The sequence below is a fragment of the Salmo trutta genome, chromosome 21 (assembly GCF_901001165.1).
Source record: "Salmo trutta chromosome 21, fSalTru1.1, whole genome shotgun sequence".
NCBI lineage: Eukaryota > Metazoa > Chordata > Actinopteri > Salmoniformes > Salmonidae > Salmo > Salmo trutta.
In genome coordinates this window covers 34,097,077-34,218,412 of record NC_042977.1, presented here as the reverse complement: position 1 = coordinate 34,218,412, position 121,336 = coordinate 34,097,077, and the positions used below count along the sequence as shown (strand labels likewise).

Here is a 121,336-nt window from a genome sequence, read left to right as displayed (position 1 = left end):
TTTCAAAGTTCTTGAAATTTCCGAATTGACTGACCTTCATGTCTTCAAGTAATGACGGACTGTCATTTCTCTTTGCTTATTGGCTCCCGAGTGGTGCAGTGGTCTAAGGCATTGCAGTGCTAGAGGCATCACTACAGACCCTGGTTTGATACCGGGCTGTATGAACTTTTAACAAGACAAACCTGTTATTTGAAATGCATTCCAGGTGACTACCTCATGAAGCTTTTTGAGGGAATGCCAAGAGTGTGCAAAGCTGTCATCAAGGCAAAGGGTGGCTACTTTGAAGAATCTGAAATATAAAATACATGTTGATTTGTTTAACATTTTTTTGGTTACATGATGCCATACGTGTTATTTCTTAGTTTGACGTCTTCACTATTATTCTACAATGTAAAAAATAGAACAAAGAAAAACCCTTGAATGAGTAGGTGTTCTAAAACTTTTGACTGGTACTGTAGGTAAGAGGAGTACCTATGTGAGAATGCTGTTCATTGACTACAGCTCAGCGTTCAACACCATAGGCCACTCCAAGCTCGTCACCAAGCTTAGGACCCTGGGACTGAACACCTCCCTTTGCAACTGGATCCTGGACTTCCTGATGGGCCAACCCCCAGGTGGTGAGGGTAGGCAACATGCTTTGTATGGCAAATGCACCGCCCTCAATCGCATGGCGCTACAGAGGGTAATGCGGACAGCCCAGTACATCACTGGGGCTGAGCTCCCTGCCATCCAGGACCTCCATATCAGGTGACAGGTGCGGAGATGCATCTTTTAAATGCAAACATTAGCTAGCCAAAACAGACAAGCCAACCCACCATCTGTCCTGCAACTAAGTCGGTAAAAACAACCAGACATATCCAATCAACACGTAAAAACCTCTAATATATGTACAACATTAACAGATCTCCACTACCATTGCAGATCATGGCCTACAGATTGGGTTATAGACACCTGGTGTATGAAAATAGACTTGGATGTATTTAGAGGTTTTATGATGAGTTGATGTTTGTGCAGACTGAATGAAATGTAGGAGCTGGATTAGATGACCCACAAACACAATGAACTACTAGATTATATATGTACACATTTGAGCCATCCATTCAAATCTAGATCCCCCCAGAAGTGGGTCAGCCAGAATCACAGCAGGTATCACTTACTCTAAAATAACTATGGGCGGAGGATAGCTTAAACTAGAGAAAGCAATGCCACTAAAACTAGGTTAAATATCAACTGTCCATACTGTGATATCTAATCATTCACAACAGAGCATCAGGTTCCATAAATACATACATTTTATTAATAACATTTAAAAAACTAATGGTCGAAAATATAATTTTCCAATATGGCCTATCTTAAGAAAACGTCAAGATTTTAGAAATAAATAATGTTGTGATATTAAAAACAATGACACTTGACACAAATCTACTCATGATTAAATCATTCTAGTAGCTGCCACAAAGCAGATGTTTTCATATTTACAAATAAACACAAAGATCGACATGCATACAAAACTTGAGTGCATCTCATGCCTTGTTTGAATAAACAAAACATGTTGTCATTGAACAGAAATATTACAACATAACACGCTCCATATCGAAGCAGCCAATAACTCCAATATTACGAAGCAATTCATAAAATAAAAAAAATCTAAAAAAAAAAATGTCTCCAGCATAGCAGTGCACATATGGAGTTATCCTTCCTCCCTGTCATCGCACCCCTTTGTAATCCTAGTTTACATACAGAACACTAAACCTTCCCCTCAGTCTCTGGATTTGCGGATACCATTGGAGAGCCCAGAGAGCTTCTCATTGTTATGGGAACAGTTAAAGTCACATGAACAGGACTCTATGACCATGACGTCCTTGCTGAAAGTGTCTCCGTCCTCACAGCGGAAGCGAACGGCCACAGTCTGGGTCTGCTGAGGGGTGCAGCAGCGCCCGTCCAGGCAAGAACCACAGTACCTGGAGTGGAACTTCTTCACGCTGCTGCAGCCTGCATAGGTCAGCGTCACTGGACGGCTGGCCTTCGCAATGCGACTACACTTATGTTGGTGAGAGGAGAACAAGAACAATATGAGAACAAAATATTGATGTACTGGACACGCCTGCGTTTCATCACGGTGATATCAGCATTGCTCCTGCCGGTTCGATTCTCACATAATACTCAATATATCTGTAGAAGTAATTTTGGATAAAAGCATCTGACAAATGACCATATAATGTATAGACGCATACCTTCAGGAATGAGTAGGATGACTGGGAGCATGGGCGGACCTCACAGAGACGAGTCACCTTCACCAGCTTGCACTGGCTGTTGTTGTTGCTGACCCTGGAGGAAACTCCTGTACCACAGGACTTAGAGCAGGGGGACCAGGCTGTGGTCTGAGCCACACACCTCCTGTTCCCCTTGGACATCAAGCGACTCTCAGGCTTACTCCTGAAAGCTGTGGGGAAAAGATGGCAAGACGATTAGTCAATGTGCATTGGATGGGCCTCACAAAACTTGGACATGAGTTCAAATCTACATACACTGTACATACAGATGGGGATAATAAATAGCTTTTCCATTTAAACTCCCTGTCTGGATGTATACCGAGGCGTTACATCAATTGGAGCTCAATAATTTCACAAACTGAACCATTGGAATAAACAGAGTTCCATTGACTCACCAGCTAAAGACTTGAGTCCTCCTCTGATGAAAGACACCAGCTCGTTTCTCTTTGTGAAGTCATCATCAGAATGTTTATCCTTGCGGCCATCTTTGCTGACCTTCTTGTCCACTGAGGCTTTCCCCTTCTCAGGGCAGACCAGCTCCTCACAGCAGCGACCGGGCACTTTGACCAGCTTGGATATGGCACAGCCCAGTTTTGGCAGGGAGAGCTGCTGGGGGCACAGGGACACACACCCCAAGGCACCATCCATGCATGAACACTGGTGCTTACAGTTGGCAGTGAAGCTCTCTCCATTCTGGTAGATCTTGCTGTTGTACTCACAGGGTCTTCCATCTGATTTGGCTGTTTGGAGAAGCAGACAGGGAGACTTACAATGCGAGTCAAGTGTAATATTCTAATTATATAGAATGAGCTGTAAATAAACCAAAAGCATAATTCCTCATTTGTAATAAACAAGTTCATAACCGTACATTTCTACAGCCAAACCCATTGGAGTCTGTACTAATTTGTAGAAGTTACAGTGACCACAGCAGGGTATCAGTATTTCCAATACACTTGTATCATTTTTTTATTTATTTAACCAGGCAAGTCAGTTAAGAACAAATTCTTATTTACAATGAAGGCCTACCCTGGAACAGTGTGTTAACTGCCTTGTTCAGGGGTAGAACGACATAACCTTTCGGTTACTGGCCCAACGCTCTAACCACTAGGCTACCTGCCGCCCCAATCATACCTCGACAGATGCCTTTAGCTGTGCCATAACCAGCCCCAAAGTTGCACTCCAGTCCCTTGACGTGGTCGCATGGCTCGGTCTTGCTGCAGTCCTCATTGAGCTGCCGCGTGCAAGCTTTGCAGCATCCACAGCCGTCTGGCACGAGGCTGATTCCTGGAGCGCACCTGGCTAACTCAAGAGGACACGAACATTCGGAGGGACAAGATGCAGATGCCTAAAATAACAAAAACATGTTCTAAGATAAATAAAATGTTAACTTCATTTATGTTATTTCTTCTACAAATATTCACTTAATTTATGTTATTTCTTCTGTGAGATGGAGTGAGGACAATCTGAATTAAATCACCGTCACCCACCCTCGGCATTGACAATCAAGCACGGATTTTATTGTAGGCTACGACTAATTTATATATATATATATATATATATGTTTTCTTACCGAAGTAAAACTCCCATAAAGGAAAAAAACTAAGGAAAGCATCAACATATTCATGTCTAGTGAAATAGTCTTCTTATCTTCCTTAATAAAGAAAAAGGCTCCTTTAGATTGATTATTCTAGACACGGAGAACGCAGTGTCGGTTAAACTACAGAGTGAATTACAAGGTATATATAGTCCGCTGTTTCGCTGGTGTAGCCTCTCATTTTTTATATCTGAAAGAGGTCTGACGTAGCCTATGGGGTGAATTGTTCCAAAACTATGCGAGGAATGTCTCCCAATGTTCCATTCAAGCCAAGTACCACCCTGTCTACTTTAATTTTTACAGGGATTATTTTATTTTCTACTCCTTTCTTTTTTAGGCTATTTAATGTCGGAAACTGAAGTCAAACACGTATTTAAAGTATTTATTTTAAGATATTTTTATATGTTGGCTGTTATGTTCCGTCCTAGAGTGCAGCTGAGAAAATCTGGACAAAGAAGTTTATTATATTAAGTTATTTTCTCTTCTATTGTAGTTACCCTTTTTAATATCTATACCTGTATAATAATTGTTCTAGTATGTGTTACTTTGGGGTGGCAGGCAGCCTAGTGGTTAGGCAGGCCTGGGCAATTATAGTCCTCGGGGCCTGATTGGTGTCACACTTTCCCCCCATCCATAGCAAACACACCTGATTTAAACTAATTGCATTTTTAACTGAAGATCATGATTAGTTGATTATTGGAGACAGGTGTGTTAACTGGGGCAAAAGTGGGACACCAATCAGGACCCAAAGACTGGAGTTGCCCAGGCCTGGGTTAGAGCGTTGGGCCAGCAATCTGAAAGGTTTCTGGATCAAATCCCAGAGCTGACAAGGTAAAAAGCTGTTGTTCTGACCCTGAACAAGGCAGTTAACCCACTGTTCCCTGGTAGGCCGTCAAAGTAAATAAGAATTTGTTCTTAACTGATTTGCCTAGTTAAATAAAGGTAAAAAAATATATACTTTGTTACTTTTCACGATGACAGAGATGACATTATGTGACTATTTTGCCCAGCCCTGGGATGGACTGGGCTAAATGCGATGGCTCAGAACTAGAGTTGCAAAGGGTCGGAAACTTACCGGAAATTTTCCATGGGAAGTTAAGCCCGGGAATTTGGGGAATTTTGCTTAAATTCACCAAAAAAGTTAGCATACAACAGTGACCCTTTTTTGTGTGATACACATAAGGCAATTCTAGGTCTTGTGGCATATTTTAGTTAAACTATCCCCAATTCAATGGAATTACAACCCTCTGCATGCACAGTACATTCTTCCATCAAATCAAATCAAATCAAATTTATTTATATAGCCCTTCGTATATCAGCTGAAATCTCAAAGTGCTGTACAGAAACCCAGCCTAAAACCCCAAACAGCAAGCAATGCATGTGAAAGAAGCACGGAGCAGGTTTAACTACAGAGTGAATTACGCAGTGTAGGTTTAACTACAGAGTGAATTACAAGGTGCAGTGCACTCTTCCATCACATATACAGCTGATTCTCAAGATCTTGCACACTAATGAGATGCTATTGAGCCCACACTACTACATGGTCTGAGCCAAGGACTACTGTCACAATCGTCGTAATGGATGGACCAAGGATGGAACACCATGTTTTTTTGTTAACTAGTAAATAGTAGCCTACAGCAAATTTGTGTTTAAATAATTTCTAACTTGTTAACAATTTCTGCTAGTTAGTTTTTGCTACCATGTGGGTTTTAGCTTGCTTGAGCCTGCTAACTGAGGAGTGTTAATTCACCTGTTTCCATACATGTTTCATTTAAAAAATATATCTTACAAAGGAGTTGTTTAATCTAACTGCTAACTAAACTAACTATTTATCTGTAAATGGAATTGTATTTTTTATTTTTTTTAATATATATTTTTTCTAATCTTTACAGGAAAATGCCACAGGCACTATCTGATGTGTGGAGACATTTCACTGCAGCTAATGTAGAAGGAAAAGCTGTGTACATTTGCAAATGCAGTGCCAAATCATATGTGAAGTATGCAACAAAGATGCAGAATCATCTGGCCAAGTGCATAAAATTCTCTCAGTGCTCACAACAAACAACCTCTGACAAAAGTCACTCTACTTCTATTCAAGGTTAAAATGATGAATCTGACACCTTATCGACAGCAACAGCTCATGGTCCTCCTGGAATCAGATTTTTTTTTGACTCAATGGAGTAATGTAGTCAGAGAAATGCTGATGAATGTCTTGCTCGAGCTGTGTATGCAACTGGTTCACCTCTGATGCTCACAGGCAATGTGTATTTGAAGAGATTTCTGAATGTTCTTTGCCCAGCATACACCCCTCCCACCAGACATGCTTAGTCTACTCATTTGCTGGATGCAGAGTTCAACAGAGTTCAAGTGAAGGTCAAGCAAATCATAGAGAAAGCAGACTGTATTGCAATCATCTCTGATGGGTGGTCGAATGTTCGTGGGCAAGGAATAATTAACTACATAATTTCCACCCCTCAACTAGTATTCTACAAGAGCACAGACACAAGGGACAACAGACACACTGGTCTCTATATTGCAGATGAGCTGAAGGCAATCAATGACCTTGGACCACAGAATGTATTTCCACTGGTGACAGACAATGCTGCGAACATGAAGGCTGCTTGGTCTAAAGTGGAGGAGTCCTACCCTCACATCACACCAATTGGCTGTGCTGTTCATGCATTGAATCTGCTCCTCAAGGACATCATGGCACTGAAAACAATGGATACACTCGACAAGAGAACCAAGGAAATGGTTAGATATGTGAAGGGTCATCAAGTTATAGCAGCAATCTACCTCACCAAGCAAAGTGAGAAGAATAAGAGCACCACATTGAAGCTACCAAGCAACACCTGTTGGGGTGGTGTTGTCATGTTTGACAGTCTCCTGGAGGGGAAGAAGTCTCTCCAAGAAATGGCCATATCACAGTCTGCCGATATGGGCAGCCCCATCAAGAGGATCCTCCTGGATGATGTATTTTGGGAGAGAGTGGTTAGCAGCCTGAAACTCCTGAAACCTATAGCAGTAGCCATTGCACGGATTGAGGGAGACAATGCCATCCTGTCTGATGTTCAGACTCTGCTTGCAGATGTAAGAGAAGAAATTTGTACTGCCCTGCCCACTTCACTGTTGCTCCAAGCAGAGGAAACTGCAGTTCTGAAATGCATCAAAAAGTGTGAAGACTTCTGCTTGAAGCCCATACCCGCCGCAGCGTACATGTTGGACCCCAAGTATGCTGGCAAGAGCATTCTGTCTGGTGCAGAGATCAACAAGGCCTATGGTGTCATCACTACCGTGTCTCGCCACCTTGGCCTGGATGAGGGCAAGGCTCTTGGCAGTCTGGCGAAGTACACTTCCAAGCAAGAGCTTTGGGATGTCGATGCAATATGGCAGTCGTGCCAACATATCTCATCAGCCACCTGGTGGAAGGGACTTTGTGGATCTGAGACTCTTTCCCCTGATGCCTCCATCATCTTCCAAATCCCACCAACATCAGCCGCCTCAGAGCGCAACTGGTCCTTGCTTGGGAACACACACACCAAAGCACGCATCTGGCTGACCAATACAAGGGTTGAAAAATTGATGGCCATCCGGACAAATTTTAGGCTTTTTGAGACTGACAACGAGCCCTCCTCAACAAGGTTGGAAAGTGACAGTGAAGATGAGGCCTCACAGTCTGATGTTCAAGAGGTGGACATTGAGGAGGTCCAGGGAGAAGACATGGAAGCCTGAGAGGAAAACCAAAGCTTTAGTTTCTAGACTATCATTTTACAGATGAATGTTGATAACGTTTTTGGGAGATGCGATGGATCCTTGGGGATCATTCAATATTCCCTTTCTTTTGTTGTTCAGTGAAATCATCCCATGTGAAGAGTCAACTCATTTAATTAAAGTTCAATTCGTAACTAAATGTTTTTTTTTACATTACTATTGGAAGGATTTTATAATTTGCAATTATGTCTACTTATAATAAGGTAAAATGTTTCTGTGTCCATACGATATGGTAAATATATCCAATGTAAAAAAACATCTACATTTAAATGGTATTAATATTAATTTGCATATATTTCCGTTAATTCCCATATATTCCTGTTAATTGCCATGGAAAGTTTCCACCTCTGAATATTCCCCAAAATGCGCAACCTTACTCAGCACAAATATATTATAGCCTAAATATTAAAAGATGAGCTACATATTTATATCGATAAATGAATGGAAGAAATGTCTCCCTCGCATGCAGGCCAGCCCAAGTGTTTAGAATAACCCTTAATCTATGGTCAGTGTTTGTATTGAAAGTATTTTTTTTATTTTCCTGTGCTCTGTAGTTTCTTCAATTCCATCTTTTTCATATTTGAAATGCCTGTCAGTCACCCATCTGGATGTGGGTGGATTAGTGTTTGTCTAACTCAAATATCTTTAAAAAGACAAGTAGAGAGAGTTTGGAATGTTTGACCCCTCCTGGAATTCTTTGTTCAGCCAGAATAAGTGAGTTAGGATTGAGAGAAGACAAAAGAGATTCCAGAATGTGCTTGACAAATGCCTGAAGGAACATCCATTCAAGATGAAACAGGAGGGTGCCTTTGGAAAATATAATTGTATAACCACATGAAAGAACAACAATTATGAAAAAACAAAAAGACTTTCCACCCTTCATCCCTGTTCTTTACTTCAGGATGACTTGCGTGAATAGGAAACCTAGCCAACCAGATTGGCATATCTTTTCATTTAGTCCTTGTCTAACTTGAGTGCACATAGCCCAGACAGTTGAGTTAAATCCAGGCAAATTTACACAGCTGAACAGCAGACCTCATATTTGAGGAGCATGCGTCACAATGCTCTGTCCTGGAAAATTGCTGACTTAGTTTTTTATTTTTTTATTTTATTTTTTATTTTTCCTACATAGCCCCAAGGCCCACACATTGTTGAGCAATTTTACTAAAAGTACATATACTCTGGGTTCTAAACTGTGGATTCAACAGGTGGTCAGTTATGAACTAGGGTTGGACTGGTATGATAGAAGAACATTATTACATTACACTGGAATTGTAATACAGTGAATTATAAGTGAAATAATCTGTCTGTAAACAATTGTTGGAAAAATTACTTGTGTCATGCACAAAGTAGATGTCCTAACCGGCTTGCCAAAACTATAGTTTGTTAACAAGAAATTTGTGGAGTGGTTGAAAAACGAGTTTTAATGACTCCAACCTAAGTGCATGTGAACTTCCAACTTCAACTGTATATATACAGTACCAGTCAAAAGTTTGGACACATCTACTCATTCAAGGGTTTTTCTTTATTTCTACTATTTTCTACATTGTAGAATAATGCCAGGAATGTGCAAAGCTGTCATCAAAGCAAGGGTGGCTACTTTGAAGAATCTCAAATATAACATTTATTTTTTGGTTACTACATGATTCCATATATGTTATCGTAAAAATTAAGAAAAACCCTGTAATGAGTAGGTGTGTCCAAACTTTTGACTGGTACAGTATATTTGTTTTCACTTTCCCTTACTTAGCTAGCAAATGCAGCTAACAAGTTTAGCTTACTCAAACACCCGGCTCAAACAGAGAGAGATGCTATGTTGCCTAGCTGGCTATGGCTATCCAACACTGGAACTCTTCCAAGTCAACGGAAGCTTTTGGTTTTATTAATTTATTGGCACCGGGGCCCGCCAGTGTAGCTGCTAAACTGCTTGCCAACTGTACACTGTACTGCATGATTGTAGCAGGTTTACTAATGTGCTAGTTCTAATAGCTATGCTGACTTGACGTGAGCTAATGTGGTGACAACGATGTAGGCTGTGTGTAGCGGTTATGATATGAAGGTTTGGCTTGGAAAGGTTTTTCCGCCTGGTCACAGTCAGCTGACGTGTTGTGCACTGAAGTCCACAAGCAAAAGGAAAAGGTGAGAGGAGTGCGCATTGATGTGAGAAGGAATTATCCTACAATTAAAGGGATTATGCTGTTTGTATGTGGCTACTATGAAAGTGAGCTGTGTTTACATGTGATCAGGGGTGTATTCATTCCGCCGATTTTGTTGAAAAACATTTATTAAACGGAAGCAAACGGAACGAAATGGGGATAAACATATCTGAATTTGACCATTAGAAACTCTTGTTTGCAACTGTGGACTAATGACACCCTAGATCAGCTAGATCCAGGCCAGATTGTGCAAGGTGTTATTGAATGTGTCAATGTCTGTCACCTTGATGACTTAAATTTCTCTCAACCTGTGCACCTACGTTGTAAACTTTCATTCATAGGCTAGGTGTCACGTCCTGACCAGTAAAAGGGGTTATTTGTCATTGTAGTTTGGTCAGGGCGTGGCAGGGGTGTTTGTTTTGTGTGTTTTTGGTTTAGGTTCTATGTTTTCTATTTCTATATTTAAATCTAGTTTTCTATTTCTATGTTGGGTTTTTGGTAGGACCTCCAATTAGAGACAGCTGGTTGTCGTTGTCTCTAATTGGAGGCCATATTTAGTTGATGTTTGTTTCACTTGTGTTTTGTGGGTGGTTATTTTCTATATAGCCTGGGAGCCTGATGGAACTGTTTTCGCCGTTTGTTTATTTTGTTTAAGTGTTTTCTTTAAATAAATAAATGAAGAAGATGAGCACTTTACCCGCTGCGCCTTGGTCCAATCCTGACGACGCCTATGACACTAGGTTGTAGAGACCTCATTATGGGTATAGGGAACATATTAGTATCATGTAGTAGCTTAAACCTATCGATGTTACATTAAGGTGGGTGAATGGAAAATGAATGACAGTCATCCAATATGCTGTAATAGAAATAAGGGCATGCTCATCAAAAAATAAATAATCCTCCCTCATCTTATATGTCTCCGACCGCCACTGGACCGTAGGTAGTGAGAAGGTGGCTTGAAAATACTGAACATTTTTATGGGTCTGACTGACACCTTTTATAAGGTACACAGGAATGTCTGTAGTGGCTTTGCGTCCGTTTTCAAGATGTGATTGCAAATCCAGTCTTACTACATCATTTCTATAAATGAGTTTTCCTCGTTTTGTGTCCCTTTCCTTTCGCTGCATGCAATGGGCACTCAGAACAGGAACATAGTGTTCATCTGGTCTGACATTCCCGATTGCTGACTCGTCAGTAAACATGGTCTGCCGCTAAACACATGCTGCTAATCACAATACAGTCTGGTCTCTAGGCTGTTTCCTAACACAGAGAAGAGAGCTAGTTGTGTTTTTAGGGAGTTTATTTTGTTCACTTTTTTATAACCCTTGCCTGGCTTGTTCCTGTGAGGACTGTAAATTGTACTGCTCTCATGTCATGGAGGAACACATTTTCACACCAAGCCTGTACTGTACTTGTAATTTTATATTAGGATCCCCATAAGCTAACGCCGTAACGCTAGCTAATCTTTCTGGGGTCCAACACCAATTAACAAGACATAACAAACAACCACAATCAAGACTTCACAAACATTCAACAAGTAGATAATACAGATAATTAAAATACCTGACAGGAAACACATTTAACATTCAGTTGATGCTTTCTATTTGCAGTCCAGTCATATGGTCTATCACATATGGTCTATCGGCTCCATATAAAACTGTAGATTTAAGGCGATTTGTCCTTGGCTTGGGTTGTTTTAGCTGCCCTGAATTTGCCTGTCTGGTTTGGTGGTTATGTGTGTTGCAAGAATGTACTAACTGGACTGAAAAATACTTTGGTTTTTTGAAAAATATAACATTCCTAAAGAAAATCACAAGACTAGATAGTACTTTGTTTTTGACATGAAGCCATGAGAGATTCTGATGCATTTGGATAATATTCATACGGTTAGAGCTATGAAGAGCTAATCTGGCAGCCCTTTGAGCCATTTGGAGCTTTTTTATATCTTTCTTTGCTGCAGATGACCATATAACCGGACATTACTCTAAGTGTGATAGGACCAAGGATTTAATCACCTGATTCAGATTGCTAGATGTTAAATACTCTGAACATTTTCTTGTGACAGCAATTCCCTTACCCATCATAATAACAATGTTATCTATGTGTTCTGACTGTGATAAAGCTGCATCCAGCCTTGTAGTTTCGTTTTTTTCACTTCCTCTACATGTGTTCTATTCACAGACAAATTCAATTGAGGACCATCAGCAAGCATATATCTTGAACCAAATACAATACATTTAGTTTTAGAAATGTTCAACACCAATTTGTTCATATCAACCCACTCAGACCCCATTCTTAGTTCACTGCTCAGGATCTGTTAGCTTATTACATTCTGATGCGCTATACATTGTAGAGTCATCAGCATACATGACCACTCTTGCTTTGTTCATTACTGAAGGTAAATCATTAGTAAAGATAGAGAAGTGGGCCTAGGCAACTTCCTTGAGGAACACCACAGTGTATATCTTTACTGTTTGAAAAGCCATTGAAGAACACTTTTTGCCTTCTCCTGGATAGATAGCTTTCCATCCAGGATAGAGCTGCAGATTTAAAACCATAACATTTGAGTTTACCTAGTAACCGTTCATGATCAATTACATCAAAAGCAGCACTGAAATCTAGTAACACTGCACCAACTAACTTCCTGTAATCCATACTCTTTAACCAATCATCTGTCATTTGTGCTAAGGCCATACTCGTAGAATGCCCTTCTTTGTATGCATGCTGGAAACCCATTATCAGACCATTACATGAGAAATAATCCTTGATTTGTACAGATACAATTTTTTCCAATAATTTACTTAACACGGGCAAGCTTATGGACGACTATTAGGACCAGTGAATGAAATTGTTTATCCTTAGGTAGTGGAATAACCTTTTGACTCTTTATAGACTTCTGGGCACACTCCATACATCAAGCACTTATTAAAAATATGTGCGATTGGGGTAGATATTTGGTTAGCTGTAACTCTAAGCAATTTGGCGTCAAGATTATCTGTACCAGGCGACTTGCCATCCAAAAGAGACAACAGCATCCTTTCTACCTCTTCCCTTTCTACTTGATGAAATTCAAAAATGCATTGCCTCTCCTTCATGATACAATCTTTTATAAGGGTATATGACATGGAGCCATCAGTTGGAGTCATAGCATTCCTCAACTTGTCCACTTTACCTGTAAAATATTCATTAATTCATTTGGCTTTTTCAAGGACTGCAAGCTTATCCTTGAACCTGAGGAATTTCACTACAATTGACCTGGGTCTGGCTCCATTGGCACCACCATTGGCACCACCAGTGCCCCTTGGTTTCCCAGACCGGTGAGCATGTTCCAGATCAATCTGTTGATCCAGCTGTAGCTCCTCAGAAAACAGCTTTCGAACTTTGTCCTCTGATTCAGCCCATGTCTCACTTCGGCTCTCCTGGATACCATCTATTATAAGATTATTTCTCCTCAATTGTCCATCCAGGTAATCAGCCTTCCCAGACATGTTCTGGAGGCCCTCCCTGACTGTGGTGTTTTCATTCCACATAGAGGAACAGTTTCTGGAAAGTGTATCCTGTGTGGTCTTCAATATATCCACATCCTTCTGTGTGAACTGAAGGCTTGTTTTAATGTCTTGTACATCTTTAAGTTAGGTCGACCAGCTGTTTGTTGGTCGACTCCATGATCATTTCTATGAAGCTGCTGAAGTATCATTTCCTTATAGAAAACATTCTGCTTCTCCAAGAGTTCACGTACCTGCCCAGCAGAGATGTGATCCTCGTCTTTTTTCTGAGGCATGATTGTAATGATAGTAGGACGAGCCCGCTATTCACTCCGTGAAATGAGAGACGCCAGCAGTAGAAAACCGAGACAAATTGAAGTGCGGCGCTAGCCACAAGGGCTAACTGCTTAGCATGCTTGGTATCCGGCAATAGTAGCCCAGGTTACCTAGCTTGATAGCTAGCAGATAGGCTAGCTGCTTTGCCAATGTAGTACCACCTTATTTGAGCTAGGATCCCAGGACATATATCAGTGGTCCCAGCGTTAACGCTAACTGCGTCCCAGGATCCAGATATGAATAAGAAAACTATTGTAAACTGTTTTTAGATAACTAGTTAGTTTGTTGTTAAAGTAAAAGAAACCGAGTCTCTAGTCTTGTACTGCGTGTGTTGATGACAATGAGAGTAGATAAACACAGTACTACATGCAGTGAAGCTGCCCACCTATTGTTTTATCTTCATGGATAAAAGTACCAAAAATGGATTGAGGGCAGATTCCCTGTGTCAAATTATTATTTGAAGAGTTGGAGGAACATCAACCTACCCCAACAGTGACAGACAAACATTTAATTTCAGGGCATGACACAACAAGCCTAACAACAACAACCTCAGGGAAGCAATGGTCCTCAAAGGAGTCCTGTAATATCATGATTAAAGAGAACTGGCAACTGAAAGCTGAGAAGGCACAAGTTGTGCCATTTTGGAATTAATTTTTTGGTCTTCTGGAATGTTATGTTTGGCTTCTCATACAAAGCGGTTCACCTGGCAATAAGAGTAGAGGAAACTCCACTGTCCTCTGCCAATACCTGCTCTTGTTGACTTCCTTCAACCTGGTCAGAGCTGTAGCCTACCCACTTTTTGTGGGCCTTATAGTAAACAATGATATTTGTTTTTTTGTTATGTTCTGTAATACATATACTTCAACACAAATTATATTTTCTACATGACTGCTTAGTCAATTTGGTATGTTTTCATGTTACCAAGGCAAATTAGTTTTATACCAAGCCTAGACGTGTTATCATTGCCCTAGGACAGCCTCAGACAATTAATAATCTCCTCATAATGTGTTAAGCAGTCTTTTGATATTAGACCTCAGGTGCTCTGTGTCATCATAACTAAATACATAAACAGTTATAAACAGCAAATTAGTTTTATACCGAGCCTAGACGTGTTATCATTGCCCTAGGACAGCCTCAGACAATTAACAATCTCCTCATAATGTGTTAAGCAGTCTTTTGATATTAGACCTCAGGTGCTCTGTGTCATCATAACTAAACACATAAACAGTTATAAAGACAGGCACCCTCTCAGCAACTAAGCAACAATAATACATATACATCTATTAAGTAGGGTAATTAATGAATTATGCATGTATTACACAGGGTGGCAGCGTAGCCTAGTGGTTAAAGCGTTGGACTAGTAACCGAAAGGTTGAAGTTTGAATCCCCGAGCTGACAAGGTACAAATCTGTCGTTCTGCCCCTGAACATAACAGTTAACCCACTGTTCCTAGGCCGTCATTGAAAATAAGAATTTGTTCTTAACTGACTTGCCTAGTTAAATAAAGGTTAAAAAAAAGAACAAGCATTTTATGAGTTGAAGTATATTATGGTGTTATGATGACAATAATATTACCTGGTCATATCAAAGTGCAGCAGCTAAGCTACTCTATACATACTGAACAAAAATATAAACGCAACATGTAAAGTGTTGGTCCCATGTTTCATGAGCTGAAATAAAAGATCCCAGAAATGTTCTGTACACACAAAACGCTTATTTCTCTCAACTTTTGTGCACACATTTGTTTACATCACTGTTAGTGAGCATTTCTCTTTTGCCAAGATAATCCATCCACTGGTTATGTGTGGCATATCAAGAAACTGATTAAACAGCATGATCTTTACACAGGTGCACCTTGTGCTGGGGACAATAAAAGGCCACTCTAAAATGTGCAGTTTTGTCACACAACACAATGCCACAGATGTCTCAAGTTTTGAGGGAAAGTGCAATTGGCATTCTGACTGAAGAAATGTCCACCATAGCTGTTGCTAGAGAATTGAATGTTACTTTCTCTACCATAAGCTGCTTCCAACATCGTTTTAGAGAATTTGACAGTATGTCTAACCGGCCTCACAACCGCAGACCACGTGTAACCACGCCAGCCCAGGACCTCCAGATCCAGCTTCATCACCTGCGGGATCATCTGAGACCAGCCACCCAGACAGCTGATGAAACTGTGGGTTTGCACAACCTAAACATTTCTGCACAAACTGTCAGAAACCGTCTCAGGGAAGCTCATCTGCATGCTCTTCATCTTCACCAGGGTCTTGACCTGACTCCAGTACGGTGTCGTAACCGACATCAGAGGGAAAATGCTCATCTTCGATGGCTACCAGCACGCTGGATAATTTTGCTCTTCACCGGATACTGACTGTTTTTCTGATCCACAACCCTACTTTTCTTTTTGAAGGTTTCTGTAACCAACAGATGCATGGCTGTATTCCCAGTCATGTGACATCCATAGATTAATGCATTTATTTCAATTGACTGATTCCCTTATATGAACTGTTGCGTTTATATTTTTGGTCAGTGTAGAATAAACCTACCGGTACTTGCCCCAGTGGCACTGATATGATAGCTTACAGTGAGGGAAAAAAGTATTTGATCCCTGCTGATTTTGTACGTTTGCCCACTGACAAAGAAAGGATCAGTCTATAATTTTAATGGTAGGTTTTTTTGAACTGTGAGAGACAGAATAACAACAAAAAAATCCAGAAAAACACATGTCAAAAATTGTATAAATTGATTTGCATTTTAATGAGGGAAATAAGTATTTGACCCCCTCTCAATCAGAAAGATTTCTGGCTCCCAGGTGTCTTTTATACCTGTATAAAAGACACCTGTCCACAGAAGCAATCAATCAATCAGATTCCTAACTCTCCACCATGGCCAAGACCAAAGAGCTCTCCAAGGATGTCAGGGACAAGATTGTAGACCTACACAAGGCTGGAATGGGCTACAAGACCATCGCCAAGCAGCTTGGTGAGAAGGTGATAACAGTTGGTGCAATTATTCGCAAATGGAAGAAACACAAAAGAACTGTCAATCTCCCTCGGCCTGGGGCTCCATGCAAGATCTCACCTCGTGGAGTTGCAATGATCATGAGAATGGTGAGGAATCAGCCCAGAACTACACGGGAGGATCTTGTCAATTATCTCAAGGCAGCTTGGACCATAGCCACCAAGAAAACAATTGGTAACACACTACGCCATGAAGGACTGAAATCCTGCAGCGCCCGCAAGGTCCCCCTGCTCAAGAAAGCACATATACATGCCCGTCTGAAGTTTGCCAATGAACATCTGAATGATTCAGAGGACAACTGTGTGAAAGTGTTGTGGTCAGATGAGACCAAAATGGAGCTCTTTGGCATCAACTCAACTCGCCGTGTTTGGAGGAGGAGTAATTGTTTTTCTGCTAAGGGGACACGACAACTTCACCGCATCAAAGGGACGATGGACGGGGCCATGTACCGTCAAATCTTGGGTGAGACCTTCCCTCAGCCAGGGCATTGAAAATGGGTCGTGGATGGGTATTCCAGCATGACAATGGCTCAAGTGGCTCAAGAAGAAGCACATTAAGGTCCTGGAGTGGCCCAGCCAGTCTCCAGACCTAAATCCCATAGAAAATATGTGGAGGGAGTTGAAGGTTCGAGTTGCCAAACGTCAGCCTCGAAACCGTATGCCTTGGAGAAGATCTGCAAAGAGGAGTGGGACAAAATCCCTCCTGAGATGTGTGCAAACCTGGTGGCCAACTACAAGAAACGTCTGACCTCTGTGATTGCCAACAAGGGTTTTGCCACCAAGTACTAAGTCATGTTTTGCAGAGGGGTCAAATACTTATTTCCCTCATTAAAATGCAAATCAATTTATAACATTTTTGACGTGTTTTTCTGGATTATTTTGTTGTTATTCTGTCTCTCACTGTTCAAATAAACCTACCATTAAAATTATAGACTGATCATTTATTTGTCAGTGGGCAAACGTACAAAATCAGCAGGGGATCAAATACTTTTTTCCTCACTGTATTGTTTAGTGTTATAGCCCCATCCCAAGGTCTCTTTATGAAAGAACATTCCATTTATTTATTTTTTGCAAATGTTTAGTAAAAAATATAATGGTAATTAAATAATTAATTAAATTGATACATTTTATGGTAATTACATTACATTATTTGAACACTGGAATATGTGTTTTATCACCAGGGGAATTAACTGTGGTGGTGTACAAGTAGCGTTAATGAATGAAAAGCACTCACTCATCGTTCACTTGCCCGCACATGATTTGGGTAAACCCGTTCATGGAATCAGGAAGTAATAATTTGCAGCGGTTCCCCTGATGAGAAACTTTCGTGTACTGGGGCAGTCTAGAAGCTTTTGTTTTGTATCCGCAAGTATAGGCTATTAGAGTTACACACTGGAAAATATAATATTCGTGGACGAGAGCCTATCTTTTGGTGGATGTATTTTTAGTGTGCCTTTTTATTCTCTGAAAGTACGCGGAAGACTTGAATTTGACACCTTGGCTTAGGTAGGGTAAGTAGAATGGATGTTCCTCACCTGACAGAAGATGAAATGGCAGATATTAAAAAGGAGGTAAGTTGCCTATTTGTCTGACTAACAATTCAACTGTCAGGGAGTCTGTTTTACAATAATGATTTGCCAGAATGTTGTTAACTTATAGAGGTGGGAACTTTAAATGTAGAAATGCGCAAAATGAAGAAGTGAAAGTAACCAATTTATGCCGCACCCTAGCAGGGCCGACCAAACCAGGGCACTAGGGGGACCCAGAGTCCAAATGTTTTAATGTTTTATTTTATTTATTTTTAGGAAGTCAGTCAGGGTCTCAACTTAATGTTGAGAGATATCATATTAGAACACACAACATGCAATTTCGAAATTTGGTAGTTCATAAGAAATTGTCCTCTTGTTAATTCAGTCACATACAGTCAAATCAATTAGCCCACGTCAGCTAACATGTTACAGATTGCTAGGTAAGTTAGTGTAGCCATCCCTCTAAACCTTGTAGTAATCATGGCCAAATTACTGATGGGCCCTGACCTCCAGTGGGCCTCCATAGATTTTGTTAGTCACTCACTAGTTTAGGGCCCCCAAAGCCTTCCCACTGGGCACAGATGTCAGTTCAATGTCTAGATTTGATTTACATTTGGTTGAGTTGTCAACTAACATGAATTCAGTGTGAAATCAACAAAAAATGTCACCATGTCATTGGATTTAGATGAAAAGTTGGGTGAAGAAAAGACCATTTCAAATCCAATCAGTTTCCCACGATGATTCAACATCTTCACATATCTTTTTGGTTGAAATTACGTGAAAACAACAGTGGTGAATGTTTTAATACTTATGTAAAACTGGTAATCAGAATGTGTTCTTAGGTGTCAAGTTATATGGCTATGATTGGATAATGTTTGAAGTGTAATTACTTTAAAAAAAGTATTATTTCAAGACCCTAAAAAAAGCTATTGTTTACCTTTTTATAATTCAAAATAAACAATGTATAGTTGTCCGGCCCGTGGCCCACAACTCAGATTATGTACGAAGCCCAAACGTTTGAGCACTCATGCTCTATAGGCTACCACATTTTTACAGTAGCCTATATGTGTGTATAGTGTAAATAAAGTTGAGCAATGATGTGATGTGCATATTATACCTAACCCCTTTCTCATAATGATCAACAAAGGCATACCCTTCCTCTAATTATTCTTTGTCCAGACATGTTTACCTGTCCTTCAGTACAGTTACAGTATTGCCATCAGAAGCACCCTGGTCACACATTAACAAATGATGTCCCTATATAACGTACAGATTGTCCAGAACCCAACCCTCAACACAACACAAAACACCCACAGTTTCCATCTTGCTCATCTCTGTCCAGGTCCTAACGAGGCTGCGACCGTACCTCTGTGACAAGATCCGGGTCGACCGCCATTTTGACTACCTGCGCTCGCGCAAGATCCTTACGCGGGACGACACAGAGGAGATCAGCTGCAGGAGCACGCAGAGTAAACGGACGGGCATGCTGCTGGACTACCTGGCTGAGAACCCTCGGGGGCTGGATGCCCTGGTCGAGTCTATCCAGCAAGGACGTACCCTCAACTTCATCATCACCAAGATCACTGATGAGGTGCAGAAAGTGAAGAACGAGAGGATAGAGGCTCTCAGAGGTACGTTGTGTGTCTGTGTGTTGTTTTTTATTCTTTGTTTGAATTCATATAATGAAAGTACTGCAGTGAACCACACTTGAGTGACGAGTAATCTTGCATGAGACCTGAATATTTGTGTTAGCTCCCTAAGCTAATAGGCTTTAGCTCAGTGTGCTAACAACGTCTTAGTATCATTATCATGACCATCTCCCTTTGGACCTCTACAGCAGGGGCATCCAGTTCCTCCTCGGGCTTCCTGCCAACCCAGGACACTTCCAGGGCCACTAAAGACCTGTCCAGGACGCTGTCATATGAGACCAACCTGGCATCCACCATGCCGTACAACGGAGAAGGGAGCCCATCCACCTCTGACGCCCTAAGATCCCTCAACCTGCCCGCTGCCTCCAGCCAAGGGAAGGAGGTGTCATCATCCATGGGAGGGGATAGCATGGTTGTGTCTTCATCCCAGGCCTCGTCCAAACTGCCTAGGCCTGGAGAACCAGGGGCTCCAAACCTGCCACAGGAGGCCTTATCTAACATGGATGCTGGACCACACGGGAGCACAGCGATCAGCGGAGGGGACGCCAACTTCCAGCCCCTGAGGTCACGCTCCATCACCCCCACTTCCACATCATACAGGGACCTCTCGCCTAGGCCCCCACCAAAATCTTACTGAGGACCGCCCCTTGCCCTGGAATGTCTCCCACATCATTACTCATCACAAACATTCCCACTTCAATTTTATTGTTTGGACCAGTTTGTGTTTTCTTAAGGGTTTTAGTTGAGTGATACATCAAACAAATAGCAACTCGTAAAGTATATTCCATGCCTCACATTATACTCTGGGTTATTAGAAAGCTGGACAAGCTTATTTTGAATTCAATGAAGAACCATACAAGTAACTACTTACTAATCATGTCTCAATCATAAGCTGTACCTTCATGAATTTTACTCTGCTCCTATCAAGTCATCTTACATAAGATGCCCCTTACCCACAGAGAGACGGATTGAGATAGAGGTACACTTTATTCTGAACATGGACTAAAGTCGTAGGTCATCATTCTCCATCAACACTACTGCTCATCTCCTTTCCTATGAATTATGGGTGTGTGAGTTCTTCATGAGAGACTGGCATGTTGATGAATTATGGGTGTGAATTATGGGGGTGTGAGTTCTTCATGAGACTGGCATCAACATGCCACACCATGGCAGCTACAATAGAGATGTTTTCTTGTAAGGAGCCCAGAGCATCAGAAGACAACTTCTCTGTATTGACACAACACTGGAATTAATGGTTCTGCATATGCTTTAAGGCACACAAACTGTAGTCACAAACTTTGGTAGACCTACGCTGGAATGGTTAATGTTTTTACTCTAGACTAGAGTATCGTTATACTATAGATACATTTTCTTATTGTGAAAGGGCATGAATGTGTAATGTGGTACAACAGTGTTACTTATTATCAAAAAGTGAACTTTAATAACTGCTATTTTGATAATTGATGTACCAGTACTTTTTATATTTGAGATCTTGAAAATGTAGGCCTTCTATCAATAAATCAAAGGAATATGAGACACAGGAGACATTTCCTGTCAAATGTGTGATTCATTAATGTTTGTTGAAGATGGCTCACAGAAATACATTCTATCCTTATTTTCTGAAGTTTCATTATGATTTTATGACAATTAGATTAGGCAATTACATGCATGAAACTTAAGCTGATCAGTAACATAAGCCTACTGTATTAGAGAACGTTTATGTTTTGGGAAAACAGGTAAACCTCAGAATGCCGCTCGAGAACGACAGTCACAGTGATTGAGTGTCTCCTTCCCTGTTCTGTTCAATGTTGACAGAAGAAATTAGATTTTTCACATGTTAAACAAGCTGCTCTGTATAGCGTGGGCAGGTGCTTCTCTGGACTACAGGTAAGTAATAAACTGTCGCCATTCCAATTATGTAATAAGAAATTGAGTAGGCATAACCTATCAAAGTGTTACGATGATGTTGTTTATTTATTATTACAGCTGCTTCCCCAATCAAAAGCCCTGTATTAACACTGAGGTTGGTGCTAAACTAAAGGATAGGGCTATCGCAGACAACCCCGAGGCTACGGCTCAAGACAGGAACAAGTACCACTATGACCTCCGCAGAGTCATCAAATGAGCAAAAGGACAATATAGAAATAAGGCGGAATCATATTACACAGGCTCAAATTAAATTGTATTAGTCGCATACACATATTTAGCAGATGTTATTTCTGTCACACCCTGATCTGTTTCACCTGTCATTGTGCTTGTCTCCACCCCCCTCCAGGTGTCGGCCATTATCCCCAGGGTATTTTTTACCTGTGTTCTCTGTCTGTTGTCAGTTTGTTTTGTTCGTCAAGCCTACCAGCGGTTTTCCCCTTGCTCCTGGCTGTTTCTAGTTCCTGTTTTCTAGTTTTCCCGGTTTTTACCTTTTTGCCTGCCCTGATCCTGAGTATGCCTGCCGTTTCTGTACCTTGTCACACCACCCTGAATTATTGACCTCTGCCTGCTCTGACCCCGACACTGCCTGCCGTTCTGTACCTTTTGCACTCTTTCGTGTTGCAAAATGCTTGTGTTCCTAGCTCCAACTGTGTAGTAATATCTAACAATACACAACAATACACACAAATCTAAAAAGTAAAACAATGGGATTAAGTAATCTCAAAATATTAGGAGTAATATCGGAGTCCGGAGTATAAAAAGCCTATATACAGTACCAGTCAAAAGTTTGGACACACCTACTCATTCAAGGGTTTTTCTTAATTTTTACTATTTTTAATTGTAGAATAATAGTGAAGACATCAAAACTATGAAAAAACAGTGTTAAACAAATCAAAATATATTTTAGATTTGAGATTCTTCAAAGTAATCACCCTTTGCCTTGATGACAGCTTTGCACACTTTGGCATTCTCTCAACCAGCTTCATTATGTATGCGGCACCGGAGAAGATGGCTGACGTCCTCCTAAACGATTGTGTTTTTATGTTTGTTTTTTTGCGTTGTTTGTAACTTTTTTTCAATTTTATTTTGTACATAATCTTGTAGCTACCGTCTCTTATGACCGAAAATAACTTCTGGACATCAGAACAGCGGTTACTCACCACGAACTGGCAGAAGCTTTTTTTTTCTTTAACGAGTTCGATGAGCCCGACGTGATCGACATACTGCTTTCCGGGGAACAGGCCCAAATCCCCGTCATTTGCGTGAAGAGACGACAAAGGAAAAAGAGGACGGAAGTCGGGCTGCCTTCTGAGAATTCGTTGGCGATCGAATAAACCCCCCCATGCCTTCCGTTCTTCTAGCTAACATGCAATCATTGGAAAATAAAATCGACGACCTACGAGGAAGATTAAACTACCAACGGGACATTAAAAATTGTAATATCTAATGCTTCATTGAGTCGTGGCTGAACGACGACATTATCAACATACAGCTGGCTGGTTATATGCTGTATCGGCAGGATAGAACAGTGGCGTCTGGTAAGACAAGGGGTGGAGGACTATGCATATATGTAAACAACAGCTGGTGCACGATATCTAAGGAAGTCTCGAGGTTTTGCTCGCCTGAGGTAGAGTATCTCATGATAAGCTGTCGACCACACTATCTACCAAGAGAGTTTTCATCTGTATTTTTTGTAGCTGTCCACATACCACCACAGATCGATGCTGGCACTAATACCGCACTCAATGAGCTGTATTCCGCCATAAGCAAACAGGAAAACGCTCACCCAGATGCGGCGCTCCTAGTGGCCGGGGACTTAATGCAGGGAAACTTAAATCTGTTTTAGCAAATTTCTATCAGCATGTTAAATGTGCAACCAGAGGGAAAAAAACTCTAGACCACCTTTACTCCACACACAGAGACGCATACAAAGCTCTCCCTTGTCCTCCATTTGGCAAATCCGGACGTAATTCTATCCTCCTGATTAAAGCAGGAAGCACCAGTGACTCAGTCAATAAAAAAGTGGTCAGATGAAGCAGATGCTAAGCTACAGGAATGTTTTGCTAGCACAGACTGGAATACGTTCCCGGGATTCTTCCTATGGCATTGAGGAGTACACCACATCAGTCAATGGCTTCATCAATAAGTGCATCGAGGACGTCATCCCCACAGTGACCGTACGTACATACCCCAACCAGAAGCCAAGGATTACAGGCAACATCCGCACTGAGCTAAAGGCTAGAGCTGCCGCTTTCAAGGAGCGGGACTCTAACCCGGAAGCTTATAAGAAATCCCGCTATGCCCGCCGACGAACCATCAAACAGGCAAAGTGTCAATACAGGACTAAGATCGAATCATACTGCACCAGCTCCGACGCTCATCGGATGTGGCAGGGCTTGCAAACCATTACATACTACAAAGGGAAGCACAGCCGAGAGCTGCCCAGTGACATGAGCCTACCAGATGAGCTAAACTACTTCTATGCTCGCTTCCAGGCAAATACCACTGAAACATGCATGAGAGTACCAGCTGTTCCGGACGACTGTGTGATCACGCTCTTCGCAGCTGATTTGAGTAAGACCTTTTAACAGGTCAACATTCACAAGGCCGCAGGGCCAAACGGATTACCTGGACCTGTACTGCAAGCATGCGCTGACCAACTAGCAAATGTCTTCGCTGACATTTTCAACCTCTCCCTGTCCGAGTCTGTAATACCAACATGTTTTAAGCAGACCACCACAGTCCCTGTGCCCAAGAACATTAAGGTAACCTGCCTAAATGACTACCGACCCGTAGCACTCAAGTCTGTAGCCATGAACTGCTTTGAAAGGCTGGTCATGGCTCACATCAACAGTATTATCCCAGAAACCCTAGACCCACTCCAATTTGCATACCGCCATAACAGATCCACAGATGATGCAATCTCTATTCCACTCCACACTGCCCTTTCCCACCTGGACAAAAGGAACACCTATGTGAGAATGCTGTTCATGACTAAAGCTCAGTGTTCAACACCATTGTCCCGTCCAAGCTATTCACCAAGCTGAGGACCCTGGGACTGAGCACTTCCCTCTGCAACGATCCTGGACTTCTTGATAGGCCGACCCTAGGTGGTGAGGGTAGGCAACATCACCTCCGCCACGCTGACCCTCAACACAGGGGCCCCACAGGGGTGTGTGCTTATTCCCCTCCTGTACTCCATTGTCAAGTTTGCTGATGACATGACAGTGTTAGGCTTGATCACCGGCGACGATGAGACAGTCTACGCGCTCTTTATTTTTTGCACGGTCTCTATGCACACTCACAGGGCCCTACACACTACACACACTGATACTCCAACACACATACAAAAACTCACGCAATCATTTGCTCACACACATATAATATCCACATACATATATACTGACTCTACACACACCCACTCCCATACAATCTTCATATGCGCTGCTGCTACTCTGTTTATCATATATCCTGATGCCTAGTCACCTTATTCCTATACATATCTACCTCTATTGATCCAGTATCCCTGTTCATTGTAAATATGGTACTGGAACTGACCTTGTATATAGTATGCTTACTTACTTTATCCTGTTCTTCTTCTTCTTATTTTTTTATCTTGTGTGTTTTTGTTCTACCTTGTTATTTTTAGTACTACATTGTTATTGATTACTGCATTGTTGGGGTTAAAGCTTGCAAGAAAGGCATTTCACTGTACTTGTGCATGTGACATAGAATTTTCTAACTTAAAACTGTGAAGCAATAAAGTGGGATTTCACTATTATGGAAGTTCCTAGAGCATGTATACATTTTTTTTTAAAAATCTAATATAATCTGAAATGGTTTGTGTTATGCAGAATTCATTTATGTATCTATTACCTGTTTGTTTTCCTCAGCGTCTTTTGGATTGAGTAACGAGATGATGGAGCCCTTCAAAGAGGAAAACCTGATGGTGTTTAAACACCTCTTGAAAGAACATAAGGACCAGCCTGTGGACTGATATGCCATGTACACCAAAACAGATGTATATGACCACCTCTATTGCATCCTCGATAGCGTAATGTAGACTTCAATTTACCTAAAGTCAGTGAAGTATTTCCCAATGTTCGTTGACTGCCAGTGTAGATTAATTGTCTTCTGCAGATTACAGTGCAGTATTTAAAGCATACTGTAGTTTATTCACCAATGTGTCATCTACATAAATTACACAGTCATGTGGGACCTATCAAACAGTGGAGCAAGGTGTTGTTTATAGTGTTGTTTATAGTGAAACTGTAATATATGCACCCAGAGGCAGTTTGGAACTCTATGGTTAGTGTTGCAACCGAGGACAGAATTCAGCACTCGGCAGTCCCAATCTGTGAGTTTGTGTGGCCTATCACTTCGCAGCTGAGCTGCTGTTGCTCCTAGATGTTTCCATTTCAGAATAACAGCACTTACAGTTTACAGGGGCAGCTCTAGCAGAGCAGAAATTAAACGAACACAACATAGTACGTTTCCTCATTTGCATCACCTAAAACAAATCTGGCCAAGAACATGTTTGTATATGTTGAGTTGAGTTTATTTTGTATTTATTTTTATTTTTACAGGGACAGTGCACATTAAACAACATTTCATGTAAAAGTGACGATTTTAGCCAGCCGGCTAATTTTCAACCGCAGTCCCTGGGCAGGTTATTAAAAGCAATTACAATACAGACAATCAATGAGCAGTGAGCACACACAGAGCTACGTAGGACAAGCAATAGACATAGCATGCAGACAGAACAACATAGCACAAAAAGCAACAAGACAAAATCCATAAAAGCAACAAAGTGTTTCCACACCTCACAAGCTACAGACAACATGGAAAGCGGCAATACACAGCTAGGGATTATGTTCACAAATCTGATTGACCTTTAGCTATGTCTTCATGTTTTTTGTGAAAGTGTGATAGATGGTGCAGTTACGTGTGTCTGATGGCAGTGTGTTCCAGACATGGGAAGCTCTCAGTGAGAAAGCAGATTGACTAAAGGTGCTTTTCCTTAAGGGAACTATACAGTCACCTCTCATGGCAGACCTTGTGGAGCTGCTGCCATATGTTTGGGTTTTCTGTTTAACAAAAGTCCTGAGTGGATGGGGAGCCAGGCCATTTAGGATCTTGAATACAAGACATGCGTCGGTGTATTGCACAAGATTTTCCCAACTCAGGAGCTCATGCTTTCTGAGGATGTAACAGTGATGATGGCTATTGGGCTTCCAATCAAGCACTTTGAGAGCCTGTTTGTAGACAGACTGAATGGGTTGAAATCAAGCAGTATGTTAAGTGGGGGAGTATCAAAGATTTGAAGTACAGTTTTGCTACCTCTGTAGTCAAACAATTTCGTATACATTGGAAATTAGCTAGGTTGAATTTGGTTACCGTGATTTCCGGACTATAAGCCGCTACTTTTTTCCCACGCTTTGAACCTCACGGCTAATAAATGGATTTTTCCCGCTTTCAAAAAAAATATAAAAAAATAAAACACATTCTGTGACGTGCTCAGTTTTTTGGCAGCATGAAGCTTTCATTAGACCAATGAAATTGCCGAATGGGTTAAGGTCAAACAACTTTTTTGTTTACGGTTTAGATTAAATCGAGCGCGCTCAAACTTCCCATCATTCTGATTACGGTAGTCATTTTGTCACCCTCATCATGGCAAAGACACGGAGAAATGCATGTGATGCAGCTTTCAAGTTGAAGGCGATTGATCTGGCTGTTGGAAAAGGAAATAGAGCTGCTGCACGGGAGCTTGGTCTGGAGCAATGACTTTCTTGGTAGGCTACTGTCTACTGCTAATTTTTTATTTTTTGTTACAAGCCGTGTTTCGTTAAAGCCTATTTATTTTTGTTACAAGCCGTGTTTCGTTAAAGCCTATTTATTTTTGTTACAAGCCGTGTTTCGTTAAAGCCTGTGTAAAGTTCATTTGTTTCAATGTACCGGTATTGTTTCAATGTACCGGTAGGCACCTGCGGCTTATAGACATGTGCGGCTTATTTATGTTCAAAATAATAATTTTAAAAAAATTCAGTGGGTGCGGTTATATTCAGGTGCGCTCAATAGTCCGGAAATTACGGTATTTAAATGACCTTTTTCACCTACTTTTTAAAAGAGAGCTTGGAATCAAGTATGATGCCAAGGTACTTCAAATCTCACTATACACTATTTTCCTATTTTCAGTTCATAAACCTGCAGAACCTGACAGCAGGAAACCATGCATATGAGAAGATAGAGGGGGAGTACACCCCTCGGACCCTCTCAGGAATTCTACAGGAAACGCAGCATCTCTCCTGGCAACTACATCTTTGACATAGACCGATATGTCGACAAAGGTACAAGAGCGCACCATTTCATGAATTTGTATTTTTTTGTGATAGCCTCACGTGTTCTGAACGAGAGGATAATAATATGGTTTAGATAGCTTTAAAAAATATATATATATATATATGGTAAAGGGAGAAGAATCTGGAGTTTTAATGTATGCACGCACATTGACTGCGTGCATATACTACAGTTGGCACTATGCATTGGGGCAGGTAGGGTTCTCTTGGCATCCGCCAAACCCAGATTGATCACTCAGACTCCCAGATGGTGAAGCGGGATTCATCACTCCAGATAACGTGTTTCCACTGCTCCAGAGTCTTTACACCACTTCAGCCGACGCTTGGCATTGTGCATGGTGATCTTAGGCTTGTGTGCGGCTACTCGGCCATGGAAACCCATTTCATGAAGCTCCCGACAAACAGTTATTGTGCTGACGTTGCTTCCAGAGGCAGTTTGGAACTCCGAGGTGAGTGTTGCAACCAAGGACAGACGATTTATACCGCTACGTGCTTCAGAACTCGGCAGTCCCGTTCTGTGAGTTTGTGTGGCCTACCACTTCGCAGCTGAGCTGTTGTTGCTCCTGGATGTTTCCACTTCACAATAACAGCACTTACAGTTTACCGGGGCAGCTCTAGCAGAACAGAAATTAAATTAACTGACTTGTTGGAAAGATGCTATCCTACGACGGTGCCACGTTGAAAGTCACAGAGCTCTTCAGTAAGGCCATTCTACTGCCAATGTTTGGAGATTGCATGGCTGTGTAATACATTTTATATGCCTGTCAGCAACAGCTGAAATAGCCGAATCCACTAATTTGAAGGGGTGTCCACATACTTTTGTATATATATTGTATAATCACTCATAGGTAGGATAAATGCACCTGACAGCATTCCTAATTTGCATAAATGTCCGTAGGACGTCCAACTCTGACGTCACCCCATTGAAGTTGACATTTAAAACGTTAAAGGTAAGGGATTTTATTTTTTTATTTAACCTTTATTTTACTTGGCAAGTCAGTTAAGAACACATTCTTATTTACAATGACGGCCTTATTTACAATGACGGGTTAAGGTTATGGTTAGTGTAGGGGTTAAAGTCAGGGCTTAGGGTAGGGACTTCCCAAGGATACCAGACAGCCCTGACCTTTGGATAAATAGTCCGTCAAAGGAACGACGGTTGTGCACATGATCCAATACAGTGGACTGATACTGGTTGCTTGACAACGCGCCCGCCAATGACGGTGGTGTTTGTTTTGAAGCCAAGAAGAGGACTTTAAAATAAACCTACCTTGCCAATGTGGGCATTCACTGTTAAGAACTACTTAGTTAGCTAACTATAGCTAGATAGAGACGGATTTCACTTATTTAACTATTGTAGCCTTCTTGAATTGGCAGGCAGGCTAATCAATATAATCCCTCACTCCACGTCGGACCCAAAATCAAGTGAGTATCCACACTAAATTAACGCCGGCATTCAGCCATGACATGTCCTAGCTAGTTAGCTACGAAAATATTTTGCAACGTTTCATCAAAACCTAGCTAGCTACTAGTACTCCAGCAGCTAACTATATATACTGTAGTAGCTTTCTACCTGGCTAGCTAGGTAAACCAGCCAGGTCAACTACGCCAACGGAACAGATCCTTGAACGTTAATAGTAGTTTACAGAGTTAACTTTTAGCTAACGTTAATCAAACTTTAGATAACGTTAACGCCAACTTAATTTGCTAGCTAGTTATCTCGCTAACGTTAAGTGTTTACATGCAAGTGTGAATACGTTTTCAACTGAGCCTCCTGTTTATTGAGCTCACTTGCAGCATCTCAATAAAATGATAAAAAATATATAGTTTGGTGTGTTGATACTAACTTTAGGCTATAACTGTATACTCACCCAATGTCTGATATTGTCAACACTAAAATGTTTGCTTCTTGTCAGTTGCCTGCTCATATTGAATTCAGATTTATTTTGGGACGTAACGTCGGGAGTCTGTATTGGTTGGACTCCCTAATACAGACTCAATGTTGTGTCAAATCATTGGTTGTGTCCCAAAGCTAAATTCAGATGGAAGCACAGTGAGTGGATGTGGCTCTGTAACTCCCCTGTTTTGGTTAAAGCGTGACATAGGGAAAACTTAAATGGGAGTTAGTGTGAGTGCAGATAAGAGACCTATGCAGCCTGGTTAAATGGATAAGGACACCACATAGCTACTGCCACTGTGGCTCGATTTACCTTCTACTCCGGTACTATCAGATGCAGCGGTGTGTGGGTAAAATCACTGAGGAAGCCAAACCAGTATAAAAGCCATATTACAACCTATGTTGTGATATTTGTGTTTGCTCCCATTTGAACATACATCACCGTGATAAACAATAAGGCATGTAAATAAGTCAGTGGTTGAATAAATTCAACTACATATGTTTGTTTCATCACAAAACCGGCAAGCAACATCTGTTCTGTGAAGTCCACAAAGCAAATATTACATGTAACAAATAGTTATATAATGAACAAAAATATAAACACAACATTTAGTGTTGATCCTCGTGAGCTGAAATAAAAGATCCCAGAAATGTTCAATACGCATAAAAAGCTTATTTCTCAAAAAACAATTGCTGAAATATGTTTACAACCCTGTTAGTGAGAATTTCTACTTTGCCAAGATAATCATCCACCGGACAGGTGTGGCATGATCATTACAGTTTCACCTTGTGCTGGGGACAATTAAAGGCTACCCTAAAATGTGCAGCTTTGTCATACAACACAATGCCACAGAAGTCTCAAGTTTTGAGGGAGTGTGCAATTGGCGTGCTGACTGCAGGAATGTCCACCAGAGCTGTTACCAGAGAATTTAATGTTCTCTACCATAAGCCGCCTCAACGTCGTTTTAAAGAATTTGGCACAGCCTCTGCTATTGGGCCCCCGAGTGACGCAGTGGTCTAAGGCACTACATCTGTGTCCCTGGTTCGAATCCAGGCTGTATCACATCCGACCGTGATTGGGAGACCCTTAGGGCGGAGGACAATTTGCCCGGCGTCGTCCGGGTTTCAATGAAATTGTTCTTAAAAATAATTCAGCACCATTTCAACTTTAAACCTTTAAACATGATCAAATCAACCAGGTTATATATGCTTAGTTTAATACACTGAAAACAAATTTGGAGACCAAAAACAATTCAGTCCAATGTTGCTAAATATCATGTGGCTGTCCATGGCACTGATTTCTGTCTGTCTATGTGTGTGTGTGCATGCCTACTTGTAAACTAGTTGAACGCCAATGCCATCCTCTCTCATGCTGGCAAAACGGTTTATGGCTCTGTAATACAGTACACTTTTAGTTTTTGTAATCATAGGCTAGCTAAAATGCTGGTTAGCCTAGGATATCAACACAAGCAGACCTGAAACTAAAATTACGTTTTGCTTTGGATTTGATTGGTGAGAAGCCATATACAAACTGGGGGGGGGGGGGTGGTGTGTTGTTTTGCTGCACCCGGACAACCCACAGTTGAGCTCAGCTCAATGCTGATCTTTTATTTTTTTAAATGTATCAAGGGAAGCCAAATGCTTGCTGGCATCAATCAATCAAATTCTACAGCTGCAATGTCACTATTTTTGTCCAGACAGCATTAGATACATGGGCTACACATACTGAGACAGAGGGGTGCTGTTTCCCTCGTGCGGTTCATTTCTCTGAGATTCAGCCACTTGCTAATTGACGGAAAATTATGAAAACACTTTTATTGGTCAAATATTTGTGAAAGCCTGGGTTTCCCTTGGCATCCACAAATACATTCCACTGATCACGTGTTGCCCAAGGCTATCAAAACAGTCCGGTCTACTATACTTAAGTCTACAATGGAATGCACACCATGTTTAAACTGAGCACAATAACTGTACCAGGGGCCTATTTTTAAAGTGTAGTTACTAGAATGTAGAGTGTGGTTCAGCTTGTTGCACCAGGAAAGTCTTAGGATCATATTATAGTCAAAGGGATCTGACCAATGGAAGGATCATACTGAGGCCTACTTGAATAATGTGTCTGCAGGTGTCTATTGTTAACTTTTTTCTCAAACTATCTTAGCGTTTTGAATTCCGTGACGTTGTTAAACCTTGCACGTATGTGTGTGTGTGCCTGCCTAAAAGCCTCCCTCTGGTATACAATCACACACTAGCCCAGAGATGGCCGCCTCGTGTTCCTTGGAAACTATGCATTTTTTTGTGTTATTTCTTACATTGTTACCCCAGGAAGTCTTAGGTTTTAGTACATACAGTCGGGAGGAACTATTGGATATAAGAGCAACGTCAACTCACCAACATTACGACCAGGAATACGACTTTCTCGAAGCGGATCCTCTGTTTGGTCCACCACCCAGGACAATGGATCGGATCCCAGCAGGTGACCCAAAACAACGGCGCCGCAGAAGGGGCAGACGGAGCGGTCTTCTGGTCAGGCTCCGTAGACGGGTACATCGCACACCACTCCCGAGCATACTACTCACCGATGTCCAGTCTCTTGACAACAAGGTAGACAAAATCCGAGCAAGGGTTGCCTTCCAGAGAGACATCAGAGACTCTAACATTCTTTGTTTCACGGAAACATGGCTCACTCGGGATACGTTATCAGAGTCGGTACAGCCACCCGGTTTCTTCACGCATTGCGCTGACAAACAAACATCTCTCTGGTAAGAAGGGCGGGGGTGTATGCCTTATTATTAATGAGACGTGGTGTGATCATAACAACATACAGGAACTCAAGTCCTTTTGTTCACCTGACCTAGAATTCCTTACAATCAAATGCCGACCGCATTATCTACCAAGAGAATTCTCTTCGATCATAATCACAGTCGTGTATATCCCCCCCCAAGCAGACACATTGACGGCCCTGAAAGAACTTCATTTGTCTCTATGTAAATTGGAAACCACATATCCTGAGGCGGCATTTATTGTAGCTGGGGATTTTAACAAGGCTAATCTGAAAACAAGGCTCCCTAAATTTTATCAGCATATCGAATGCGTGACCGGGCTGGCAAAACCCTGGATCATTGTTATTCTAACTTCTGTGACGCATATAAATTCTCCCCCTCCCTCCTTTCAGAATCTGACCATGACTCCATTTTGTTGCTCCCAGCCTATAGACAGAAACTAAAACAGGAAGCGCCCGTGCTCAGGTCTGTTCAACGCTGGTCCAACCAATCGGATTCCACGCTTCAAGATTGCTTCGATCACGTGGACTGGGATATGTTCCGCATAGCGTCGGACAATAACATTACATTTGGTGAGTTTATTAGCAAGTGCATCGGTGATGTTGTACCCACAGCGTCTATTAAAACATTCCCCAACCAGAAACCGTGGATTGATGGCCGCATTCGCGCAAAACTGAAAGTGCAAACCACTGCTTTTAATCAGGGCAAGGTGACCGGAAACATGACCGAATACAAACAGTGTAGCTATACCCTCCAAGGCAAACAAGCTAAGCGTCAGTATAGAGACAAAGTAGAGTCGCAATTCAACGGCTCAGACACGAGAGGTATGTGGCAGGGTCTACAGTCAATCACGGACTACAAAAGGAAAACCATCCCCGTCGCGGACCATGATGTCTTGCTCCCAGACAAACTAAACAACTTCTTTGCTCGCTTTGAGGACAATACAGTGCCACTGACATGGCCCGCTACCAAAACCTGCGGGCTCTCTTTCACTGCAGCCAACGTGAGTAAAACATTTAAACGTGTTAACCCTCGCAAGGCTGCTGGCCCAGACGGCATCCCCAGCCGAGTCCTCACAGCATGCCCAGACCAACTAGCTGGTGTGTTTACGGACATTCAATCAATCCTTATCCTAGTCTGCTGTTCCCACATGCTTCAAGAGGGCCACCATTGTTCCTGTTCCCAAGAAAGCGAAGGTAACTGAGCTAAATGACTATTGCCCCGTAGCACTCACTTCCATCATCATGAAGTGCTTTGAGAGACTAGTCAAGGACCATATCACCTCCACCTTACCTGACACCCTGGACCCACTCCAATTTGCTTACCGCCCCAATGGGTCCACAGACAACACAATCGCACTGCCCTAACCCATCTGGACGAGGAATACCTATGTAAGAATGCTGTTCATCGACTACAGCTCAGCATTTAACACCATAGTACCCTCCAAACTCGTCATTAAGCTCGAGCCCCTGGGTCTCAACCCCGCCCTGTGCAACTGGGTCCTGGACTTCCTGACGGGCCGCCCCCAGGTGGTGAGAGTAGGTAACATCTCCACCCTGCTGATCTTCAACACTGCAGCCCCACAAGGGTGTGTTCTCAGCCCTCTCCTGTGCTCCCTGTTCACCCATGACTGCGTGGCATTGCACGCCTCCAACTCAATCATCAAGTTTTCAGACGACACTACAGTGATAGGCTTGATTACCAACAACGACGAGACTGCCTACAGGGAGGAGGTGAGGGCCCTCGGAGTGTGGTGTCAGGAAAATAACCTCACACAATGTCAACAAAACAAAGGAGATGATCGTGGACTTCAGGAAACAGCGGAGGGAGCAGCCCCCATCCACATCGACAGGACAGTAGTGGAGAAGGTGGAAAGTTGTAAGTTCCTCGGCGTACACATCACGGACAAACTGAAATGGTCCACCCACACAGACAGCGTGGTGAAGAAGGCGCAAAAGCGCCTCTTCAACCTCGGGAAGCTGAAGAAATTTGGTTTGTCACCAAAAACACTCACAAACTTTTACAGATGCACAATCGAGAGCATCCTGTCGGGCTGTATCACCGCCTGGTACGGCAACTGCTCCGCCCACAACCGTAAGGCTCTCCAGAGGGTAGGGAATAGAGGTCGATTTAATTAGGGCCGATTTTTCAAGTTTTCATAACAATCGGTATTTTTGGACACTGATTAGCCAAATTTAATTTATATATTTTTTTTAAGACCTTTTATTTAACTAGGCAAGTCCGTTAAGAGCACATTCTTATTTTCAATGATGGCCTAGGAACGGTGGGTTAACTGCCTTGTTCAGGGGCAGAACGACAGATTTTTACCTTGTCAGCTCGGCGATTTGTTTTTGCAACCTTACATTGCACTCCACGAGGAGCCTGCGTGGCAGGCTGACTACCTGTTACGCGAGGGCAGCAAGAAGCCAAGGTAAGTTGCTAGCTAGCATTAACCTTATCTCATAAAAAACAATTCATCTTAACATAATCACTAGTTAACTACACATGGTTGATATTACTAGTTCATCTAGCGTGTCCTGCGTTGCATATAATCAATGCGGTGCCTGTTCATTTCTCATCGAATCACAGCTTACTTCGACAAAAGGGTGATTTGCAAAAAAAGCACATTTGCAAAAAAAGCACTGTTGCACCAATGTACCTAACCATAAACATCAATGCCTTTTCTTTTAAAGTCAATACACAAGTATATATTTTTAAACCTGCATTTTTAGTTAGTATTGCCTGCTAACATGAATTTCTTATAACTAGGGAAATTGTCACTTCTCTTGCGTTCCGTGCAAGCAGTCCGGGTATATGCAGCAGTTTGGGCCACGTGGCTCATTGCGAACTGTGAGAAGTCCATTTATTCCTAACAAAGGCTGTAATTAATTTGCCAGAATTGTACATAATTATGACATAACATTGAAGGTTGTACAATGTAACAGCAATATTTAAACTTAGGGATGCCATCCATTAGACAAAATACGGAACAGTTCTGTATTTTACTGAAAGAATAAACGTTTTGTTTTCGAAATGATAGTTTCCAGATTCGACCATTTTAATGACCAAAGGCTCGTATTTCTGTGTGTTATGTTATAATTAAGTCTATGATTTAATAGAGCAGTCTGAATGAGCGATGGTAGGCTCCAGCAGGCTCGTAAGCATTCATTCAAACAGCACTTTTATGCATTTGCCAGCAGATCTTTGCAATGCTTCAAGCATTGCGCTGTTTATGACTTCAAGCCTATCAACTCCCGAGATTAGGCTGGTGTAACCGATGTGAAATGGTTAGCGGGGTGCGTGCTAATAGCGTTTCAAACGTCACTCGCTCTGAGACTTGGAGTAGTTGTTCCCCTCGCTCTGTATGGGTACCGCTGCTTCGAGGGTGGCTGTTTTCGATGTGTTCCTGGTTCAAGCCCAAGTAGGAGCGAGGAGAGGGACGGAAGCTATACTGTTACACTGGCAATACTAAAGTACCTATAAGAACATCCAATAGTCAAAGGTATATGAAATACAAATTGTATAGAGAGAAATAGTCCTATAATAACTACAACCTGAAACTTCTTACCTGGGAATATTGAAGACTCATGTTAAAAGCAACCACCAGCTTTCATATGTTCTGAGCAAGGAACTTAAACGTTAGCTTTCTTACATGGCACATATTGCACATTTACTAACTTCTCCAACACTTTTGTTTTTGCATTATTAAACCAAATTGAACATGTTTCATTATTTGAGGCTAAATTGATTTTATTGATGTATTATATTAAGTTAAAATAAGTGTACATTCAGTATTGTTGTAATTATTATAAATAATCGTCCGCTTTAATCGGTATCGGCTTTTTTTGGGGGGCCCTCCAATAATCGGTATTGAAAAATCATAATCGGTCAACCTCTAGTAGTGAGGTCTGCACAACGCATCACCGAGGGCAAACTACCTTCCCTCCAGGACACCTACACCACCCGATGTCACAGGAAGGCCAAAAAGATCATCAAGAACAACAACCACCCGAGCCACTGCTTGTTCACCCTGCTATCATCCAGAAGGCGATGTCAGTACAGGTGCATCAAAGCGGGGACCAAGAGACTGAAAAACAGCTTCTATCTCAAGGCCATCAGACTGTTAAACAGCCATCACTAACATTGAGTGGCTGCTGTCAACATACTGACTCATCTCTAGCCACTTTAATAATGAAAAATGGATGTAATAAATGTATCATTAGCCACTTTAAACAATGCCACTTTATAATGTTTACATACCCTACATTACTCATCTCATATGTATATACTGTACTCTATACCATCTACTGCATCTTGCCTATGCCGTTCGGCCGTTGCTCATTCATATATTTTTATGTACCTATTCTTATTCATTCCTTTACACACGTGTGTATATAAGGTAGTTGTTGTGAAATTGTTAGGTTAGATATTACTGTATGGTCGGAACTAGAAGCACAAGCATTTCGCTACACTCGCATTAACATCTGCTAACATGTGTATGTGACAAATAAAATTTGATTTGAAGTTAACATGCAAACCCTCTTTACTCAAGCTCAAAGTATCACTCTACTACAGTCTAGTGTAACAGCCAAGGCCTGAAAGCCCGTCCCATGCTGGCACGTCACACAGATGACGGTTAATCCTGCATGGTGTTGAAGAATCGACCCAGATTATCCTGCATTAGACGCTTATGTCATTGGCTTGATGCTCCATTTCAGGATTCTGTTCCAGTGAGGGAAGCCTCCGGTTGCTCTCACAGATGATCTCCCTACTGTCTTGACGCTGTGTTGGCATGGAAGACTGGTGGACTACAGCAACTATAGAGCCATCAATAGGTAAGTTAATTCAAATGGCATCTCTGGGGGGGAATTGTTTGATTTTATGGGATGCATTTTTGTTACCTAATTTTAGAACATTTTAAACCTCTTAGGCAGTCTGAGTCAACTCTTAATGTATCAATTGGTTGTTCTCTCCATTTCCCTACTGTGTTTAGAAAACCATGAGCTCTCCGACATACCAAGAATGACGATGTCCCCCTCGAGGCATCATAACAACCTTCCTACAATGCACTCCTCCACCATGCCGCTGTCCAAGAGTTCCTACAATGTGTTAAGTGCCTTCTGCACTGAGGACAATGTTCCCCGGTGTATCTCTTACATCAATCAGGTACTGCACCATTGAAATGACTATTATTTAGGCTACATTTAGAATATCAATACTATCCCAATACTCTGTGAAAATAGCATTGTGTAATGTGCTGCTTGCTTGTTTATATAGCCAGGTATCACTATTCTTCTTCACTACTTGATTTGAGTTTTTGTGTATCTGAAGCTTCATTTATCTCATGCACTGAATCCTCTGAGTGCTAACCTATTTGTCTGCCCTCTTTTTGGGGCCTTGTACAGGAGATTGACTCTCTGGGGTTCTCCTCTGCCTGTATTGAGGCCAGCTCACCAGAGGTAAGCGGGGGGCTGAACGCTGTGCCAGCCCTGAACGGCATGTATGAGCTGCTCCAGATGCAGCGCCGCAGCCAACGCAGCCTGCAGGAGCAGGAGGCGGAGAGTCTGAAGCGCTCCAGCGCCCTGGAACACCTGCAGATCACCAACTCCAGACTCAAGGTCAGGCAGTCTTTCCCATACATCGTTTTCCAGACAGGGTGCATATTGTCAATAGAAAGCTAGGTTGGGGCGCCTATAGAATGATAGGAGAAACACTGAGACGGGGTTTACCGCAACAACACTGACACTCATTTTACTATGCTTCCGATGTACAGTACATTGTCCTTGAGTGAAAGTTGCTTGCTTACTGCTTATAGGAGAACGTATAGTCTTAGTCAAGGTGAGCACATTCACATACACTAGACTATATGTTGACATTACATGTACATTTGTGTTTGTTCCCAGGATCAGCTGGAGCTCTCTAAAAGAGAGACGTCGGGACTGCACGAGGCAGAGAGGCAGCTGCAACTCAAAATCAAGACTCTGCAGAACTGCCTTAAAACCGAAAAAGATGAGGTAGACTTTGCAATATAATTGTTAATCATTACACTGTATATTTAATGATATGCTTATGTAACTGCAATCATCCATGGGAAATGTAGTTTCAGTGTGTGAGCCTGTCAAACCAGGGTCGTGTTCAGTAGGGCACACCGTAGCAAAGCATTATGCAACGGAAAAATGTTGTTCATGTTGGACAAGTTCAGGTAGTACTTCCCTGTTTCAAAATGTTTCCTCCCTACTGAACACACCCCAGGTGCAGAAGCTCCAGAGCATCATCGCCAGCAGAGCCTCTCAGTACAGCCATGATGCCAAGAGGAAGGAGAGGGAGAGCACTAAACTCAAAGAACGCCTCAACCAGCTACTGGTGGAAAAGAGGGATAAGAAACTCGGTAGGGGTGCTGGACCATGCTCTCAAGACATAGTTTCCTCCTCCTTATTCCAAAGGTTGTTGGAAATGTGAATATCTTTGCAACCAAGTATTAAAAAATAAAATAAATTAAACACCCATAAAAAAAACAAAAAAAAACATGTATGTCTTTATAAAAAGTCCCTCATTTTCTTTTATCTCTACTAGCGATTGACGTATTGAACTACTTGGGACGGGCTGATGGGAAGAGAAGCCAATGGAAGACTGTAAAGGTGGAGGCCAGGTAGCAATACTCATCAAACTGAACCATGTCTGTTTTTATGTGCATTCATCAACTCTTGATGCAACAAATCCTACATGGCTTTGGAGAAGCCACTTTGATGGGTGTGTTTATTTGCCATTATTGTAGACATGAGGGGGAGATGTACAAGTCCCTGCTGAGTGACTATGAGGTTCGTCATAGACACCTGATGCTGGAGAACGTTGAGCTGAAGAAGGTGCTGCAGCAGATGAAGAGGGAGATGGTGTCTATTCTGAGTCCTAGTCCTAGGAAACCATGCTCCAGCTTCAGAGACCATGTGGAAGACAGCCTAGAACTGAGTACCAGAAGTCCCCTACGTGACAGTACAGTGAGCTCCAAAAGTATTGGGACAGTGACACATTTTAAATAAGAATAGAATGTTTCTAAACTTCTACATTATTGTGGATGTTACCATGATCACGGAATTCATCTTGAGTAATGATTGAGAAAGTAATTATCATATCTGCAATCATGGTAGCATCCACATGAATGTAGGATTGTTTAGAAACATTCTATTCTTATTTACAATAAAAGGGACTCCAAAATGACACTACATTATTTACCATTCATTTCTATTGGGCACAAAATAATATGAAACACGACCAAAACAAACAGCAAATGCATCCAACAAGTTTGTAGAGTGACAATCTTCATTTAATCATTGCGTACTAGGAATTTGGGAACAAATACTAAACTTTTGACTACTTTTAATATAAATATATGTGATTTGTCCAAATTCTTTTAGATGGACTTTGTACAAAAAGTGTTGTAATTTCTAAATGGTTCACCTGATATGTATGAACAAAAAAAACTTCAATTAAAACTGTCTGCACTTGAACCTATAGTCGTTGTATAATTTCAAATCCAAAATGTTGGAGTACAGAGCCAAAACAATAAGATGTATTGCTGTCCCAATACTTTTGGAGCTCACTGTAGATGCAAGACCTAATACATTTTGATAATACTCTTACAAATATTAATCTTGAATTGCATCTTCGGTTATGTAGTGCCTATCACAAGATCTCTAAGCACTTTACGTATGGGAGTGACATCTGGTTAACATTGGTGAAGAGAAGTGATCATTGTTGTGCCTTCAGGCCGGCTCAGACGGGGATAAGGAGGTTGGCGACGGCAGTAGAGAGACCCTGGACCAGTCATGTGACCACGCCAGGGAACAATCCTGTGAGCATGCCCGGGAGCAGCTGACCAATAGCATCCGGCAGCAATGGAGGAGACTGAAGAGCCACATGGAGAGACTGGACAGCCAGGGTACAGACATCATCACATCGTCCATATTACCAAAGATGTTGACAATAAATCTGTAACTCAGTAGTTATCAATGGTTTCTCTGGGCATTAACTGGTGTTGTATGTATGTTAGCAGTTGATGTTACTCTTCAATTACACAGCAAATCAGGGGGAGAAAAAGGGGTTTATTCAAAGAGGACAAATCATAGATGTTATGCTGAGAGGTAAATGTTCATTCTCCCCTGTCCTCAGTGATTCTCTCCACAGAACAAAGCGACAAGATGTAGTTTCATAACCCAACCCTAGCCTGTGGTTGACCATTTATAATTCCTTACAATAAAACTGGGCCAATGGCCAAATAACAAGTATCCGGTTTCAGGCTCACTGCCTTGACAAATTCCTCCCATTGATCAATAATTCCCTATTACATAAAAACCACTGTTTCCATTGATTGTTAGTACTCTTGACTTTTAGTCCTCTGTGTATTTATCTTTGAAATATTCTTACTCCCCCAGACCATTTTTAAAAAGAAATATACTTAATGTATTTTTAGAAAACATGAAAAAAAATAGGCAGTACAACAAAAACATTAGCAGTAAGCATAAAATCAATCACATAAACACCTTGCATTTCTAAACACAAAGGGGATACTTTACTTCTTGTTACAATAAGGAATAGATTTCAAACAAAGTTATAGAAAATAAGTATTAACAGGTGTAATGATGTCTCTACCACATCCTGTATTAGGAGAGAACTCACAAAATAATTGTAAGACAATAATATTCAATCGTCCTATTGGCAAGGTAATCATTCACAAAGTCCTTTAAAAGTGACCAGCTATTAACTGTAACCCATCATAAGGATGTAGAGTTTCTTACAACGCTTCAAATGGTCTCATGTCTTCGTACCCACGTCTCATAGATGCTCCAAAGTATTTGACCATTCATCCAACTGTTTTGGAGATGCTGATTTATGTGTGATTACGGTCACTGGCGGTTTCTTTACTACCTTTTACAGCCTGTGTTCTTGTTGGCCTAAGACATCTTTTGTCACTGTTGTCAATCTGTTGACTCAAAGCCAGGCCATGCTGACCAGATGCTTGAAACCTGATCATCCTTGCGCAACTCAGCCTGAGGATAGATTGATGAAACAAAGGGTCCACAGGAGGGGGGCCAAGTCTGCTTTTATGACCCTCGCCTGTAATTGTTAAATTTCTAATTTTTAGGTTATCTGTTCACAAAGAGCCCTCAAACTATCTGTATCTCTCCAATGTCCTATCACGCTTATCAAGACATTTCTCATCCTGCTTCCTTACTTCGGCTAATACAGTTAGACCATCTTGTTTTTGTCAACGAGTAAGACGTTCTCTGTAAAAAAAAATTGTTTCCCCCCCCACCAAGCTTTTTGTATATCAGACAGATTCCATCTTTGTCAACAATGACATAATATTTCTTTATTGCTTGTCTACACTTCTCTACTTTGAAATGGTTCTTCATATCACTAGACCATGACTTTAAAATCTTTTTCATGCTCACATCCGGAGGAGCTGTTCTGCCCTTCTCCAGTGGTTCTCGCACTTAAAAATGGCATTACATTAACTTCAAAAGAGATGTATTTTATATATATAATACATCTCTGTTTATATACAGTTGAAGTCGGAAGTTTACATACACTTAGGTTGGAGTCATTAACTCGTTTTTCAGCCACTCCACAAATATCTTGTGAACAAACTATAGTTTTGGCAAGTCGGTTAGGACATCTACTTTGTGCATGACACAAGTCATTTTTCCAACAATTGTTTACAGACAGATTATTTCACTATCACAATTCCAGTGGGTCAGAAGTTTACATACACTAAGTTGACTGTGCCTTTTGAACAGCTTGGAAAATTCCAGAAAATGATGCCATGGCTTTAGAAGTTTCTGATAGGCTAATTGACATCATTTGAGTTAATTGGAGGTGTATTTGTGGATGCCTTTCAAGGCCTACCTTCAAACTCAGTGCCTCTATGCTTGACAGCATGGGAAAATCAAAAGAAATCAGCAAAGGCCTCAGAAAAAATGTAATTGTAGACTTCCACAAGTCTGGTTCATCCTTGGGATCAATTTCCAAATGCCTGAAAGTACCACGTTCATCTGTACAAACAATAGTACGCAAGTATAAACACCATGGGGGTTCACGCAGCCGTCATACCGCTCAGGAAGGAGATGCGTTCTGTCTCCTAGAGATGAATGTACTTTGGTGTGAAAAGTGCAAATCAATCCCAGAACAACAGCAAAGGACCTTGTGAAGATGCTGAAGGAAACGGGTACAGAAGTATCTATATCCACAGTAAAACGAGTCCTATGTCGACATAACCTGAGAGGCCGCTCAGCAAGGAAGAAGCCACTGCTCCAAAACCGCCATAAAAAGCCACACTGGTTTGCAACTGCACATGGGGACAAAGATCGTACTTTTTGGAGAAATGTCCTCTGGTCTGATGAAACAAAAATAGAACTGTTTGGCCATAATGACCATCATTATGTTTGGAGGAAAAAGGGGGAGTCTTGCAAGCCGAACAACACCATCCCAACCGCGAAGCACAGGGGTGGCGGCATCATGTTGTGGGATGCTTTGCTGCAGGAGGGACTGGTGCACTTCACACAATAGATGGCATCATGAGGCAAGAAAATGATGTGGATATATTGAAGCAACATCTCAAGACATCAGTCAGGAAGTTAAAGCTTGGTCGCAAATGGGTCTTCCAAATGGACAATGACCCCAAGCATTCTTCCAAAGTTGTGGTAAAATTGCTTAAGGACAACAAAGTCAAGGTATTGGAGTGGCCATCACAAAGCCCTGACCCCAATCCTATAGAAAATATGTGGGCAGAACTGAAAAAGCGTGTGCGAGCAAGGAGGCCTACAAACCTGTCTGTTACACCAGCTCTATCAGGAGGAATGGACAAAAATTCACCCAACTTATTGTGGGAAGCTTATGGAAGGCTTCCCAAAACATTTAAAGGCAATGCTACCAAATACTAATTGAGTGTATGTAAACTTCTGACCCACTGGGAATGTCTTGAAAGAAATCAAATCTGAAATCATTCTCTCTACTATTATTTTGACATTTCACATTCTTAAAATAAAGTGGTGATCCTAACTGACATAAGACGGGGAATTTTACTAGGATTAAATGTCAGGAACTGTGAAACTGAGTTTAAATGCAATTGGCTAAGGTGTAAGTCGGATAAGAGCGTCTGCTAAATGACTTAAATGTAATGTAAATGTGTATGTAAACTTCCGACTTCAACTGTATTTATTTAACCCTTTGGACTCAAACTTCCTTTTAGAACACATTGTTTCTGTAGGGCCTAGTTACCCATAACTTGTTCACTTCAAAACCTTGTTGAAGTCTTACATTACCCACACGTGTAAAAATTGCTACTCAACTAGCAACTCACTTCTATGCAACAAGGTTTCACAAAAAGGACTCAAACCTTTTAATAGACTTGAATCCCTATGATAGAGCTATATCAAACCTGTAATAGAGCAAAGGACCCAAACCTTGGGATGCGTATCACTCATTGCATGCACTAATTTGAACCTGATTTGTTCTTTTAAATGATATTGGTCTAGACTCACCCAGCAATATGTTAGCAGTCAATCAGGAGTTTAAGAGTTGAATCCCGTGGGTTGTGCTCAGCCCTCTCTTTCCCTGGGTAAACACACACACAGTTGCGGTTTTCCGTGTTGTTCAAGACCAATTCATCCGAGTCAAGGCACCAAGTGTTAGCAGTTGATGTTACTTTTCAATAACAGACCCCAAAGCAAATCAGGGGGAGAAAAATTGGTTTATTCAAAGAGGACAAATCATAGATCTGTCCTCAGTGATTCTCTGCACAGAACAAAGGGACAGGATGTAGTTTTATAACGCTAGCCTGTGGTTGACCAATTAGAATTCCTTGCAATAAAACTGGGCCAATGGCCAAATAACAAGTATCCTTTTTAAGGCTCAATGCCTAGACAAATTCCTCCCATGTCTCTGACCCATTGATCATTAATTCCCTATTACAGGAAAAACTAGTGTTTCCATTGATCGTTAGTACTCTTGACCTTTAGTTCTCTTGACCTTTAGTCCTCTGCATTGTGTATTTATCTTCAAAATATTCTTACATGTAGGTACTGTACATGACAATCAACTTAAAATCACTACCAGTACTGCTGCATTTAAAACTATTCTACTACCAATTGATTCTATATTTCTTCACCATTGATCAGAATGTGTTGTGTGTCATCAGCCTCCCTGGTGCAGCAGAGCCAGCAGCGAGCTGGTAAAGAGCTGGTCCCCAGACAGATCCATGAGGAGGAGATGGAGAGGATGAGACTGGAGGTCCAGCAGTGTAAAGATTTCATCCAGACCCAGCAGCAGCTCCTACAGGTTAGTAAGACCCACAACACAAGGCTCTCTTTTCAAACCGAGCTACAAATATCTAAAGTACATCTGTTTTTATTGCCTTGAATTTGAGCCTTACTAATCTTGTTCTCAGACACTTTCGACCAAATGCGTGAAGAGTCTGGTAGACCAACGTGTCGAACTTGGCCTTAGTTAGCGAATACAGAAAGGGCGGGAGAACGTCCTGGTGCATATGCATTGGCTTAATCTACAAACCAATCATCTCCCACAACACCTTCCCCCTAACCCTCCCCTGTACGCTACCACACCACAAGCACAGAGCCACACCTTGCAGTCGTGTCATTCGCTAAAATTAAATGATGACATACTTTACTCAGTAAGGTCACTCCCATGGAATTCTATGGTCACTCCCACTAAGGCCAACTTTGAACTATTGATGTACCAGGGGTGTAATCATTAGTCCAAACATTTTTGCAACTAAAATCAAATTTCCATCAAATGTATTTATAAAGCCCTTCTTATATCAGCTGATGTCACAAAGTGCTGTACAGAAACCCAGCCTAAAACCCCAAACGGCAAGCAATGCAGGTGTAGAAGCACGGTGGCTAGGAAAAACACCCTAGAAAGGCCAGAACCTAGGAAGAAACCTAGAGAGGAACCAGGCTATGAGGGGTGGCCAGTCCTCTTCTGGCTGTGCCGGGTGGAGATTATAACAGAACATGGCCAAGATGTTCAAATGTTCATAGATGACAATCAGGGTCAAATCATAATAATCACAGTGGTTGTAGAGAGTGCAACAGGTCAGCACCTCAGAAGTAAATGTCAGTTGGCTTTTCATAGCCGATCATTCAGAGTATCTCTACCGCTCCTGCTGTCTCTAGAGAGCTGAAAACAGCAGGTCTGGGACAGGTAGCACGTCTGGTGAACAGGTCAGGGTTCCATAGCCGCAGGCAGAACAGTTGAAACTGAAGCAGCAGCACGACCAGGTGGACTGGGGACAGCAAGGAGTCATCAGGCCAGATAGTCCTGAGGCATGGTCCTATGGCTCAGGTCCTCAGAGAGAGAGCAAATTAGAGAGAGCATACTTAAATTAACACAGGACACCGGATAAGACAGGAGAACTACTCCAGATATAACAGACTGACCCTAGCCCCCGACACAAACTATTGCAGCATAAATACTGGCGGCTGAGACGGGAGGGGTCAGGAGACACTGTGGCCCTGTCCGACGATACCCCTGGACAGGGCCAAACAGGCAGGATATTACCCCACTCACTTTGCCAAAACACAGCCCCCACACCACTAGAGGGATATCTCCAACCACCAACTTACCATCCTGAGACAAGGCCAAGAATAGCCCACAAAGATCTCCCCCACGGCACAACCCAAGGGGGGCGCCAACCCGGACAGGAAGATCATGTCAGTGACTCAACCCACTCAATTGATGCACCCCTCCTAGGGACGGCATGGAAGAGCACCAGTAAGCCAGTGACTCAGCCCCTGTAATAGGGTTTGAGGCAGAGAATCCCAGTGGAGAGAGGGGAACCGGCCAGGCAGAGACAGCAAGGGTGGTTCGTTGCTCCAGTGCCTTTCCATTCACCGTCACGCTCCTGGGCCACATTACACTCAATCATAGGATCTACTGAAGAGATGAGTCTTCAATAAAGACTTAAAGGTTGAGACTGAGTCTGCATCTCTCACATGGGTAGGCAGACCATTCCATGAAAATGGAGCTCTATAGGAAAAAGCCCTGCCTCCAGCTGTTTGCTTAGAAATTCTAGGGACAATAAGGAGGCCTGCATCTTGTGACCGTAGCGTATGGACAGCAGGACCAAATCAGAAAGATAGGTAATGCTTTGTAGGTTAGCAGTAAAACCTTAATCAGCCCTTGCCTTAACGGGAAGCCAGTGTAGAGAGTAATATACATTTTTTGGGGGGTTCTAGTCAAGATTCTAGCAGCCATGTTTAGCACTAACTGAAGTTTATTTATTGCTTTATCCGGGTAGCTGGAAAGTAGAGCATTGCAGTAGTCTAACCTAGAAGTGACAAAAGCATGGATACATTTTTCTGCATCATTTTTGGACAAAGTTTCTGATTTTTGCAATGTTACATTGATGGAAAAAGACGTCCTTGAAACAGTCTTGATATGTTCCTCAAAAGAGCGATCAAGGTCCAGAGTAACGCCGAGGTCCTTCAGTTTTATTTGAGATGACTGTACAACCATCAAGATTGTCAGTCAACAGAAGATCTCTTTGTTTCTTGGGACCTAGAACTAGCAGCTCTATTTTGTCTGAGTTTAAAAGTAGAACATTTGTCGCCATCCACTTCCTTATGTCTGAAACACAGGCTTCCAGGTAGGGCAATTTTGGGGGTTCATCAAATGAGTTAGTATTGGACAAATTCAGGTAGGTCCCACTCCATTTCATTAGCTTCTGTTTAAGAAATGTTTTGCAACATAATTGGTGTAATGAATACGCCCCCAGGCTTATGTGCTGTGTGCAATGTCCTGGGGATGAGGTTAGTCTAATAGACACTTACAGGAGTTATTCAGTCAAATGTTATGTCTGTTTCCTCTTCCTTGTGTTGGTCTGTGTGTGAGCAGCAGCAGTTAAACTCTCCCTGCTATGATGATGAGACTGCTGCTCTTCTGAATGACTGCTACACTCTGGAGGAGAAGGAGCGTCTCAAAGAGGAGTGGAGGCTCTTTGACGAGCAAAGGAGGAACTTTGAGAGGGAGAGAGAGAACTTCACTGAAGCTGCCATTCGTCTCGGACATGAGGTATCCATTTTGTTTTTGTAAAGTTCTCGAGACGGAAGAATTATATTTGGCCAAGATGTGTCACTTAAAAGCCTAGTACAGTCAAATTCATTTTTCCTGTGTTTTATGTATTTCCATACTAAACTCCGCATAAAAAGAAAAGTCCCCTTTTCAGGACCCTGTCTTTCAAAGATAATTCATAAAAATCCAAATAACTTCACAGCTCTTCATTGTAAAAGTTTTATACACTGTTTCCCATGCTTGTTCAATGAACCATAAACAATTAATGAACGTGCACCTGTGGAATGGTCGTTAAGACACTAACAGCTTACAGACGGTAGGCAATTAAGGTCACAGCTATGAAAACTTAGGACACTAAAGAGGCCTTTCTACTGACTCTGGAAAAACACCAAAAGAAAGATGCTCACGGTCCCTGCTCATCTGTGTGAACGTGCCTTAGGCATGCTGCAAGGAGGCATGAGAACTGCAGATGTGGCCAGGGCAATAAATTGCATTGTCCGTACTGTGAGACGCCTAAGACAGTGCTGCAAGGAGACAGGACAGACAGCTGATCGTCCTCGCAGTGGCAGACCACGTGTAACAACACCTGCACAGGATCGGTACATCCGAACATCACACCTGCAGGACAGGTACAGGATGGCAACAACTGCCCGAGTTACACCAGGAACGCACAATCCCTCCGTCAGTGCTCAGACTGTTCGCAATAGGCTGAGAGAGGCTGGACTGAGGGCTTGTAGGCCTGTTGTAAGGCAGGTCCTCACCAGACATCACCGGCAACAACGTCGCCTATGGGCACAAACCCACCGTCGCTGCACTAGACAGGACTGGCAAAAAGTGCTCTTCACTGTCAAGTGGCGGATTTGTCTCACCAGGGTGATGGTCGGATTCACGTTTGTCGTCGAAGGAATGAGCGTAACACCGAGGCCTGTACTCTGGAGCGGGATCGATTTGGAGGTGGAGGGTCCGTCGTGGTTTGGGGCGGTGTGTCACACATCGGACTGAGCTTGTCATTGCAGGCAATCTCAACGCTGTGCGTTACAGGGAAGACATCCTCCTCCCTCATGTGGTACCCTTCCTGCAGGCTCATCCTGACATGACCCTCCAGCATGACAATGCCACCAGCCATACTGCTCGTTCTGTGCGTGACTTCCTGCAAGACAGGAATGTCAGTGTTCTGCCATTTCCAGCGACGAGCCCGGATCTCAATCCCATTGAGCACGTCTGGGACCTGTTGGATCGGAGGGTGAGGGCTAGGGCCATTCCCCCCAGAAATGTCCAGGATCTTGCAGGTGCCTTGGTGGAAGAGTGGGGTAACATCTCACATCAAGAACTGGCAAATCTGGTGCAGTCCATGAGGAGGAGATGCACTGCAGTACTTAATGCAGCTGGTGGCCACATCAGATACTGACTGTTACTTTTGATTTTGACCCCCCCCCTTTGTTCAGGGACACATTATTCCATTTCTGTTAGTCACATGTCTGTGGAACTTGTTCAGTTTGTCTCTTGAATCTTGTTATGTTCATACAAATATTTACACATGTTAAGTTTGCTGAAAATAAACGCAGTTGACAGTGAGAGGATGTTTATTTTCTTGCTGAGTTGATGAGGTTGGAATCAGGGCTGTGGCGGTCAATACATTTTGTCAGCTGGTGATTGTCAAGCAAATAACTGAACGTTAATTAACAAACACATTTAGCATCTCCTGGCTTCCACGCATAGCTTACAAGCCACTTATGCAGACCTTTGGAACGGTTACATTTTTTAAAGTCTAATAAATCCATGTAATATAACCTACACCATCACAATAAATTCATTTGCTTTAGATGGGTCTAAAGAAGCATGATATGAAGAAATTGTTGTCTATTTCAGAAGAACAGAATAGCATTGTCCTGATCTGGCTATGCCAGATGGCTGTGGGCTCCACTAGTTAATTTAGTAGACAAGATTTGCTTAGAATTCTGTGGCATTATAGTATGAAGAATACAATTGAACATAGCTGAATAAAATGTAAAATAATATTTTCTCCAAATGATCTGAGGGAGTGCACACATGCCGCTATTGTGTTGAGCGGTTAACCAACGAAATAGGTACTCCTATATGCTTAATTGAGTTAATGTAACTTTAGTAGTTCTACAAACGTTGGGCTATATATCTTGATTTTTAATACATTGTCAGGCTGCATGATGCGACGCTAATGAGGATTTGAAAAAAAGAAGCTTGAAAGTTTGGTGGCTAATTTCTGCATTACCAAATGAGGAGAGTTACAAAATTCACACACCAGTCAGAGTTATACTTAAAACTACATCTTTAATAATTAAGATGCTTTTGCAAAAGCACTTTGACTTTCAATGATGCGCTATCTCTAATGAACCATTGATAAAGGGGTTACTCAAAAGTACAAAGATCTTTTTATACCCAAGATCCACCCCTCTCAACGTACATGACGAACCACAGATCTTAGGAACAGTTCACAAAGGTTAAGTTTTGTATGAAAGATATCTATAAAACATAGACAGCAACTGCTGTATCAACAGTGTTCATTGTATAGATCAGTATCTGGTCCTCCTTCCCCAAACTGGAACCGTCTCTCCCTGGTACGGTATAGAACAGAACCATTAGCTCATCCAATGGCATAAATCAATTGACAACTCTAGATACTCACATCTCAAGTAAACTCCCTCTTGACTCCACTCCTGGACAAGCTCACTGAGCGGAGTGACTTGCGCACAGACATTGTGGAGACAAATAATTGGTTCCCCATTTAAATCACGCCATCCCTTCACATGGTTTAACAGATACGTTCACATATGACAAGTATCTCACATAATTAAGATGTTTTATTTGCATAATATGCTTATCTATGTTACCCAACTAATTCTGATTCATCCGCCACAAAAGGCATAAGCTCTGCTTTGTTTTTAGTGCAGGCTGTTTAAACTTCATCAGTCTCTCATTCACAATTTGACAAGCACTTGATAATGCATCTAATTTCCCGGCGGCATCCCCATTGTGTGGCTGTAATGTAAAGTGAAGCAATGTGCTTAATATTCAGAAAGTTGAGAAATAATTATAGTAGGCCTAGTCTATAGAAAGCTGTTGTGATCCTCTTTTTAATAGAGTCCATCACTTGGTTTTCTCACAATTGCATAGCCTATAGAAATGTTGCGCAACATGAGCTAATGGGCTCTCATGAAGTGTTTTGATTCGATTTTCGATAACATTTGCAATGACGTCAGAGTGATGAGGGACAATAGAGTGCTGAGTACCAGGCAGTTAGCAAGTTTGGTAGGCTACTAATGACCATCAGCAGCATCAGAGCTTGGAGAAGCCCAATTACCGTGTCTAAACGGTAACGTGGAATTGAACTGCCATCATGACTCGTGACCGCCGGTGTGGCAGTAATACGGCCACCGAACAGCCCTAGTTGGAATAATACTGTAAAATTGTGATGCCCTTTTAGTGTAAGAGCTGTTTGAAAAGACCACCTGAAATTTCAACCTGTTTTGGTAGGATGGTGTAATCACCAGGCAATAAATTACTTCATAAACCAATGAGTTCCAAAACTCTGCCAATAACAGCTAGTTTTCAGTTTTCCACACAGTCCTAGCAAAATTCTTGCTTGAGAAATTGCTCTTTTTGACCATTTTTAATGATTGAGTGAGAATTATTTATTTTTTGAAGTCTACATTGGACCTTTTAACTGCATCTTAGCCCTCTTTCGTCAATTTTGTTTTCACAGAAAAAGGCTTTCGAGGAAGACCGTGCCTCGTGTCTCAAGAATCAGTTCTTGAACATGACTCAATTTGTGGACCGAAAAAGACATTCTGCGTCAGAATCTCAACATGCCTTATCAACTAGTACGTTGTATATTTATGCTGCAGCATTTAAACAAAATAAAAGTACATTTTAATATTCTAATGTGTGGTTTGTTTTATGCATGTTTGGCCACAATTGTGTTTTCCTTTCTAGGTAGTGACCCCGAGATGAGGATCCCCTCCACTCCAGCCAGGCTGACCAAATCCCGGACTTACGCTGTGTTCTCCACTCCTAAAGCTGTCGCTGGCATGGCCTCCACAGCTGATCTCTACCACACACTACGCCTCATACCAGACAGCAGCAGGTGCTCTATCCCAGCTCGCTATTGTCATAGTCAGTCATTTTAAGTTTTTGACACGTGTTTTATTAGTTGTATGTATGGGATACGCATTGTATACATCGTCCAACGAAATTATTACTAGCAAGTACCTTCTAGACAATGCAACAACAAGAAATAAGAAAACGAACGTATAGTAAATGGCTCAGTACAACAGAATAAGCTGTTTGTGATAAATCACATGACATTTAAATCAGTGTCTTAAACCAGTGCTGGGAAGTAAATCAAATAAATAGAATATTGATCATCACAAATCAGATTTTTTTGGTTGCAGGTGTAATTGCGGGTGTAGCGAAATGCTTGTGTCCCTAGTTCCAATATTGCAGTACTAGCTAACAATACACACAAATCTAAAGTAAAAGAATGGAATTAAGAAATATAGAAACATTAGGACCAGCAACTCTGTAGTGAGTGCAACCGACGACAGACTATATTTACGTGATTCAGCACTCGGTGGTCCTGTTCTGTGAGGTTGTGTGGCCTACTACTTTGCGGCTGAGCCATTGTTGGTCCTAGACATTTCCACTTCACAATAACAGCACTTAGTTGACTGGGGCAGGTCTAGCAGGGCAGAAATTTGACCAACTGACTTGTTGGAAAGGTGGCATCCTATTACTGTGCCACGTTGAAAGTCACTTTGCTCTTCAGTAAGGCCATTTTACTGCAAATGTTTGTCTATGGAGATTGCAAGGCTGTGGTAAAACCAGTATATAAACATTATTAAAGTGACCAGTGTTCCATGTTTATGTACATAAGGCAGCAGCCTCTAAGCTGCAGGGATGAGTAACCAGGTGGTAGCCGGCTAGACAGTGACTAAGTTCAGGGCAGGGTACTTGGTGGCTCGTGATGGCTATTTAGCAGTCTGATGGCCTTGCGATAGAGGTTTTTCAATCTCTCAGGCCCAGCTTTGATGCACCTGTACTGACCTCACCTTCTAAATGATAGTGGGGTGAACAGGCCGTGCTCGGGTGGCTGAGGTCCTTGATGGTCTTCTTGGCCTTCCTATGACACTGGGTGCTGTAGATGTCCTGAAGGGCAGGCAGTGTGCTCCCAGTGATGCGTTGGGCTGACCGCACCACCCTCTGGAGAGCCCAGGGTTTGGGGACGGTGCAGTTGCGGTAATACAGCCCAACGGGATGCTCTCAATGGTGCATCTGTATAAGTGTGTGCGGGTCTTAGGGGCAAAGCCAAATGTCTTCAATCGCCTAAGGTTGAAGAGGTGCTATTGCGCCTTCACCACACTGTGTGAGTGGACAATTTCAGATTGTCAGTGTTTTGTACTCCGAAGAACTTGAACCTTTCACCTTCTCCACTGCAAGGCTCTCTTTCAGTGTGGTTTGTGATCAACCCTTGTTTGTGCTTTATTCCTCAGCTCTTCCAGAGGCAGTTCAAAGCGAGGGAGCTGGCAGGAGTCCAACACCATCCATAGTAGAGAAGATTCTCGGGTCAGGTCCAGGGACAGATACGGAGGTGGAGACTGCTGCAGTATCTTCTCGCTAGGGTCAGAGGAAAACAGCCTCACCTGAAGACACACTCCAGTGACATTTATATTACTGTGGACTCAACAGACCACTCAGATGGCAGTCCATGGCTGTGTTCATTAGACACCAAACAGAAGAAAATGTAACGGAAAGGCTACCTGGATTTGTCCAATATGTCACACTCATTTTTGTTTTCCGTTGTGTGCCCTAATGAACATGAACCATGTTTCAACACCACCACTGTCTCAAGATAATTTGGGTAAATCAGGGTTCTGCTTACACCAATTCGGTGCCTTTTTAGATAAGTAGCTCGGTCAACAATTTTAACATTCTATCATAAATGGCACATGTTCAACTTTTTTTTTTAAACACGTTTTCCCATCAAGAGGTGTTAAATCTACAAATGATTATAGTAAGTGCTTATTAAGTGCCAAATATAGTAACAGGGTTGACGATGTCATCCTATATCAGCCATAAATGTCCTTGTGACAGGGGAAATGGAAGTTCGTGGTGTGCAACAGGGAGTGGCAATTGAATGCAAGCTTCACCATTTTTTTTATTCTTAAAACATTTTCTAGCCTGTATCTATGGGTAACAGGGTTGACTTTTATACTCAACCTGCTCAGTTTCACTACAAAACACCAGAAAATGGCCAAAAAGAATAGAACTAGCTCACCTGCTTTTACAGTATGATTTTACTATTAGATGTTCAATGTTTCTTTAGAATAAAAAAAGGATTAGTTTCACTATTAAAACAAGAGGTCAGTTCATGTAACAGGGTTAACCTTTAAAATAAGGGATAGACAAATTAATCACTAATCCATGAAATAAATCATCTTCAGAAATGGCTGTCAAAGCAACAATAACTAGGGCTTTACAATGATGGTGAAAACGTAGAGAAATGTTGGGTAAAATCTTCCTAGAAGTCACTGAGGGTGCATGGAGGGACATGTCAAAATGCTGAATTTTGGCACTTTGGCAAGTCTTTACTCACTAAAAATAGGAATTATTTTATTCTCCATGAAAGGGAACTTCATTTAATATAACAGACTTCTAAAATACAATATTGGTGCACAATTTCTACTTAAACAGAAAATCCACTCAAACTATATATATATTTTTTTTTTTTTTTTGTCATTTGCCTGTTTATATGGTCCCAAAATGTTTTGCATGTCAGCAGTCAAGTTTTCAAGATATTGGACTTTCAAGAGGTGCAAAAGGCACACTTTTTGTTGAACGAACTCGATATTTTCTCATTTGCGAAAAGCTATCAATCGGCTACTGCCTAATCCTGAATGTTTACACCTTGTTTTCATTACAGATCATTAATATTATTTTAATGAACTTTATTCTAAATGTTTAATGTTAAGTGATATGCTGCTCTGAAACTGCAATAAATGTATTTATTTTTAACTGACATCTCTGCTACATCTTGTGCTTGGTGTTTAGCACCCCTTAGCGGTTCATGACAGGAGTCATGAAGATGGCACCATACTGTATGGCTGCAGTCTTGCGAGCTCTGACCCAACTTTGCTATTTTGTGATTCTCTTTTTTTGCACTAAATGTATCCGTTATCACTTATGATTGATAACTTTTGAACATCAAATCGTCAGTTACTAACCTCATTTCTGGTTCAACTTTGACTCATCTGCTCTGTGTAACTCCAACCACATTTTCGGGCTACACGAGGAATGGCCGGCGAAAGAGGCAGGAGAGGGAGCCCTGGCGAGAGGAGCCCAGGAGCCCTGGCCAATAGATTATCTTGATAATAAGATGGATGACCTCCAATAGTGAATTTGCTTTCAATGGGACTGGTAACTACAATAGTATCTGCTTTTCTGAAATGTGGCTTTCGGACAAGATGCCTCGCATGGTTATCCAACTCAATGGATTCGCCATTCACTGAACGGACAGGACATTGGATTCAGGGAGATCGAAGAGGGGTATGCCTCTTCATCAACAGCAAATGGTTTGCTGTCTATAGCGCAGTGGAATACCTGATGGTCAAATGCTGACTTTTCTACCTCATGAGTTTTTAGCTGTTATCGTGACTGCTGTATACACTGAGTTAACCAAACATTAGGAACACTTTCCTAGTTTTGAGTTGCACCCCCCTTTTGCCCTCAAAGTCTAAATTCATTGAGACATGGACTCTACAAGGTGTCAAGAGTTTCACAGGGATGCTTGCCCATGTTGACTCCAATGCTTCCCACAGTTGTCAAATGGCTGGATGTCCTTTGGGTGGTGGACCATTCTTGATACACATGGGAAACTGTTGCGCGTGGAAAAACCCAGTAGAGTTTGTCACTTGACACCAAACCGGTGTGCCTGGCACATACTACCATACCCTGTTCAAAGACACTTAAATATTTTGTCTTGCCCATTCGCCTGCTGAATGGCACAAATACGCAATCCATGTCTGTCTCGAGGCTTAAAAATCATTCTTTAACCTACCCTTCATCTACACTGATTTTGAAGTGGATTTAACAAGTTACATCAATAAGGGATCATAGCTTTCACCTGGTCAGTCTCATGGAAAGAGAAGGTGTTACTGTTTTGTATATTCCTCAGGACAAGAAAAACAAGCTGGCACTGAACGAACTGTACAAGACTATAAACAAGCAGGAAACCATGCACGCGGAGGCTGCTTTTCTGGTTGCTGGTGATTTTAATTCCGCATCATTAAGGCATGTGATGCCTACTTCCATCCACACGTCTCCTTCGTCACTAGTAGCGATAAAGTCCTAGACCACTGTTATTCTACTAACAAGCGAGCATATAAGGCCCCCCTTTGGTAAATCAGATTGACTCTATCCTCCTAATTTCCTTTCAAAGTGAAAATGTTAAAGGAATTCCTGCTTGAGAGTAATGATTAAATAATTCTACCCTGAATTTAGGGATGTGGTCTATATAGCCTGTAGAGTGAGTAACTAAAGGGTTAAGCATAGGTCTCATGAGATCCTTCCAGACTCACATCAAACATCTCCAATCTAAAGTTAAATCTAGAATTGGCTTCCTATTTCGCAACAAAGCATCCTTCACTCATGCTGCCAAACATACCCTCGTAAAACTGACCATCCTACCGCTCCTCGACTTTGGCGATGTAATTTACAAAATAGCCTCCAATACCCTACTCAACAAACTGGATGTAGTCTATCACAGTGCCATCCATTTTGTCACCAAAGCCCATATACTACCCACCACTGCGACCTGTACGCTCTTGTTGGCTGGCCTTCGCTTCATAATCGTCGCCAAACCCACTGGCTCCAGGTCATCTACAAGACCCTGCTAGGTAAAGTCCCCCCTTATCTCCGCTCACTGGTCACCATAGCAGCACCCACCTGTAGCACGCGCTCCAGCAGGTATATCTCTCTGGTCACCCCCAAAGCCAATTCCTCCTTTGGCCGTCTCTCTTTCCAGTTCTCTGCTGCCAATGACTGGAACAAACTACAAAAATCTCTGAAACTGGAAACACTTATCTCCCTCACTAGCTTTAAGCACCAGCTGTCAGATCAGCTCACAGATCACTGCACCTGTACATAGCCCATCTATAATTTAGCCCAAACAACTACCTCTTCCCCTACTGTATTTATTTATTTTATTTTGCTCCTTTGCACCCCATTATTTCTATTTCTACTTTGCACTTTCTTCCACTGCAAATCTACCATCCCAGTGTTTTACTTGCTATATTGTATTTACTTTGCCACCATGGACCTTTTTTTGCCTTTACCTCCCTTAACTCACCTCATTTGCTCACATTGTACATAGACTTATTTTTCTACTGTATTATTGACTGTATATTTGTTTTACTCCATGTGTAACTCTGTGTTGTCGAACTGCTTTGCTTTATCTTGGCCAGGTCGCAATTGTAAATGAGAACTTGTTCTCAACTTGCCTACCTGGTTAAATAAAGGTGAAAAAAATAAATAAAAAATTGACTAGGATAGGAGAGGAATGGGGGTCTGTGTGTTTGAGTAAACACCAAGAACTGTTAAACTGTGGATGACCTGACCTAGCTACAACTCTGAGAGTTTATGATCTGAGAGGGAGTACCCCTCGAGGTTTCCCTAATCTCAGAGATATGAAACTGTTGGCTGGGTAAGAATTTATGGTGTTGAGAGTTCTGGGGACGAACAATTAACTCTCCTTAGTGTAGTGTGTAATGTGTGTGCGTAAATGAGGAGCCTGGTATATAATAGATGTTTTGTGTATGAACTGCAGAGCGCTCTCCTGAATAAACTATTCTGATTCTTGTAAGCTGGGCCTCTGTCTGTGTTATTAAACCAGAATCTTACACATTCTGGATGGCAGACTGAGTATTTTAATTGAAGTTAACATTGAGAACATAATTCTCATATCAGAAAATGTTTTACATTTTTGCTAATTCATTAAATGAAATACAGATCAAATGTACATAAGTATTCACCCCTGAGTTATTAATTTGTAGAAGCACCTTTGGCAGTGATCACAGCCTTGTCATCTTGGGTAAGTCGATCACCTTTGCATATCTGGATTTGGGGATTTTCTTCCTTTTTGATTTTTTTTTTTTTTCAAGCTTCTAAAACAAATCTCAGCATTTTTAGAATAATGCTGTAACGTAACAAAAATGTGGAAAAGTCAATGGGTCTGAATACTTTCTGAAGACACTGTAGATCTGTGGAAGGGTATGAAACTGTGTTGAACGTCTCCAAGAGCACAGTGTTCGGCCAGCTTTTTTCTTTCACCAATCTACACACAATACCCCAATGACAAAGCAACATTTTTTTCTTCGTGTTTTGCAAATGTATTTAATATATCTGCGTGTAAATAAGCATTCAGACCTTTTGCTATGAGACTTGAAATTGAGCTCTGGTGCATTCTGTTTCCATTGGACATCCTTCAGCTGTTTCTACATCCTGATTGGAGTCCACCTGTGGTAAATTCCATTGATTGGACATGATTTGGAAAGGGGCACACCTGTCTATATAAGGTCCCATAGTTGACAGTGCACATCAGAGCAAAAACCAAGCCGTGAGGTCGAAGGAATTAGTCGTAGAGTTCCGAGACGGGATTGTGTCGAGGCACAGATCTGGGGAAGGGTAGCAACATTTTCTGCAGCATTGAAGGTCCCAAAGAACATGGTGACCTCAATCATTCTTAAATGGAAGAAGTTTGGAACCCCCAAGACTCTTACTAGAGCTGGCCACCCGGCCAAACTGAGCAATCAGGGGAGAAGGGTTTTGGTCAGGGAGGTGAGGTGAGGTGAGGTGAGGTCACTCAGGCCTTTATGGTAGAGTGGCCAGACAGAAGACACTCCTCAGTTAAAGGCACATGGCAGCCCGCCTGGAGTTTGCCAAAAGGCACCTAAAGGACTCTGACCATGAGAAACAAGATTCTCTGGTCTAATAAAAGCAATATTGAACTTTTAATTAGGATCCCCACTAGCTCTTGCAAAAGCAGCTGCTACTCTTCCTGGGGTCCACACAAACATGAAAAATAATACAGAAAGCCATAATACAGAACATCAATAGAAAAGAACAGCTCAAGGACAGAACTACATAAAAAAAATGTAAAGGCACACGTAGCCTACATATTAATGCATACACACAAACTAGGTCAAATAGGGAAGAGGTGTTGTGCCGCGACGAGTTGCTTTCTGTTTTTTTTAAAACCAGTTTTGCTGTTTTATTTGCGCAATATGAGATGGAAGTTCCATGCAATAAGGGCTCTATATAATACTGTACACTTTCTTGAATTTGTTCTGGATTTGGGGACTGTGAAGAGACCGACCCCTGGTGGGATACGTGTGTGTCAGAGCTGTGTGTAAGTTAACTTTGCAAACAATTTTGGATGTTCAACACATTGTTTCTTTATAAAAATAATTGATGCAGTCAGTCTCTCTTGGCTTAGAGTTGAGGAGAGACTGACTACATCAATTATTTTTATAAAGAAACAATATCAGCCCTCTGACAGCAATTAAGAGCAAAACATGCTGCTCTGTTCTGGGCCAGCAGCAGCTTAACTAGATCTTTCCTTGCAGCACTGGACCACACAACTGGACAATAATCAAGATTAGAAAAAAACTACCCTGCAAAACTTGCTTTTGCTAGTGTGGTGTCAAAGTAGAGCATCTCTTTATTACGGCTGGTGTGTATTGGGAAGTTCATGGTAGCTATCTAGTTTCTTAATTTGGATCCCGCGACGCAGTTGGCATCAGTTGCCGGGGCTGCTTGTCTCTCCAGTGAGACAAGCAGTCCCGACCAAGGATGGGTCTGAGGAGCTATTTGGCGTCACAGCTAGCTAGCAGCTAGACTAGCTGCGACACCAAATAGCTCCTCAAAGAGACAGGCTCTGTGGCCTGAATGCCAAGCGTCACGTCTGGAAGAAACCTGGCGCACGTCTGGCGCCATTCTTCCTATGTCTTTCCACTACCGACCATTCCAGTCCATGACCCTCATCCTCTCACTCCATACCAACAGAACTGACACCCATATTGTTCGCATTCCAGCACACGGTGGTGAAAAGTACTTAAGAGGTTAAGTAAAAATATTTAAGTACTACTTAAGTCATTTTTTGGGGTATCTGTACTTTACTATTTAAATGTTTTACTTCACTACATTCTTAAAGAAATAATGTACTGTTCACTCCATACATTTTCCCTGACACCCAAAAGTACTCGTTACATTTTTACATGAAAATGGTCCAATTCACACACTTATCGAGTGAACATCCCTGGTCATCCCTACTACCTCTGATCTGGAGGACTCACTAAACACAAATGCTTTGTTTGTAAATGTTAAAAATGCACGGAGGCTTGCTAGGCAATTAAACCGAACTTCAGATTAACATTTGCTAAACTATCCCATCCTCTTCGCCAAATGTTACAAATGCAGGGAGGATGTCACAAGAATTTTCAATCCCAATGATAATAACTAACAATCAATAAGCTTTGAGCAATCCCCAAGGTTTGTAAGACCCTGGGTTTAATAATAATTAGGCAAAGACTCAACTTCTGCAAAAGGGTCGTACAGTTTATTCACGAGAACGTTCTGAAGTCCATAATACAAAGACATCCATTTTATAATTCACTCCCTACTTACATACACACGAACAGAGGTATCCTACACACATACACACGAACAGAGGTATCCTACACACATACACACGAACAGAGGTATCCTACACACATACATACGAACAGAGGTATCCTACACACATACATACGAACAGTGGGTGAGTTGAATCCACTGTTTATCACTACCAAGCCGGCAGTTCCATTCCTCCGAGATTAGAGGAACCTTGAAAATACTCCCTGTCCTATCATAGGTTTCTCAGAGTTCTAGCCAGGTCGGGTCACACACAGTTGAATTGTTTTCCGTATTTTCTTAGACACACACACACATACACACACAAACTTCTCTCCCTCACATGTCTTTGCTGAACCTTATTGGACTTATGTTTAGTACTTTAATTATTCATTATACATGCTACATAATCGAATGATTACTAATAGTTACCTTTGTCTACTTATTCATTATATCGGTTACATCATGTCATAATTGCGTTTCAGGGTGGAATTTTTTTAGTCGTTACCTTTAAGCATGTAATTCCCTTATCAGAGGATTGTTGTGAAATTAATCTGAACTAGTGATGGGTCGTTCGCAAACGAGTCGGCTCTAAGAGTGAAGATATGAATAATCAAAATATTTAAATGAATAGAATTAACTAATTCAAAGAAATATATATATATTTTTTAATTCTCAAGCGCACACACATCCGTTCTGTCTGCTCATACTAACAGCCTCACCTGTTGTCCCTGTCAATCAAACACGCAGTGTCAACCAATGAACCAAAGATGCATGAGGGAGGGCCGAGCCAACTCACTCACAGTCACACACTTAGCAGCCGAGGAGAGGGAGGACGGACAGCTGTGAAAACAACAGCTGGAAAATGAGTTGGAAGCACAGTAGCATTTGGATGCATTTTAATAATGTAGACAATGTTAGAGCACAGTGTAGAATTTGCCAAAACAAAATCTCATATAAAGCCGGTTCTTTGCGAACTGTGCACCCAACTGTGAAGCTAGCTGTAGCGGAGTTTCGAGAAACTAGCGGGCCTGCTAGTGATAGTGGTGGAGCCAGCGTATCCACTCAGTCAAGTAGGCCTGCTCTGCGACCCACAGCTTCGCAGTCTTCTATGGACCAGTTTATGACAAAGTCTATATCTGTAGCAAAACAAGGCCAAATTGATATTGTATTGGCTAAAATGATTGCCACCGATTTCCAGCCATTTTCGATCGTGGAGGACAGAGGTTTTAGAAATTATAGCAATAGTCTAAATCCAATGTACACAATTCCAAGCAGGAAAACCCTTTCAAAATCACTTATTCCACAACTGTACGAGAGCACACAGGCTTCAGTGTGGGAAAGAGTCCAAAAAGCTACTGCAGTTTGCATTACCACTGACTGCTGGACATGAAGGGTAACCACTTCTTACATGTCGGTTACATGTCACTTCATTGAAGATTTTTTGATGTCTAGCTGTCTTCTGGACTGCTTTGAGTTCAGCGACAGACACACCTCAGAGAACTTGACAGAGGAACTGTTGAGTGGCCAGAGAATGGCAAGTAGATGGAAAAGTGGTCTGTTGTGTTAGCGACAATGCAGCTAACATAACCAAAGCCATGAAAATGTTTCAATGGACCCATCATCCATGTCTGGCCCACACAATCAACCTAATTGTAAGAGATCCTGCTCTTGAGAAGTTAGCCTTCAGTGATGCCAGAGCGATTGATGAGGCTCTTAGGCACCAGGGCAACAGGAAGAAGAAAGAGCAGATGGAGCAGAAGCACCAGCAGTAGTGCCACAAACGTCTGTTGACGAGAGAGCAACTGGGGATGCTGTTGACGAGAGAGCAAGTGGGGATGCAGCACGAAGGTATCCCTCAGCAGATGCCATAATGGAGGTCAAATCCTATTTGGAGGAGCCCCTCTTCTGAGCTGGTGGGAGACCAAGGCCTCTGTCTACCCATGGCTTACTAAAGTCATGACAGGGAGAGACTGCATAGTGGCCACGTCTGTTCCCTCTGAGAGGGTCTTCTCGATAACGGGACAAATAATTACTGAGAGAAGAAACCGCATCAGCCCCTCAAAAAGGGAGGTAGCTTGCATTTCTGAATGCAAATCTCTCATAAAAGCAAAATATGGTCAGCATTGCTGTGCGCTGCTAGTTAAAACATGGCAATAAAGAGAGAAAAGAGGGACCAGTTTAATGTTTTAAGTGGGATGCTGCAGTTTTGCACATTGTTATTTATTTTTCTTTGATGTGGTGCAATATTATATTATGCTGTTCAGATTGCATATTTTTTTTTATGTTACATTTATATGCACTTTGTTTATATACCATAATGAAACCGCAGAGAGCAGGTCTCGAACCCTCGACCTTCTAGGCCGAAGTCCAGCGCGCTATCGACTGTGCTGCAAAAGCATGCTAAAGCGGCAGTGTCTATTTCCGCGGTTATAAACACAGGGGCGTTACAATACATTAAAAAGTTGTACTTTAAATGCAAATGTTTGATAGCATTCTTTTTCATAAACAAACAATGCATTTTTAAATACATTGTGGTTCATTTAATAAGAATCGTTTTAACACCAATCATAGTCAAACTATCGCAAACTGTTTGACTTGAAAAAATACAAAACAAATTATTTTTAAGAGCCGTTTGGGAGCCAAAAGAGCCGGTTCTTTTTGGTGAGCTGAGCCGAACGAGCCGGCTCACTGAAAAGAGCCGGAATGCCCATCACCATTGAACGTCTTTACTTCGTACAAAACTCACGCCTCCGTTCACGCACCGTGCCTGATACATTCTTAAAGCAACAGTATTCAATACTCAACTGAGCTAAGACACCATATTACTGAACACAACAGTAAATTATGAGTGTTGGTGTGCCCCAGGCTATCCGTCAATAAAACAAACTGTGCCATCTCGTTTGAAAAGATTCATACTTTTACTTTTGATAAAGATTATTTTAGAAATTACATTTACCTTTGATACTTAAATATACTGCTCAAAAAAATAAAGGGAACACTTAAACAACACATCCTAGATCTGAATGAAAGAAATAATCTTATTAAATATTTTTTTCTTTACATAGTTGAATGTGCTGACAACAAAATCACACAAAAATAATCAATGGAAATCCAATTTATCAACCCATGGTGGTCTGGATTTGGAGTCACACTCAAAATTAAAGTGGAAAACCACACTACAGGCTGATCCAACTTTGATGCAATGTCCTTAAAACAAGTCAAAATGAGGCTCAGTAGTGTGTGGCCTCCACATGCCTGTATGACCTCCCTACAATGCCTGGGCATGCTCCTGATGAGGTGGCGGATGGTCTACTGAGGGATCTCCTCCCAGACCTGGTCTAAAGCATCCGCCAACTCCTGGACAGTCTGTGGTGCAACGTGGCTTTGGTGGATGGAGCGAGACATGATGTCCCAGATGTGCTCAATTGGATTCAGGTCTGGGGAACGGGCGGGCCAGTCCATAGCATCAATGCCTTCCTCTTGCAGGAACTGCTGACACACTCCAGCCACATGAGGTCTAGCATTGTCTTGCATTAGGAGGAACCCAGGGCCAACCGCACCAGCATATGGTCTCACAAGGGGTCTGAGGATCTCAACTCGGTACCTAATGGAAGTCAGGCTACCTCTGGCGAGCACATGGAGGGCTGTGCGGCCCCCCAAAGAAATGCCACCCCACACCATGACTGACCCACCGCCAAACCGGTCATGCTGGAGGATGTTGCAGGCAGCAGAACGTTCTCCACGGCGTCTCCAGACTCCGTCACGTCTGTCACGTGCTCAGTGTGAACCTGCTTTCATCTGTGAAGAGCACAGGGCGCCAGTGGCGAATTTGCCAATCTTGGTGTTCTCTGGCAAATGCCAAACGTCCTGCACGGTGTTGGGCTGTAAGCACAACCCCCACCTGTGGACGTCGGGCCCTCATACCACCCTCATGGAGTCTGTTTCTGACCGTTAGAGCAGACACATGCACATTTGTGGCCTGCTGGAGGTCATTTTGCAGGGCTCTGGCAGTGATTCTCCTGCTCCTTCTTGCACAAAGGCGGAGGTAGCGGTCCTGCTGCTGGGTTGTTGCCCTCCTACGGCCTCCTCCACGTCTCCTGATGTACTGGCCTGTCCCTGGTAGCGCCTCCATGCTCTGGACACTACGCTGACAGACACAGCAAACCGTCTTGCCACAGCTCGCATTGATGTGCCATCCTGGATGAGCTGCACTACCTGAGCCACTTGTGTGGGTTGTAGACTCCGTCTCATGCTACCACTAGAGTGAAAGCACCGCCAGCATTCAAAAGTGACCAAAACATCAGCCAGGAAGCATAGGAACTGAGAAGTGGTCTGTGGTCACCACCTGCAGAACCACTCCTTTATTGGGGGTGTCTTGCTAATTGCCTATAATTTCCACCAGTTGTCTATTCCATTTGCACAACAGCATGTGCAATTTATTGTCAATCAGTGTTGCTTCCTAAGTGGACAGTTTGATTTCACAGAAGTGTGATTGACTTGGAGTTACATTGTGTTGTTTAAGTGTTCCCTTTATTTTTTTGAGCAGTGTATATTTAAAACCAAATACTTTTACTCAAGTAGAATTTTACTGATTGAATTTCTCTTTTACTAGAGTCATTTTCTATTAAGGTATCTTTACTTTCACTCAAGTATCACAATTTAGTACTTTTTCCACCACTGCCAGCACACCTGTTACTTCACAACTTTTTCTCGATTTCGTCCGCACTACTCGCCGCCATTTCCCATTAACTTCTTAACACATTTCTGCAATAGCGAAACAAGATTTAACGAAATCAAACAACTCTCACTTGTAGTCAAACAATCAGTCACATTTTAATTGAATTAAAAAAAATGATTTAACCTTTATTTAACCAGGTAGGGAAGTTGAGAACAAGTTCTCATTTACAATCGCGACCTGGCCAAGATAAAGCAAAGCAGTTCGACACATACAACAACACAGAGTTACACATGGAGTAAAACAAATATACAGTCAATAATACAGTAGAAAAATAAGTCTATATACAATGTGAGCAAATGAGGTTAGCTTCTAGACTCCTCCTTACACAGTTTAACCGAGAACGTGTCTCTCTAAGTCATGTCCAAACAATTGAATTGGCTGATAGGTGCACTCCAATCAAGTTGTAGGACATCTCAATGATGACCAAAGGAAATTGGATGCACCTGAGCTCGATTTGGAGTGTCATAGCAAAGGATGTGAATACTTGTAATTTAAATATTTTTATATTTCATTTTCAATATGTTTGCAAACATTTCTAAAATCATGTTTTCACTTTCATTATGGGGTATTGTGTGTGTATATGGGTGAGAGAAAAACATATATATTTAATGAATTTTGAATGCAGGCTCTAACACAACAAAATGAGTAAGCCAATGGGTGTGACTACTTTCTCGTGTTTATGTGCTACTGTAATTTATAGTATATTTTTACTACTAATATATTAATTACTGCTGGCAAGAAAGGCGTTTCACTACTTCTGCACGTGACAATATTTTGAAAGTTGAGTCGCGGTCGCTTACTGAGCCACACTGCGACTGCGCAGAAGATTCAAAACCGGATGTGTGATCAACTATTCGATTTGTCTCCGCTTCTTTTCTACAAAATAGCAAAGATGTCTGGCTCATCAAATCTCGTTGCGATGAAGAAAGTTGTCCAGCAGCTGCGTTTTGAAGCGAGCATCAACAGAGTGAAGGTAATGTATTTCACACTGAAACATACTTGATAAACCTGCTCAGGGAAACTAGTCAGCTAACATCAGTATCTAGCTAACAGTGGCTAATAGCTAGCTAAGGGCGTGGAATCCAGGCACAGAAATGGTGTTCTTGCGATAACCCAATATTTTGCTTAATCGTCTCTAATGGAATTGGAATTGTCGGTCATTATTGAGTGTGGCCTACCGCCCTAGGATCATTCATAGCCTAGTTTACGGATTTGTGTTCACACCTGATAGCTAATATTGGCAACATCCATTCAAGGGGGATAGTTGTAGGAGTCTTTAAAACTAGCAATGAGTGCAATGTTACCCGTTGCAACAGGTCGTTTTTTTTGTTCACAACTATATTCCTGTATTATGGTTTCTGTTCAGGTGTCCCAGGCAGCAGCAGACCTTCAGCAGTTCTGCATGCAGAATGCCCTCCAGGACCCCCTACTCACTGGGGTCTCCTCCAGCACCAACCCCTTCAGACCACAGAAGGTGTGCTCCTTCTTGTGAGACAGACAAACCACAGCATTATTTGGTGAGTCTCCCCTCTTGTCAAAACAAAAATTTTCTCTTCTGGTTGTGTATGTAGTCCTTCATTGGCCTGGAATCCAAACGGAATCAGTGTGGATTGCAGACTAGTATTTGGTTGCAATGCAGAGAAATTCAAGATGCATGCATGTGCTTATCTCACTCTGTTCCTGTCTTGCAGGCCTTTGTTTTGATGCTACAGGGAAAAAGTTGACCTCAACACTGCTATTCATTTCTCATGGCATTCCACTGCCACAGAATCTCATGAAGTGTAGAATAACATTTCAGAAATCATGTAAGGAAGACTTGCCATCTATTTTCAGCAAACCACCTTAGAGGAAATGATTACAGGTTTATTTTTCATGGCACAGGATGGTTTTCAAGTAAATTATTGTGCCTTTTTTCTATTTTATTCATTGTTGACTTTTTGTATTTAGAAATTAAAACATTCGTCTTTCTCTACATGATTGTTTGCGAATTGTTCTTTGGTCAGACTGAGTGCTATCTCAAATCATTAGATGCAAGTAGTTTATTTCATAACAGAATGCAAACAGAGCACCTTAACAATACAAAAGGGAAAGTACTACTTTTGATAAAAACATCCATATCCAAAACAATAAAAAAAGCCACCCTTTTAAAGATGAAAGAATATGGTAAATAAGGAAATCAAAGAACACTTATTAACCTATATTCCCCACCCCCAAGTGCTTAAATATACAGTCTGGGATCTTAAGCACAAATTCTTAACATATCATATGAAATGGGTGACACAGTACACAAACGGGGACCCGTTTTGGCTTGTAAGCACCACTTTAAAAACTACAGGCTGAAATTATACAAAGTTCCCAGAGCATCACTTTAAATAGATAATTGATGTACATGATGCTTAAAGATACTGATTTGATCATCTAATATTCGTAGTGGCTCATTAGGGAAAAAATTCAGTGATGGAGAAACAGTAATTCTAAGACTATGGTTCAAACACATTTCCTCCAACTAATTACCATGCAATTTTTTCTGAAATCAAAAACGTGTTCAAAAGTTCGTATATAATGAAAATATCAAGACAAGGTTAGGACATTTATCAGCAGGTCAGACATCTAGTGCATCTTTGCGTCCATCTGAAAAGGACTGTCCCCCTAAATTAACCAATTCAGTTGAATCCACTTCAGTAGCATGCTTGATTAGAATATTTTGAAACTAACTCATAGAAGAAAAAACCTGTACAGTGTACTTTAAGACCTGTAAAATAATTTTATTCAAATAAAGGAATCAAGTCCTTACTTTCATAAACCAATATCATCACTTAACTAAAAACTGTATGATCACTGCCATGTCTTTGTAAATTAATTTCACGGCGTAAACCATTTGGCATCGGTCATCACTTCAAGTAAAAGAACATTGACTTTGCATAAGGATGCAAATAAGTTTTCTAAGCACCAACATCTTCTGCTGTCCATAAACGTCTTCGGCCTGGTCTGTCCGTCCAGCCTCTCAACCCTCCTCCATAGATGACTGTCCTGTTGCACATGGAAGAGCATGGGGTGATGCTATGATGCATTAGCATTACTCTTCAGATGCTGGGTCTGGAGTGGCTTCACATGGTACTCGTAGATCTTCAGTGCTGGCCCCAGTTTGATGGACAGGCCTGTCAGGACATCGTTCCGCGTCATCAGAAGCAGAGACTTTCCATCGATTTCCTACGAAAAGAAGGGATTGGGAAGCTCTGACCCATGAGAGAGAGAAGAATGTGGAACTTGTAAGGTTAGTAAATTATGTTCTGTTCATTTACCTGGTCCTGGAAAGCAGTAGCCTGCTCTTCAAATCCTGCAGCTTTGAAATAGTTAACGACATCAGTAACCGCCCAGTCAGCAGGATCCGGCAGCTGTCCGTTCTCCACCTTACTAGAAACACAGAACAGAGAGGACAGGATAAATGGGTATAGGGACAAGGCAGAAGGCCAATCTTAATCTCATCTATAGCCTCAGAAGGAAGACCACCCTCTAAACTTACGGCTTGGCTTCCACTGATCCATTGGTTTTGTTCTCCATTCCAGCTAGTAAAATAAAAAATAAAAGTTAGATTTGTAGAAAACAGAAAGCAAGAATGTAATCCAAAACTAGATTAGGTTTACTAAATAAACCCAAGGTCTGTCATGAACTGAATACATTCACTACTTGCATGAAGTTTGTTCAATATAATACGATGTGTTGAGAGGTTATCTGGAAATTGATCAATTGGGTTTCTGAAACCAACTACAGAGCATCTGATGTACTGAGTGTTGAATAGAGAAGCCAGAGTTGATTTGGAACAACAACAAAAAAATCAATGATGCAATACTGACATGCATGAGTACTCAGTTGCTAAGCAACATGGATGTGGAGAACTTGACACTGTTGAAATAGTAGGGTAAAAATGCATAGACCAGAAAGTGCATTTAATGATGCCCAAAAAGCACAGTCTTCATTGGATGATGGATATGGGCCATAAAGGGTATACATAACAAACGTGGAGGATATGATCATCCCATCACAGTAGTGGGCACACTGGAATACAAAGAGAGGTATGTGGGTTCATTAGTTGTGGATTCTGCTCTGATCAAAAGCCAAGGAACTCGTTGTGCTCAGATGAGTCAATTTCAAAGACAGAGGAGCCATTTAAAGTCCCCTTATCTGCATTCTTAGAACTTCCCTATTCAATGAACATCTTCTACATGACCATGTGGTTTTATCATGAGCTGTATAGTCCAGAATTTACCCAAAGCCAATCTGTCTGTATTTGTGAAGCATTGCATATAGTTCAGTATTAGCTACCTACCTACCAATCTACCAGATGCTACCTACAGTCTTGGATTTTCAGCAGGTTATCTTTGGATGGCCAATTTCCACCAGAAACTTCACTCTCACAGTTCTAACTTTAGACACTGCATTTCATTCAGGACCTATGCACATCAGTGGAAAGAAAGATCGCGGATCGTGACGATATTGTGGACAATATTACAATGTGTAACATAAATCAGATGCAGCATGAAATATGGAGTAACTCATTACAATCTTGGAATAAGGAAAGCGCAATTCAGGCTACTTTATCTATTACTATAGCTTGATACCTTAAATTCTCTTATTGACACCATGAGCATTTCTTACTGACTTTTTTAAAAATGTATTTTTTTAATCTCATCTAACATGTTATACGTTTTGTCAATAAGTATGTCTTGCTAATGCAGTGTTTCCCAAACTCGGTGCACGTTTTGTTTTTTGCCCTAGTACTACACAGCTGATTAAAAATAATCAACTAATCATCTAGCTTTGATTATTTGAATCAACTGTGTAGTGTTAGGGCAAAAAACAAAACCTGCACCCCTTGGGGTCCCGAGGACCGATTTCGGGAAACGCTGCGCTAACGTGTTCCGCTTCAGTCTATATTTGACACTTACCTTTTTATTGTTTATTAGTTGGCTTCGTTGATAGTTCTTCTGACAGCGTAAATGAATATCCTGTTTATTCACGAATGTATGCCTGGCGCGGCGCAGTTTATTCGATCTATAAACGACCTAAACTCCTCAAACTAATTCAATCATTCTGTTCTAATGTTGAAAGGATCTGTGAATTGTCATGCGCCGCCTAGACAATACGCTCGTGAACAGCCGCAACATTCTCGAACCTGACTGGCCAGTTCACCAGAGGCAAAGGCGGAAATAGGAAGAGGGATTATGCAGCCGTAAACACTGATCTAAAGTCAGTTTATTTTATTTATTCTCCAAGTGGTAAATTAGGATTCTGGTATGATAAACTGATGTAAGATCTGCTTTAGAGACATCATCTGATTGATTGAATGGATCATGTGAGAACGGCCAGGGCCAGTTGCTGTGGAAACATGAATGGAGTCAACTCGTTTCGTGATGGAAGAAATTCATCAAAGAAAAAGTAAGAGGGGAAAAAAACATTAGATAGTGAGCTAGCTATTTGCCGGCAACACGTATTTTGGTAAAATAGCTAGCTACCAAGAGTTTATTTCGATCATTTTGTCCTGTTTACAGTGAAAAAGTTATCGCTACGTTAGCTAGCTAGCTAGCTTGCTGTCTAGCGTTAGTTGACTTGAAAACAATGAAAAAGAGAGGTAGTATTTTGCGTGTATGCTTAGTTATAGTAACTAGCTAAATGCTTAAAAGTTGTCTGCAAATACACATCTGCGACATGTTTGCATGACAAGTGATATCTGCTTGTATGCATTATGTAATCACGATCTATTATATAACTTCTTGTTGCATGCATCTGCTCCTGTTTTCTTGCAAGTGTCCCATAACCATGGACTAGAGCTGAATCTTCGCCATCATTAAACCAGAGGGCCAGTCAGTGGATGGTTCAGGAGGACAGCGCCTAGCCTGGCCACCCCAGCCACATGATGCTCCAACAGGCAGGCTCTGTGCAGCTTCTCTGCCTCACTGCCAACAGTGGGGTTCCTCTCTTCACCCGGGGGGCCTCTAAGCAACTCCCCTTCTCCATCATCGGCTCCCTGAACGGTGTGCACATGTTCGGAGCGGGCCAGGGGGTGGTGCTGGCTGGCTGTGAGACTGATCGCGGAGGCCGGATGGTGTGGAGGGTATTTCAGGACAGCGTGATGCTCATAGCGGTGAGCAGCGGTGGGCAGGCCCAGCAGGAAGGTGGTGGTGCAGGAGAAGAAGACCTCCACCTGCGGCGCCTGCTAGAGAACGTGTGGAACTGCATGGTGCTGGTGCTGGGGCAGGATGAGCTGGCCAGCTTGAGGAACGTGGAGCGGCTGAAGAGGGACCTGCGCTCCTGCTACCGCCTCATCGACCAGCTCCTGGAGGGGGTACAAGGACAGGAGGGCATTATGGGGGACCTGACGCATTGCGCAGACTGCCTGCTGCCCCCCAACGCCACCCTGCTTCAGGAGGGCCTAGACGGCTTTACCCAGGCTGCAGATAGCGAGTTTGGCTGCCTGATGGTCCACGGACGGATAGCCACCGCCACGGAAAAATGGTGGCGTCTGGCGCCGCAGGAAGTGGTTCTCCTATCCGTTCTGGCCCGCTCTCTCTCTCTCTCAGGCTCTGCGTCCTGTGACACCCCTGTCTTCCTGCCCCAGGGCAGCCCCACGGTGGCACATCGCCTGCTCCGCTTCCAGCTGCTTCCGGGGGCGGATGTGTGCGTGCTGTGCGGCCCCAGTCCCACCCTGCACAGGTCTGAGAGCGAGCTAGTGGGTTGTTTCTGGTCTCCTCTACTGGAGGCCCTGAGAGGCAGCCTGGCCGTGGGGGAGCGCTGCCTGCCAGGCTCTGTGACCCTCCGCCCTGATGTCCTGGCTCTGCTGCTCATCAACAGAGAGTCCCGTCGCTCTGTCTCCTGTGTGAAAGCCATCATTACTAACCCCAACCATCCTCCCAGTGACCATCCTTTGCCCTCCAAGGCACGCTGCTGGGAGCTGCTCAGGCTCTTCTACACTTTTACCACCACTCGCTACTTTCCTCTGGAGGAGTCCCCGGCCCTGACCCCAGGGGAGAAGGCCCAACGTGGGGACTCCCTCCGGGAGGACTTTGCCCTGGGCTTCTCCCACCAGCCGCTGCAGTGCTACCTGGTGACTGAGGAGTGTAAGTGTTTTGGCCTGCAGACTGCCCAACATCAGCTCTACCTGCTTACCCCTCTCTCAGTGCCTACCTTCGCCCTACGCTCTGTGGCTACACAGACCCTCTCCGCCATCACTTTAGCCACAGGATTTTAGGCCAGCTTTTATAATGGACATGGGCACATTGCTGTGAAACCTATGGATAGCGTTACACTGTTCACTATATCTACCACTTTCATCATAGACAACCATTATGGAGCAAGGAATGCTCCTTTTACCTCAATTTGATACTCCAGAATATTCGTGTGTGTGTGTATATATATATATATATATATATATAATCACACTTGATGGTTTTTGCGACTGCACTTGAAGAAACTTTGAAAGTTCTTAAAATTTTCCGGATTGACTGACCTTCATGTCTTAAAGTAATGATGGACAGTCGTTTCTCTTTGCTTATTTGAGCTGTTATTGCCATAATATGGACTTGATCTTTTACCAAACAGGGTTATCTTCTGTATACCACCCCTGTTTAACACTTTTTTTGGTTACTACATGAGTCTGTGTTATGTCATAGTTTTGATGTCTTCACTATTATTCTACAATGTAGAAAATAGTAAAATAAAGAAAAATCCTTGAATGAGTAGTCGTGTCCAAACTTTGTGTCTATATATATATATATATATATATATAAATAAATAAATTGTTGCATTTTTATTTATATTCAGTATAAATGCAGAACCCCTGCAGTACCTCCGCGGACCCCTAGCAGACTGCGAACCCCTGGTTGAATACCCAGGTTCTAGAAAAAAAAAGAGTGTATTTTTTTATATATATATTAAAGATTTTAATATATGTAATATGGGTAAGTAGGGGTAAAGAGTTGCAGCTGCATCACTGCCCAGTCATGTGAAATCCATAAATTCGAGCCTAATGAATTTATTGCAATTGACTAATTTCCTTATGTGAACTGTAACTCAGAAAAATCTTTGAAATTGTTGGATGTTGCGTTTTATATTTTTGTTCAGTGTATATATATATATATATATATATATATATATATATATGTGTGTGTGTGTAAAAAATGAAAAAGTACCCGCGAATAGGATACCAGTGCGGCAAGTACCTCTGCCTGCTGGTAAGCTTTCTTGACTCAGACATACATTTTTGCCAATACATGGCCAATCTTTGTTTAACCAGCTAAACAGCTCTTCATAGCGCAAATGTGTTTCAAGTTACCCTTTTAGAGCATTTTAGAGCATTGGGCCAGTAACCGAACGGTCGCTGGTATGAATACCTGAGCCGAAAAGCTGAAAAGCTGTCCGTGTGCCCTTGAGCAAGGTACTTAATCCCAAATTTGCTCCAGGGGCTCCGTACTACCATGGCTGACCCTGTAAAACAACACTTCACTGCACGTATCTGGTCTATGTGACAATAAAAAATATATTGTTTTATAGGCTATGTTAGAGTTTATAATTCCTCTTCCAATTATGACTTGTGGAGGTCAAAATAATGAAACACTATCTACAAAATCAATTAATTTTTAAAACATTGATTACTTCTTTCCATTAACATATTTTATTTTGTTAGAGTATGATGGGGGTCCCTGGGTCGCCGGTTTGCCTGGGAGGGTGTCCTTGGGAAAGAAAAGGTTGTTTCCTCTCACCGGATCCTATACTTGACTTACAGAAGTGCTGTTGGAGGACCGACCGAGGAAAAGTGTTCAGCTGACCAAACATACCAGCAATGCGGGTTACGCAGGAAAATGTCCACATAGTTTTTGGAGTATAGGTTGTTTATCAACATGTCAAGTGCTTGAAACTTCAGTGCTGTTACTGTGTCTATTTTCTTATGATCATAAATAGTTTTGACATAAACAATGTTTGTTTGAAATATTGTGTTTCAAAAACTCCTGTTTCTATTGAGTTACTGCTGATCGAGATAATTGGTATTTTTCACTGTTTTTATACATCTATGTGGATGAATGTCATCTACTTTTGAGTTGTCTGTTGTGTTATTTCTTTGTGTGCAATAGTGATAAATACTTATAACATGGCTAAGGTTGCCCCTTACCAGTAAAAGAAAACAACTTGTTGTTGACCATGGTGAGAAACCAGGACCAGGATTTGTGTGGACATTTTTAAAGGAACTGAAATATTGACTAAACTGTGGTGTCACCAGATGGCTGACCACAGAGAAAATATTGCTGAATGTTGGAAGTAAAGAAAAACTGAATAGCTTTTATATGCTGTAGTGTCCTGAATTGCAACAACATCTAAAAAGCACAGCACAAGAAACATCTTTTCCATGGGTATGTGTTTTTGCATGGAAAACCTTAGCCATTTTGGGTTATTGACTATTTTTCGACTTCCTATTGAGGATGTTGAAAGTATCAATAGGAGTCTCTGAGACAATGTGGAAGAGGTTTTAGATCACGTAAATGATCTGGTGTAGGAATCTAAATTGAATGTGCAGCTAAATCTTAATCAAACTGGATCTGTTCCTCAGGACTGACAAAATCAAGTCAGGGTCAAATAGTTGGAACATCTGGCCCTACTTTCACACAATAGTTGATGGTATGTCATAACTGTTTACTTTGGCAACACTTTCAAGCATCGCTGATACAATGATGACTGCATAGTTCAGTAGATTAACCATGAGGAAGATGGTTTCCCCCTGCTCTACCTGATTCCACTTTCTGTTCACTTCAGGCATGGATGAATGGGAGGATGACTGAACCTCTGGTTCTTGATGGCCCAATCTCATCATGTTGCAAGAAGGAAACAAATCAAAGTAAGCACTTGAGCCACACTGCTTTTACGTTTCAGTAGCTGGTAATAAATAGATGATGCCATATGAGTACATTGATTATACTGAAACCGTTCCATTTATTTCTGAAGCTTCAATGGCGTGAACTTTTGAATCTGTCTTGCTGTGTACTGCTCTCAACCCGTATCTTGTTTCCACTCAATGTACCTAGTGTCAAAGACCCAGATGAGTTTGTAATAAATTCTCATGAACTGAGAAGGTATGTTATTTGTTTTGTATGTTGAACTGAGGAAGTGGTTTGCTCAGTATCTGCCATCAGCATATTGAGTCATATCTGAAGCTTTACTTGGTTCATATGACCCATGGTTACATTTGTTAGAGAAACCCTATAGTTGTGGTCACACACATACACACACTCTAAATATTTACGTTTTAGTCATTTAGCAGATGCTCTTATCCAGAGCGACTTACAGTTAGTTAGTGCATTCATCTTAAGATAGCTAGGTGAGACAACTTAATCTCTGTTATTTTTCCTCAAAAATGTAGCTATCAGCAAAGCCAGTGCTAGTAGGAAAAAGTTAATGAATGAGACTTGTGTGCAGACACTTGAACTGGAGTATGTAAAGGACCTAGTGGAAATGCGGGAAAAAATGATGTAAGTGATTTTATTGACCTGATCAAAGTTATGTAGAGGTGAAAATATATTATTGAGAGGACTTTGATTGGGAGGAATATAACTCCTTTTTCCCAAGATGGTAGGCCTACGTAGATAAAAATTATGTTTTGGTGGAGTAATTTGGACTTTATCACTATAGTGGGCAGGGTGCTGAGCAATACTTGTTAGGACAAAAGAAACCATTAACAGATTGTATGCAGACGCTAGCAGGTATTAACAACTCTACCATAACATTAGTTAATTAATGATCACATGTTACATCCACTGGGGACAGAGATCAAGCCATTGAGGGAAAGACCAACTGCAAAGCAGCAAAATTGTCTTTAAATAAATCCCCCTGTCTAAAACAATTTGGATCCATCTCATACTGTCCTTGGACCTAATTTAGAAGCATGCAAATCAACAGTGCAATGATTTAGTTACGATAGGGACTGCTGCATATTGGAAGATACATGTATTGATTGTGAGCATAGCCCTTGGTAACTAAATTGTATGGTTGTGTCTGAAACTGAGTGACTGATAGATTTCCAGGGCGGGAAGGGGGGTGATATTGAAAGGCATTGTATGGAAAAAATGATGTTGACACACTCAAGAGCCCACGCAAAGCAACTTATCTAATCTCACTTCTTTTTCAATTGCTACTTGGCTCTCTGCTTTGTTTTTACAACCATTGTGCTCAGTGTACTTTTGTACTAAGTTGATTTCTGTTTCATGGATGATTGTTTGGCCATGGAAGAAATGATCAATGGAGTTTTCTCCAGGAAACACTGAAGATATGAAAGGTTGAATGGCTGGACTCTCCATTGGTGTCATGGTAATGCTGTAGTACAATGAGATGCTTACTTGCGGGTGCACCCCTCAACTATGTGACAAAAATTAAAATAGAAGTTCAATAAAATCAAATTTGGCAGAGATATAAATCGCCTACATGGAAGGCACTCGAAACAAATGTATAGTAAAATATTGACTTACAGTATGTATGGAGAGCAAAGTGTTTGAATTGTGCAATATGTTGTGCAATAATAAAGGTGTATGGGTGTATGTGTGAATGGGTGTATGTGTGTATGGGTGCGTGTTGCAGAAGGACAGATGCTGTGTTTCTTCAGCAAATTGACAGGTTTGTTTGACAGCTGATATGTGACCCTATTCCTCTGTCAGGTCTGACCTTGTTCCTACACATTCCCAGAATACCACTGGCCTGAAATAACTGGACTCTGGGAGCTCAGAAAGGAAGCCCATCTTTTTTTAATTTTTTTTATTTAACTAGGCAAGTCAGTTAAAAACAAATTATTATTTACAATGACCGCCTAGCCCAGCCAAATCCTAACCCGGATGACGCTGGGCCAATTGTGCGCCGCCCTGTGGGACTCCCAATCACGGCCAGTTGTGATACAGCCTGGAAACGAACCAGGGTCTGTAGTGACGTCTCTAGCACTGAGATGCAGTGCCTTAGGGCTCCCGAGTGGCACAGTGGTCTATCTTAATACAGAACTAAATCACTTTGACTAAATGATGTCCCTTATCAGTCCAATAAGACCACTTTGTTACTTGAAACTTTGTAAGTCAACGGTTGATCCGGTTCTTTGAGTCAAATCTGTCCACACTGTTGCAATGGAAATCTCCTATCCACTGTCACCATGCTCATCAACCCAATGATGTAATTAGGACAATTGCACTGGGGGTAAGGCCTACTGAAAGTAGTCTATATGAAAGGTTATTTAGGAATGCTGTATCGTTTGAATGTAGCATTTATGTTAAAGAACTATCAGCTATAAATAAAGCAACATCTACCTCAGTCATTCACACTAAAACTTAACTAGCCTAGTGTGGAGGGCCCTTAAAACTTCACCAGTTGAGCAAACCAGTTGAGCACAGTGCACATTCCGTGTAAATATGCTGCTGCTACAAGCAGTGGGAGAACGGCTTGAGTCCAATTAGAAGGAGTTGCACAAAATGCTTGCAGAATGGCCTGGTCCGCAGTCTCCTCCCAGTAGTCTAGAGCGCACTGCCGGGTGTGTGTTAACAAACGAAAGAGAGGGAGTTCCATGGAAGGGGGAGCAAGTTTGAAGCTGCGCGCGGTCTCCTCGCATTGGCTTATCGCTTGTGTCTGTCGTCTCGGTAACCGGAGATCCGACCCTGACTGACAACTTATCCGTGCGTAGGCAAATGGGGATGCAGGTTGGATTCAACTCACAAAACGGGTGTATGGGGGAGTAATGTTACAATGTGTGTGGTGTGCAGAAGAGTGCACCACTCTGTGAATAACGGGCTGGGGAAACAGATCTACTATCACTTCCCCTGAACATTTTTTAAAACTCACCTCATTCTATCGTCATTTTAAGGTTCAAAGCCCTGGTTGACTTTTTTTTGTTGCCAACTGCACAAAAAACAGTTGTCTGTGTGTGTGCATTCATTGAGCGTAGAGGGGTCGCAGCACTTCACAGCTAAAGAGATAGATTATTGTAACATGTCTGCTTCGCGCATAGGACAAATGTTACCATCCAGAAGCGTGAGCGTTTTGAACGGAGGAAATGTATGGTTTTTCGGCGGCGGGGCGCAACACCCCGCGGGGTACCTCGTCTCTGGGGTCCGCTCAATGCTGATTCCCTCTCAGCTGTCACCTTTTTTTCCCCAGAGTATAGCACTTTCAGGAGTCAGTGAACGGCGGCGTGGACTTGCCCAAGAGAAAATGACCGAGAATGGAGTGTTCTCCCGGGACAAGGTGTTGACCATCGACACCATGAACCCCACGGTGAAGAACGTCGAGTATGCGGTGCGCGGACCCATTGTACAGCGCGCCATTCAGATCGAGAAAGAGCTGAGAGAGGTATGCTTAAAATAAACGTTATTAATTCAATCATATTGTGATTTAGACTACCCTATAGGCTATCCTCAGTCATCATTTTCATTTTTCCATTTCTTTTTCAAATGTGCAAATCATTTGTTTCTCTGTTTGAAATATTTTGTAGTTTTCAAAGTGGGAAAGCAATCTCTGACACTGTCCCATGCACTGTCAGTCTTTCACCTAGACTCACTGCACCAGTCTGACTTTTAACCTAACTGGACACTACTCTCCTGTGGCCTCACTGGCTCGGCTTTTCTGAAATTGCAACTGTAGCAGAGTGACACGCAGCAGCTTGCGTAATATAGGGTGACGAGACGATTTTGGTGGCCTGTCCCTGGCTAAAGATGTCCCCGAAAATGCCATAAGAAAGAAAAAAGCAACTCTGAAGTTAAATTGAGGCTGATTATTTAAATAATCAAACGCTGATTCCAATCAGATTTTCATGTACAAATTATGTGCAGTACCTGTCAAATGTTTGGACACACCTACTCATTCCATGGTTTTTCTTTATTTTTACTATTGTCTACATAGTAGAATAATATTGAAGACATCAAAACTATGAAATAACACATATGGAATCATGTAGTAACCAAAACAGTGTTAATTTGTGGAATTTCTTTCCTTCTTAATGCATTTGAGCCAATCAGTTGTGTTGTGACAAGGTAGGGGTGGTATACAGAAGATAGCCCTATTTGGTAAAAGACCAAGTCCATATTATGGCAAGAACAGCTCAAATAAGCAATAGAAACAACAGTCCATCCTTACTTTAAGACATGAAGGTCAGTCAATTTGGAAAATTTCAATAACTTTGAAAGTTTCTTCAAGTGCAGTCAGACAACCATCAAGTGCTATGATGAAACTGGCTCTCATGAGGACCGCCACAGGAAAGGAAGACCCAGAGTTACCTTTGCTGCAGAGGATAAAGTCATTAGTTACCAGCCTCAGAAATTGCAGCCCAAATAAATCCTTCACAGAGTTCAAGTAACAGACATCTCAACATGAATTGTTCAGAGGAGAGTGAGTGAATCAGGCCTTCATGGTCGAATTGCTGCAAAGAAACCACTACTAAAGGACACCAATAAGAAGAAGAGACTTGCTTGGGCCACAAAACACAAGCAATGAACATTAGACTGGTGGAAATCTGTCCTTTGGTCTGATGAGTCCAAATTAGAGATTTTTGGTTCCAACCACCGTGTCTTTGTGAGACGCAGAGTAAGTAAACGGATGATTCCCACCGTGAAGCATGGAGTAGGAGGTATGATGATGTGGGGGTGCTTTGCTGGTGACACTGTCAGTGATTTATTTAGAATTCAAGGCACACTTAACATGGCTACCACAGCATTCTGCAGCGATACGCCATCCCATCTGGTTTGCGCTTAGAGGGACTATGATTTATTTTTCAACAATGACCCAAAACACCTCCAGGCTGTGTAAGGGCTATTTGACCAATAAGGAGAGTGATGGTGCTGCATCAGATGACCTGGCCTCCACAATCACCTGACCTCAACCCAATTGAGATGGTTGGGATGATTTGGACCGCAGAGTGAAGGAAAAGCAGCCAACAAGTGCTCAGCATATGTGGGAACTCCTTCAAGACTGTTGGAAAAGCATTCCTCATATACCTGGTTGAGAGAATGCCAAGAGTGTGCAAAGCTGTCATCAAGGCAAAGGGTGGCTACTTTGAAGAATCTCAAATATAAAATATATTTTGATTTGTTTTACACTTTTTTTGGTTACTTCATGATTCCATATGTGTTATTTCATAGTTTTGATGTCTTCACTCACTATTATTCTACAATGTAAAAAATAGTACAAATAAAGTAAACCCCTTGAATGAGGAGGTGTGTCCAAACTTTGGCTGATACTGTATATCCCTGTACCAAGCTTGTTTGCCATCACTGCTTTGCAACAGACCTGTTATGACAACATTTGTTCCATAGGTGAAATTTCCACAATATATACAGTTCTTCAGAAAGTATTCACACCCCTAGAGTTTTCCATATTTTGTTGTGTTAAAATGTGAGATTAAAATGGATTTAATTGTAATTTTTTTGTCAATGCTCTACACAAAATACACTGTAATTTGAAAGTGGAAGAACAATTGTAACATTTGTAAAGAAATTATGAAAAATAAAACACAAATATATCTTCATTACATAAGTATTAACCCCCCTGAGTCCATACATGTTAGAATCACCTTTGGCAGCAATTACAGCTGTGAGTCTTTCTGGGTAAGTCTCTAAGAGCTTTGCACACCTGGATTGTACAATATTTGCACAGTTATTTTGAAAATTCTTCAAGCTCTGTCAAGTTGGTTATTGATCATTGCTAGACAGCCATTTTCAAGTCTTGCCATAGATTTTCAAGCCGATTTAAGTCAAAATTGTAACTTGGTCACTTAGGAACATTCAATGTCATCTTGGTTAGTAACGCCAGTGTATATTTGGCCTTGTGTTTTAGGTTACGCTTTGTATTCAGGACATAAAGTTAATTACTATATATATATTGGTTGGGGGCCCACTGGAGGTCAGGGGGCCCCCAGATAGCATATGAACACGTTATAAGCAATGTCAAAATTTACAGAATTGCAGGACATTTTATTTAACTGTTGACTTGGCACTCCGGTACCACTTGCCGTGCGGTAGCAGAGAGAACAGTCTATGACTTGGGTGGCTGGATTCACACACACTCACACATACTGTGGACACACTTTCACACTCTTCACATATGCTGCTGCTACTCTGTTTATTATCTATCCTGATTGCCTAGTCACTTTTACCCCTACCTACATGTACATGTTACCTCAATTACCTCGACTAACCTGTACCCCCGCACATTGACACGGTGCCGGTACCCCCTGTATTTAGCCTTGTTATTGTCATTTTATTGTGTTACTTTTTTTACTTTAGTTTATTTAGTAAATGTTTTCTTAACCAACAATGTAGTTTTAAGAAAATAAGAGTTTGTAAGTACACATTTCACGCTAAGGTTTACACCGGTTGTATTCGGCACAATTTGATTTGATTTGAATTTCTGTTGAGTACCTTTTCTTTCACTGAGACCGGAATCTCAATAATTACGCACAGGTAAAAATCTGTCATTCTGCCCTGAGCAAGGTAGTTAACCTACTGTTCCCTGGGTGCCGAAGAGGTGGACGTCGATTATGGCAGCCCCCCGCACCTCTCTGATTCAGAGGGGTTGGGTTAAGTGCAGTAGACACATTTCAGTTGAAAGCATTCACTTGTACAACTGACTAGGTTTCCCCCTTTCCTTTCTCTTTCCATTTTACTTGGATGAATCACATTTTTGATCTTGTGAATCCCATTTGTGTGTAGCATTGTACTAGTTGTGCAATAACTGGTTTACAGTGACTTGAGCAACTCTTGTCATGTGCTTGCACTTCCCTTTGCCCTCCAGCCTAACTGTTCACCAAAATATAGACTTTTTGTGTGCATTTGCTCACACACCCAGTGTGTCACCCTCCTGCCAAAGTCTACTACCTTGAAGGTTAGTTGACATTTTTGCAGGTTTGTTGCACCTTCTGTTGGTCATCTGTTGATTTTGAAGCCAAGCAGATTGACCCTCACCTCTGTCTCTGTGTCTCTATCTCCCTCACCCTCTGACTCTGTGTCTCTCTCTCCCTCACCCTCTGTCTCTATCTCCCTCACCCTCTGTCTCTGTGTCTCTCTCTCCCTCACCCTCTGTCTCTGTGTCTCTCTCCCTCACCCTCTGTCTCTGTGTCTCTCTCCCTCACCCTCTGTCTCTGTGTCTCTCTCTCCCTCACCCTCTGTCTCAGTGTCTCTCTCTCCCTCACCCTCTGTCTCTGTGTCTCTCTCTCCCTCACCCTCTGTCTCTGTGTCTCTCTCCCTCACCCTCTGTCTCTGTGTCTCTCTCTCCCTCACCCTCTGTCTCTGTGTCTCTCTCTCCCTCACCCTCTGTCTCTTCTCCCTCACCCTCTGTCTCTGTGTCTCTCTCTCCCTCACCCTCTGTCTCTGTGTCTCTATCTCCCTCACCCTCTGTCTCTGTGTCTCTCTCTCCCTCACCCTCTGTCTCTGTGTCTCTCTCTCCCTCACCCTCTGTCTCTGTGTCTCTCTCTCCCTCACCCTCTGTCTCTGTGTCTCTCTCTCCCTCACCCTCTGTCTCTGTGTCTCTCTCTCCCTCACCCTCTGTCCCTGTGTCTCGCTCTCCCTCACCCTCTGTCTCTATCTCCCTCACCCTCTGTCTCTGTGTCTCTCCCTCACCCTCTACCTCTGTGTCTCTCTCTCCCTCGCCCTCTGTCTCTATCTCCCTCACCCTCTGTCTCTGTGTCTCGCTCTCCCTCACCCTCTGTCTCTGTGTCTCTCTCTCCCTCACCCTCTGTCTCTATCTCCCTCACCCTCTGTCTCTGTGTCTCTCTCTCCCTCACCCTCTGTCTCTGTGTCTCTATCTCCCTCACCCTCTGTCTCTGTGTCTCTCTCTCCCTCACCCTCTGTCTCTGTGTCTCTCTCTCCCTCACCCTCTGTCCCTGTGTCTCGCTCTCCCTCACCCTCTGTCTCTCTCTCCCTCACCCTCTGTCTCTGTGTCTCTATCTCCCTCACCCTCTGTCTCTGTGTCTCGCTCTCCCTCACCCTCTGTCTCTGTGTCTCTCTCTCCCTCACCCTCTGTCTCTATCTCCCTCACCCTCTGTCTCTGTGTCTCTCTCTCCCTCACCCTCTGTCTCTGTGTCTCTATCTCCCTCACCCTCTGTCTCTGTGTCTCTCTCTCCCTCACCCTCTGTCTCTGTGTCTCTCTCTCCCTCACCCTCTGTCCCTGTGTCTCGCTCTCCCTCACCCTCTGTCTCTCTCTCCCTCACCCTCTGTCTCTGTGTCTCTATCTCCCTCACCCTCTGTCTCTGTGTCTCTCTCTCCCTCACCCTCTGTCTCTGTGTCTCTCTCTCCCTCACCCTCTGTCTCTGTGTCTCTCTCTCCCTCACCCTCTGTCTCTGTGTCTCTCTCTCCCTCACCCTCTGTCTCTGTGTCTCTCTCTCCCTCACCCTCTGTCTCTGTGTCTCTCTCTCCCTCACCCTCTGTCTCTGTGTCTCTCTCTCCCTCACCCTCTGTCTCTGTGTCTCTCTCTCCCTCACCCTCTGTCTCTGTGTCTCTCTCTCCCTCACCCTCTGTCTCTGTGTCTCTCTCTCCCTCACCCTCTGTCCCTGTGTCTCGTTCTCCCTCACCCTCTGTCTCTCTCTCCCTCACCCTCTGTCTCTGTGTCTCTATCTCCCTCACCCTCTGTCTCTGTGTCTCTCTCTCCCTCACCCTCTGTCTCTGTGTCTCTCTCTCCCTCACCCTCTGTCCCTGTGTCTCGCTCTCCCTCACCCTCTGTCTCTCTCTCCCTCACCCTCTGTCTCTGTGTCTCTCTCTCCCTCACCCTCTGTCCCTGTGTCTCTCTCTCCCTCGCCCTCTGTCTCTATCTCCCTCACCCTCTGTCTCTGTGTCTCTCCCTCACCCTCTACCTCTGTCTTTCTCGCCCTTGTCACTGTTTGTTCTCTGTTATACAGTATCAGAGTTGTTCTCTGAGCTGAGAAAGATTCAGGTGAAAGTCCACAGGTCAAACAGAAAACTGAGAGATTCAGTTCAGTCTGTGGTCTGTTTTTACATCAGCTCTATTTAAACGTCTGACCTCACAATGTCATACAGTATGTCATCTATCATCAGAGGTCAGAGGTCAAATCCTCACTTTACCCCAGACCAATACCACTGTCTCCTTTAAGTCTCTTAAAAGAAATAACTCATCACTCCTATAGCCCCCCTGCAGTCCCGTGACATTTGTTATGTGAAATGGGTGAATGATCTAGACCAGAGATGGGAAACACTGATGGGGGTGGTGGCCACAAAAAATCTGAACTCATCATGAGGGACTTTAGTTGCTCGTGGGTCTGTGTACCCACATCCATACCCACACATGCAGTCCGAGCCGGCCTTAGCCTTTTGGGGGTGTCACGCCCTGACCTGAGAGAGCCGTTTTTCTTTGTTTGGTTAGGTCAGGGTGTGACATGGGGTGGGCATTCTATGTGTTGTATGTCTATGTTGTTTTTTCTTTGATTGGCCGAGTATGGTTTCCAATCAGAGGCAGCTGTCATTCGTTGGGAATCATACTTAGGCAGCCCTTTTTCCCACAGTCATTTGTGGGATCTTGTCTTGGTGTTGCATGTGTTTGCACGCCTAGCTTTTCGTTCGTTGTATTGTTTATTGTTTTTGCTGGTTCACATTGAAAATAAATATGATGAACCCAACTCACGCTGCGTCTTGGTCTCCTCCTAACGACGAACGTCACAGGGGGGGCCCTTGGTAAATTGTCATTCTCTCCCCACCATCGGGTGAAGAGAATCATTAGCAGTTTTACAGAAATGTTGATGCAATTCTACAACATCTGCCATAGGGTGGAGAGAAATATTAGCATTTTTAATATGATAAATGATTTTAATATGATATCTGATTGAGAGTGACACACAAAATTAATGGGGGCCCACCGGTCAGTAATCTACTTCTGTAACCGATATGAAATGGCTAGCTAGTTAGCGGGGTGCGCGCTAATAGCGTTTCAATTGGTGACATCACTCGCTCAGAGATCTTGAAGTAGTTGTTCCCCTTGCTCTGCAAGGGCCGCGGCTTTTGTGGAGCGATGGGTAACGATGCTTCGGAGGGTGGCTGTTGTCGATGTGTGCAGAGGGTCCCTGGTTCGAGCCCAGGTAGGGGCGAGGAGAGGGACGGAAGCTATACTGTTTCACTTGCTCCGTAAAGATCCCATAATACCCCATAAGTGTAACCCTTACCTGCCCCATCACCTTTTGCTTCATTTCAGGGGTTGACATGGAAACCCAGAGATAGTTTATTGATTCCAGTGTAGTGTGCAAAGTGGACCAATCTGAGTGCTATTTCCAGGAAAAAGATTGAAGTGTCTCTGTGTTTGAGAAAGAGAGAGGTGCACTTTCTAGCTGGGTAGGGTGGTGGAGGGACTGCCATATGGTCTATGGTGACCTTTACCAGACAGCCCTATGGCTTTACCAAAATGCAAAACGTCATCTTCATGGATTTTCTCTCTTTTATTTGTTCTGACTCATCCTCAAACACCCTAGCCAACCAGGAGCCTACCTGGCTTAGGGCAGGTTGGTCATTCAGGAGTCTACCTCAGGGGTTTCCCAATCAAATCAAATCAAATGTATTTATATAGCCCTTCTTACATCAGCTGATATCTCAAAGTGCTGTACAGAAACCCAGCCTAAAACCCCAAACAGCAAGCAATGCAGGTGTAGAAGTCTTCCCTGTAGCTCAGTTGGTAGAGCATGGTGTTTGCAATGCCAGGGTTGTGGGTTCGATTCCCATGGGGGACCAACACAGAAAAACCATTTATGAAATGTATGCATTCACTACTGTAAGTTGCTCTGGATAAGAGTGTCTGCTAAATGACAAAAATGTAAATGTAGAAGCACAGTGGCTAGGAAAAACTCCCTAGAAAGGCCAGAACCTAGGAAGAAACCTAGAGAGGAACCAGGCTATGAGGGGTGGCCAGTCCTCTTCTGGCTGTGCCGGGTGGAGATTATAACAGAACATGGCCAAGATGTTCAAATGTTCATAAATGACCAGCATGGTCAAATAATAATAATCACAGTAGTAGTTGTCGAGGGTGCAACAAGTCAGCACCTCAAGAGTCAATGTCAGGTGGCTTTTCATAGCCGATCATTCAGAGTATCTCTACCGCTCCTGCTGTCTCTAGAGAGCTGAAAACAGCAGGCCTGGGACAGGTAGCACGTCTGGTGAACAGGTCAGGGTTCCATAGCCGCAGGCAGAACAGTTGAAACTGGAGCAGCAGCATGGCCAGGTGGACTGGGGACAGCAAGGAGTCATCATGCCAGGTAGTCCTGAGGCATGGTCCTAGGGCTCAGGTCCTCCGAAAGAAAGAAAGAGAGAATTAGAGAGAGCATACTTAAATTCACACAGGACACCGGATAAGACAGGAGAAATACTCCAGATATAAGAGACTGACCCTAGCCCCCCGACACATAAACTACTGCAGCATAAATACTGGAGGCTGAGACAGGAGGGGTCAGTTATTACATCGTTATGTCATACTGAACACCTAGAAATAGAAACAATGTGTGTTTTGTTATCTATGGGAACATCCAAATATCCAACTAACACACAAACCATGTGCTGTATCAGGTGTAGTCTATCTGTAGACTCTTCCAAGTATAGCTGGGCCAAACCCATCTTGTCTTTTGTAACTAAGAATAGCTGTCACGAATCCCACCGAAGGTGGCTCCCCTGCCTGCTCGGGCGGCGCTCGGCGGTCGTCGTCGCCGGCCTACTAGCCGCCGCTGATCCCTTTTTCCTTTTCGGTTGGTATGTCTTATTGTTTGCACCTGTTCCTTATTTGTGTCTCTTGATTTATGGTTATTTAAGCCTGTTTAGCCCGCCCAGGTTTGTGCGGGATTATTTTCGTCAGAGTGTTTTTTTTGTTGGATGTGCTGGCGATCTGCATGTGTTATTTTCTGTGCGAACTGTGGACCCGTTGTATTGGGCACTTCGTTATTCACGCCGGTTGTGTTGGCGTCGACCGTTATCGTACTTAACGTCTGTTTGTTTCTACAGCTGGAGTCTAGCTGATTTAACACTTGACAAGCCTTTCAGGCAGCCTGGGAATGTGTATGTCTCCTTTTGTTTTCCAGATAGCATTTTCTCTGCTTTAATATACACTGAGTGTACAAAACATGTTCTTTCCATGTTATAGACTGAACCGGAGAATCCAGGTGAAAGCTATGAACCCTTATTGATGTCACTAATTAAATTCGCTTAAATCAGTGTAGATGAAGGGGAGGAGACAGGTTAAAGAAGGATGTTTAAGCCTTTTGACAACGGAGACATGGATTGTGAATGTGTGCCATTCAGAGGGTGAATGGCCAAGACAAAGATTTAAGTGTCTATAAACAGGGTATGGTAGTAGGTGCCAGGTGCTCCGGATTGAGTGTTTAAAAAAAATGCAACACTGCTGGGTTTTTCACACTCAACAGTCCCGTGTGCATCATGAATGGTCCACCACCCAAAGGACATCCAGCCAACTTGACACAACTGTGGGAAGCATTGGAGTCAATATGGGCCAGCATCCCTGTGGAAAGCTTTCGACACCTTGTAGAGTCCATGCCCCGACAAATTGAGGCTGTTCCGAGGACAAAAGGGGGTGCAACTCAATTTTAGGACGGTGTTCCTAATGTTTTGTACATTAGGCTAAAATGTCCCATCTTGTTTTGACTCCCTCCACTCTGCTTCCAAACACACTTAGACGCACATTATGTGTATGTATTTGTAAGTAGGTGTGTCTTATCTTATCAGTTGCAAACCCTGCCCCCATTTACACATCACACCTTCACAGAGACCGCTAACATTGGATTGTATTACTCCTGTGTTTTATGTTTTTTTAACAGCGCTAATGTCCTACATTTTAGGACCAAAGGCAAGGGGAGTGGAGAGCACGTAATAAACCAATGCATGTTTGCATTCTGCCAAGTCATTTCTCCTGGAAAAGACTATACCCGATTTTGTGTTTGTGTTTGAGAGTTGAATAAGTAAAAACACTTGGTAAAGAAAATTATAAAGAGTTGTTTGGCTGTTACTAAGGGTTGTCTATTTTAGTGCATTTGCTATCGACAAACATTGTTTGAGAGAGAGAGAGGTTGGGAGAGGAGGGAGGGAGAGAAAGAAAGAACGAGACAGAGAGTGTGAGAGGGAGGGAGAAAGAGAGAGGGAGAAAGAGAGTGAGACAGAAAGAGAAATATAGCTGACGCCAATGCCAAGCCTTTTCCAGAGCTCTTGTTTGTTCTCCTGATAGCATGACTACAGTAGATGGGCACCTTTAGCTTTACCTGAGGTAGTGGAGACATCTGAGATTAGAGAGTACAGCCATGGCTGGAGTCTAGGAGTACGTGACCTCATACTCATGTCTTAGTTATAGAGGGACACACTCAGATGAAGTAGTTATAAATGGTTAAGTGTGAGTTTATAAGTTTATAAAGAATAAGGCAATGTATTGGTCTGCATTTCTGCACTGCACACCCCTGGGATCCAGCAAATCATCCATCTCTTTCTTCCTTGCCCTAGTCTTTTCATCGTTTTGTGTCTTGTTTCTGTGTCCTGAAGGGAGTGAAGAAGCCTTTCACTGAGGTCATCAAGGCCAACATCGGTGACGCCCATGCCATGGGCCAGCAGCCAATCACCTTCTTCCGACAGGTCTGCTTTTATTCCCTAAGTTCCAAACCCCTAATTTAAAACCTCAGTTCTCTTTTTGATTACAGGATGTCTTTCATTCTCCTTTATCATTTGAAATCGTTCTGTCTAAGGCAAAAACACATTGTGACCTTTTCATGCAGATTCATGTGGTGTTTCATGCAGATTTGTGTACATTATTCTGCATCAACTGCTGTCTGTTCCTCACCTTACTCTCTGTCCTCTCTTCCTCCTCAAGGTCTTGGCACTCTGCTCCTACCCGGAACTATTGAATGAAAACATGTTTCCAGAGGATGCCAAAAACAGAGCACGACGCATTCTGCAGGCTTGTGGAGGCGGTAGTGTGGGTATGTTGTTCATGCACTGGATGGAATGTGTATTGTAAGGATGTAAGTTCAAATATAATTATGTTTTGGCCAATAGGCCCGTGTTAGCCTTTTGGTGACCGCATAACCAATGAAATGACCTCCAACTCCAGTCCTGGAGCACTGTAGTGTTTTGAGTTCTCTATCTCTCGCTCTCTCTCTCTCTCTCTCTCTCTCTCTCTCTTTATATCGCTCTCTCTCTCTTTATCTCGCTCTCTCTCGCTCTCTCTCTCTCTCAGGTGCATACAGTGCCAGCCAGGGAATAGACTGCGTGCGGCAGGACGTGGCTCGCTACATTGAGCGTCGGGACGGGGGTGTACCCTGTGACCCAGACAACGTCTACCTCACCACCGGCGCCAGCGATGGCATCGTAGTAAGAACTCAATACAAAATCAAAAGTTGTGTTTTAAAGTAACATTCTCACTGCAGATAAAAAGGAAGGTGGAAGGAGAGCGTTGAGGACTATAGGCTTGAGGTGCACCTATCAGTCGGTCTATCTCCCAGCAACTTTATCACCTATTATTCTTGATTGATTGATTGAATGAATTACCTATCATTTGCTTACCAACTCACTCCCTTCTCCTCTCCCCTGTCTTTCCTAGACCATGCTGAAACTATTGGTGTGTGGTGAGGGTGCATCGAGGACAGGGGTGATGATCTCCATCCCTCAGTACCCTCTGTACTCGGCTGCCCTGGCTGAGCTGGGCGCTGTGCAGGTCAACTACTACCTGAACGAGGAGAAGTGCTGGAGCATGGACCTTAGTGAGCTAGAGCGCTCCCTAGCGGAGGCCAGGAAGCACTGCAACCCTAAAGCCCTCTGCATCATCAACCCTGGTAACCCCACTGGTAAGTAGCCAAGCTTAACGGGGGCTAAACTTCCTGATTTAGCCTTGGTTTCAATTCTCCTCATTAAGAAATGTGACTGAGAATGTGCTTTGAGTCTTGAAGGTGTGCTTTGATGTGGGTGTCTTTCTTGTGTGTTCGAACATTAGAAGTGTATGTATTTTTGCTCTGCCAAAACAGTACACAGTTACACTCACTCACCCTTCTAGATAACTTGCAACTTTCTAACCAGTTCATGTGTCTGGAGGTAGCCTAGACTAGCTAGCAAACTTATTTTGCCAATTAGCTTCAGCCAGTGGTGTGTGACCTTGGGAAAATTGGTTTGACTTTGGATAGCCTATCTCTGGGGCTAGTTAGTGACCGTCAATAAATTACACAATGTAAATGGGACAATATTTCCATGTTGCACATCTTTTAGTTGTCTCATTAAATTAATTCAGTATTTGTTTATGCATTTCTACATTTGATTGAATGTCAAACCAATAACCATGGGCATTATTATTGGGTCTTGTGCAACTGCGCTCCGAATTTATGATTACTTGGGTGCTGCCAGCTGTGGGAATGTGAGCAGGATTTCAATAACCCAACCCAAGGAAAACTGTTACATACCCTTCATTCTGTGACATCACATTTATTCCTAATTATCTCGCAAAATATCTGTTTTCCTCCCAGTCATGACACTAGATGGCGCCAGAGGACATAGATCCCACTTGGACAGAAACCAAAATGTCCAGTTCTACTAATATGATTCTGAACCTTTCCCTCTCCAACTCTGTGATAGGTCAGGTCCAGAGCAGACAGTGTATTGAGGACGTGATCCGATTCGCTGCTAAAGAGCGACTCTTCCTGATGGCTGATGAGGTAAACCAATCAGACCTTTTTGTCATCCTCCTCATCAACATAATTTCACCTCTACATTCATCTCTTACCCCCTGACATCCCTCTCTCTCTGTCCCTCTCCTCTAGGTGTACCAGGATAATGTGTATGCAGAGGGTTGCCAGTTCCATTCCTTTAAGAAGGTGCTTTTTGAGTTGGGACCAGAGTACTCTGACAATGTAGAACTGGCGTCCTTCCACTCCACCTCCAAGTGCTACATGGGAGAGTAAGATCATTCTCATTAATTTAACATGACCTGAAATATCAACCATTATATGACCTTACTACTTCAACCAATATAGAAATAGCTAGACCTGTAGATATGGTGCAGTTGTGTCTTGCCTTCTGAATCTCTGTAACTGGTTTCTCTCTCTCTTCTCCTGCCTGCTAGGTGTGGTTTCCGTGGGGGTTACATGGAGGTGATTAATATGGACCCGGAGGTGCAGGCCCAGCTCTCTAAGCTGGTGTCGGTCAGACTATGTCCCCCCGTCCCTGGTCAGGCTCTGATGGACCTGGTGGTCAACTCTCCCCAGCCTGGAGAACCTTCCCACACCACCTTCATGAAGGTAATTATATATGGTCATTAAGCAGACATTGACTTAAATGACATACCAGACTGTCAACATTGACAGGGACACACATTCAATATACAGTGAGTGTACAAAACATTAAGAACACCTGCTCTTTCCATGACATAGACTGACCAGGTGAAGCTAGGATCCCTTATTGATGTCACTTGTTAAATCCACTTCAATCAGTGTAGATGAAGGGGAGGAGACAGGTTAAAGAAGGATGTTTAAGCCTTGAGACAATTGACACATGGATTGTGTATGTGTGCCACACGCACGCACGCACGCACGCACGCACGCATGCACGCTCACACACTCACACCCTCTTCTCCATGTCCAGGAGCGCACAGCCACCCTCAGTCTCCTGGCAGAGAAGGCTAAACTGACAGAGCAGATTCTGAACACAGTACCTGGGATCACCTGTAACCCTGTTCAGGGAGCCATGTACTCATTCCCTAACATCAGCCTGCCAGAGAAATCCATCAAGGAAGCTAAGGTCAGTCAATGTCACTATAATTTAACATGGCCCATTTTGTGGGGTTAGCCCTGTATACACATCAATAAACAACAATTACACTATATACACTGCTCAAAAAAATAAAGGGAACACTTAAACAACACAATGTAACTCCAAGTCAATCACACTTCTGTGAAATCAAACTGTCCACTTAGGAAGCAACACTGATTGAAAATAAATTTCACATGCTGTTGTGCAAATGGAATAGACAACAGGTGGAAATTATAGGCAATTAGCAAGACACCCTCAATAAAGGAGTGGTTCTGCAGGTGGTGACCACAGACCACTTCTCAGTTCCTATGCTTCCTGGCTTATGTTTTGGTCACTTTTGAATGCTGGCGGTGCTTTCACTCTAGTGGTAGCATGAGACGGAGTCTACAACCCACACAAGTGGCTCAGGTAGTGCAGCTCATCCAGGATGGCACATCAATGCGAGCTGTGGCAAGAAGGTTTGCTGTGTCTGTCAGCGTAGTGTCCAGAGCATGGAGGCGCTACCAGGAGACAGGCCAGTACATCAGGAGACGTGGAGGAGGCCGTAGGAGGGCAACAACCCAGCAGCAGGACCGCTACCTCCGCCTTTGTGCAAGGAGGAGCAGGAGGAGCACTGCCAGAGCCCTGCAAAATGACCTCCAGCAGGCCACAAATGTGCATGTGTCTGCTCAAACGGTCAGAAACAGACTCCATGAGGGTGGTATGAGGGCCCGCCGTCCACAGGTGGGGGTTGTGCTTACAGTCCAACACCATACAGGACGTTTGGCATTTGCCAGAGAACACCAAGATTGGCAAATTCGCCACTGGCGCCCTGTGCTCTTCACAGATGAAAGCAGGTTCACACTGAGCACATGTGACAGACGTGACAGAGTCTGGAGACGCCGTGGAGAACGTTCTTCTGCCTGCAACATCCTCCAGCATGACCGGTTTGGCGGTGGATCAGTCATGGTGTGGGGTGGCATTTCTTTGGGGGGCCGCACAGCCCTCCATGTGCTCGCCAGAGGTAGCCTGACTGCCATTAGGTACCGAGATGAGATCCTCAGACCCCTTGTGAGACCATATGCTGGTGCGGTTGGCCCTGGGTTCCTCCTAATGCAAGACAATGCTAGACCTCATGTGGCTGGAGTGTGTCAGCAGTTCCTGCAAGAGGAAGGCATTGATGCTATGGACTGGCCCGCCCGTTCCCCAGACCTGAATCCAATTGAGCACATCTGGGGCATCATGTCTCGCTCCATCCACCAACGCCACGTTGCACCACAGACTGTCCAGGAGTTGGCGGATGCTTTAGTCCAGGTCTGGGAGGAGATCCCTCAGGAGACCATCCGCCACCTCATCAGGAGCATGCCCAGGCGTTGTAGGGAGGTCATACAGGCACGTGGAGGCCACACACACTACTGAGCCTCATTTTGACTTGTTTTAAGGACATTACATCAAAGTTGGATCAGCCTGTAGTGTGGTTTTCCACTTTAATTTTGAGTGACTCCAAATCCAGACCACCATGGGTTGATAAATTGGATTTCCATTGATTATTTTTGTGTGATTTTGTTGTCAGCACATTCAACTATGTAAAGAAAAAAATATTTAATAAGATTATTTCTTTCATTCAGATCTAGGATGTGTTATTTTAGTGTTCCCTTTATTTTTTTGAGCAGTGTATATTATATACGCATCAATTACCCAATTATTCATAAGATTGCAAACACAATCATATGAAACAAACACAATACAACACAGACGCTCTGGTGTTGAGGACTGAAATACTAATCTAGGAAATTAGAAAATTATAATTTGGCAATTTCTGAATTATGGAGTTTATGGTCCCATCACCTGTTGATATATATACACCAATTAAGTTGATATATTTGATTGTGAGATGTGTTTCCTGTGTACAGAATGTACAATACCAGTCAAAAGTTTGGACACCCCTACCTACTCATTCAAGGGTTTTTCTTTATTTTTACTCTTTTCTACATTGTAGAATAATAGTGAATACATCAAAACTATGAAATAACACATATGGAATCATGTAGTAACCAAACAAGTGTTAAACAAATCAACATATATGTAATATTTTAGATTCTTTCAAGTAGTCATCCTTTGCCTTGATGACAGCTTTGCACACTCTTGGCATTCTCTCAACCAGCTACACCTGGAATGCTTTTCCAACAGACTTGAAGGAGTTCCCACATATGCTGAGCACTTGTTGGCTGCTTTTCCTTCACTCTGCGGTCCAACTCATCCCAAACCATCTTAATTGGGTTGAGGTCAGGCGATTGTGGAGGCCAGGTCATCTGATAAAGCACTCCATCACTCTCCTTCTTGGTCAAATAGCCCTTACACAGCCTGTAGGTGTGTTGGGTCATTGTCCTGTTGAAAAACAAATGATAGTCCCACTAAGCGCGAACCAGATGGGATGGTGTATCACTGCAGAATGCTGTGGTAGCCATGCTGGTTAAGTGTGCCCTGAATTCTAAATAAATCACTGACAGTGTCACCAGCAAAGCAACCCCACACCATCACTACTCCATATTTCACGGTGGGAACCACACATGCGGAAATCATCCATTCACCTACTTTGCGTCTCACAAAGAGACGACGATTGGAACCAAAAATCTCAAATTTGGACTCGTCAGACCAAAGGACAAATTTCCACTGGTCTAATGTTCATTGCTCGTGTTTCTTGGCTCAAGCAAGTCTCTTCTTCTTATTGGTGTCCTTTAGTAGAGGTTTCTTTGCAGCAATTCGACTATGAAGTCTTGACTCTTACAGTCTCCTCTGAACAGTTGATGTTGAGATGTGTCTGTTACTTTCTGGGGCTGGTAACTCTAATGAACTTATCCTCTGCAGCAGAGGTAACTCTGGGTCTTCCTTTCCTTTGGTGGTCCTCATAAGAGCCAGTTTTTGCAATTGAGATGGTTTTTGCAATTGCATTTGAGGAAACTTTAAAAGTTCTTGAAATGTTTCGGATTGACTGACCTTCATGTCTTAAAGTAATGATGGACTGTTGTTTCTCTTTGCTTATTTGAGCTGTTCTTGCCATAATATGGACTTGGTCTTTTACCAAATAGGGCTATCTTCTGTATACCACCCCTACCTTGTCACAACACAACTGATGGGCTCAAACGCATTAAGAAGGAAAGAAATTCCACAAATTAACTTTTAACAAGGGACACCTGTTAATTTAAATGCATTCCAGGTGACTACTTCATGAATCTGGTTGAGAAAATGCCAAGAGTGTGCAAAGCTGTCTTCAAGGCAAAGGGTGACTACTTATAAAATATATTTTGAGTTATCACTTTTTTGTTTACTACATATGTGCTTTTTTTTATAGTTTTGATGTCTTCACTATTATTATACAATGTAGAAAATTGTAAAAATAAAGAAAAACCCTTGAATGAGTAGGTGTGTCCAAACTTTTGACCGGTACTGTATGTGTCATCCCACTGTAATACCTCTTTCCCTCTGTCTCTCTATCTCTCTCTCCCCCCTAGGCGCTTGGCCAGGCTCCAGATATGTTCTACTGTATGAAGCTATTGGAGGAGACTGGCATCTGTCTGGTCCCAGGAAGTGGCTTCGGACAGAAGGACGGCACCTACCACTTCAGGTCTGGACATCCCAGTTTACTCAAACATTTTATCACAGCCTTTCACATCCTTAGATGGGTATAATTTCACTTTTTGATATACCTAATAAGGTAGAAATGTATGCAACAGAAAAATAGTATATATGGCTTTTAGTTTCCAATGCCCTGCATTTCGTTCAAAGTTCTTTCTCTCTCCCTTCCTCCTCCCCTCGTTCCAGGATGACCATTCTGCCGCCCACGGACAAGCTGAAGATCTTACTGGCTAAAGTAAAGGAGTTCCACCAGAAATTCACTCAGCAGTACTCTTAACTATCCTCCTTAACTTCCTAACTTTCACCCAATCAGAAGAGAATAGCACACTGAACACTATGAGCACAGTCTACCAGCCAACCTACCAGAATTTATCTGTCACTAAGTGCCTACTTGTTAGTGGCTCTGTCGCCAGTCGCCTTGATCATGCACTTTAGCCCCTTAGCCTTAAAGATTCCAAGAAATGGTGGACTCTGACTGTACATGTAAAACTGTAGTGATTATGAACACCCAGGATATTGGGAGATGTAGTTTTTAGAAATCAGGATAAGAGCTGTAGTTTTTTATGTTGGGACATATCAAATTCAGTTAAATCTGGCATACTTGATAGAATTGATATTAATTGTCATCTCAGTTGTGTGTTTGTGTGTGTGCGTGCGTGTGTGTGGGAAAGAGGGTATGTGTCTTTGTGTATGTGTCATGATCACAAGTCAAGGCCAGTATGATGGTACAGTAATGTAGTGCTCTATGAAATGAAGAATCTGAAAGCACTAGTACATTATTTCCAAACTCTGTAGAAATGATTTTGTCAGTATTGTAGACAAAGGCACAGGGAAGTATTGTATATTAGAGAAACTTTCACAATGATTTTAAATTGAAAGATGATTTTATTGTATTGAAAATCTCTATCATATAGTCTTTTATATTCAGAGTTTCAGTTTGGCCCTTTTTTGCGTGTACATTTTCACCATCGTACATTCTATATAGCAAACTAATGGACAAATCTGGACAAAGAAAAGACAACAGGGAGAAGAATTTTGAATAGCAGGAGGATGAAAATCAAGGTTATTAAAGTGAGAGAATTTTTTTTAAACGCTGTCAGGGATTTTCTGAATTATGAAGACAACAGCCGTGCATGACAATTATCATGGGAGTGAGTGAGGAGGTTACTGAACACACACACACACACACACACACACACACACACACACACACACACACACACACACACACACACACACACACACACACACACTCCCCTGGGACAGGCGGTCTGTCCCCTGCGGAGTCTGTCAGATCTAGAGGATAAAAGCACATCATGTTCCACCACTACCTACATTACACAGTACACAACAACCACCGTACAATACACCAGCCAGCACCACCTTTCAACCATACATCCAACCCCTCCTCTCCAGCCATACAGACAGCCCTCCTGAGCCCCCATACCTACAGAGTGGGAAAGGGAGTTGGGGTGAGTCCATTAAAACTCAAGCTTTTAGTCTGTAAAGATTTTTCTCCCTCCTTCTCTCCACAGCAGCTGCCAGCCTTCATTATCCATTACAACGCAGAGCCCCTTTCTTAATTAACCACCTTTTAGTCTTTCTCTAACCCTTACATACCCCCCTCACAGCCCTTACAATCCCCCCTCACAGCCCTTACAATCTCCCCTCACAGCCCTTACAATCTCCCCTCCCAGCCCTCACTCCACAGCAGCTGCCAGCCTTCATTATCCATGACAGAGCAGAGCCCCTTTCTTAATTAACCACCTTTTAGTCTTTCTCTAACCCTTACATACCCCCCTCACAGCCCTTACAATCCCCCCCTCACAGCCCTTACAATCTCCCCTCACAGCCCTTACAATCCCCCCTCACAGCCCTTACAATCCCCCCCTCACAGCCCTTACAATCTCCCCTCACAGCCCTTACAATCCCCCCTCACAGTCCTTACAATCCCCCCTCACAGCCCTTACAATCTCCCCTCACAGCCCTTACAATCTCCCCCACAGCCCTTACAATCTCCCCTCACAGCCCTTACAATCTCCCCTCACAGCCCTTACATCTCCCCTCACAGCCCTTACAATTTCCCCTCACAGCCCTTACAATCTCCCCTCACAGCCCTTACATCTCCCCTCACAGCCCTTACATCTCCCCTCACAGCCCTTACATCTCCCCTCACAGCCCTTACATCTCCCCTCGCAGCCCTTACAAACTCCCCTCACAGCCCTTACATCTCCCCTCACCGCCCTTACAATCTCCCCTCACAGCCCTTACAATCTCCCCTCACAGCCCTTACAATCTCCCCTCACAGCCCTTACAATCTCCCCTCACAGCCCTTACAATCTCCCCTCACAGCCCTTATCCACAGCAGCTGCCAGCCTTCATTATCCATGACAGAGCAGAGCCCCTTTCTTAATTAACCACCTTTTAGTCTTTCTCTAACCCTTACATACCCCCCTCACAGCCCTTACAATCTCCCCTCACAGCCCTTACAATACCCCGTCACAGCCCTTACAATCCCCCCTCACAGCCCTTACAATCTCCCCTCACAGCCCTTACAATCTCCCCTCACAGCCCTTACAATCCCCCCTCACAGCCCTTACAATCTCCCCTCACAGCCCTTACAATCTCCCCTCACAGCCCTTACAATCCCCCCTCACAGCCCTTACAATCTCCCCTCACAGCCCTTACAATCTCCCCTCACAGCCCTTACAATCCCCCCTCACAGCCCTTACAATCTCCCCTCACAGCCCTTACAATCTCCCCCACAGCCCTTACAATCTCCCCTCACAGCCCTTACAATCTCCCCTCACAGCCCTTACAATCTCCCCTCACAGCCCTTACAATCCCCCCTCACAGCCCTTACAATCTCCCCTCACAGCCCTTACAATCTCCCCTCACAGCCCTTACAATCTCCTCTCACAGCCCTTACAATCTCCCCTCACAGCCCTTACATCTCCCCTCACAGCCCTTACAATCTCCCCTCACAGCCCTTACAATCTCCCCTCACAGCCCTTACAATCTCCCCTCACAGCCCTTACATCTCCCCTCACAGCCCTTACAATCTCCCCTCACAGCCCTTACAATCTCCCCTCACAGCCCTTACAATCTCCCCTCACAGCCCTTACAATCTCCCCTCACAGCCCTTACTCCACAGCAGCTGCCAGCCTTCATTATCCATGACAGAGCAGAGCCCCTTTCTTAATTAACCACCTTTTAGTCTTTCTCTAACCCTTACATACCCCCCTCACAGCCCTTACAATCTCCCCTCACAGCCCTTACAATACCCCATCACAGCCCTTACAATCCCCCCTCACAGCCCTTACAATCTCCCCTCACAGCCCTTACAATCTCCCCTCACAGCCCTTACAATCCCCCCTCACAGCCCTTACAATCTCCCCTCACAGCCCTTACAATCTCCCCTCACAGCCCTTACAATCCCCCCTCACAGCCCTTACAATCTCCCCTCACAGCCCTTACAATCTCCCCTCACAGCCCTTACAATCCCCCCTCACAGCCCTTACAATCTCCCCTCACAGCCCTTACAATCTCCCCCACAGCCCTTACAATCTCCCCTCGCAGCCCTTACAATCTCCCCTCACAGCCCTTACAATCTCCCCTCACAGCCCTTACAATCCCCCCTCACAGCCCTTACAATCTCCCCTCACAGCCCTTACAATCTCCCCTCACAGCCCTTACAATCTCCCCTCACAGCCCTTACAATCTCCCCTCACAGCCCTTACAATCTCCCCTCACAGCCCTTACATCTCCCCTCACAGCCCTTACATCTCCCCTCACAGCCCTTACATCTCCCCTCACAGCCCTTACAATCTCCCCTCACAGCCCTTACAATCTCCCCTCACAGCCCTTACAATCTCCCCTCACAGCCCTTACAATCTCCCCTCACAGCCCTTACAATCCCCCCTCACAGCCCTTACAATCTCCCCTCACAGCCCTTACATCTCCCCTCACAGCCCTTACATCTCCCCTCACAGCCCTTACAATCTCCCCTCACAGCCCTTACAATCTCCCCTCACAGCCCTTACAATCTCCTTTCACAGCCCTTACAATCCCCCCTCACAGCCCTTACAATCTCCCCTCACAGCCCCTCACAATTCTCACTAATTTAATTGGGTGCGCTTGTTTTACACAGTCACGGTTCTACATCTTCGTTCCTTGAGAGACAGCAAAAAAGTTATCTCTGTCATTATAGTGGTAACTCCTCTTTCGGATAATAATTCAGATTTGCATGATATTCAAGTGGGTGAATAAGTGATTGAAACAATCAAGCCAACAAGTTTGAAACAAATCATTTGAGTGAGAGATAGACTGAGGGGGACCATCTGTCCAGAAAGCCTTTTCTCCGTGTCCAGCAGATGTCCTGATATTGGATGGCATTTAGCTACATGGTATTAACTCACAAGTGGAGCAATGGGGTGTCAACAACATACTAGTACTATTGTTCAAATATGACAAATTCAGATAAGGATTGATTCCCAGTGGATTATTTGATCCTTATATCTGACCATAACCTACTTTGCCATACTATCTACATGTATACTTTTGAATATTAACATGTAATAACCATGTAATAATGTTAACTTACAGATGAACTTCAAAACATTTTCACAACCACTACCAAACTATTTTATAAAGCAATACAAAATGACAGAAATCTCTATATTGCAGGCTCTTGGACACAAGAAAACACAAGCTTAACTAGCAATTGTCTCATGATGACACTGTATCGGTTTCTCTGCCTCTAGTACTACAGACCTGGCCCAATCTATGATTTCCTCTCCTTTCACTGCATGTTGTCATTTTAGTGCAATTAAAGCGGCGCTAAGATATGTGCTGCCTGTTGCATTGTGGGAACTCAGATCAACTGTTGGACCTAACACTCATCTTCAATCAGGGACTCCATTGTTCTCTTACATGCTTATTCAAGGTCATGTGCGACGGATGATAGTGTAGTTTGCTAAACGTGACTACTGTCAGAGCTAGGACCAAACCCAAATGCAGACACCACTCATGTTGCAATCAGAGAGGGTGTGGTGGAGCGATTACTGAACTGAACTGAAGTGTAATGACTTGAAGAGTGAATGAGAGGGGGAAGCAATTAACTTCTGATTGTGATTTGTGTTTTTCCTGTAATTGTTGTGTACTGTATGTATTATTTGCCTCTCTCTCTCTCTCTCTCTCTCTCTCTCTCTCTCATACATGTAAACAGTATACAAAAATCGGGGACACTCAAATGAGTAAGATATGTTACGTTTGGTATGGTATGTATTCATTTGTGGACGTCCATGATGTTACGAATTACAATTTGAATGATATGTTACGAATTGCAATTTTTACGTTATGTTACAAATTTGCTATACAAATGATTAGATAACAATTCCAATTTGTTGTGGCTAACGTTAGCTAGGTGGCTAATGCTAACGTTAGCTAGGTGGCTAATGTTAGGGTTAAGGTTAGGAGTTAACGGACGGGTTAGCTAGCATGCTAAGTTGCAAAGTAGCTAAAAAGTAGTTGGAAAGTTTCTAATTAGCTAAAATGCTAAAGTTGTCCATGATGACGTTCGCGTTATACCTCTACACATCCACCACGACCAACCACCTTTGTAACCTTATTGTCTTATGTAACCACTTGCTTTTTTCCTCCTCATTCATAAACCTCTACCATCACACGTTAACGTGATAGCCCAATGACTCTGCATTTTTGAATAACACATGTATTATTCTACCTAATCTACCTATCATTCTATAATTCCTATCATTCAACCTAATAAAAGGGGTAAACAAATATAAAGCGTGAGAGAGCTAGTGGAGATTGGTGGGAGGTGATCTATCTTTTTCTGATCAGGTTTCTCTGTCACTCCAGCAGCACCTCAGAACCTCTCGCAGCCAGAGTAATTAATCAATCTCAGACTGGCCTGATCGATCGGTGTCTCTGTGCTCCCCTGGCGTGTTTACAATCCTCCATCTCATTTGCCACTAAGCTCCTCGCCACCGCTCAATCTCATTGGCAGAGAGTGTGACACCCCGCCCCACTGATGTCACCAGCAAGTGAAGCATGGATCGGTGGCCCTCTAAGAATCCATCCTCTCTTTTTCATTTGGGGGATTTGTTTTTGTCTAGTGTCTACCTGTCACATGCCTTTGCAGTTAGGGTGTGCCAGGTCCATTTTACTGTCTGTTTCAGAAGGCCTACTTTAAAGTCTGTGTAGCACCTCATTTTCAATGCCAGAATGCATAATCAGCTAAGACCCCAAAATGCATTCTCTAAATATATGACCAATACCAGTAATTTTGCTTTTGAGATGCTTCTATTTCAGTCAGTGATAAGACTTGATAGGTTCTAGAGGTGATGTATCCACCATTGATCAGCAAGCCTGGTAAGCTACAGGACACACTTTGGTATAGGACACGCTTTGAGGGGGTGGTGGTGTGGTCACGCTTGCGTCTCCTTCCTGCTGAGTTGAACTGTTATCTATCTACCATTCACTGTTGTATGGAGAGAAAAAGGTTTACAAAGAGATTCTGCAGAAAGAGCAGAATGTGTGACAAGAACCCTTTGAAACATGCAGCCATCCAACAAACAGGACAGATTATGAATTGATAAAATGACTAATTTAATCAATATCTTAACTTTGACACACAGACATTTGTGTCATTGGCATGAGATTCCTAACGGCCCCTTACGTGAGGAATATATTGTATATTTTGCTATCCAAACATGTGGAATAGTAATGACAAGATTCTTTAGACTACAATGTTATCCCCTTGATAATTCTTATAGGCATATAGAGTTGTATTGACTCAGGCAGCATTGAATACTATTTTGCCACTCTAGTCAGGTTATCCACCTGTCTTTCATATTTCATGGAACTCTCTCACTAACTGAGAACGAGAAGTTTAGGTGAACTGACAACGCACCTCATATCTCATTAGAATACTGAAAAAGTCTTGATTTTGATCAATTGGCTTGATGTTTTATTCATTCGTCCTTCGAAGGAGCCCTTCCCCACCACTGTCCCAGGCTGATTGCAAATGAACTGCATATTGCAAAATCTGAAGTCTCCAAACAACCTGTCAAAGCTCAGCATTAAGCCTTGTTTTTACATCTTACCCACTGAATCTTTTAATAGTCTACAGGAAAGGGGTTCTTATGAACTGAACAACATTCTGGGTTGGATACCTTCAGACACACATAGCACGTTCACATGACATACTGTGTATACATTCTTGCATATAGATGTACATGTACATACACAACACACACACGTGAGCACGTATCCACACACCCACATATGGAGGCTGAGTCAGTGAACACTTGTTGCAGGCTGGCCTCTTCCCCCCTGTGCTGGCATGGGCCTTCTGTGATTCAGTGTGACTAAAAGATCATGAGTTTAAATTAGACTACAGTAGGCTACTATATCACTGTAATGTTACTGTGATGTACTGTAATGCAGACCCGAGATAACTGTAGTTTCAACTATTCTTTTTGGAAAGTAACTATTTTTCCGGGGTAACAAATAGTTACTTTGGAGGTGACTACAACTATTCGAATACAGATCCCAAAAAATGACTACTTTTAAAACTATTTGAATACAGATCCCAAAAAATGACTACTTTTAAAACTATTTGAATACAGATCCCAAAAAATCACTACTTTTAAAACTATTTGAATACAGATCCCAAAAAGACTACTTTTTAAAACTATTTGAATACAGATCCCAAAAAATGACTACTTTTAAAACTATTTGAATACAGATCCCAAAAAGACTACTTTTTAAAACTATTTGAATACAGATCCCAAAAAGACTACCCTTTAAAACTATTTGAATACAGATCCCAAAAAGACAACTTTTTAAAACTATTTGAATACAGATCTCAGAAGGTGACTACTTTTCAAAACTATTTGAATACAGATCTCAGAAAGTGACTACTTTTCAAAACTATTTGAATACAGATCTCAGAAAGTGACTACTTTTCAAAACTATTTGAATACAGATCTGAGAAATCAACTACTTTAAAAAAAAACTATTTGAATACAGATCTCAGGAACTTTTAACTAATGGCAGGGCTGAATCTCGTCAGTGTCACGAGTGCTATCTTCAAATTCTCTGTCATTCCGGTAATTCCACATCTTTATTGAAGGAAACCAAAACAATAAACAGGTACGCAGCAAGAAATGTAACGCACTGTGCAGTACACACACAGAAGTAACAATAACCCACAAACACAGGTGGGGAACAGGCTGCCTAAGTATGATTCCTAATCAGAGACAACGATAGACAGCTGCCTCTGATTAGGAACCATACTCGGCCCAAAACAAAGAAATACAAAAATAACATAGACATACAACACATAGAATGCCCACCCCATGTCACACCCTGACCTAACCAAACAGAGAAAAACGACTCTCTCAGGTCAGGGCGTGACAATGAGATAACATACAATCTCCTATACTATTCCAATCTCTCTGACAGTTATATTTCATCTACACAATACATTTATATCTGAAAATGTCTAAATGTCCATTGCCCCAGGTGTATTTAATCAAGTCAAACCAATTAACCAATTACATTTTGTACAGATAAGTATAAATAAGTTGTGACACATAACTACCGTAAGACTCTTTCAACATGCCACTGAAAAGGTTGAAAGCTGAAATAAATTGTATGATATCTGAAAATGCTGCATAGGGAGGAGGTTTCAAACACACACCATGCCATCTTTAAAGGGATAGTTTACTCAGAATACAAACTAACATGATTTTCAACCTACCTTAGCTGTAGTTGACTCAAGAAGGCAGTTTTGGGATATTTTGTTTCCTTTCAACACTTAACAGACATATTTTGTTACCGTTAGCATTCTCCTTAACACATAACATTAAATTGTTCTTGTGCCTGTGTAATCAAACTGTAATTACTTTTGGAGCAAGGTTTTATCAGCATGTTGTTACATAATACTTTGGTAATTACATTTTAATTGCATAGAAATGAGCTGTGTGTTTCTGTAACTAGAGGAATAGTGACTGTTCCTTATTCCACTTACGTAATAACTCTATTATTATGCAATCATAAAACAATTTCCAAAGTCCTATGTAACCACAATGTCACTATTATAATATTCACTAAGTTAGTACACATGTATAAGAACTGGATGTCAAGTGTTACCGGACATGTCACTCATTATGAACGTATTAGTCATTTTGTTAGTCTACTGTAATGTTGAGGTGATTCCATGTCACTCATTATGAACGTATTAGTCATTTTGTTAGTCTACTGTAATGTTGAGGTGATTCCATGTCACTCATTATGAACGTATTAGTCATTTTGTTAGTCTACTCTAATGTTGAGGTGATTCCATGTCCCTCGTGTATTTCATTCTAGGCTAAAGGCTATGTTAAGATTCATATCTAAGAGCGTTCCAAACCATGTGCTTATGATAATATACAGTATTTACACTAATTCAACTAACTGTTGACGTTTTTGGTTCTTCATTAAATATTTGGCAGCCATAAAGTAAATATTTTTTTATTATTTTGTTTTCTGAGAGGTATCCAAAATCGTAAAAATTTTAAGAGACCTGTATTTGAAAATCAAAGAAAATAGTTGCCTTTTAGTTAAAATGCTATATAAATTCGACTACCTTGAGTATTCGAAAAGTTGGTATTTTCAAATAAACTACACAATACAACTATTTTCTGCCCAAGTCTGCAGTAATGTACACAACTACAGTGAAGAAACAAACAACTTCTATCAGTACAGTTTTACCTTATCAATATCACCCTATTGAATTGTTATTGCAATGCCGTTCTTCCCAAAATATGTCTTTCCTCTGCCTCTCCGCAGCCACACCACCCATAGTAACCCATGGCAACATTCTATCGTCATCCCTCCCCGACTGCACCAATTAGCTCTTCATCAGTCAAACAACACTCCGACACACCTTCTGTGGTTCTAAAGTTACCTCACATCCATGCCATGGGATCTTTAATTACCACGGTGAGATAGGACATCGGTTTAACTTCTCACCCTAAGACTGAATCTGACATCTGAACCTCAATAAATGAAACGTCTCTCAGTTGATTGCGCTATCATTCCGAGGTATCCCGTCATTTCATCTGTCAATGTATATGGGGTCATACACCCACCCCCCACCAAATGCCCTCTGTCTCTTTGACTTTATTGATTTTCTCCAGAATGATTCATTGGACACAGGGGGAGCTGAGGTGTGACCAGGTACCAAGCTTACAGCCGATGTCCTCTGTGGCCATCCAGAAAGGCCATTCTGCAAACAACATGACTCCGTTAGTGGACATTCAAAAATGAGACTGCAAAAATCTACCCCCCCCGAGTACCTTTCCCTTAACATCCATCTGATATCAGAGCTAGCCTCCTCCCCTCCCCTCTCCAAACATTCACGAAAAGGTAATCACTGTGACCATCTCGAAGACATTGTAGCATGGTGGCAGGTGAACTTGTATGTGTATGCTTTATCCCAATTGGCGCAAAGTGTAGGCAGAAAGTGTATGCTAAACCTATAAACTATTGCGAGTGTTAGTTTAATACAAATGAAAGGCTCCAATGTAATGTTATTGAGCCATACCAGTGCGGATAGGAGAAAAAAGAATGGACTTTGTGGGGCGTAAAAGTTGAATTTATCAATACCATTTCAAGACAAGGACGCGGGACAACATTTCAACAGCCTGCCTTGTATAGATTACGCACACACATTTATTCGTTATTGTCTTATTTTCTGATCGTTAAAGTGCACCGGCAACAAGAATCCCTCTCATCCGGCAAGATTTCGTCCAGAAGCAGACTGGAAGACCGTCCACTTCGGAGGTTGGCCGGTAGGACGCGGATGATCGCGACAGGTGTTTGTGGAGTAGTCATGGTGCTAGTGTTGGTTATCCTGATTCCGGTGCTGGTCAACTCCGCCGGGATATCTGCGCGGTACGAAATGCTCGGATCCTGTCAGATGGTGTGTGATCCCCACGGGACCAAGTCCACGGCCACAGACAAAGCCAATACCATCAGAGACAGCCGCTTGGTCCAGTCTCTACCAACCTTAATCCAAGGTCCGAAAGGGGAGCCCGGACGCACAGGAAGAATTGGCCCTAGGGGTCCTCTTGGCGAGCCAGGACCACCCGGACCTGCCGGCCCGCCTGGGGAGAGAGGAGAGCCCGGTCCGCCAGGACTACCCGGAACGCCCGGAGCTAACGGAGCCACAGGTGCCATAAGCGCAGCCACATACAACACGGTTCCAAAGATAGCTTTCTACGCCGGGCTGAAAAAACAGCACGAGGGCTACGAAGTTCTGAAATTTGACGACGTAGTCACCAACCTTGGCAACCACTACGACCCTATGACGGGGAAATTCACCTGCTCGATACCGGGCATCTACTTCTTCGTTTACCATGTGCTGATGCGAGGCGGGGATGGCACCAGTATGTGGGCTGATCTTTGTAAGAACAACCAGGTGAGCCATATACTGACTTGTTCAATCAAATGAAACTGAAACATAACACTTATTTCTCATCTATAATGTGTAACTGTTGATTAGGATTCAAAACATAAAACAGCTTAGGCTACAATTTTACGCACACATAAACTGCGTTTTACGCACGTATTCCGCTTTCATCAAAGTGTCGCTGTCAGTGGTGTTGAAGTTCCAGCTCTGCGCCCCTTTCATTACTGAAACTCCAGTTCACTAACATGACCAAATGATACTACATTGATTGTTGTGTTAACGGAACATAAACAAAAACATGGTATCAGAAAGATTTGTGACTAATAACAATGCTCTCCAGGTGCGAGCGAGCGCTATCGCCCAAGACGCCGACCAGAACTACGATTATGCCAGCAACAGTGTTGTCCTGCATCTCGAGCCCGGCGATGAGATCTACATCAAGCTGGACGGGGGCAAGGCGCACGGGGGCAACAACAACAAGTACAGCACCTTCTCCGGCTTCATTGTCTACGCCGATTAACAGAACACCATATATTCTACATTAGGCTGTTCACTGCACCTTCATCTGATATTATTCTCTCCTTTGGATCGGTTACACCGCTGTCGTTAAGAAGACATGTGGTTACAGAGAGACTGGGGGATCTTGACGCAGAAGTGAACATTAACACGCTTAAATAGACCTTTCCTTTCGTGCGTAAAACCCCACATTATGCAATGCCCAGTGATGAACTTGCAAACGTGGAAACATGGAAGGAGATGAGTGAAAGTTGCATGTGTATAAGCCCATATTATGTACAACAGGTTAAACAGGAATGGTGTTAATGCTTCATTGCTTTTGTCTTTAGGTCAATGAATTAATGTTTCAATTGGTCTTGTAACGCATCTCAGTTCATGTTAGAGTCTATGGAATAGGAAAACATAGGCAACTCATAGAGGTGATTAAAAGTGTACTGCAGGAAGTAATGATTGGTGTGTTTCTGTCTGCATCTTCTTACTTTACCGTGGGTTACTTACTGCAGTGTTGTTCTAACCATTACTGGTGTTTTATCAGACTACTGCATGAGTGTAAAATAGCTATCATGATCATAATGTTTATAAATGCCTTCTGTCCAATTCAACATTTTCCTGGAGAATGAATTAAGTGCTCAGTGCTTGACTAAGATTGATCAGGCCTACAGCCAGTATTTGATATGGAAACAGCTACATTATCTGGAAGAAAAACATGCCATCAGAGAAAATACATCTAACTATTTTAATGATTTCTGCACAGTATTCCTGTTCTACAAAAAAACAACAAATCAAAAAGTAAATTCTAATTTAAACAGAGCATTGAGAATAGTAGAAAAATATTCCTTGGTCACATTTTTCCTCTGAATGTTCCCTTTGGTGATGTATCAGAACACAGGAGACTTTCCTACTGTACCTGCACTTCCTAACTTTTTAATCCTATCACACACTGTCCTGAAGTGACATAATGGTTATGTATTGTCTGCTGTGATGTCATTGCTCATGTGATGAAGTCACTCTGTGATGCCACCTGTTCCCAGAAGGAGAGACCATGTCCTTCAGGATGACCTACCGGCCAATCAGCTCCCTCCCATAGCCACCCCACCACGTGGCATCACAACAACTCATCTAACAAGCTTTGAATGCCCAGTATATTGATTAAGAACATTTTGAAAGAGTTAGCTCTGTCAGTGCCCTTTTGGTACCCTAATCTCTATTAGCAATACAAAAATATCAAATGGGAAATACATATTTTTTAATGCTACTATTTATCACAGACTGTTTGTGAAATGTCATTACTACTGACAAAGCTGTTACTGCTTTCAATAAAACTAATCAGCACCATATTTACAAGTAAAGCATCATGTGCAGACCATGTCCTTGAGTTTGATTGGACAGAAATTGTGGCTTTGTCTTGTTAAATTACATTGGGCTTCTGTGTTGCCGCCGCATTTACACTTAGTCTTCCATTTCTTTTCAAACTGAGAATTTTGGATGGAAATGAGGCCTTTTGTGCGACTAAGGCTATAGTATTGAGGATCATTCTGCCAAGCAGAATGCTTTTGTTTTTTGCTTACAGTATTAATGATTCATTACAAACATTAATTGAAGCTTTGATTCAGTCATAGCTCTTATGTGAAATAAATTGAATAATTTCCTCACTCAGCTGTCAGAATGTTCAACAATTCAATTTTTTCCCATGTTTACTTCTCCATAATACATTTCAATTCAGTACATCACAGCGAAGTAGCAAGAATAAAAAGTGTCAACTTCTGACGTCATGTTATGTTTGGTGATTTGCAAGTAATAACAAATGTATAAAAGCATTTTTTACTGTGTTCAATAGCTGATACAAAAGAGAAAGGCCTACGGAGCAGCCTTGCTCTGTTCTGGGTGATCTGATTCTGATCCTTCGTTTGAATGTGAGCCAGCGTTTAGAGTTTTCTATGAGGGCCTTGTCCACCTGGGTCTGGTTGATCACTCTGCTCAGCATCTTGGCCACAATGTTCTTCAGGATGTGTGAGTAGTCCTGGCCTCCGTACTTGGTGAGACGGTTCTTGGTGTGGATGTCATGGGCGATGACAATGTTGTCCTCATAACCTTCCTGGACCAGGAACGCCACACTGGAGAGAGGGAGGTCCACACTCGTACTCACGCACATGCACACACAACGAAACAGATACATGGATGTTATTTCGCTGTTTACATTTAGTAAAGTACCGTGAAGTAGATAGAGACAACCACATAGAACTTTTAGGCTGTTGGTTGTCTAGTGCAGGATGTAGGATCTTCATTTGATCACCCTTTAGTTGCAGGAAATGCAAACCTGTAGTGTATTTAAGATTTTAAAAGGCTTCTAAAGTTTGTAATATCAACTTAACATTTTCAGACTTGATTTGTCCTAACTAAACATGTATCAACCCCTACAAAAATGTCCATAAATTATAATCCACACAATAATTCACATTTCCTGTTCCTGCAGGATTATGCTCATGCTGTGGGAAACAGGGTTAAATTAAGATCCTAAATCTGTAGGTTGTTTGGTAGCAACATAAAGAGTTCTCACAGTTTGACTCTCTGGCTGTCACTGGGCATGTCCACCTCCAGGTTATAGGCATAGTTCAGCATATCTGTTCCAAACAGGTTGTACTCCAGGTTATAGGCATAGTTCAGCATCTCTGTTCCAAACAGGTTGTACTCCAGGTTATAGGCATAGTTCAGCATCTCTGTTCCAAACAGGTTGTACTCCAGGTTATAGGCATAGTTCAGCATCTCTGTTCCAAACAGGTTGTACTCCAGGTTATAGGCATAGTTCAGCATCTCTGTTCCAAACAGGTTGTACTCCAGGTTATAGGCATAATTCAGCATCTCTGTTCCAAACAGGTTGTACTCCAGGTTATAGGCATAGTTCAGCATCTCTGTTCCAAACAGGTTGTACTCCAGGTTATAGGCATAGTTCAGCATCTCTGTTCCAAACAGGTTGTACTCCAGGTTATAGGCATAGTTCAGCATCTCTGTTCCAAACAGGTTGTACTCCAGGTTATAGGCATAGTTCAGCATCTCTGTTCCAAACAGGTTGTACTCCAGGTTATTCCTCATTTTAGCAAACTCCAACAGCTCTCCATTGTCAAATATGGTCCTGTGTTAGAAAACCCCCACTATAAATCATTTACAGTCCCGCATCACAGAAGCTACTGTACCGTTGTCTTCAGCAGATGAAAATACTCCACAATAAGCATTATTACCTTGCTGAACATAACAGGTATGTAGAAGCTTGATTTATAATTAGAATAGTTTATACTATATTATAAACCCATGTAGGGCCCATAGTTTTTCCTGACCAGGAAAAACTCTTAGCCATAGCCATATCATAAGTCCTGTCACCCCCTCCATATCCAGTCCAGTCTGGGTCCTGAGAACCCTCACCTGTCCAGGTGTGGCATGACGGTCTTGCTGATGTCTTCTCCAGCCTCCTGCAGAAGGCAGACTATCTCAGTGAGGCGCCAGGGTTCCGTCCCAGGTGGAGGATGACTGGGCAGCCCAGCTCAATATGAGCGTGTGCAGTGGCCTGCAGCAACTTCTTCTCACTGTCCATGATTGGCCAGCTGCAGCCAATCTCGGTCCCGTCCACCCCCTGGAGCACCTCGCTGACGATGATGTCTGTGAGCTGGACAGAGACATCAAGTGGGAAACAGGTCATTCACATTAACCATAGGCACTCCATTACATTGCGCCGGATGTCATTCATTTCAATGGTGTCGTCCACAACGCAGTGGAGTCGTAACACCCCCTTGTGCAAAGCTGTAATTTTTCAAAACTTCGTCGTCTTCAGTCCAGCTAGAGTTTGTTGAAGAACAGGAAGTGACCAAACCACAGAAGTTAGATTAAATATGTGGTTTTCAGTGATGGCTTTATGGGATACAGTAGCTAGCAACTTGTAAGCAATGACCCATTCCTATAAATGAGTACTATTTTAATAGTAATGTTAAGTAATACACATTGGCTGTTAATAATTGGGATAGGGGGCAGTATTGAGAATTTTGGAAAAAATATGTGCCCATTTTTAACTGCCTCCTACACCAACTCAGAAGCTAGAATATGCATATTATTGTTCAGGTTTGGATAGAAAACACTCTGAATTTTCTAAAACTGTTTGAATGGTGTCTGTGAGTATAACAGAACTCCTATGGCAGGCAAAAACCTGACAAGGTTTCAAGCAGGAAGTACCCTGTCTGACAAGGAGTCGTGTGTCTTGCATCTGTTTATTGAAAAGTAAGGATCTTAGCTGTAACGTGACAATTCCCAGGGCTCCGATAGGCTCTCAGAACCCGGGAAATACCTGAAGGTTGACGAGGCAGCCTCAGGCTGAAACACATTATCGCCTTTGGTAAGTGGCGGCTCAGAGGACCTTTGAATGAGGCGCGTGCACGATTCGCTCCTGAGGAGAAATTTTATTCGGCTGTTTAGGCTCAATGCATATTCCCGGTCGGAATATTATCACTTTTCTACGAGATAAATGGCATAAAAATTGGTTTTAAACAGCGGTTGACATGCTTCGAAGTACGGTAATGGAATATTTAGACATTTTTTGTCACGCCAATGCGCCATGCGCGAGACCGTGATGTAGCATTCTGATAGTGTCTAGAACTCACGAACAAAACGTCGCTGTTTGGATATAACGATGGATTATTTGGGACCAAACCAACATTTGTTATTGAAGTAGAAGTCCTGGCAGTGTATTCTGACGAAGAACAAGCAAGGTAAGAACATTTTTCTTATAGGAAATGTGATTTTGGTGGAGGCTGACCTGTGTGGGTGTCTAAATAGCTAGCCCTGTGATGCCGGGCTATGTACTTAGATTATTGCAAAATGTGCTTCATCCGAAAAGCTATTTTAAAATCGGACATATCGAGTGCATAGAGGAGTAATGTATCTATAATTCTTAAAATAATTGTTATGCTTTTTGTGAACGTTTATCGTGAGTAATTTAGCAAACTGTTAGTAAATTCCCCGGAAGTTTGCGGGGGTTATGCTTTTTCTGAACGTCACATGCTAATGTAAAAAGCTGTTTTTTGATATAAATCTGAACTTGATTGAACAGTCATGCATGTATTGTATAACACAATGTCCTAGGTGTGTCATCTGATGAAGATCATAAAAGGATAGTGCTGCATTTAGCTGTGGTTTGGGTTTATGTGACATGATATGCTAGCTTGAAAAATGGGTGTCTGATTATTTCTGGCTGGGCACTCTGCTGACATAATCTAATGTTTTGCTTTCGTTGTAAAGCCTTTTTGAAATCGGACAGTGGGGTTAGATTAACGAGATTCTTGTCTTTAAATAGCTGTAAAATAGTCATATGTTTGAGAAATTGAAGTAATAGTATTTCTAACGATTCAAAAATCGCGCCACTGGATTTCAGTGGCTGTTACGTAGGTGGGACGAGTTCGTCCCACATGCGCCAGAGAGGTTTTAAGCCAATTATATTATATGACTGCCTCCCGTTTAAGTTTATTGTGATGGTAATCTTGTTTGTTTTTGATGGTGATAAGAATGAACAAAAATTCAGGAGAGAGGACCAGACTTGAATGCAACATTTTAACTACCGGTACTGTAGTTTCCTTGAATGCAGCTCCCTACTAACTTAACAAGCACCAGCTGTTACTAACTGCCAATCAGTTTCCAAGCCTTTTGCAACACTTTAACTAGTTGCCGTGAACACAGCTCCATAACAGCATTAGTTGCAACACATTGCTGATCTGCCTTCACACCTGTCCTCACTCTACTTAATCACCACTGTCACCCTACTTAAACCTGACCAAACTAACAGTCCTCCTCTGTCTTCTGTAGTGCATGTTGCGTTGCACGACACTGTGCATTACTAGCCTCATCAAGTTTTGCATCCCCCTTCTATCTATTTTCTCCTGGGGGGATTGCCATCCTCACAGCAGTCTAACTAACTATTAGACAATGGACACAAACTGGCCATAACTCCTTCAGGTGGGAGACAGCTGACCAAAGCCAATTGGAAGCATCTTACTGAGACACTGTCTCCTACAAATAGGCCAGTACACATCAGACACAAACTATACTACACCATAAACCTTCCCCACCTTCTCCACTGTCATTTTCCTGGTGTCCTCAGAGTGGGTGGCATCCACATAGTACCCTGCCCCTTCTATGATGTGTACACCTGTACCTTGGACAGCTGTTTGAGGAAGAGCAGGTCCCTGGCAATACTCTGGGTAGTGTTTTCTCTGATGGTTCCCCCTCCTGCTTTTTGGTACTCACAAAACGCTTCCCGCACAGCACTGGTCTCCTGCAACAGAAGCAGGTTCTCATGGCTAAAGAAGAAGATGATGAAGAAGAATACTTTATTGTCCATTGTCACAGAGATTTAACAGGTTCTAGACTGCCTGCTGTGTGGACTATAGACTACCTGTGTAAGAGTTCTAGAAAACTGCCAACTGTATTGGTTCTAGACTATCTGCTGTAACAGGTTTTAGATTACCTGCTGTAAAGGTTCTAGACTACCTGCTATAACTGTCACGTCCTGACCAATATTTAGGTATTAGTTGTATTATATTTGGTCAGGACGTGGCAGAGGTATATTTGTTTTGTATTATGGGGTTTTGTGTGTGGTGTAGTGGGGTGTGTTAGTGGTTGGTGTAGGTTCTAGGGTTGTTTTTCTATGTATAGTTGAAGGCAGGTGTGTTGAGTTGCCTTTGATTGGGAGTCCTATATAGTAGGGTGTGTTTGTCTTTGTGTTTCGTGGGTAGTTGTTTTTTGCACTGCTAGGTATAGCCTGCGAAACTGTCATTCGTTGTTCTTGTTTTTCTTATTTTCACGTGTTCTCATTTATTTAATAAATGATGATGTTGAACACGCAACCTGCTGCGTATTGGTCCACTTTCTCCGACAGCGATTTCGCTATATCGTCAGACGACGAAGAAATCTGTGACAATAACAGGTTTTAGATTACCTGCTGTAAAGATTCTAGACTACATGCTATAACAGGTTTTAGATTACCTGCTGTAAAGGTTCTAGACTACCTGCTATAACAGGTTTTAGATTACCTGCTGTAAAGTTTCTAGACTACCTGCTATAACAGGTTTTAGATTACCTACTGTAAAGTTTCTAGACTACCTGCTATTAACAGGTTTTAGATGACCTGCTGTAAAGTTTCTAGACTACATGCTATAACAGGTTTTAGATTACCTGCTGTAAAGTTTCTAGACTACCTGCTATAACAGGTTTTAGATTACCTGCTGTAAAGATTATAGACTACCTGCTATAACAGGTTTTAGATTACCTGCTGTAAAGATTATAGACTACCTGCTATAACAAGTTTTAGACTACCTGCTGTAAAGATTCTAGACTACCTGCTGTAAAGGTTCTAGACTATCTGCTGTAAGGTTTTAGATTACCTGCTGTAAAGATTATAGACTACCTGCTATAACAGGTTTTAGATTACCTGCTGTAAAGATTATAGACTACCTGCTATAACAGGTTTTAGACTACCTGCTATAAAGGTTTCTAGACTACCTGCTATAACAGGTTTTAGACTACCTGCTGTAAAGGTTTCTAGACTACCTGCTATAACAGGTTTTAGACTACCTGCTGTAAAGTTTGTAGACTACCTGCTATAACAGGTTTTAGATTACCTGCGGTAAAGGTTGTAGACTACCTGCTATAACAGGTTTTAGATTACCTGCTGTAAAGATTATAGACTACCTGCTATAACAGGTTTTAGACTACCTGCTGTAAAGGTTTTAGACTACCTGCTGTAAAGTTTGTAGACTACCTGCTATAACAGGTTTTAGACTACCTGCTGTGAAGGTTGTAGACTACCTGCTATAACAGGTTTTAGACTACCTGCTGGAAAGATTATAGACTACCTGCTATAACAGGTTTTAGACTACCTGCTGGAAAGATTATAGACTACCTGCTATAACAGGTTTTAGACTACCTGCTGTAAAGATTATAGACTACCTGCTATAACAGGTTTTAGACTACCTGCTGTAAAGGTTTTAGACTACCTGCTGTAAAGGTTTTAGATTACCTGCTGGAAAGATTATAGACTACCTGCTATAACAGGTTTTAGATTACCTGCTGGAAAGATTATAGACTACCTGCTATAACAGGTTTTAGACTACCCTCTAAGGTTTCTAGACTACCTGCTATATGGGTTCTAGAAAAGTGCCTGCTGTATTGTGTTTTAGACTACCTGATGTAGATTACCTGCTGTAGGGTTCTAGACTACCTGCAGTACAGGTTCTAGACTATCTGCGGTAAGGTTTCTCTACTAACTGCTGAATGGGTTTTTCAGCAGCAGGGACTGGGAGACTAGTCAGGATCGAGGCAAAGATGAACGGAGCAAAGTACAGAGAGATCCTGGATGAAAACCTGCTCCAGAGCACTCAGGACCTCAGACTGGGGCGAAGGTTCACCTTCCAACAGGACAACGATCCTATGTACACAGCCAAGTCAAAGCAGGCGTGGCTTCGGGACAAGTCTCAGAATTTCCTTGAGTGGCCCAGCCAGAGCCCGGACTTGAACCAGATCGAACATCTCTGGAGAGACCTGAAAATAGCTGTGCAGGAAAGCTCCCCATCCAACCTGACAGAGCTTGAGAGGATCTGCAGAAAGGAATGGGAGAAACTCCCCAAATACAGGTGCGCCAAGCTTATAGAGTGATACCCAATAAGATTTGACACTGTAATCGCTGCCAACGGTGCTTCAACAAGGTACTGAGTAAAGGGTCTGAATACTTATGCAAATGTGATATTTCAGTTTTTACATTTTTATAAATAAGCAAAAACAAATACTGCTTTTGCCTTGTCATTATGGGGTATTGTGTAGATTGATGAGGGGGACAAAATGATTTAATCAATTTTAGAATAAGGCTGTAACATAACAAAATCTGGAAAAAGTGAAGGGGAATGAATACTTTCCGAATGCACTGTACTATAGCGAGAATACCACTGATAAAGTATAATAGGTTACTACCAGAATATATTATAAGCATATCATTTGATGCAATTTATCATCATAATGACATTACTTATGAAGTCATTAACATAACAATGCACCCGACAATAATAGCCTATTGTACCATGGGGGTAAAGAACCGAGTATTAATACCAACAAATGTTTTTCTTTTTTTTAAAGGTGTAATCTTGATATGAGCCTCAGAAAAGATCTGTCCTCAGTCATAAATTGAGTTGCTTAGCACGCTTCTCTTTCCAGAGTCCACCACGACCCCATCCTGAGAGTAGGCTACTTCGATTTGATCATATGTGACAAGAGTTCTTCTCCATTATGTTCATTAAACCCTCAGGAGGAGCAATAGATAAGTTATTAACTCACTGCAAATTGTGCCAGGAATCTAATTGACCTCCTTGCCTTTAACAGCTGTATGTATGGGATTAGAGAAAGAAACGCCCGTATCTATCTCTAAAGTTTGATTGCAAATTGAGCATGTTTTCACACTCCTGGTTGGTCTCTATTTTTCTCAGACTGCCAACATTTCCTCTCTCCATCCCCCCTTTTATTTTTTACATAGCCCATTTCTTGAACAGCTTGAAAGACAGATGGATTAGGTAACCACAGTTTATCATTCTCCAACTGTCACTCAGTGACCAGCCGAGTGGATGTGCACTCATACAGCATGTGAGATCATTGCAGAGAGTCTGACATAGGCAACAATTGGAGTTAGGGCCAACTTCTGTGCTCTCTCTGAACACGCTTTTGCCATATCTGTTACAGTTATCTTCTCCAGCGTTTGGTTTTTGAGAAATGCCAATGGTTGACCAAATGACCGACTCCGGCTGTTCTCCATCTGTAAGCTATGCAAGATCATGACCTATCAACAGTGTCACGTGGCAGATGGGACAGCGAGAGAGAGAGAGAGAGGCTATGATGAGTCATTTTCCTGATGTACAATAAAATCAAAGTTTTACCCTGGTTATTGTCTATAACTGGGCCTCTGAGGTTTTTCAGCTCAGATCGCATGATCTGAAAAAATTCAACGCCCTAAAGATGACTGGAAACTAGAGGTCCCCTGCCCTATGCACAGTGTTACAGCGGCTTTGCACATGACCCAACGTGCTCCTCGCTCCAGGGTCCCTCGTTAGTGAAGCTCTGTCCTGTCACTGTCATCAGTCACCCTAACTCTGCTCTGCTACACACACACACTCATACAGAGGCATGGGGGATTATGACAAAGAGAGATGACTAAAGCAAGGCCTGATATCCACAGAGACCTCTGTAGAGACAACCCATTTATTTAGGATGAATCTCAGTGGGACAGAGAGTCGAGGTTTGGAGGTGATTTGATTCATAGTTTTGTTGTGCTTTGATACTAGTCATTGTTCATTGCCATTTTTTAATTGTTGCGAGTTGGGGTAGGCTGGTGTTGCAACCCATGAGTTCTTGGTTTTCAGACAAAAAGAGGTACAAAAATATGTATAAAAGACATCAAAACTTTAGCATTTAGATGGTATCCTGCATTTATAGATGAGTAAATTAATTTACTACATACTATTGTTTATAACATTTAAAAAGCTCCCCTGTCATGCTAGAAGTGAGGATACTGGGCCATTTTCAGTACGAAAACATTTTGGAATGTAGCAGATAGAAACTCATGACTAAAGCCGGCGTTATTCTTTATTCTACATGTCAGAGGCATGTTTGTTGTACATATGTAACAAAACGTCCTGCTGAACGCCCTCTGGGTTAACTATTAGATTCTAGGGCCCTCTGAGGGTGGAAAGGGAGAGCTGCATGCAAACTGACTATTTAATGATCCAAAAGTGAATGAATAGACTGCAAGGATGATCACAGACAGGAGAGAAAAATGTATAAAATGAGTAAAAAAACCATCTAAATGTGAATATCACTATGATTACCCATCCATCGCTCCCCCTCTTCTCCATATCCTTTTCCCAGATTAGTACATCAGCTGTTAGTTTATTTTAATTGAACCTTTATTTAACTAGTTAACTACCATTCCCACGTGATCGGGGACCATCCCCACGTGATCGGGGACCATCCCCACGTGATCGGGGACCATCCCCACGTGATCGGGGACCATTCCCATGACCCATCTAAGAGGTTTAAGCATATTTTTCCCAGGACCATCATGCTAATCAATAGACATGCTCTGGTCAATGAATAGTGCTTGTAATGGGTTTCTTTTAGAGAAGTAGAGGAGTCAGGCGCAGGACACAGGGATCAATGTAAACAAACGTGTTTACTTAAAAAAATCAATAAATCTTCTCATAGGAAAATACATAGTGCAGAGAAACACCTCCAACCACACAAAACAGGAAACAATATACCGACAGGCATAGTTAGCATGCTAACATAAAGCAGTGCTAAAACAACAACCACAAACCCCAGGTGAAAAACACACTCCTAATATATGACTCCCAATCAGGAACAACGATATCCAGCTGTTCCTGATCAGGAGTCACAAGACTAACACAGAAACAGACATACTAGAAAACCCATACAGACTTCTTCTGCCACGTCCTGACCAAAATACTACACAACTACTCCCTCTGCTGGTCAGGACGTGACAGTGCTGCAGTCGCTGATCAGTGGATAAACATTACCATTGCAAATCATAAAATACATCTCTTAACATATTTATGTGTTTAAATGTATTATAGGTCCACTGAAAACAACTATAGGTCCACTAGAACAGGTGGTCATCCTGTTAAGTATTTGTGTTTATTAAAGATCCCCATTAGTTCCTGCCACGGCATAAGCTACTCTTCCTGGGGTCCTAACGCATTAAGACACTTATATAACACATAAAACAAAAGATAAAACAGTACATCATATAACACTGTCACACCACCACATATCTACAATACAAAATGTATAATACCACAATATTACAATGTAGAGTACAAGTCAAAAGTTTGGACACCTACACATTTGAGGGTTTTTCTTTATTTGTACTATTTTCTACACTGTAGAATAATAACTAAGACATCAAAACTATGAAATACACATACGGAATCATGTAGTAACCAAAAAAGTGTTAAACAAATATAAATATATTTGAGATTCTTCAAAGTAGCCACCCTTTGCCTTGATGACAGCTTTGCACACTCTTGGCATTCTCTCAACCAGCTTCATGAGGTAGTCACTTGGAATGCATTTCAATTAACAGATGTGCCTTGTTATAAGTTCATTTGTGGAATTTCTTTACTTCTTAATGTGTTTGAGCCAATCAGTTGTGTTGTGACAAGGTAGGGGTGGTATACAGAAGATAGCCCTATTTGGTAAAAGACCAAGTCCATATTATGGCAAGAACAGCTCAAATAAGCAAAGAGAAACGACAGTCCGTCATTACCGGAAATTTCAATAACATTAAAAGTTTCTTCAAGTGCAGTCGCAAAAACCATCAAGCGCTATGATGAAACTGGCTCTCATGAGGACCACCACAGGAAAGGAAGACCCAGAGTTACCTCTGCTGCAGAGGATAAGTTCATTAGAGTTACCAGCCTCAGAAATTGCAGCCCAAATAAATGCTTCACAGAGTTCAAGTAACAGACACAGCTCAACATCAACTGTTCAGAGGAGACTGTGTGAATCAGGCCTTCATGGTCGAATTGCTGCAAAGAAACCTCTACTAAAGGACACCAATAAGAAGAAGAGACTTGCTTGGGTCAAGAAACACGAGCACGACATTAGACTGGTGGAAAGCATGGAGCATGGAGGAGGTGGTGTGATGGTGTGGGGATGCTTTGCTGGTGACACTGTCAATGATTTATTTAGATTTAAAAGGCACACTTAACCAGCATTGCTACCACAGCATTCTGCAGCGACATGCCATCCCATCTGGTTCGCGCTTAGTGGGACTATCATTTTTTCAACAGGACAATCAATAACCCAAAACACACCTCCAAGCTGTGTAAGGGCTTTGAGATGGTTTCGGATGAGTTGGACCACAGAGTGAAGGAAAAGCAGTTAACAAGTGCTTAGCATATGTTGGAACTCCTATAAACTGTTGGAAAAGCCTTTCAGGTGAAGCTGGTTGAGAGAACGCCAAGAGTATGCAAAGCTGTCATCATGGCAGAGGGTTGCTACTTTGAAGAATCTCAAATATGAAATACATTTTTATTTGTTTATCACTTTTTGGTAACTACTTGATTCCATATGTGTTATTTCATAGTTTTGATGTCTTCACTATTATTCTACAATGTAGAAAAGAGTAAAAATAAAGAAAAACCCTTGAATGAGTAGGTAGGTGTCCCCAAACTTTTCGCTGGTACTATATGTGTATGTAGAGTGCGTATGTTTGCGTTTGTTTGTGTACGCTTGTGTCTGTACCTGTGTGTCGCTTTACATTCCCCACTGTTCTACAAGGTGTATTTTTATATATTTTTAAAATCTGATTCTACTGCTTGCAGCAGTTACTTGATGTGGAATAGAGTTCCATTTAGCCATGGCTCTATGTAATGCTGTGTGCCTCCCATAGTCTGTTCTGAACTTGGGGACTGTGAAGAGACCTCTGGTGACGTGTCTTGTGGGGTATGCATGGGTGTCTGAGCTGTGTGCCAGTAGCACACAACACCTCTTACAAAAACAAGTAATGATGAAGTCAATCTCTCCTCCACTTTGAGCCATGAGAGATTG

General features: G+C 42.4%; 9 protein-coding genes and 1 pseudogene across 15 annotated transcripts; 7 read left to right on the top strand and 3 right to left on the bottom strand.

Annotated features, from left to right (window-relative positions):
* Positions 1–1,272: 1,272 nt before the first annotated feature.
* LOC115157232 (CCN family member 1) lies at positions 1,273–4,008 on the bottom strand. Of its 2 annotated transcripts, none has more exons than XM_029705314.1 (5): positions 3,844–4,008; positions 3,405–3,618; positions 2,669–3,013; positions 2,235–2,443; positions 1,273–2,041 (listed from the first exon to the last, which is right to left on the bottom strand). In XM_029705314.1, the coding sequence occupies exons 1-5, from the start codon at positions 3,895–3,897 to the stop codon at positions 1,760–1,762; spliced, it is 1,104 nt and encodes a 367-aa protein (XP_029561174.1). In that variant the 5' UTR covers positions 3,898–4,008; the 3' UTR covers positions 1,273–1,759. The 2 variants fall into 2 exon arrangements, with proteins under 2 accessions (XP_029561174.1, XP_029561175.1); XM_029705315.1 differs by having other exon boundaries at positions 1,273–2,036.
* A 13,906-nt stretch (positions 4,009–17,914) lies between these two features.
* On the top strand, positions 17,915–21,360 carry LOC115157231 (B-cell lymphoma/leukemia 10). Its single transcript, XM_029705313.1, has 3 exons — positions 17,915–18,206; positions 19,507–19,795; positions 20,002–21,360. Exons 1-3 carry the CDS (start codon positions 18,156–18,158, stop codon positions 20,448–20,450), a joined length of 789 nt encoding a protein of 262 aa, XP_029561173.1. The 5' UTR covers positions 17,915–18,155; the 3' UTR covers positions 20,451–21,360.
* A 7,862-nt stretch (positions 21,361–29,222) lies between these two features.
* Positions 29,223–53,627, top strand: LOC115157230 (afadin- and alpha-actinin-binding protein). The gene is made up of 14 exons (XM_029705312.1): positions 29,223–29,523; positions 37,494–37,610; positions 37,769–37,941; positions 38,181–38,393; positions 38,679–38,789; positions 39,028–39,163; positions 39,349–39,424; positions 39,551–39,770; positions 40,540–40,711; positions 44,969–45,108; positions 47,686–47,862; positions 51,602–51,719; positions 51,832–51,982; positions 53,388–53,627. The coding sequence occupies exons 2-14, from the start codon at positions 37,568–37,570 to the stop codon at positions 53,539–53,541; spliced, it is 1,884 nt and encodes a 627-aa protein (XP_029561172.1). The 5' UTR covers positions 29,223–29,523; positions 37,494–37,567; the 3' UTR covers positions 53,542–53,627.
* A 12,484-nt stretch (positions 53,628–66,111) lies between these two features.
* On the top strand, positions 66,112–67,272 carry LOC115157229 (guanine nucleotide-binding protein G(I)/G(S)/G(O) subunit gamma-5). Its single transcript, XM_029705311.1, has 3 exons — positions 66,112–66,275; positions 66,669–66,819; positions 66,994–67,272. Exons 1-2 carry the CDS (start codon positions 66,141–66,143, stop codon positions 66,792–66,794), a joined length of 261 nt encoding a protein of 86 aa, XP_029561171.1. The 5' UTR covers positions 66,112–66,140; the 3' UTR covers positions 66,795–66,819; positions 66,994–67,272.
* A 57-nt stretch (positions 67,273–67,329) lies between these two features.
* Positions 67,330–70,414, bottom strand: LOC115157228 (sterile alpha motif domain-containing protein 13). 3 transcript variants are annotated; one of them, XM_029705309.1, is made up of 5 exons: positions 70,249–70,414; positions 69,630–69,753; positions 68,826–68,868; positions 68,605–68,716; positions 67,330–68,512 (listed from the first exon to the last, which is right to left on the bottom strand). In XM_029705309.1, the coding sequence occupies exons 3-5, from the start codon at positions 68,861–68,863 to the stop codon at positions 68,363–68,365; spliced, it is 300 nt and encodes a 99-aa protein (XP_029561169.1). In that variant the 5' UTR covers positions 68,864–68,868; positions 69,630–69,753; positions 70,249–70,414; the 3' UTR covers positions 67,330–68,362. The 3 variants fall into 3 exon arrangements, with proteins under 3 accessions (XP_029561169.1, XP_029561168.1, XP_029561170.1); XM_029705308.1 differs by having other exon boundaries at positions 69,634–69,753; positions 70,249–70,413; XM_029705310.1 differs by lacking the exon at positions 69,630–69,753.
* Positions 70,415–70,534: 120 nt separating this feature from the next.
* fuz (fuzzy planar cell polarity protein) lies at positions 70,535–72,764 on the top strand. Its single transcript, XM_029705306.1, has 2 exons — positions 70,535–70,738; positions 71,108–72,764. The coding sequence occupies exon 2, from the start codon at positions 71,214–71,216 to the stop codon at positions 72,546–72,548; it is 1,335 nt and encodes a 444-aa protein (XP_029561166.1). The 5' UTR covers positions 70,535–70,738; positions 71,108–71,213; the 3' UTR covers positions 72,549–72,764.
* Positions 72,765–75,128: 2,364 nt separating this feature from the next.
* LOC115157226 (alanine aminotransferase 2-like) lies at positions 75,129–96,785 on the top strand. 4 transcript variants are annotated; one of them, XM_029705303.1, is made up of 12 exons: positions 75,129–75,185; positions 78,473–78,664; positions 88,831–88,920; positions 89,156–89,264; positions 89,522–89,655; positions 89,885–90,128; positions 90,907–90,986; positions 91,092–91,228; positions 91,394–91,568; positions 91,912–92,067; positions 95,571–95,683; positions 95,881–96,785. In XM_029705303.1, exons 1-12 carry the CDS (start codon positions 75,144–75,146, stop codon positions 95,969–95,971), a joined length of 1,563 nt encoding a protein of 520 aa, XP_029561163.1. In that variant the 5' UTR covers positions 75,129–75,143; the 3' UTR covers positions 95,972–96,785. The 4 variants fall into 4 exon arrangements, with proteins under 4 accessions (XP_029561163.1, XP_029561162.1, XP_029561164.1 ...); XM_029705304.1 differs by lacking the exon at positions 75,129–75,185 and adding an exon at positions 77,862–78,015; XM_029705305.1 differs by lacking the exon at positions 75,129–75,185 and adding an exon at positions 77,863–77,991.
* A 54-nt stretch (positions 96,786–96,839) lies between these two features.
* LOC115156438 (proline-rich protein 36) lies at positions 96,840–101,399 on the top strand. Its single transcript, XM_029703866.1, has 4 exons — positions 96,840–96,845; positions 97,502–98,012; positions 98,539–98,820; positions 99,020–101,399. Exons 1-4 carry the CDS (start codon positions 96,840–96,842, stop codon positions 99,814–99,816), a joined length of 1,596 nt encoding a protein of 531 aa, XP_029559726.1. The 3' UTR covers positions 99,817–101,399.
* Positions 101,400–106,199: 4,800 nt separating this feature from the next.
* Positions 106,200–108,132, top strand: LOC115157792 (complement C1q-like protein 3). The gene is made up of 2 exons (XM_029706218.1): positions 106,200–107,185; positions 107,517–108,132. The coding sequence occupies exons 1-2, from the start codon at positions 106,568–106,570 to the stop codon at positions 107,694–107,696; spliced, it is 798 nt and encodes a 265-aa protein (XP_029562078.1). The 5' UTR covers positions 106,200–106,567; the 3' UTR covers positions 107,697–108,132.
* A 1,334-nt stretch (positions 108,133–109,466) lies between these two features.
* On the bottom strand, positions 109,467–114,068 carry LOC115156437 (phosphotriesterase-related protein-like; annotated as a pseudogene).
* Between the last annotated feature and the right edge of the window lie 7,268 nt (positions 114,069–121,336).

Excerpts from the sequence above, each read along its gene's own strand:
- fuz (XM_029705306.1), top strand. The coding sequence starts at position 71,214 with ATGATGCTCCAACAGGCAGGCTCTGTGCAGCTTCTCTGCCTCACTGCC.
- LOC115157231 (XM_029705313.1), top strand. The coding sequence starts at position 18,156 with ATGGATGTTCCTCACCTGACAGAAGATGAAATGGCAGATATTAAAAAG. Across the intron at positions 18,207-19,506 it reads TGGCAGATATTAAAAAGGAG|GTCCTAACGAGGCTGCGACC; the intron begins GTAAGTTGCCTA and ends ATCTCTGTCCAG. Across the intron at positions 19,796-20,001 it reads GAGGATAGAGGCTCTCAGAG|CAGGGGCATCCAGTTCCTCC; the intron begins GTACGTTGTGTG and ends GGACCTCTACAG.
- LOC115157228 (XM_029705309.1), bottom strand. The coding sequence starts at position 68,863 with ATGGAGAACAAAACCAATGGATCAGTGGAAGCCAAGCC. Across the intron at positions 68,717-68,825 it reads GGATCAGTGGAAGCCAAGCC|TAAGGTGGAGAACGGACAGC; the intron begins GTAAGTTTAGAG and ends CTGTGTTTCTAG. Across the intron at positions 68,513-68,604 it reads CTACTGCTTTCCAGGACCAG|GAAATCGATGGAAAGTCTCT; the intron begins GTAAATGAACAG and ends TTCTTTTCGTAG.
- LOC115157792 (XM_029706218.1), top strand. The coding sequence starts at position 106,568 with ATGATCGCGACAGGTGTTTGTGGAGTAGTCATGGTGCTAGTGTTGGTT. Across the intron at positions 107,186-107,516 it reads ATCTTTGTAAGAACAACCAG|GTGCGAGCGAGCGCTATCGC; the intron begins GTGAGCCATATA and ends AATGCTCTCCAG.
- LOC115156438 (XM_029703866.1), top strand. Across the intron at positions 98,013-98,538 it reads CCCCTCACAGCCCTTACAAT|CCCCCCTCACAGCCCTTACA; the intron begins CTCCCCTCACAG and ends AGCCCTTACAAT. Across the intron at positions 98,821-99,019 it reads CTCCCCTCACAGCCCTTACA|TCTCCCCTCACAGCCCTTAC; the intron begins ATCTCCCCTCAC and ends CAGCCCTTACAA.
- LOC115157229 (XM_029705311.1), top strand. The coding sequence starts at position 66,141 with ATGTGTGATCAACTATTCGATTTGTCTCCGCTTCTTTTCTACAAAATA. Across the intron at positions 66,276-66,668 it reads CGAGCATCAACAGAGTGAAG|GTGTCCCAGGCAGCAGCAGA; the intron begins GTAATGTATTTC and ends GTTTCTGTTCAG.
- LOC115157226 (XM_029705302.1), top strand. The coding sequence starts at position 78,305 with ATGTCTGCTTCGCGCATAGGACAAATGTTACCATCCAGAAGCGTGAGC. Across the intron at positions 89,656-89,884 it reads GCGCCAGCGATGGCATCGTA|ACCATGCTGAAACTATTGGT; the intron begins GTAAGAACTCAA and ends TGTCTTTCCTAG. Across the intron at positions 95,684-95,880 it reads GACGGCACCTACCACTTCAG|GATGACCATTCTGCCGCCCA; the intron begins GTCTGGACATCC and ends CCCTCGTTCCAG.
- LOC115157230 (XM_029705312.1), top strand. The coding sequence starts at position 37,568 with ATGGAAGACTGGTGGACTACAGCAACTATAGAGCCATCAATAG. Across the intron at positions 37,611-37,768 it reads AACTATAGAGCCATCAATAG|AAAACCATGAGCTCTCCGAC; the intron begins GTAAGTTAATTC and ends TACTGTGTTTAG. Across the intron at positions 38,790-39,027 it reads TTAAAACCGAAAAAGATGAG|GTGCAGAAGCTCCAGAGCAT; the intron begins GTAGACTTTGCA and ends AACACACCCCAG.
- LOC115157232 (XM_029705314.1), bottom strand. The coding sequence starts at position 3,897 with ATGAATATGTTGATGCTTTCCTTAGTTTTTTTCCTTTATGGGAGTTTT. Across the intron at positions 2,444-2,668 it reads AGGACTCAAGTCTTTAGCTG|CTTTCAGGAGTAAGCCTGAG; the intron begins GTGAGTCAATGG and ends TTTTCCCCACAG. Across the intron at positions 2,042-2,234 it reads CATCCTACTCATTCCTGAAG|TGTAGTCGCATTGCGAAGGC; the intron begins GTATGCGTCTAT and ends CACCAACATAAG.